Source organism: Phocoena phocoena, chromosome 1 (genome assembly GCF_963924675.1).
Source record: "Phocoena phocoena chromosome 1, mPhoPho1.1, whole genome shotgun sequence".
NCBI lineage: Eukaryota > Metazoa > Chordata > Mammalia > Artiodactyla > Phocoenidae > Phocoena > Phocoena phocoena.
The window spans coordinates 168549845-168667528 of NC_089219.1; the positions used below are offsets into that span (position 1 = coordinate 168549845).

Here is a 117684-nt window from a genome sequence, read left to right on the forward strand (position 1 = left end):
CCCAATTCCCCATCTCTGGTTGTAAGGGTGTCCTACCTCCAGATGTAGGGAGTTCACCTTTCACATGAGAGATTTATTTCCGGTTTTCAGGGAGACAGAGAGGAGAGTCAGAGTGTCCCTCTTGCACTGGTCATTTCTTAAGTAACTTTATTATTTTTTAAGTTAATTAATTAATTTATTTATGGCTGCTTTGGGTCTTAGTGGCCGCACACCGGCTTTCTCTAGCTGCGGTGAGTGGGGGCTACTCTTCCTTGTGGTGCGTGGGCTTCTCATTGCAGCAGCTTCTCTTGCTGCGGAGCACAGGCTCTAGGCGCACGGCCTTCAGTAGTTGTGGTGCGCGGGCTCAGTCGTTGTGGCTCGCGGGCTCTAGAGCACAGGCTCAGTAGTTGTGGCGCACGGGCTTAGTTGCTCCGCGGCATGTGGGTTCCTCCCGGACCAGGGCTTGAACCCGTGTGCCCTGCATTGGCAGGTGGATTCTTAACCACTGTGTCACCAGGGAAGCCGCCTTAAGTAACTTTAATTGAAAATGATATGCTTTGGAGGCACATTTTGGGGTGGCCTGCCCTGGACTTCAACAGGATCACGGTTGACCTCACCACCACCACCACCTGCACATTCCCACCACTCGTGGGGGTTTGCTTTAACTTGAGAACATTTGTTTGTGGGTGCCTTGAGAGAGCTTGAACCCTGAATCACAAAAGTCAATGTCTAAAACTGACAAGTTGCAAATCAACTGAGAAAGCTATTTGCATATTTGAAATTTATGGCTCACCTGTGTCATTTAACCTCCACGATAGTAGACTGCTGGTTATTGGTGCTCTCATTTTGTAGATCAGCAAACAGAGGCTCCTTGAGCTCTATGAGGTCTGCATTGAATATTAATCTACCACTTTAATGTCAGACCTAAAATAACTGGGAATAAGAGATCAAATAAAAATCAAAAGGCTAAAAAGAGAAAACAAGTCTATCATGAGTCAGGAGAGTATCAGGAGATTTCACAATTCCCTGAAATCCCTAGAATATCACTGTCTAATCTGATCACTGTGACTCACATGTGGCTATTTAAATTTTAATTAATTCCTCGGTCACATGAAACACATTTCAGTGTTTAATGGCCACACATGGCTAGTGGCTACCTTATTGGATAGCACAGATTTATATAGCGTTTCCATAATCACAGAAAAGTCTATTAAACAACATGGCTCTAGAATGTATCCTCATGAATGATGGGGTCTATTAGAAGATGGTAGTTTTTTAGATGCTATTGTCTGAGCAATACTTATACTGAGCTCCTAGAGAACAGAAGGAATCTGCTTTCTCCCACTGAAGGGACAAGTGCAGCAGATAGTCTTTTCACGAGACTTCCTGCCGGCACGGTGGTTAAGACTCCTCCTGCCAATGCAAGGGACACGTGTTTAAGCCCTGGTCCGGGAAGATCCCACATGCCGCGGAGCAACTAAACCCATGTGCCACAGCTACGGAGCCTGTGCTCTAGAGCCCGTGAGCCACAGCTACTGAAGCCCATGTGCCTAGAGCCTGTGCTCCGCAGCAAGAGAAGCCACTGCAATGAGAAGTCTGCACACCACAAGGAAGAGTATCCCCGTTCGCCACTAGAGAAAGCCCGCGCGCTGTAACGAACACCTAACGCAGCCAAAAATAAATAAAATTAAATCTTGAAGAAAAGAAAAGAACCCGTTCACTTGCCTAGGAGGCAGAGTTGCTTCAGTGGCCAAAGGGTGAGGTCTTTATGGTCTAGTAGGCACACAGTCTTCCTCTGAGCTCTCTCTTCCACTCAGGTGGCCTGATGGACAAGTGGACTCAGGGCCTTCCTCAGGAGGCCCGTCAAGTTGCTCACCTCAACATCCTTCTGTGACGCAACCAGCCAGAGGTAGGTAAGATCCTAAGACTTAGGTTTGACCCAGAGTGGGGAAGGGCCAGGAAATTCAGGATCACAAATCTCATTTATGCCTCAAGTCTAAGCCAGAGATCCATCGTATCCCCACCAGAGCTGCATTGAGAGTTATTGCCATTGGCTTAGTCCTTAATAAAAATTGCAATGTGATTTTTATTTGATATTCCTGTATATACTGTTCTTTGTGGAACCTGAGAGAAAGAGACTAACAGGCAGGGAAGAATGGAGGTGACCCTGGGATGCTAAACATTAACTATCATTAAAACCCCATCTCCCAATCACCAACACTTTGTCCATTTTCTTTCTTGGGACACACTGCCCATTCCCTTCTTTCTGAAAGTCTCCTTCCTCTGTTTCAACGACAGGATTCTCTGACTTTTCTTTCCACCTGTTTGACTTTTCATTTAAAAAAATGCCTTTAATTGTTCTTCTTTTTCAACTTCTTAAATGTTGATTTTTCCCAAGAGTCCACACGGAACTCTTTTCCCATTCTGAACAGTCCTACACAATCACACCTCTTTTTATGGTTTTGCCCACTTGCCATGTATTAATGCTCTGGAGGTTCTAATTACATCTCACACCTCTCTGTTGAGCTCCGCACACAGCTACTCAATGGCCTGCTAGATGTCACCATTTGGATGCCCCACGGGCAATCCAAAGTTATTTTATCTTAAACTCGTTCTTTTCTTTTCCATTGCTAAACCTTTTCTCGCCCAGCTTCAGCCAAGGCTAGTCATTGCTAGCGTTACTCATCTTTGCCGGTCAGCTTAAACCAGGGTTATGTTTCTGTTGACCCTAGGCTACCTCAAACAGCCTGAGACACAGAACTCCATGAAAACAACTGATAACATATCAAAGTTTTTTTTTTTTTTTTGGCTGCGGCACTCGGCTTGCAGGATCTCAGTTCCCTGACCGGGGATTGATCACGGGCCCTGGCAGTAAAAGCACTGAGTCCTAACCGTTGGACCACCAGGGAATTCCCTGCAAAGGTTTTTAAGATAATGTTCAGCGCTAGTGAGGATACAATGTGAGAGCCACTATCACGTGCTCTTATGATGGGAGTATAAATTTATACATTTCTGAGCAGCAATTTGGTGATATGTATTGTTAACAATATTAAAACACTCCTTTAGAACACTCTTGGGTCCCTGTAATAACGTAGTGAGACAGAGACCAGTCAGTCTGGCACGGAGAATCTTTGGAGTCTATACTGCCTTCTTGATGCCAAGTGACACTCCTACAAGCATCACAGGTATAAGGAAGGTGATGCCTTAAGACCAGGTTATCAGAATAATTTTTCACAAAAGTGTAAGTGTACTGAACCCATCTTCAAATTACATCATCTGTAATTCCCTCCAGACCCATTTGTCTTTCATCATGATAACAATTCACAATTTATTATATCAGAATATCAGGTCTGATGATAGACATTCCCTCCCGGTTTGGAGACTTTTGTGCTCAAGAGTCTCATCCAGTGCTAGTTTCTTCCTCTTGCAAGTGCTCAGGTGCTAGATACAAGACCTCAGCCAATCAGAGCTTGAGGGACACTTTCTAGACTCAAGGCACTCTGCTGTCTCATTTGCAATGAGATTATATAGATATATCCTAAGTAGAAAACATGGAGACAGCAAAGAATTCCAATTCTATCAAACCACACTCCAGGCACAAAAGTCAACTATAAAACTTTATAAATAAAATGTAACGCAAAACAGCACTACCAGAAATGGGTAGAAAGCTCTATTCAGGGAAATCAAAGAAACAATGAATGTAAACCAAATTAGTGCATGGATTGGAGACATAATGTGGTACTTTAGCCCCTAGAGCTGTGTGCACGAAGTGATGCAACGTCTTCCCAACATGTGTCGAGAGTTTCCAAAAATTTATTCTCAATTCCTCCCGAATGAATGTATACTAAATCAATAAGTAGAGACATGGGTAAAGATTTGTGGTCTAGGGTGTTCAGTGCAATATTATTTATAAAAATAAAAATATTGAAGACTATAAATGTCTAGTTATAGATGGGTAATAAATAAATTATAGTACAATGAATACTATACCTCCATTAAATTATATTTTGAAATAATTTTAATGTCATGGTAAAATGCTTATGGTACAATACTGAATTTAAAAAAGAACATACACATATGTACAGGTATAGTTTAATTTTAAATGTCTAAATATATGTATATGTGCAGTTGAAAAACAAGAGTTAAAGAAAATATACTAAGTGATGGCACTAGAGATTTCCCTACAATGTGTAGCTGTTATCTTTTGAATGAGAAAAAAATTAGGAAAGCAATCAGGCTGTCTCCAGCGTATTAATTAATACCTGGTGACAAATAAATTGTTTTTTTTAACATCTTTATTGGCGTATAATTGCTTTACAATGGTGTGTTAGTTTCTGCTTTATAACAAAGTGAATCAGCTATTCATATACATATATCCCCAGTTTTTATAAGTTCTTTCCTCCATTTAGATTTGAGTACCTTGAGAGTAAAGACCCTGTCTGCTATGTATTTTGTTTTCTCCCTTATAGTACAGGGTTTTTTGCACAAGGAGGCAGTCAACCACTAAGTCTAAGGAGAAACAGCTAATGTGATCGGCTCAATGATCACTTCTAAAAAGGCTCCATGGTCAATCTGTCAACAAAATGAATGGCCACTAACCAGGTGAAATTCTACAGCTGTGAAGATGCCAAAATTCCCAGTGTAGAGGAATACCAAAAAAATTCGAGTCAAGCCTATCTGAGTTCTAACCCTAACTTCATCACTTAATAGCTAAGTAAGTTCGGCTCAGTTACCTGCTTCTGTGAGCCCCAGCTTGATCACCAATACTAATACCACTCCTAAAGGTAGTTATAAGAATTAAAGGAGGTACAGTGCCTGGCAACTTGTTGGTATTTTCTTTTGCCCCTTTTGAGACATGTATCTTTTCACCAAGAAACAAATGTTATGAATAATTAAAATTGTCATCAGCATCCTCAGTTCATTACTATCTTCTTTTGAAGAACTCAAAGGATTTAACATTAAATTTTAACTGATACTTGTGTGGACAGAATCCACCCACATCTAGAAAATTAGAGGGTGAATCTTTGTTCTTGCTGCCAGCAATTGAATTTTTCAGTATTTTCCTGAGAACCTTTTGTTGTTTCATCAAATCTGAGAGGGGTGGGACACTAGTTTCCCCAGGGCCTGGGGTTAAGCATTGTACATAAAAGTCACACAGATATCAGGAGAGATGAATACTTTGTCTCAGGTCACTTATTTTCAAAAGCCTTTTGAGGCAGGAGAAGAGGTGGATGGGAGGAACTTTGAAAGAGTAACCAGCTTTATGAGGCGAAAGGAAGTCATTTTCATAATTTAATACTAGGAAGCAGAATTATCTTTGATGAAATAGTTACCTTGGAACTGGAACAGCTACTATTTCTTTTGTGTTTTTCCCTTACAATACAGGAACATTACAGTGAATGTAATAGGGCCATGTGAAAATTTATTTTTCACCCAATCCCATTTCTCCTTGTGCTGTGACTAGTTGGTTAAGCAGTAATTTTCAAAATATTTTTTTCTTAGTTATCTACTGAGAAAGATATTATTCTTTCAAGAGAATATTCAAAACACTTCTATATTCTTTCATTTGATCCATGAACAATTCAACCTTTACATTGCCCCTACTTTGAAGGTGGTGGCAATAATTAGCTTGCGCTATTTTTGCATTAAGCAAACTAGTCATTTCAACAGAGAAGAAAACCGGATAGTAATAATGATTTGATGTGCCTGATTCAATGTTATTTAATCTAAGGCTGTGTACAGTTCCACTTACACTGATTCCATTCCCCACCACCTTTGGGAAATATTGTTTTGTCATTATCATATCATTCACATTCCAGAATCCTTGATCCTTACACTACAAAATTCTTACGGTGTAGCTTTTGTTCTCAGGGACTCAAGCTTGTACCTCTACGTCCTCTAGATACTACATCATCATTCCAGGTAGGAGGAAGGGGTAAGGATAACGGAGTGGGTCTACCAGCTACTCTTTGATTTTCACCAGGAAACAATAGTTTTCCTAGAATTTCCACCCAGTAGAATGCAGTTTGCATATCACTGGTCAGAATTATGTTACATATTCATTCCTAACTGCAAAGAAAGCCTGAGAAGTCATCCTCACAAAACATTTTTCCTCTGCAAATGCATCAGATATTCTATCAGATCCATTTTCACCCCCAGAGACATCTTCCTGGTGCCTATTGCCCTCCTGCAATCTGAGCTCAATGTGCTCTAATCTTAATACTCAGCCAGAAACCCAGGACACCTCAATTTTCATCATCCTAGGAATTTTTCTTCCTCTTGCTCCTGTGTTAGGTCCTCTGTCTCTTGGATGCTTAGTTCTTGGCTTACTCCCTTATTTTGGTGGTGCACATCCTTCAGTAGCTTTTTGAAAAGGACAAGAAAATTTTTGAGACCTAACATTATCTGAAAATATGTTTTGTCTTGTGTCACACTTGAATGATAGCTTGGCTGAGCAGAATCCTAGATTAACAATCATATTTTGGGGCTGATAGTTTATGTTTTTCTTTCAGTATTTTAGCGATGTCGTTCAACTGTCCTCTGGCTTTCATTAGTTCTGATGAGAAGTTCAACAATCATTTTTATCATCGTTCTCCTGTATATAATACATCTTTTCTCCCCCTCTGACTGCTTTCACAGTTATCTTTGATTTTGTTAATTTTATTATGATGAGCCTAGGTGTGGTTTTCTTCATGTTTATACTGCTGAAGTTTAGTTGAGACTCATGGATCTCCAGGTTAATCTTTTCCATCGAATTTGAATATTTTTTAGCCAATGTGTCTTCAATTTTTTTCTCCACTGCCTAGGATTCCAATTACATATATGTTACATCACTTGATATTTTCCCACAGCTCACTGAGTTGGGTTCCTTCTTCTTCTCAATCATTCTTCCACTCTGTGCTTTTATTCCTTCACCATTGGTCAAATTACTGTGAAGTTCAGTCAGTAAAATTTTCATTTCATATATTTTATTTTTCAGTTCTAGAATTTCCACTTGGTTCTTGTATTCATTTATTTTGACGTTGCATACGTTCTTTCCCAGCTTTATTGATGTATGATTGAGATACCAAAAGAACTGCATATATTTAGTGCATATAATTAGATACGTTTGGACATGTGCATATACCCATGATACCATCACTAAAATCAAGGCAATAACATAAACATATCCATTACCTCCAAATGTTTCCTTTTAGTTTTCTGCTTATTTTATTTTGTTTGTTTTGTTTTTGTAGTAAGAACAGTTAACATGAGGTCTACTCTTTCAACAAATTTTTAAGTGCACAACACCATATGGTTAACTGTGGACACTTGGGTGTACAGCAGATAGCTAGAACCTATTCATCTTGTATAATTGTAACTTTATACCTTTGAACAACTCCCCAATTCCCTCTCCCTCAACCACTGGCAACCACTATTCCACTTTCTGCTTCTAAAAGATTGAGTGTTTAAATACTTCATATAAATGGAGCTATGTAGAATTTGTCCTTCTGTGACTTACTTATTTTACTTAGCAAAATGTCTTCCAGGTCCAACCGTGTTGTGACAAATGATAACATTTCATCCTTTCTTAAGGCTGAATAATATTCCATTGTCTGTGTATACTGCATCTTCTTTATCCGTTCATCCATCAATGGACATTTAGGTTGTTACCATATCTTGGCTACTGTGAACAATGCTGCAATGAACATGAGAGTGTAGATATTGCTTCAAGATCCTGATTTCAGTTCTTTCAGATATATACCCAGGAGTGGGATTGCTGGATCATATTGTAGTTCTATTTTTAATGTTTTTGAGGAAACTCCATACTGTTTTCCATAGTGGTTGCACCATTTCACTGTCCCGCCAAGCATGCATAAGGATTCCCTTTTCTCTACATCCTTGCCAACATTTGTTATTTCTTGTCGTTTTGATAATAGCCATTATAACAGGTGTGTGGTGATATCTCATTGTGGTTTTGATTTGCATTTCCCTGATGATTAGTGATGATGAGCACATTTTCATATACCTGTTAGCCATTTGTATGTTTTCTTTGGAAGAATGTGTATTCAAGTCCTTTGCCCATTTCAAATTTGGTTATTTGTATGTTTTGCCATTGAGCTGTATGAGATCCTTATATATTTTGGAAATTAATCTCTTATCAGATACACGGTTTGCAAATATTTTTTCCAGTTCTCTGGGTTGCTTTTCACTCTGCTGATTGATTCCTTTGCTGTGCAGAAGCTTTTTAGTTTGATGTAGCCCCACTTGTTTATTTTTGCTTTTGTTGCCTGTGCTTTTGGTGTCATATCCATGAAATTACTACCAAGATTAATGTCATGAAGCTTCTCCCCTGCTTTCTCTAGGAGTTTAACAGTTTCAGCTCTTATATTTAATTTTTTAATCCATTTTGAGTTGATTTTTCTGTAGAGTGTAAGACATGGGTCTACTCTCATCTTTTCACATGTGATTATCCAGTTTTCCCAATACAATTCATTGGGAGAGTATCCTTTCCTCATCATGTATTCTTGGCACCCCCCATTTAGTTCTTTTAAAGAGTTTCATTTCTCTGGTGACATTTCCCATCTAATTATTGATTGTGGATATTTTCCTTTAGATACTTAAACATAATTATCATAGTTATTTTACAGTTTTGGGTGCTAATTCTAGAACTGTGTCATATCTGGGCTTGTTTGTATTAAATGTTATTTCTCCTGGTTATGATTCATGTTTTCCTGTTCTTCATATGTGAGTAATATATATATATATATTTTTTTTTTTTTTTTTTTTTTTTTTTTTCGGTACACGGGCCTCTCACTGTTGTGGCCTTTCCCGTTGTGGAGCACAGGCTCCGGACGCACAGGCTCAGGGGCCATGGCTCACGGTCCCAGCCACTCCACGGCATGTGGGATCTTCCCAGACCGGGGCACGAACCCATGTCCCCTGCATTGGCAGGCGGACTCCCAACCACTGCGCCACCAGGGAAGCCCAGTAAGTAATATTTTTTATTGTAAGATGAACACTGTAGATACTCCAATGGGTTTTGCTGTCTTCTAAGAGTGTTAAGTTGTGTTCTAGCAGACAGTTAACTGGTGGTTCAGCTTAATCCTGTTGAATCCTAGTTTTCCTCTGTATGAGACAAGATGAAGAGCAGCCTTGACTCTCAGACTTCCCTAAGGTGTAGTCATATTATCTCACCTAAATAACCAGAATATGTAGTGAGGTCTCTCCACCCTGGCTAATTAGAATTCAGATGTCTCCCCAGCACTGTGAAATCCCCAGAATCTTCAGTCAGCTTCATGGAGTCTCTCCATCCATGTATGCAGCTTAGTGTTTGGCCAAAGATTCAGGAGGACTCCTTTGCTGATATCTGAGTCTCCTACTCTGTGCCCCTTCCCTCTCCCTAGTACCTGACCCACAGATTTCAGCTGTCTTATTGTCCGTGAGTCCCAATTTCTGTTTCTCCCCGCTCTGGCTTCATTTCCATGTGTCACCTTTATAGAGAGCCTTCAGGTAGTAAACAAAGGTGAAGGTGGTAGTTACTTTATATGTTTCCCTTCTCTTAAGAAGCTTAGCCCTGCAGTGTTCAATGTTTAATAACTGAAAAGTTACTTCATATACCTTGCCCAGTTTTACAGTTGTTTGCTGTAGGAGGGTGAGTCTATACCAGCTACTTCATTAAAGCTGGAACTAAAAGTCAGATTGACTGAATTAATTAATTAATTTTTTAAAATTTTTATTTTATTGGCCGCACTGTGCGGCTTGTGGGATTTTAGTCCCACGACCAGGGTTAACCACTGGACCATCAGGCAATTCCCTGAATTTTTTACTTTTAACTTTATATTTCCAGTGCCTATACAACAGTTTAACTCAACACTTTAAAAGGGACAATTTTTATGGTGTTACTGATTCTGCCCACCCTCACCCCCTGTATTTAGTGATCAGTATAGGAAAAAGTGGGGAGTTTTAACTGAGAGTGTGTAATATACGTAAAAACCTAACAGCATAACTGCTGGTAAGATTTATTTCTCACTATAAAGTAAGGCATGAGTCAAAGAAGATGTTTTTGCTCTGGATTAATTCAGTGCAGATTTGGATTTCTATTTTGACAGGCTCCCCGGAGTCTTCAAATACTAGCTTTAGGAAAATGATTCCCAGCTTAGGAATGGAGAGAAGATTCTGCCAGAATGGATACATATAGAGGAACCTCAGTTCACCTGGTTGGTAACAAAAAGGTAGAAACTGAAAGTATTTGAATCCTGGTCATTGTCCAATTTGGCCAGGACCAGAGAAGTCATTTTACATACTCAGTACTTCCCTTTCTTCTCTGGTGAAAATCAAGAGGCAGACAGGGTGTTTATGGCAGTGATGGCTATCTTCTTTTTATACTGAGGGAGTAAAAGTATATAGTTTGAGTATGAGAGAACAAAACACAAAAACAAACTTCTTGATTCTAAAGAAGAGATTCTCATAGGATCAAGAAGGGGATGAAGCAGTAACATTTGGTTTGAAAATTTTGAACAATTTACCACCATTGTTCAAAATATTAGATGCATACGATAGATGATAGATAGATGATAGAAATATTGCTTTATTTTTCTCTTTAGGGTGTGTGTGTGTGTGTGTGTGTGTGTGTGTGTGTGTGCGTGTGTGAAAAGAGAGAGAAAAATAAAACAGATATGGAAAAATGTTAATTGGCAAATTCAAGTGAAGGATATATATGGGTATTTCTTTTAGTAATCTGTAATTTTTCTGTATATTTGAAATTTTTCAGTTAAAAATATCATCATGATTAATAAAGGTGAAGCTCTGTATTTTTAAAATATTATGTGTCTATCCAGGGAGTTTGTAGAAGCTTCATTTAACAATCCCCTGCATTCCTCTCCCCAAGATTCTATCTTTCTACACACTTAGAATACCTAAGAATCTCTGCTGTGGGACATACCCAAACCCTCCCCTCTCCCCACTCGTCCCAGACATCAAGCTAGTCCAACTAAGAGCCACCGCTCTAGGGGTTGGGACATTGGAGCCGAGTACCAAAGCAGGTTATGTACCATCATTCTCCTGGAGAGATTTACATGCTTTGAAGTTTTAGATGTAATCTTCCTCAGAGACAGATGGTTGAACTGGGTAAGCCTCCCAAGGTCCTTCGGATTGCAAACGTGTCTGACTGCTGAGGGGTAAGGGTTTAGAGTCTCTGGAGGAAGTATCACAACTGTTTATTTTCCCCTGTGGTCTGACTACTCAGATTTTTGAAGCTGGCACACACTTTTGCTTTGCTCTGTTTGCTTTTCCATCTCCTGAAAGAGCTAAGATCCAGTGTCTGCCGGGCAAAGTTGCCAATGGCAGCATATTCCCAGAAGCTCCCACCTCCAGATGATGTCAGACCTCACGTGACCCAACCACCACACGTTGGGATGCGTGACATCATTCCAGGATGTGATTCCTTCTAATGCAGAGCTTGCTGTCAATGTGCTGCTGTTGCTGCTGCCACTGCTAGGAACAGCAAGCCATAACCTCAGGCAGAGTCAGCTTTGCACAGGTCAGCAGTCAAGGCTAAGTAGACAAGAGACTCACCTGAAGGTCACACTGTCCCCACCAAAAGGCAGGGACTTTGGGGGCAGGCCACGCAACACATTAAACACGCATAAAGCATTCTCCGACAGCAGATCAGAAATGAAAGAAAGGTGCTTTTTTCCTGCCAAGATGTGGTAGCATGTGGTTTATGCTTTGTTAAGTCAGGCGTTTTGGTCTGTCAGGATGGGGTTACGTGGGTAAATGTTGGGGTGAATCATCACTGTTCCTTGGTGGAAAGAGACTGAGTATAAAACTCACATATGAACAGTAACGGGACAAGAAACCTTTAGAGGGGCATTAAAAGAAGACAAGGCATACTTTAAAGACACTTGTAATTCATAATCACCTCAAAATAATTATAGATGCAAAGCCTGGGGGTGGAGGGAGAAGATGAATAGTCAATACCCGTCTCTAGGATAGTTATAAATAAAGCACTAGAAATAATAGCAACTGTTTATTGAGCTCTTACCACGTGCCAGGTGCTGTGCCAAGCAAGCTTGTGGCCTTGTTAACAGCATGACCAGGTAAGTAGGAGACAGGCTGGGTGGGGCCCGGGACCTGGGACCCTTTGCTGCAGTGCTTGCACCTGGAAAAATATCTCCTGGAGCAACAGAATAGAGAAACTGTAAGGGACTAAAAATAACTGCATGCATGCGCAGTTGGGGCAAATTATAAACAAGAGAAAAAAAGGCCAAAACCCAACTGCCGCTTCTGAGACGCCAGGAGCAAAAGCAGGGGACCGCACACGATCCCTGCACACAGCAACACCAAGGGGGTGGGCAGACCACCTAAGCCACGCCTCGGGCCCGACTCACTGATCTGCCCTCACTCTCACTCCATTTAAGGCACCAGCTCTCCCCACTTCAGGGAGCAAGCAAGCGCACCTGTTGCTTGTTTTCGCTCCCTTGGGCTGCGGCATGGGTCCCAATAAAGCCTTTCCTGAATTCCTCGTCTGGCCTGTTATCAATTTCTATTGATTAAAGAGTCTAAGAACCCAGGTCAATAACAAGCAGGCCACCCTTTGCCTTAGAATATAGTCTTAACCTTGTGTCCCAGGGGGTTCCCATCATGGTCCAATCGACCATTGCTCCCACCTAGTGACACCGAGCTCCAGTGCATCAGCCTCTTGCCATCTGGAGCAGTTCAGACACATCTGCTTTTGGATCACCTTGAGTGATTCCCAGAGACAAGCTCAGGCCCAGGAAGGATGGCCTCCATCATGGGGATCTAAGCAGTCCTGCAGGCATTCAGCCACATTGTCAGGCCTGAGGAGAGCGGGAACCATTAGTCCCACTCCAGTTCATCAGGAGCTTCAATCAAGATGACGTCATCTCTATTTATCTCCTCTGAGCACTAAGCCTTTGGTTTCCTTGCTGTCTACACAGCCTCAGGTAACACCCACCTCATGTAGAGCCTTGTCTTGGATCTATCCCTGTCTCTTATCCATAAGCTTTTCCCCAAAACTTCCTCCTTTCCCTTCCCCAGCCTACTCCCATTTGTACTAAAACTCTGTTTTTAGTTTGTTTGTTCGAATTTCAACGGCTTTTTGATAAATTGAAGTATAGTTGATTTACAATATTGTGTTAGTTTTGGGTGTACAGCAAAGTGGTTCAGTAGTTTTTTTTCTGATTATATTCATTATAAGTTATTACAAGATATTGAATATAGTTTGCTATGCTATACAGTGAATCCCTGTTGTTCATCTATTTTATGTATAGTAGTTTGTATCTGTTAATGCTATACTCCGAATTTGTCCCTTCCTCCCTCCATCTCCCCTTAGGTAACCATAAATTTGCTTCCTATGTCTGTGAGTTTGTTTATGTTTTGTATATAGATTCATTTGTCTTATCTTTCAGATTCCACATATAAGTGACACCATATAGTATTTGTCTTTCTCTGTCTGACTTACTTCACTAAGTATAATATTCTCTAGGTCCATCCATATTGCTACAAATGGCAATATATCATTCTTTTTTATGGTTGAGTAGTGTATATATATATATATATATATATATATATATATATATATATGAACACTGGGGTGCGTGTATCGTTTCAAGTTAGAGTTTTCATTTTTTCTGGATATAGACACAGGAGTGGGATTGCTGGATCATGTGATAGCTACTTTTTGTTTTTTAAAGAACCTCCATACTGCTTTCCACAGTGGCTGCACCAATTTACATTCCCACCAACAGTGTAGGAAGGTTCCCTTTTCTCCGCACCCTCTCCAGTGCTTATTATTCGTAGACATTTTGATGATAGTCTTTCTGACTGGTGTGAGGTTGTACCTAATTATGGTTTTGATTTGCATTTCTCTAAAAATTAATGATGTTGAGCATCTTTTTATGTGTCTGTTAGTCATCTGTATGTCTTTTTTGGAACAATGTCTATTTAGGTCTTCTGCCCATTTTTTTTATTGGGTTGTTCATCTGATGTTGAGCTGTATGAGTTGTTCATATATTTTGAATATTAAGCCCTTTTCGGTTGCATAGTTTGCAAATATTTTCTCCCAGTCTGTAGGTTGTCTTTCTTTTTTGTTGGTTTCCTTTGCTGTGAAAAAGCTTTTAAGTTTGATTAGGTCACATTTGTTTATTTTTGCTTTCATTTCTTTGGCCTTGGGAGACTGATCTAAGAAAATATTACTATAATTTATGTCAGAGAATGTTTTGCTTATGTTCTAAGAGTTTTATGGTGTTGTGTCTTATATTTAGGTCTGTAAACCATCTTGAGACTATTTTTGTATATGGTTTGAGGGAGTGTTCTAATTTCATTGCTTTACATGTAGCTGTCCAGCTTTCCCAACACCACTTGCTGAAGAAACTGTATTTTCTCCATTGTATGTTCTTGCCTCCTTTGTCATAGAATAATTGACAGGTGTGTGAGTTTACTTCTGTGATCCCTACTCTGTTCCACTGAATTATATGTCTGCTTTTGTGCCAATACCATGCTGTTTTGGTTACTGTAGCTTTGTAGTATAGTCTGAAGTCTGGAGTCTTTGTCTCCTGCTTTGTTCTTTTTCCTCAGGATTGCTTTGGCAGTTCTGAGCCTTCTGTGGTTCCATATAAACATTTAGATTATTTGTTCTAGTTCTGTGAAAAATGTCATGGATATTTTGATAGGGATTGCATTAAATCTGTAGATTGCTTTGGATAGTATGGTCATTTTAACAATATTAATTCTTCCAATCTGAGACCATGGGATATCTTCCCAATCCTTTGAATCATCTTCAATTTCCTTTATCAATGTTTTATTGTTTTCAGTGTACAGGTCTTTCACCTCCCTGGTTAAGCTTGTTCCTAGGTATTTTATTTTATTTTTTGACATGATTTTAAACAGGATTTTTAAATTTTACTTTCTCTTTCTGATATTTTATTATTAGTGTAAAGAAATGCAACAGATTTCTGAATATAAATCTTGTACCCTGCTACCTTGTTGAATTCATTTATTAGTTCTAATAGTTTTTGTGTGGAGACTTTAGCGTTCTCTATATAGAGTACCATGTCAACTGCAAATAGTGATAGTTTTACCTCTTCCCTTTCAGTTAACTCTCTTTTTAAAAACTAGATCTGGAGTCCAGGAAGCATTTGCTTCCCCACTTACTCAACAGTTGTGTTCACCCTCCTTGCTCTCCCAGTGAGCTGAGACCCCCTTGATCACTGCCTGCTGCTTCAGCCCCCGTCCCCTAGCAACACTCAGCTCTTCACAGTTTGGGAAGTAGAGGTGTCAAAGGGAGCCTGGGTGGCAGAGATGAGAACACGAGGAAAGCTCTTTGCTCTCAGGTCCTGAAGTAAAGAATTGCTGCTTCACAATCATTAATATTACAGAAGAAGGGATTTGCTTTCCCTGGCATATTTAGGACTCAGCCTTAGGGTAGGAAATAATGTGCCAATGAGGGCAGGGCTGTACTTTGGTGCCAGAAGCAGAGAGTTCTGTTTGAAAGATGCTTAATGATTCCTTATCTAGCTTGCCCTAAGGACTGATGAAGAGACAGTTAAGTTAAATATTTATCTTTTTGGTACAAGAACAGTTAGACTGACTTGCCATTCACAAAGGGTGTGCTTCAGTTGTTCTTTGAGAATAATGTCATTTTAGAGTCTGATGATATCTTAGGATCATGTCACTCAAGTATCCTATCTTTTGTAACATGGTAAACTGAGGACCCAGGAAGTTAAGTGACTCTTGGAGTCTCCCAATAAGGGAAAGGTGAAATTGGAACTAGAACACGACCACTTAAGGCTCAATCTAATCCTCCTTCTATTACGCCATGCTCCAGAGTCATTGTAGACATGCACTGACCCATGCTGGTATACATCATGGTCAAGGTCATGGGTTGCAAAACAACTGGCTGTTTTTAGGGGTAAGGTCTGTGTTGTAGATAGAGCAGAAGTAACTGAAACACATAACCTGTGCCCTTGGCTTCACTAGCAGCATGTTCTTCTTGATTGAGCTAACCAGGACAGACAGTGAGGAAATAGCAAAAACAACAGCTAATCACTACTCACCCATGAGTCTGGTATTTGAAAGATGGACTCTTGGCTTGACCCTTTGTTTATGGTCAGAAGAAAGGTGATATCACCCTATAGAACTGTCTCTGTACTTGTCAAAATTCTTTTTTGTGACAAAAATCTAACTCAGGGCTTCCCTGGTGGCTCAGTGGTTAAGATTCCACCTGCCAATGCAGGGGACATGGGCTCGAGCCCTGGTCCAGGAAGATCCCACATACAGCGGAGCAACTAAGCCCATGTGCCAAAACTACTAAGCCTGCGCTCTAGAGCCCTTGAGCCACAGCTACTGAGCCCACATGCTACAACTACTGGAGCCCGCATACCTAGAGCCCATGCTCCGCAACAAGAGAAGCCGCCGCAATGAGAAGCCTGTGCATTGCAAGGAAGACCAGCCCCTGCTCACCGCAACTAGAGAAAGCCACACACAGCAACAAAGACCCAATGCAGCCAAAAATATATAAATAAAATAAATTAATTTTAAAAAACCTAACTCAAACTATCTTTAAACAACAAGGACGTCCCTAGTGGCGCAGTGGTTAAGAATCAGCCTGCTAATGCAAGGGACATGGGTTTGATCCCTGGTCCTGGAAGATCCCACATGCCGCGAAGCAACTAAGCCTGTGCGTCACAACTACTGAGCCTGTGCTTTAGAGCCCATGAGCCACAACTACTGAGCCCACGTGCCACAACTGCTGAAGCCCACGTGCCTAGAGCCCGTGCTCCGCAACAAGAGAAGCCACCACAATGAGAAGCATGTGCACCACAACGAAGAGTAACCCCTGCTCGCCGCAACTAGAGAAAGCCCGCATGCAGCAACGAAGACCCAGTGCAGCCAAAAATAAATAAATAAATTTTAAAAATAATAAAAATTAAATTTTAAATATTTTTAAATTTTTTTAAAAAATTAAAAGAAAACAACAAAAAAGGAATTGATCTTAGCTCACGTAGCTAAGCATAACAACTAGGGAAACTCAAAGAACACAAGAACCTGAGGAGCCAGGGCTGAGGACAGGAACTGGGATTCAATCCTCCATCTGGCTTTATCTCTGGGTCTGTGATTAGCTCTCATATATCCTCCAGTAGCAAGTCTTCTCCATTTAGTTCAAAAGAGGACCACAGTCATCTAACTTCATATCCTTTTGGTACCATAACCCCTGAGACAAGACAGTTGTTCCTCCAATTTCAAACTCAGAAATTCCAGGGAAGGACTTTGATAGGCCCAGCTGGATATCATATCTTCCCCTGAACCATCACTCTGTCGGGAGGAACAGGAAGTTATGATTAGCCAGAACTGTGCTACTGGCCCACACCTCTGAGAGTAGAGGAGGGGAGAGGGAGGATATTTACAAGAATAAGGGATAAAGGAAAGCTTGTCTGTATAACAGAAAAACCATAGCTACACCAGCTCCTTCCACTGCATCTTGTCTTCTATAAGTGTTGGCATTCAGCACAACTGCCATTACGTCATGCTACTCCTCGCTCCAGCCCACACGTATAGATATGGACTATTAATCAATAAACTTGGATGATGACATTGGTGGCCCAAGGATTTCTTAGCAAGTTAAGCAGCCTTGCCTAAATCGATCCATATCAGTGGACCCTGCAAGAATCCTCCAAGGACTGGAGGGCAGGAGAGAGTGTACAGAAATGAAGAGTGCTAGGAGAGAAAAGAAGAGGTGTGGGGTTTGTTACTAACCAGCCCCGTGACCTTAGGCAAATCCTTTCATCTCTCCATTTGTTTATGAAATGGGAGAAGTTGGCCCATGAGATCACTAAGCTCTGTCTAACCCTAATGTCCTACAGGTGCAATGCAGGTGCAGCAACAGAGCGTGTGTGTCACTGCCCCCTCTAGTGGTTAATTTAGAGTAGGAAAAGCGTGCAAGAGTATTTCAAATTTGAAATGAAGAGAGGAACAGCTTTCTTTACAGAGCCTGACAAGAGCATTCCCACAGAACAAAGTTAAAAGGCAAAGTTCTGGGGGCAGAAGGACACCATTGCTTTGTCAATGGAAGCCCTGGAGAAGCGCCAAGACAGACTCTACTCCTGCACAGAAATGCAGCAGCCACCCTTGACATCATGATTCACAAAGTCACCATGTGTCTAACCTAGGTAGTGAAAATTAGAAACTGACCATAGAGTCAGAAACCTTGTAGAAGAGTGTAAACAGCTCTGCAGACAGTAGAGGATGAGAGGGAGAGAGAGGTTAGTCTCACAAATGCTGTTGATCGAAACTCATTTATTCCAAAATGTTTATTGAGCATCTACTATGTCCTAGGCACTGATTGTGATTTATAGCACTGAGGATAATGGAATTCACAGTTCCATCCCGCATCTTTTTTTTTTTTTTTTAGAACACATATCGACAATAATAGTATATTCAATTCAAGCCAACTGTAGTAACTTGAGTCTCCTGAGCTTTGACCCTATGAACAGGCTTTCCTAGACAGTGTCTTCTGGCCCATGCTCTGGAGCCTTTCAGCAAACACCTTGGTGCCCTGAAAACAGCTCTTAATTAAACAGAACTCATATGGGATTAGAAGGGTTTCTCTTCCTCCTTCACCTTGTCCCTCTGTGCCTTCACCCACATGCAGTAAAACTCAGGACATCCTTTTTTTCTTTCTTCCTAGTTAAACCACACTCATCCTACAGATGCAGGTCAAGTCCCATCTTCTTGATATAGGTCCCCTGACAACCCCATGGCACAGCAATCTCTCCAGACCTAACCATGTTTGCCTGAACCACTCTCTTTCAGTATATAATCACATGGGACCTCTTTTGATTTACCTATTTTGACAGCTATGTCTTATCTGTCCAATGGCCCTGCTGGCAGGCAGGATCTGTATTTCATGTCATTTATCTCCACCCTCTGGTTACTGGAACCTTCCTTCTTTTCTTCTTTCCTCCCTTCCACAAATATTTATTAGCAAGCTACTCGTTTTTCAGGTACTTGTTTGCTAGGCACTAGAGAAAGAAACAAATTTGAATAAACCATTGTCTTTGAGTCCATGAGTCAGAAACAAATTTGAATAAACCATGAGTCCTTTGAAGGTTTTGCCCCTCCTTGCCTCTCCAGACTCACCTTAACACTTTTCTTTTAGCTCTAGACAGACTAAAAGATGTTCAATCCTCTAAATACACTACTTCCTCTCACCTCTGAGGTTTTCAGCTGTTTCCTGTGTCTAAGAATGCTTTGCCCTTTCTACTCCTGTTCGGTCCTCCACCCAATTTTTATCTGACCAACACCTACTCAATCCTTCTGGTCTCAGCCTAGATGATAATTTCTCCAGGAGCCTTCCCTTATCCCCAAAGTGCTCTCTTGTACCGTTCCTGGCATTGCACTTCCAAAATGGAGTTATAATTGCCTGTTCATTTATCTGTGTGTGTCATTGAAATCTATTATCTATTAGTACAGATATGTGTTTCTGGTGTGCACTGGGTGAGTCATGTGCATGGTTAGCTCTTGGTACCTAGCAGGTATTTTTTAAAATGTAATGAATGAATGAATGAATAAATGTCACAAAGGTCACAATCCCTGCCCTTGAGGACATCACCATCTAGTGGGGGAGACAGAAATGCAAACAGATAAGCAGAATACAAGGTTCTATATTTTACAATAGATACATGGGCGTCCAAAGTGACTAATTTTGCCTGCAAAGACAAGTCCTTTACCAAGGAGGTGATATTTGAGCTGAGTTTTGAAGGCTTTCAAAGATGTACTGGGTAGAGAAGAGGCACATAGCAGATGCTCAGTGATTAACTCCTTTTGAATGTTCCAGCATAGCTCTGTACAAGTCTATATGGTCTTAAATGGTTCAAACCTTCCAGGTGCCTTTCAGTGTAAGAAAGAAAAGAATAGAGTATGGCCATAAATGAAGGATTCAACTAAGCAGGACAGTGGGAAGACTGTATTTGGAAAAAGGTTCAACAATGTCAAATATAAATCACACCAGTGGCTGCTGGGAAGACTATTATCACTGACTACATCTACTGGAAAGAAACTGTATCAAGAAGAGTGAAACACTAGATTGCCTATGCCGGTCAATGTAAGGAGAAGAAATTAAAAGGCCTGAGAGAGGGGAATTCTTCACTGAACACATAAGGGAAGTTCTACAGCTCTGGAACCTTTTAGTCTGTGAAAATTTTACCAAAGAGGAACAGAAAGCCAACATTCAACACAAATCTAGACTCTAGTGGAAATAGTCAAACATGTCATGTGGAGCTGGGCCAAACTAACATGTATGACTCTCACCTATAAAACCTTCCCTCCGCAGCCCTTTAGACTGCAAGCAAGATGTGAAAAGTGGTAGTAATAAAAAAAATGAACAAAAGGTGACTTTTATCACCTTTAAGCAAGCACAGAAATATTGATTAGCCCTTAATTTCTGGAGGAATTAAAATTTAAGTTAAAATAGTAAAATATAAAATTTTGGGATTTCCCTGGTGGTACAGTGGTTAAGAATCTGCCTGCCAATGCAGGGAACACAGGTTCGAGCCCTGGTGCTACTGAGCCCACGTGCTGCAACTACTGAAGCCCAGGCACCTACAGCCCATGCTCCACAAAAAGAGAGGCCACCACAATGAGAAGCCCACGCACTGCAATGAAGAGTAGCCCCCGCTCGCCACAACTAGAGAAAGCCCACACTTTCAATGAAGACCCAATGCAGCCAAATAAATAAATAAATTTTTAATTTTCCTTTTTAAAAATAAAATAAAATAAAATTAGAGTAAGTTTAAAATCACTACGGCTACCTGTCTGGACTCACCCCTGACCATGACGTCACAATTCACATTCCAGAAACAGCCCCTTGTGTTTCTCTGCACACACAAATTGTTGCTCCAAAGCCTTTTCGAATGTTATTTCCTTTGCCTGACTTACTTTCTCCCATCTCGCTTCTACCGTCATTAACCAGCTAAAATCTATTCTACTTTCAAGACAAAGCTCAGATATTACCTCTAAAAAGTATTTTCTGAATCCCAAGACTGTGGTATTCACCGCTGCTCTGTGCCCTTGTAATATTTTTCCCTGTTTGTGTCTTGGTAACCTATCAATTCTGCCAGTACAGGGTCTTATTTATATTTATGTTCATAGGGTCTCTAGCTATTCCTAGGACCTACCGGGCACCCAGAAAATAGTTCTTAAATGAATGAACAAATTGAAGAATATATTAAAGTGCTATTGGAGGATTTACTAAGTACTTTGATTAGATCTATGCCTCAGGAAGACAAATCTGGCAACAAAGTGCAGGGTGATTAGAGTGGGAAGACATCAGAATCAGTAGCAAGAAGAACTGGGGGCTATAAAAAGAGTTCAGGCAAGTGGCCATGAAGGTCTGGATTAAGGAGACGGCAGTGAGGGCCATAAGGGAAGGGTCAATCTGACATACATTTTGGAAGTTAAATCAATGGAGCTTGGTGGCTGGCTGGTGAACAAGGGAGACAAATAATAGTTTTAGTCTTTCTGTTATTCAGTAACCAGTCAGCAGAAGAATAATGCCATTAATGAAAAGAAAGGAGTCTGGAATAAGAGTGACTTTGAAGAAAGGACTGGAGAAGGGAAGAAAGACAGCAAGAAGCTAATAAAATATCCAGACATAAAGTGATCAAAGGGGAAGAAAGGGGCCAGGAGGATGCAGATTCATTGAAGCTAAGGTTTGGGACAGCTTTAAGGAAAGTGTGGTCCAGAGTGAGAAAGCTGCAGTGAAGTCAAGAAAGATGTCAGGGAATTCCCTGGCTGTCTAGTGGTTAGGACTCCATGCTTCCACTTCAGGGGGCAAGAGTTCAATCCCTGGTCTCAGAATTAACATGCCGCAAGCTGTGCAGTGTGGCAAAAAAAAAAAAAAAAAGTAAGCCTCAGTTATCTTAGCTCACAAATCCCAAGGCAACGGCTTTTGGGATTTAGGGTGCCAGGTTTAAATACAGCTCCTTCCAACAGTTTCCCCTCCTCCTAACCTGCCCTTGATTTTCCATTATGAAAACTGTTGGTTGAAACTTATCACTCAGCCAGTACACAACCTTGGGGATATTCCTTTGTTTCATAGAACCTTTTAAGGAGCTATTTCAGTTGTGCCAAAAATAGGAAAACAAGAAGTATTTGGTCATTTGGAGCATATTTTTATGTCCAAATGAAACCAAATTATTTAAACAATTAAACATATCCAGGTAATTGGTTTAATCTCTTCTGAGCTATGCTGAGAAAAACAATCAGGGAAATAAAAAGGCTTTTATGTAAACAAGACATATGGAACAGACCAAACTTCCTCTGCTAAAAGTTCCTCTTGTGTCGGGATTAGGTTTAGCTACAATAAAAGAAAACCTAAAATAACAGTAGCTAAAACATGTAAACATTTATTTTCTTATATAAAAGAAGTTCAGTTGTGGTAGTCCAATCTTAGATGGCAGCTACAGGAAGCAAAGGACACTCAAGCTCCTATCTCCACGCTCTGCCATAGTTCAAGTCACTTCCTGGTCTAAAATGGTTGCAGGAGCTACAGCAACCTTTTTTCCATGAAAAAAACAAAAAAGGGGAATGAAAGATTAGAACAGTTTTCCTTAGCTGTCTGTTCCTCTTTTAAGTAAACTTTCTGGATATCCTTCCCAATAATTCCAACAATTTGTGTTCCATCTCAATGGCCAGCACATAATCATTTGGATCCACACAGTCAAGAGAAGTTGAGGAACTTCCTTAATATGGTAAAGGAAATAGTCAATCAAGTCCAGGAAGCACAGAGAGTTCCATACAAGAAAAATCCAAGGAGAAACACTCCAAGACACATATTAATCAAACTATCAAAAATTAAATACAAAGAAAAACTATTAAAAGCAGCAAGGGAAAAACAACAAATAACGTACAAGGGAATCCCCATAACGTTAACAGCTGATCTTTCAGCAGAAACTCTACAAGCCACAAGGGAGTGGCAGGACATATTTAAAGTGCTGAAAGGGAAGAACTTACAACCAAAATTACACTACCCAGCAAGGATCCCATTCAGATTTGGCAGAGAAGTTAAAACCTTTACAGACAAGCGAAAGTTAAGAGAATTCAGCACCACCAAACCAGCTCTACAACAAATGCTAAAGGAACTTCTCTGGGCATGAAACACAAGAGAAGGAAAAGACCTACAATAACAAATGCATAACAATTTAAAAAATGGTAATAGGAACATACATATCAATAATTACCTTAAAAGTAAATGGATTAAATGCTCCAACCAAAAGACATAGACTGGCTGAATGTGTACAAAAACAGCACTCATATATATGCTGTCCACAAGAGACCCATTTCAGACCTAGGGACACATACAGACTGAAAGTGTGGGGGGTTGGAAAAAGATATGCCATGCAAATGCAAATCAAAAGAAAGCTGGAGTAACAATTCTCATATCAGACAAAATAGACTTTAAAATAAAGACTATTACAAGAGACAAGGAAGGACACAACATAATAATCAAGGGATCAATCCAAGAAAAAGATAATAACAATTGTTAATATTTATGCACCTAACAAAGGAGCACCTTGACATATAAGGCAAATGCTAACAGCCGTAAAAGGGGAAACCGACAGTAACACAATCATAGTAAGGGACTTTAACACCCCACTTTCACCAATGGACAGATCATCCAAAATGAAAATAAATAAGGAAACACAAGCTTTAAATGATACATTAAACAAGATGGACTTAATTGACATTTATAGGACATTCCATCCAAAAACAACAGAATACACTTTCTTGTCAAGTGCTCATGAAACATTCTCCAGGATAGATCATATCTTGGGTCACAAATCAAGCCTCAGTAAATTTAAGAAAATTGAAATCCAACCACAACGCTATGAGACTAGATATCAATTACAGGAAAAAATCTGTAAAAAATACAAACACATGGAGGCTAAACAATACACTACTTAACAACCAAGACATCACTGAAAAAATCAAAGAGGAAATCAAAAAATAACTAGAAACAAATGACAATGAAAACACGACGACCCAAATCCTATGGGATGCAGCAAAAGCAGTTTGAAGAGGGAAGTTTATAAGAATACAATCCTACCTCAAGAAACATCTCAAATAAACAACCTTACACCTAAAGCAATTAGAGAAAGAAGAACAGAAAAACCCCAATGTTAGCAGAAGGAAAGAAGTCATAAAGATCAAATCAGAAATAAATGGAAAAGAAATGAAAGAAACAATAGCAAAGATCAATAAAAGTAAAAGCTGGCTCTTTGAGAAGATAAACAAAATTGATAAACCATTAGCCAGACTCATCAAGAAAAAAAGAGAGAAGATTCAAATCGATAGAATTAGAAATGAAAAAGGAGAAGTAACAACTGACACTGCAGAAATACAAAGAATCATGAGAGATTACTACAAGCAACTCTATGCCAATAAAATGGAAAACCTAGAAGAAATGGGCAAATTCTTAGAAAAGCACAACATTCCAAGACTGAACCAGGAAAAATAGAAAATATAAACAGACCAATCACAAGCACTGAAATTGAAACTGTGATTAAAAATCTTCCAACAGGGCTTCCCTGGTGGTGCAGTGGTTGGGGGTCTGCCTGCCGATGCAGGGGACACGGGTTCGTGCCCCGTTCTGGGAGGATCCCAGATGCCGTGGAGCGGCTGGGCCCGTGAGCCATGGCTGCTGGGCCTGCGCGTCCAGAGCGTGTGCTCCGCAGCGGGAGGGGCCACAGCAGTGAGAGGCCCGCGTACCACAAAAAAAAAAAAATCTTCCAACAAACAGAACCCCAGGACCGGATGGCTTCACAGGCGAATTCTATCAAACATTTGGAGAAGAGCTAACACCTATCCTTCCCAAACTCTTCCAAAATATAGCAGAGGGAGGAACACTCCCAAACTCATTCTATGAGGCCACCATCACCCTGATACCAAAACCAGACAAAGATGTCACAAAGAAAACTACAGGCTAATATCACTGATGAACATAGATGCAAAACTCCTCAACAAAATACTAGCAAAAAGAAGCCAACAGCACATTAAAAGGATCATACAGCATGATCAAATGAGGTTTATCCCAGGAATGCAAGGATCCTTCAATATATGCAAATCAATAATTGTGATACACCATATTAACAAACTGAAGGAGAAAAACCGTATGATCATCTCAATAGATGCAGAAAAAGCTTTGACAAAGTTTAACACCCATTTATGATAAAAACCATCCAGAAAGTAGGCATAGAGGGAACTTACCTCAACATAATAAAGGCCATATATGACAAACCCACAGCCAACATTGTTCTTAATGGTGAAATAATGAAACCATTTCCACTAAGATCAGGAACAAGATGAGGTTGCCCACTCTCACCACTATTATTCAACATAGTTTTGGAAGTTTTAGCCACAGCAATCAGAGAAGAAAAGGAAATAAAAGGAATCCAAATTGAAAAAGAAGTAAAGCTGTCACTGTTTGTAGATGACATGATACTATACATAGAGAATCCTAAAGATGCTACCAGAAAACTACTAGAGCTAATCAATGAATTTGGTAAAGTAGCAGGATACAAAATTAATGCACAGAACTCTCTTGCATTCCTCTACACTAATGATGAAAAATCTGAAAGAGAAATTAAGTAAACACTCCATTTACCATTGCAACAAAAAGAATAAAACACCTTGGAATAAACCTACTTAAGGAGACAAAAGCCCTGTATGCAGAAAACTATAAGACACTGATGAAAGAAATTAAAGATGATACAAAGAGATGGAGAAATATACCACGTTCTTAGACTGGAAGAATCAACATCATGAAAATGACTATACTACCCAAAGCAATCTACAGATTCAATGCAATCCCTGTCAAACTACCAATGGCATTTTTCACAGACCTAGAACAAAAAAATTCACAATTTGTATGGAAACACAAAAGACACCGAATAGCCAAAGCAATATTGAGAAAGAAAAACAGAGCTGGAGGAATCAGGCTCCCTGACTTCAGAGTATACGACAAAGCTACTGTAATCAAAACAGCATGGTACTGGCACAACAACAGAAAGATAGATCAATGGAACAGGATAGAAAGCCCAGAGATAAACCCACGCACATATGGTCACCTTATCTTTGATAAAGGAGGTAAGAATATACAAGAGAAAAGACAGCCTCTTCAACAGGTGGTGCTGGGAAAACTGGACAACTACATTTAAAAGAATGAAATTAGAACACTCCCTAACACCATACACAAAAATAAATTCAAAATTGATTAAAGACCTAAATGTAAGGCCAGAGACTATCAAACTCTTAGAGGAAAACATAGGTAAAACACTCTATGACATAAATCACAGCAAGAGCCTTTTTGACCCACCTCCTAGAGAAATGGAGATAAAAAATAATAATAAACAAATGGGACCTAATGAAACCTAAAACTTTTGCACAGCAAAGGAAACATAAACAAGATGAAAAGACCACCTTCAGAATGGGAGAAAATTTTTGCAAATGAAGCAACTGACACAGGATTAATCTCCAAAATTTACGAGCAGCTCATGCAGCTCAATATCAAAAAGACAAACAACCCAATCCAAAAATGGGCAGAAGACCTAAATAGACATTTCTCCAAAGAAGATATACAGATTGCCAACAAACAGATGAAAGAATTCTCAACATCACTAATGATTAGAGAAATGCAAATCAAAACTACAATGAGGTATCACCTCACACAGGTCAGAATGGCCATCATCAAAAAATCTACAAACCATAAATGCTGGAGAGGGTGTGGAGAAAAGGGAACCCTCTTGCACTGTTGGTGGGAATGTAAATTGATACAGTCACTATGGAGAACAGTGTGAAGGTTCCTTAAAAAAATAAAAATAGAACTACCATATGACCCAGGAATCCCAGTAATGGGCATATAACCTGAGAAAAGAAAACCGTAATTCAAGAAGAGTCATGTACCACAATGTTCATTGCAGCTCCATTCCCAATAGCCAGAACATGGAATCAACCTAAGTGTCCATTGACAGATGAATGGATAAAGATGTGGCACATATATACAATGGAATATTACTCAGCCATAAAAAGAAATGAAATTGAGTTATTTGTAGTGAGCTGGATGGATCTAGAGTCTGTCATACAGAGTGAGTCAGAAAGAGAAAAACAAATACTGTATGCTAATACATATATATGGAATCTAAAAAAAAAAAAAGGTTATGAAGAACCTAAGGGCTGGACAGGAATAAAGATGCAGACACAGAGAATGGACTTGGGGACACAGTGTGGGGGAAGGGTAAGCTGGGACGAAGTGAGAGAGTGGCATGGACATATATATACTACCAAATGTAAAATAGATGTCTAGTGGGAAGCAGCCGTATAGCACAGGGAGATCAGCTCAGTGCTTTGTGATAACCTAGAGGGGTGAGATGGGAGGGGAGATGCAAGAGAGAGGAGATATGGGGATATATGTATATGTATAGTTGATTCACCTTATTATAAAGCAAAAAGTAACACACCACTGTAAAGCAATTATACTCCAATAAAGATGCTAAAATATATATATATATATAACAGCCAATTAAAGCTAAAAAAAAATAGTGGTTGAGAAATGTAGTTTGCTTTAAAATCTGGGCACATAGCTGCCCCAGTGATATAGGGGTTATTTTGTAAAAATGAGGAGGGGGGATGGCTAATGGGCAAAAAGTAATCTCTTCCACATGTCGTCTCATTGTTTTAAATATGGTGGCTTATTTACCTGAAGTCCTAAATGCATTAAGTTCAAGAATATGGAGACTTATATGTGGAATTAAAAAAAACAAAAACAAAAAAAGAGCTGTTAGACAACATAGTGGTGGTTGCCAGAGGGAGGGGTGGAGGGGATGGGGAAAAAGGATGAAGGGAGTCAAAGGGTAAAACTTCCAGCCGTAAAATGAATAAATCACAGGGGATGTAATGTACAGCATGGTGACTATAGTTAATAACAGTGTAATAACACTGTAACTTAATATTTGTAAGTTGCTAAGAGAGTAGATCTTAAAAGTTCTCATCACAAGAAAAAATATGTAACTATGTATGGTGGTGGAGTTTAACTGGACTTTTTGAGATGATCATTTCACAATATATACATATTGAATCATTATGTTGTACACCGGAAACTAATATAATGTTATATGTCAATTATGTCTCAAAAAAAGTAATCAATAGCACACACACACAAAAGAAGATAGAGACTTAAAAGCACTATAGCACTTAGATTTTTTAGCTGAGTATGTTAAAATCTTCCTTTCTTATGCTATTATAAAGTACATTTTGGCCCACTATAAATATTGGAAAATATTGAAAATATAAATATATTTTCTTGTATTCAAAAAAGCAATAAATGTTGCTTTTGTTAAGTGGAGTTAGTTTTTTCGTGATTGGTAAATGCCAGCAAAACAAACTCTTCCTTTTCTTTCTAAAATGTTTCTCCTTAAGCCAGAGTTAAAGACAAAGATTGCCATAGCTAGCCTCTGTGGCTGTTAGAAAAAGAATCTACTGCTGAAGTGTGGTTACAAATTTTCTGCCAAGGAAACAGAGTTTGGCTCATCTGTAAGTTGGATAATCACTTGTGACTTCCCCCTTAAATTCTTTATTGAATTCAACACAGTAGATTCACCTGTTCATGAAATTTTCTTTTCCTTCCCTTGGCCTCTGTGACATGGTGCTACTACTATGTACGGTTCATTTCTTTGACTGCTTCTTCTCAATCTCCTTTTCTAGAGCTTCTTCCTCCATGCACCCCTAAAAACGTAATCCTCCCATCTTGTTTCCAGGACCCAGTCCTTCTCTTACCCCATGTAGAGTTCAGTGACACCTTCATCCCCACCCTTCAATATAACTCCTGTGGATGGCCTCTCTAATCCCACATTTCTAACTTCTGTTTATAAAATCCATGTTTGTTTGTTTGTTTGTTTTAACCTAGATCTTCCATAGACATTTCGAATTCAACAACTCCGATACTGAATCCAGCCCATTCCTGTCTGCACCCTAATCCATTCCCCCTTTTGCCTTCTCCCTCTTGGTTGCTGACATGACACTGCCGTCTCTCCAGTTCTTCAGACAGAACACCTCAACATCATCTTGAGTCTCGTCTTCCCTCCCCACCATCCATATCTAATCATATACCAAAAATCCATTGATTCCGGCTCCAGAATCATTTTCATTGCCATTACTTTTCATCTAGAATAATGTTATGTTATCTTGAGGTGTCTCTCTGCTGTCAGTCATGCCACGTCATGCATGATGGGTAGGACCCATCATGTCCTACCTCTTCTAAAAAAAAATCTTCAATTGGCTACACCTTGCACAGAGAATAAAGTTCAGATTCTAGTATTTGGACTTTGAAGTTCTCGCTAATGTGGAACCAATCTGTTTATCGCCTTTCATACCTCTTTCCCCACTACTCCCTTTCCACAGGACAAGCCTAGGAATCAAAATGAATCTCCCCCTTATTTCTCCCACAGCACTTTATGAGCACCGAAAGTCACCCATGTACTCATCACACTCTGCTTTTTAGAGCTATTTGGGCTCGTCTGTTTCCCTGGTTAGGCAGTGAGTCTCTGGAGGACTCATTCTTATCACCTCGCTGTGCTCACAACAGTATCTTTAGTGTAGTAAGATAGATGTTATCCTCCGTGGATGTTTGCTGAAGAAAAACGAGTTGTGTACAGCCTTTGCTTCCGCTCACAGAATTCAGAGTTCAGTTCAAGGATGACCCTCAGCACAACTATGACATAAGGCTTCAGTGCTTCAAGATATTCCCTTTTTCCGCTCTCCTTTATTTCACTTACAGATGCTCAGTGCCTTCTTCTTCACTCCTGCCCACCCAGGCCCCTTACTAGGGTGTCTACATAGACCCGTCCTTTTGAGCAATTCCAGTGCCGAGAACTTTTCCTTCCCATTTTCTTACCAAAACCTACACATCCCTGAGATGGGCTTCAGACTCCATACTTCTCATTTCATAGCTCAAGGGACTAAGACCCAGAAAGGTGATATGAATTGCCCAAGTTCATGTGACCTATTAGGAGGCCTAGCTGAGACAGAATCAGGTCTCTTGACTCCAAGTCCATTGCTCTTTTTTTCACACTTTGCTACCCACCCTGGCTCTCAACACCTTCAGCCTCTGGCTGCTGTTAAAAGACTGGCAAGGCCAAGCCTCTAATGCTCAGTGAGTATCTCTCTTTTAAAGACAGTTATCCATGCTCTAACTCACAATAACAGATATCGGAGAGAGTTCACATTAGTCCCCTCTTGCGATTGTTTGGTCACAGTCTCTTCCTAGCTTCTGAAATCAAACCTTAGAGAGACACTGTCTAGGCTGGGATATGGAAAGCCTGCCCATTTTCTGCAATGTGCTTTCTTATGGCTGTGTGGTTAGTGATATTCGCTGTGTAACACAATCCTCCCACGCTCCACAGAAACCATGGCAGCAGAACTCCAGAGGCAGCCCCCTGACGCTTTAGAACTTCCCCGGGGGGAAGAGTTCAGTTCATGAATATGAGGTAATTTCTGTGAAGGGTATTTAAAGTCCTTAAAAACATTCATGAATGAGTCTTTTCAGTACTACTTGGAAGGAAGTCAGGGATTTCACCATTGAAACCGAGCAGTAATGAAATTCAATGTCCCCCACGCAAGAGATATGAATGCCTCAGGGCAGAACAAAGACCAGCTGAATCAGCGAAGGGGAGTTACTTCCACAAAATGCATTTACCTGAATAGGAACTTGAAGGGTTTTCAAGGAATGACACTGTGTCGTTTCCAAAAGTATCATGTGTTCTTTAGTCATCATGTAAAACTAAGAATCTAAATTAAAATTTTATTCTAGTTTGGTCTTGGTGCCATATTTTACGGTTTAATCATCAGGGCTGGATGATGTGAGGAAGCATTGCATTTTTTCAGATGGAAAAAGGAAGCAGTGAAAGCTTGCCTTTTCTACAGGTTTTGATTTTAGAATTATAGCTCTCTGATGCTGAAGGAACTTTGTAGCACATCTAAACCAACCACATATTTTAGAGGTAAAGAACTGGTCCCTGTTCATCTGATAACATAGAAATTATCCTATTTTATGAAAATCATTCTACTTTAGAAACAGGAATTAATGAAGTAGGAATCTGGGCACTAAATCACAGTTGTTATATTATTAGGACTGAGTGGGCACACAGATCTGACAGAAATGAATGCTCTGGACTTCATCTATTTGCCTTCAATTTATTTCCATCCCATTTTTCTGTTGTACAAAGTAGACGACCACTTTAGCTTTCCTTTGGAAAGTTTGTGTCTACATTTCTTTATGCTAACATTAAAATAATTCCTTTGGGCAACAAAAATTAATCCATTGATCTAAGAAAGAAATGGAAAATTTTATTTGAGCCACATTTCAGGATTATAACCCGGGAAGAGCATCTCAGAAAGCTCTGAGAACTGTTCCGCCAGTTAGAAGTCCAGGCACAGTTATATAAGTGATTTTTGAGACAGAAGACTGTACATCAAATGACATATTATTGACAGTTTACATAATCCAGATCTAAGTGCCATGTGACCCCTTACAAGATCAAGAAGGAATGTTATCTTTTTTGGTTTTTACTTTTTAGAAAAATCATTTAAATGGACTTAAAGAGTCTTCTCAGAGACACACAGATAAATTTCTTCGTTAAAAAAATGAGAGATAAGACACACTTTTTCAGGATGGCATTGTGACTACCTAATTGGACAATGTGTGGAAAAATACTCTAAAAAATATATAGTGCTTTGTAAAAGAAGCGGGTTGTTCTATTTACTTTATGTACACATTCCATTTATTCCTCCAGCAAATATTTATTGAGCTATGTGCCACGTCTTGTGCTATACACAGGATATAAAGGGCACGAAATGACATCCCAGCCTTCAGGAGCTTATAACGAAGTCTGTTCCTGATCTTGGCAACCCTCCACCTCCACCCCAGCAAAACAAAGCAAAAAAAAACACAACTAGGTGAGGTTCCCTGTTATGTTGTCACAGCACTTTGAACTTACTTCTTTCGTTCCTGGCATTATCACAATTTGAGTTAAATAGGTGAGCAAATAATCGCTTACTACCCGTGTCAGCCACTAGAATTTTGAGCTCCATGGAACAAGTATTTCATCTCTTTTGTTCTCTGCTTTATACTCAACGCCTTGCGTGGCTGACATAGAAAAGAGGAGCAATGTATTTGTTGAATGGATGGGTGAACGAATGAATGAAAGGGACAATGCATGTCGAAAACATGACTACAATACCGTATAACACGTTCTATATTAGGCGTGCACAGGATGACAAGAGGATTTACAGGAGCATTTAAAGCTAGGCTTGAGGGGGCTGATTTCCAGAAAGGAAATTAATCTTTTCAGATTCAGATACTTGCGTGATACTGTCCCCCACTGGCCTGCCAGTAGCTTAACAGGGATTATTCTCTGAAATATCAAGATCATGCCAATAGTAGGACGTCAAGAAGCTTGGTTAAATGAATCAAAGGCCGGCGCGGACAACGTCCTATTAGATCATCTCTGGCTAACAGCCAGAATGAATAAAAGGGATCAATCCTGGGTGCAAGCGCAGAACTGTGACTAAAGCCGGCTCCCAGCCTCCGCTTCGACGTTAGACACCCCGCTGGCCGCCGCTGGTCACTTGACCCGGGCCGCTGCAGCCCGGGCACCTGGGCCGTCCCGCGCATGCGCAGTGCCCGGGCGGCGGACCCGAGGGTGCTGACAGCTTCCGGTTTTGTTTCCCCGTCCCTGCGTGGCGAAAGCTCTTCTGGCTCCGCGGTGGCGGCTGTAGCGGCGGCGGGGGGGCGGGGGGGCAGGGCGTGGTGAGGTAAGGTGAATGCCCGAACAGGGTTCCCCGGAGCCATGGCCTGCTCCATTGTCCAGTTCTGCACCTTCCAGGACCTCCAGGCCGCCCGGGACTTCCTCTTCCCTCGTCTGCGGGAGGAGAACCCCAGCTGCACCGTGAGGAGGGACCCCAGTAAGTGCCACCGCCTCGCCGCTCCCTTCCCCGCCTCCGCCCGCAGGACCTGCTTGGCTGCGTCGGGCCTCCCACCCGCTCCGCCCCTTCTACCCTGCGGCTCCTAGTTGCCCCCGCGCCTCCCTTGTTCTCTCTGCGCGGATCCCTTGCCCTCCTCGTCCTGAAGCCGCGTCCGCCCGCCCTGGCTGCGTCGTTGCTGTCTTCCCCTCGCCTAAGCCACTCCGCCCTCTGGCCATACACTGCGTCGTGCTTCATCTGGTCTCTACCTATCCCACTTCCCCACGCCCAACTCCTACTTGTCTCTCCTCCATCTTCCCTCCCTCCAGCCCGGGGTCCCCTGTTAACACTGCCTGCTCCGCGATCGCATCCTCCTCCCCATTCCTTGCCAGCTGTCAGCGCTCTAGCCTCGTTTTTCCTCAACCCCTACGCTCCTCTATGCCTGGGACTGTGGCCTTCTGCTACCTCCCCTCCCGAAAGGGTTTATCATCGCCCACACTCTCCCTTCTTCCCTCCCCTTTCCTCCCATTCAGATTTAGAGAATAAGTGATTGACAAGTGAGAGACTACTAAGGTGGCGAGTAGGCGGCTCTCAACTAAGGAAAATAACCTGTCGGGGAGCGAGAATCCGCATCAGGAACTAAAATTACAGTAGCATGGCCGTGAAAAGTTAATTTGCTTTATTGAGATGAGAAACCGTCCGCCTGTTATTATCGTAAAACAGTGTGACTTGTCCACGTAGTTTGTTCTGGTTTATTGGCTACTGCATAGTTCCTCAGAATTTCCTACATTTCTCCTATTGAAACGGTGTGTTTTTTGTGTTTGATTTCTTCGCATTTCCGCTCTACTACAAAGCCATATGTCCAAAGCACATTTGGCTTTGCAGCGTAGTGCTTTTACTTTGTGCTCTACTGGAATGGTGATGAAAGGCCCACTAACTAAGCTCCTCCCCTTTTTTAAAATTTAGAAGATATCAAATCAAACCTACTTATGAATATTTACTCTGTGCGAGTCAATAGTGCTGCAGATCAAATAAGGTTGGTAGTCTCTGCCATCTAAGAGCTTATAATTTGCTGGGACAAATAAATTAACCCCTTGTTACTTTATATATATCTCAGTATAGCGTGATTATATATATATGGCGCTAGGGGATACTTCCTTGGATTGGAGGTACTTAGGCCTACCTTTGAAGTAGTAGTTAGATGAATAAGGGAGAGGTAATAGCATATGCAGAGGAAGGGAGGCCTGAAATGGCATGATATTTAGAGAGCTAAGAAAGGCTGAATGGCTGAAGAGGAGAATATGAGGGAAAGGATTGCGGGGGTGAGCTGTAAAGGTAATAAGGAGCTTGATCCCAAGCCTTCTGAAAGGAGTGGGATGCATCTGAAAGACATTAAGCAGAGGAATGACGTGGTCAGATTGTACTTAATGTAATCAACAAAGTTTTGAATACCTGTTTTGTGCTTTGACAGCAGTGTGGAGGAGAGATAGGAAGCAGGGAAATTGGTTGGGAGGCAACTCCAATAATCCACGCAGAAGTGATGCGAGCTGGAACTAAAGTAGCTTCAGCAGGACTTGAGAGCAGGAGCTAGATTAGAAAAATATTAAGGAGGTAGAGTCTACAGGACCTAATGAAGATCCGGTGCTAGGGGTTGTAGCTGGTGAGGGAGAGGGAGTGCAGGATGCCTTTGGCTTTTGGCTCGGGCAAGGGTTTCTCATGAAGGGGAATGAAGGAAATAGGTTTTGGACCTTTTTCATCTTAAATGTTTGCCGTTTGTCCAGTTTTAAATGTATGCAGTGAGTCCAGTAGAACAGGTCTAAAACTTAGTAAGTATCCCTGGCCCAGAGGCATTAATTTGGGAGTTACCAGCAAAACGTGTCAGTCAGTCTCAAGGGTTATGAGTATAGTGAAATGAATGCAGGACTGAAGATGTAACCGTAGAGGAGCACTGAAGTTTAAGGGTCAAATAGAGATTAATGGGAAGAAGACTGAGAACGAGAAGAAACCCAGGTGAGAGTAATGCCCCAGAATTGAGAGAGGATTTGATGAAGGGAAGAGTGGTCAGCAGTTGCAAATGCAGCAGAGGTCAGCTCGGATAAGAATGGAAAAGGCCTCAATGGCTTTGGGAAGGTGGAGGTGACTGGGACCTTAGGACAGCTTCAGTGGAAGGGTTGGGGGCAGAAAGCATATTTACCAGATATTGAGGAGTTAAAAAGTGAAGCTGCCTATTTCAAGTTGTGAAGGATGGTGAACACAGGACTGTAGACAGGGGATGTAGAGCATGGACACATTTTCTCTATCCCATTCCCACTGCCCTGGTCCAGGCCACCATCTTCTCTCACCTGGGCAATGGCACTAGTCTTCTTTTAACAGATTTTCCTGCTTCTACTCTTGGTTTCCTTTCTTTCTTTCTTTTTTTTTTTTCTCTATATATAATAGTTTGCATCTACTAATCCCTAACTCCCAGTCCTTTCCTTCCCCACTGCCCCCCATGACAACCACAAGTCTATTCTCTATAAGTCTGTTTTTGTTTTGTAGATATGTTCATTTGTGTCATATTTTAGATTCCACATATAAGTGATATCATGTGGTATTTGTCCTTCTCTTTCTGACTTACTTCACTTAGTATGATAATTTCTAGGCCCATCCATGTTGCTGCAAATGGCATTATTTCATTCTTTTTAATGGCTGAGTAATATTCCATTGTATATATAAATACATACCACATCTTCTTTATCCATTTATCTGTCAGTAGACATTTAGATTGTTTCCATGTCTTGGCTATTGTAGGTAGTGCTGCTATGAACATAGGGGTGCATATATCTTTTCAAATTATAGTTTTGTCTGGGTAAATGCCCAGGAGTGGGATTGCTGGATCATATGGCAACTCTATGTTTAGTTTTTTGAGGAACCTCCATACTGTTTTCCATAGTGGCTGCCCCAATTTACATTCCCACCAACAGTGTAGGAGGGTTTCTTTTTCTCCACACCCTCTCCAGCATTTATTATTTGTAGACTTTTTAATGGTTTCTTGTAATTTGTGGACATTTTAATGGTTTCTTGTAGTTAGTTCCCAAAAGCAGTCAGAGTGAACTTTTAAAGACAACATAATCATAACAGTCCTCTCTCTGTAACCCTCTGTGTCTTTCAATTGCACTTAATATAAAATCCAAAGTTCACAAATGGCTTACAAGGCCCTTGAGGCCCTGCTTCCTGCCACTTCTTGCACCTCATACTCTTCTCTCCTCATTTCTTACGCTTCATACACACTTTTTGGTTGTTAAACCAGTCAAGCCCATTCGTGCCTGAGGCCTTTGTCCTTGCTCTTGTCCCTGCGTTGGATATTCTGTGCAGATCCTTGCGTGCTCGGTGCATCTTGTTCAAGTCTCAACATCTTAGGGAGGCCCTTTCTGACCATCCAATCTAAAACAGTCACCCCTACTCCCTTGTTCTCATTTGTTACTCAAAATCATTTCATCTTGTTTAATTTTCATCACCAAGTCTATACTGTCCAGTATGGTAGTCTCTAGCCAGAACTAGCTGTTGAAATGTGGCAAGTGCTACTGAGGAACTGAATTTTTAATTTTAGTTAGTTTTAATTAATTTAAATTTAAATAGTCAGATATGGCTAGTGGCTACCACATTGTATGGCACATTTATAAATGCTAAAATTTAGATACCAACAGATTGAATACTTGTCCAAGGTCACACAATGAAGGGTAGCCTTAGGATGAACTTGATCCAGGCATTTGGGAATATAATCATACCCCAAACATCTAGATTAATTTATAATATGCTTATGGGTTTGCAAATATGATTTAATTTATTACCCTTTAAATAAAATTCTTAGGCATATGTGTGTTGGTATTACTGTGGCTACCAGCGATTCAAGTAGAAAAAAAATGGAGAAAGAACCTCTTAACCGGTGAGCCCCTTTGCCAAATCTGTATTTTACAGTTAGAATGGTGCTTTAATTCAGAAATGAAAATCAGAAAAATAGCTTGTCCTATTGTAGATGGTTTACTTGGAATTCTTGAAATGACTGGGACTACAGATTTCAGTACTCACTCCAGGCCATCTTTTACAAAACATCAGGCTTTGTGAAGCTCATCGTTAAGAAAACCTGAACCTAAACTTTTGTGAGGGTGAAAATTTAGAGTAAAAATGAAGTTATGGTGGTGTTTGGCTTTGCTTTTCTTCACTTTATTTATTAGTGTTGTAAATGATTACTTTATTGGGCAGTAGAAATCATGAGATCATTTTATTTAGCTTATATAGTTTTAATTTCTTATACTAGCTCATCTCTAGAGGATATATAAGGCAACTGATAATTTTGAAGACTTATCTATTTGTTTAATAATTTTTTAATTTTAATATGGATAGCTGCCATTGACATAGTGATACCTAGTACCTGGGCAGCCAGATCTCAATACTACTCTTCTGTATTTGAATTGTCAGAGAATAACAGTATGACTTTACGTTACTTTGTATCATCAATTATAAAATGAGACTGTCTTCTATTGCTTTAAAAGCGGTCTTGAACCCTACTATTTCTCAGTGTTTACATTAGTGATAAATATTTATAATTGGTTCTACTCAATCTAATGCTATCTATTTAGACATAAAATTTGGTCTCATACTTTGAAAATTTGGAGATGGGCAATAGTATGTGTCCCCACCTGGCCTACAGTGACATAATTTCCAGGGAGATTGGATTTCTATACCAGAGCCGTCTGATATTTATAATTGAGTTAGGTGAAAGAAAGGAGAGAAGGAAGGAAGGAAAGAAAGAAAGACATGTACAGAGAGGGAGAATCAAAATATTTGGAGGTAATTTAAGTATAATATTGTGGATCTATTAATTTACCTAATAGTAAAATAATTTTCTGTTGCCATACTAATGAGGTAGAGCAGGTTTCCCTCTTGCCTCTTTTATCAGAAAGATAGAAGAAGGTAAAGCATACAGAGGATTACCTTGGAGTCATCAATTAAAGTCACGTTTTTGTCCAATCACTGAGAAAAGTATGCTTTTTAGGATAACCTAAAATCATGGAATCACTTTGGGATATTATAAATGGTGTAAAGTACCCACTTTTTTATACTGAGTGAAAATGCTTTCTTTTGTTTGTGACCACAGTGGGGAGAGAAAAGTAATCTGAAAGTAGAATATTTATAGGAATTTCAGAAAATTTATAGAGGTATTGGATTTCATTAGCTATTTAAAATTGGAAGAGGATCCTAGAGATAAATTTTTATCCATGACAAAAGTGACACATGAACAGTCTAATTCCTTTATTCAGCTAATATTTATTGAGCACCTACTGTGTACAAAGTAGTCTTAAAGGTAAATAAAATAGGTCCCTCTCCTCAAGGAGCGTTCAGCCAGTAAATGAGTGTTAGAGGTGTTATGCTATAATTTGACACATGATAGCTGGAGAATGAAGGAGTGTTGGTTCACGCTGTTTAGGGGACTTAGGAAAGTTTTCACAGAGGAACTGATATTTTCACCATGTCTTAATAGTTGTCCATCAGGTGGAGAGAAAATGGTCAGGCAAGGGATGTGAAACAGCACGGGGTTCAGAAAGATGCAGATAGTAAATTTTGGTGGAAAGTGGGATATGGTGGGATAAAGCTGGAGAGATTGGCAGAGAAGTTTAGATTTTACGCAGTAGCAAGGAAGTAAGACTACCTTGGGGATTACAGGGAAATTTGCTAAAGTTTACTTGGGAACAGATAGTTTTAAGTAGGTCAGCTTCCAGATGCACCTATATAAGTGCCAACTTTCCCACCGTACCTTCTCCTGTTTACTAAACAAAGGCTCACCTCTCACACATTTCAAATATTATTATAGTAAGTTGCTTCCAAGGCATTTTAAAAAACCTCCCCTTTAAGGCACTGTAAACTCCCCCATCCATCAACAAGAGACTTCCAAATAATTTTTGCTATTTATGTTTAATAATTATTTGTCAACATTTGTGATAATGTATGTTGTTTTTCTCAGTTATCTGCTAATAACAATTGCAATAAGTCAAGTAAAAAAAACTTAATAATTAGAGCCTTAGATCCCAAGAAAACTGCTTTTTCTCAGTTCTTATCTGTTTTTGCAGAGAAATTTTTAGACTGATGATACATATCTGTATTATATTAGAATAGCATTCTGTGGAGGAAGTGAATGGAAATAAGAATTCAAGGAGAAAAAAGGACTTATAAAATTACTCTTAGAGAAGATAATCATATTTTTTAAATGGGTGTTTGTGGGTAGTATTTCCCAGTAGTATTTAGAATCCACTGAATAAATTTAAAAGGATGATATAAATCTATATTGAAACATCCATGTTTAATATATCAGAAATTACATTTTTTGTGCAAGGGATCCATATTATTGAAAACTCTTTTGGGGTGTATATAATCAAAAAGTTTGAAGACATTCTTCTATAGGCCTGTCCTTCCCAATCTTTTTTTTTTTTTTTTAATCATAGCATGCATAAAAAGTGAGACCTAGGCCCTGAATAGTGAAAACAATTTTGAAGAAGGAGGAAAAAGTTGGAGTACTTCTACTTCCTAATTTCAAAACATATTGCAAAGCTACAGTAATCAAAAATGTGTGGTACTGGCATAAAGACAGACAACTAGGATAATGGAATAGAGAGCTCAGAAATAAGCCCTTGTGTATATGATCAGATGATTTTTGACAAAGTTTGAGGACCACTCAATAGAGAAAGGACAGTCTCTTCAACAAATCGTGTTGGGAAAACTGCATATCCAAATACAAAAGAATGATTTTGGACCTTTATCTTATACCACATTCAAAAATTACCAAAAAATGGATTAAAGACCTAAATATAAGACCTAAAACTATAAAACTGTTAGAAGAAAACATAGGGGGAAAACTTCATGACATTGGACTTGGCAGTGAGTTTTTGGATATAACACCAAGAGCCCAGGCAACAAAAGCAAAAATAGACAAATGAGACTATATCAAACTTTAAGACTTTGTGAATCAAAGGCTGCAATCAACAAAGTGAAAAGACAGCCTACAGAATGGGAGAAAATATTTGTAAATCATATCTGATAAAGGATTAGTATCCACAGTATATCAATACAAAGAACTCCTACAGCCCAACAACAATAAATAACTCAAGTGAAAACTGAGCAAAAGACTGGAATAGACATTTTTCCAAAGATGTTATAGAAATGGCCAGTAAGCATATGAAAAGATACTCAATATCACTAATCATGAGAATCACCAGCTTGGCTACTATTAAACAAAAACAAAACAAACAAACAAAAACAACAGAAAATAACAAGTGTTGTCAAGGATATGGAGAAATTGGAACTCTGTACACTGTTGGTAGGATTGTTAAATGGTACAACTGCTATGGAAAACAGTATGGAGTTTCCTCCAAAAATAAAAAAAATAGAATTACTATATGAGCCATCCCATTTATGGGTATGTATCCAAAAGAATTGAAAATAGTGTCTAGAAGAGATATTTGCATACCCATGATCATAGAGGGACGTTCATAAAAGACAAAGAGTAGAAGCAACCCAAATGCCCATCAATGGATGAATGGAATGGGGTATTTACGTACAATGGAAAATTATTCAGCCGTTAAAAAGAAGGAAATCATATCACGTGCTACAGCACGAATGACCTTGAGGACGTTATGATATGTGAAATATTCGCCAGTCAAAAACCATAAATGCATGGTTCCATTTATATGAGTTATCTAAAGTAGTTAAAATCACGGAAACAGGAAGTAGAATGGTGGTTACTAGGAACTAGGGAGAGGGTGAAAAGGGGTCTTGTTTAATGGGTTTTACAGTCTCAGATTTGCAAGATGGAAAAGTTCAAGAGATCTGTTTTATAACAGTGTGAATATACTTAACATTACTGAACTGTACACTTAAAAATTGTTACAATGATAATTTTTATGTTATGTGTTTTTAACATAATAAAAATATATAAATTAGTATGGTAGTAAAGAAATGGGTCATAAAATGTAAAACAAAGCTGTTCATGGTGGGAGGTGACCTGCTAGAGGTTCCAGGAGTCCCAGGCCCTACTTGACTGTCCTGAGAGCTGAGAGGATCAATATCTTGGCTCACCTGTAACCCATTTGCAGTTTACTGGGAATCTCTGCTATAGGCAGAGGGTAACCATTGGTGGTTTTAAGCAAAAGTATAGCATTTCAAGATTTGAGTTGCCGAGAAATGGATTTGGGGGCTCTGAAAAAGGTTGGGTAGTTCAAAGCTAGAGGTAGGTGACCATTTGGGAGATGTTCATACAAGTCCAGATCAGGGCCTTCAGAAGTAAAGACAGGACTAAGGTAGTAGCAGTGGTGATAGAGTTTGAAACTTGCTAGCTATAGCAGTGGCAACCTATGCAAAGAATTTGAGCCGAGAAACAGGATAACCAGGTTAATATTTTAAACACATTCCTTTGTCGGCAAAGAAGAGAATGAATGGGAATGGTGGGTGAAAGTGGAAATAGAATGACCAGTTGGGTGACCTTTGCAGTATCTCCCAAAAGGGGAGATAATCTTTTCCTTAGCTTGGTATTCTTCAGATGTTACTTAATGGTCTACACAGTGACAATCCTGGAACTATAAGATAGCAAGTATTTTTGAGTGACTACTATGCTAATATCATTTGGGACTTTTGAGACCCTAAATGAACTTTCCTCATGAGAGGGAATCCTTGCAACTCTACGGTGTCTGCCATGCCATATTCCTCCTTTGAAAAGAAGACCAGAAACAGTCCCTTGAACACAGATCACTTTTCTTTGTATCATGTGAGCATAAGTCTCACATATAAATTCCTCAGAAGAGAGAATCTCAGGTCAGGAGAGAGATAATTACCCATGATCACATTGCCTCTTTTTATTTTTTTTAAGTATATAAAATCAGACGTATAAGCAACCTTCTGGCTACTCACATCCCACATTCCAAATGTTAAAACTTTAGTATTATGCTGTCCAGTATAGTAGCCACTAGCCACATGTGGCTATTTAAATTTAAGTGTAAATTAATAGAAATTAAATAAAAATTCAGTTCCTCAGTCATACTAGTTACATTTCAGTGGCCACATATACCTACCTAGTGGCTAACTAATTGGACAGCACAGATAAAGAACACCTCCAGCATTACAGGAGGTTCTATTATAAAGTGCTACCTTAGTGAGACTCTTCCAGACTTTCTGCTGAGACAATAAACACACACATACTGCTTGGGTATTTTATTTATCTATTTTAAATTTTATATCGTGGACTCATTCTTGTAAAATGTATATGCTGGAACTTTTTTGGTTTACTTAATGTCAACATCTTTTCAAGCTGTATATATAACTCTATAGCATTTTTTCCTAATGTCTGTACAGTATTCCAATGAAGACTCTACCAGGTTTTAGTTAACCATTCCCCTATCAATGAACATTTAGATTATTTCCAATATTTTTGCTATAAGAAAATGCTCCAGTAAGCATCCTTATATATGCTTTTACCCATGATGCTAATATTTCTGTATGTAAATTTCTGGGATTGGAATTGCTGAATAATAGAAATTCACATTTTAATTGTTGATCATAGTTGCCCAGTTACTCTCAAAATTGGTCAGATTCATTCCTATCCATGGTAGACAGAAGTGCCCATTCACACATTTACTTGTCATCTTTCTGTGTTATCAGTCTTTTTGATTTTTGCTCTTCTGATAAATGAAATGTGGTTCTTGTGTGATACTAAGATAATTATCAGACTTTATCTGTATTTTTTTTTTTAAGCAGCAAGTAATAGCAAAATTAAGCTGGTATTGCAAGAATTTAGCTTAAATATAAGGAAAGTTTTCTCACAGGGACAATAAGTGAATATTAGACTGTTCTAATAGAGGAAGGAAGGAAGGAAGATACTGAATTGGTTTTAGAATATGCAGAAATTAGCTTTGGTGAGCAGTGTTTATGTACCTCCATCCTCATTTACATTCCCTCACATTATTTTCTGCTGCTTTGGATATAATAAATCAACACATAATTATGAAGTGGTAGGAAAGAATTATATAAGTTCTATCTAATATACGTAATATATTATTGCCTTTAGTGACTTCCTTTGAAAAATAAAATGAAAAATAAAATAGGGCATACTAAATTTCTTCAAGTCTACAGATTCGTTTTGTTTTGTTTTGTTGTTGCTTTTGTCAAGATAGGTCTAAAGATTTCTTAGGTTTTTGAGCAAAGGAAGCATGTTTAGTTTTTAAACTTTAGAGGAGGAGGATACACTCTACTTCTGCTTAAAAATATTTTCAGTTCTGTCCTTTTGTGATTTGATTATCAGAACATTCTTCTTCTGTGATATAGGAGGCCACTTATTTGACAACAGGAGTCATTAGAATTCCAGAACTGGAAGGGACCTTAGAGACCTAGTCCGATTTAATCATGGTGTTTTGAAAGAAACTCCTTCTTATTGAAAATGGGATGGCCTCGTCATTTTAGATTGCTGCATATTTTTATGTGCTGAAAGGAATATGCTAATTTGAAATTTATATTCCCATTTCCATTTCCTTAGAAATAGAAAAAGATTAATAATTCTGAGGCATAGGAAATTAAGCAGCTTCTCTGTTCTTTAGTCCTTTTTTTGGCTTTGTATTGCTATGTGATGCTTTCTGTGCCTTGGCCAAGAAGAGCCAACTAAAATTGTTGCATCCCCTGAATTATTTACAAGTCATAGGTTCTAGAGGTTTGTGCTCTTTATAGAAACAAGTACATTTGTTTTTTTCTTGTCTTAGAAGAATGGAAATGGATTTGCTTCAGCGCTAATAAGATCTTTTCTTAGACCGTGGAGATTCAGTTTTCCTTTTCCTAACGTCGAAGGATTTCAGTTTCTCATTTACTTTTTGATCTTGACATACTCATATTGGAAAAAGCAAATACTGTCAAATTAATTGCCCACTTCTAGAATTCAGTTTCCTTTCTAGCTTCAAGTTCTTGTTAAATGAAAAACCAATACTCAGTTTATGAGGACAGACTGTTCAGAAGCAAATCAGAATAATGTATATTTTAAATTAAATAGACCTACGGAAAGCAGCAGTTGAATTTCTCATTTAAGCTTTTGTTGGTAGAATAATTCATTCGTTGGAAATGTCCCTAAAAAAGACATCTATAATTTTTTGATGATTGAATTACAGTGTTTTCTCTATAGTTTGAAGGTTTCAGTGACTATAATTTGTCAAGTGAGAAACTGAACAGTTTTTTAATACTAGAATAATCTACACTTCTCCTCAGGGAAAAAATTCTCTCCAGAGGGAGTTGTAGTTACATTTTACTAATATATTTTAAAGTCATTGGTTTTATTCATTCAGGCAAAACATTTAACTTGATAAGGGTAAGAACAAGAGTTTATGTTTATGTTACCAATTATCCTAGACAGTTCAAAATAGTCCTCTTCAGTGATAGGTATAAAAAAATGTTAAGGATTGAAAAGTCAAGTTACTAATCAATGAAGAGGTAGTTGCTTTTTGTTACTGTTACTTGTAACTTCATCTTGCTTGTTTTTATTTCTCTATATATCATGTCAGTTGGTTGGAGATCAGCTTAGGAATTTTATTTATATAGAGAGCAAGTATGATTCAAGGTGTGGTATGAAATAAAAGTGAAAGGTAATTTCAGCAGATGAGGTCGACTAACAAAATAATCTAAACTGGCAAACTTCTTGAAAGACTTAAATTGAATCCTCGGTGCAAACCTTGATTATCTGTGAATTTTAAGGAAAAATGGTTAAGAATGTGAAAAGAATAGAGTTTAAAGGAAACTCACCCCTCAAGAACGGTTTACTCCCCCCTCCCCCCCAAAAAAGTTACAGATTCAAAACTAAGCAGAAATGTCTCTTGGACTTGGAAATGCCATTTTTTTTTTCCAGTAAGTTGTACAGGAAATGAGGTGGGAAAGCCCAGTTAAAACATGAACCTTTGAAATATTTTGCTTATAGCTGATGCTGTCCTGATGTAATATAGTCGTAAAATGACTGCTTTAGGAGCAAACATCTGGCACATGAGTCATAGCACTAAAGTAACAAGACTAGGGAAGCATTCTCATGATCTATTTTTAGATGTCTCCAATAGGCAATTTTAGCTGATTTTAGTATAACCTGTTTTATTCACTATTGGCAAAAAGAATATTTGCATAATAGAATACAGACAGAATTCAAGAATGATGTGGGTGTTCTTTTCTCTCTGTTTTTTTCTTTGCCTTTAAAATGGTATGGTAATTTATTTGGGGACTCAGTGTTCTTTGTAATTATTTTTTTCTAGCCTACTAAAAAATTAGGTTGAGAGTCATACTTAATTGAATGAATGTGTTGGTTTTCCTTTATTGATGCAGGATCTTTTTTTTTTTAATTTATTTTATTTTTTTAAATTATTATTATTTTAATTTATTTTGGCTGTGCCGGGTCTTCGTTTCTGTGCGAGGGCTTTCTCTAGTTGTGGCAAGTGGGGGCCACTCTTGATCACGGTGTGCGGGCCTCTCACTATCGCGGCCTCTCTTGTTGCGGAGCACAGGCTCCAGACGCGCAGGCTCAGTAGTTGTGGCTCACGGCCTTAGTTGCTCTGCGGCATGTGGGATCCTCCCAGACCAGGGCTCGAACCCGTGTCCCCTGCATTAGCAGGCAGATTCTCAACCACTGCGCCACTAGGGAAGCCCCAATGCAGAATCCTTTTTAAGTGATGGTACACTGTTGTTTTGAAATGTTGAAATATACATTGTGTATGTGTGTGTGTTTATGAAATATAAAGATCCATTAATCCATATCAGGCCAACTATTTTGAACTGTATTTCTAGAGGAACTTTTTTTACATAGTCAAATTCTGCCACTTAGACTTGAATTGGAACAAAAATACTCTATTTTTCCTATTCTTAATCAAAACTAAAGCTAAGAATTGTTTTTTAATTTTTTTCTTACTAACTAAAATTGAATGGAACAGAGAATTATCAAAATAAATATATTTATAATTTTATATAGAAAGCTTATGTGAAAGATGGTTTTGATCTGGGGATATAAAGTCTGAGTATATAAAATTTATAAAAAATAAAGTGTTTTTGTATTTCTTTGGAAATGTAAAAGGTTTAGAATCAGCATCTGGTCACTAATTTAAATCTTGATGCTTTGATCCCTATAAAGGAATATATGGGGAAACATTTGGGTGAGAAGGTCATTTTATTTATAGTCTAAATGGATATAAATATTTACTACATACTTATAGTGTTCTTGAAGATACTTATGTATGTGTGTGTGTAAGAGTTTGCACGCACACACAATATACATATTCCCTGTCCTCCAAGGCTTAATGGTTAATTGTATCGACAAGATGTACATTTATGATAAACAAGTTAACAGTGCAATAAATGACCCAACGCAGTTTATAATTAAGTTCTGAAAGAAAAATATAATCAAATGCTATGGTTTCACAAGATCATTGGTGGGTTCAAGAAAACGTCATGAGGAATTAATCCGAGTCCTGAAGAAGAAGTTGGATTTGGAGAGGTGGAGACAAATGGGAATGCATTTTAGTTGACAAATATGGGATAGGCAGAGGCAGAGAGTATGAATGAGGAATGAGGGTGCTGTATTTGGAGAGTAATCACTTTAACAGCCATTAAGGGTGTATATGTGCCAAGCACAGTTATTAACTCCATTTTGCTAAAGAGGAAGCTGAGAGGGAAGAGATTAAATCGCCCAAGGACATATGACTCTTCAGGGGTAAAGCTGGATATCAAACCATGCAACATGGTATCAGAGACCTAATAGTTGTTCTAGACTTGTGCTGTCTCAGACTGTAGCCAAGAGCCACATGTGCAGTGGAGCACTTGAAACACGTCTGGTCCAAACTGAGATGTGCTCTAAGTGTAAAATACATGTCAGATCTTGAAGTCTTAGGATCAAAGAAAACAATGTAAAATATCTCATGAATAACTTAATATTGATTACATATTGAAATAATATTTTGGCTATATCATATTAAATAAAATGTATTATTAAAATTAATTTCACCTGTTTCTGCTTTTAAACTATGGCTACTAGTCAGTTTAAAATGGCATGTGTGGCTTGCATTTTATATTTATTGTACTGCTGCTAAGGACTGCCCACCAGTGAGTGAAGAGTCTAACTGAAGTGAAAGAATAGAAACAAGGGTGAGGGCAGGCAAAGGAAAAAGGAGACTAGATTGGCATTGAAATTTATCCTTGAAGCTAGAGTTCCTCAGAGCGTGATCCGTGGACAGTCTGCCTCACGTTTTCAGAATGGGGTCAACCCTGAAACTTCAGTTCATCCCTAATTCATTATTTTAGTCTCTTCCTTGCAGACATTTTAAGGCTACCTAGAGAGGGGAATCTGCAGAAGAGACTGTAACTCTGGTTTTACAAAGACAATGAACATGGATGCCATTTTCTTAATATTCTGATCAATGTTGCTGAATTGGACTTCAGCAAAATAAAGGATACAGGCAGTTGATGACAGTGACATTTAAAGAATTGCTTTCTGGAGATTGGATGGTTGCTACTTATTTATTTAATATATGGAGGGGGAAAAAACGCTTAAAATTACCCCATAACTTATAGCCTAGCCTTTGACTGAAGTGATTGCCACTTGGCTCGTTAGGTGAACTAGGTGAATGCCAATACCAATGTGATTTGGCGATTTGTGGGGTCTTTGGAATGTTTACAATGGACCCTGACCACCCTAAAGAAGTTGTACGTCCTGGTATCCATACGCTATAGTACATTTTGTTAAGCTGACTTACCTCTTAAGTCATACCAGAGCTTGGCACTTTCAAATTACCCTGGCCGATAGGAGATTTTGATCTGTTTATTCTAAGAGACAATCATAATTGGATAACAAAAAGTAAATTAGTTTTATTTCTTCATGAGTACATAGAAATTTATAGATCTTAAGGTTTTAACAGTAGATGTTCCGTATTGACATTAAACAGTGCATAGTTCTCAAATGATAGACACGTTGCTGTGATCATCCACAACCTTGATCCATGATCAGTTAAAATACACCGATGATGATGTAGATTGAAGAATACCATCCCTCATAGAACTGAATAAAATTCAGGACTGCCTGAATAAAATTCTGTACATGAACGGCAACTTTATCAGACATTCAGCAGCTATTTTTTCAGTATAAACTTTTTTTTTTTTTTTAAGAATGTGTTTGATCTGCTTGCATATTTTGAGGGCATAAGAAATAACCTTGGTAAAGTGCTGAGATTTTGACACTTTTTAACAGTCGACAATAATAGCTGTCAAATAGCAGCCTGCAAAACAGTATCAAATGATTTTCCACATAAGTCAGGAGGCTGCAAAATTTTTAGCACTGGCACTGGGTAGAAATAGCCACAAGGGTAGTACCAAATCTGCAGATATTTCCGTTTTTGTCTTTTTTTAATGTTTCCCATTTTTAGGTTGACTAGAATTTGGAATGCATTTTCTTACAGGATTATAAATAGAATTCTAGACCAGCCTTCAGAAACATCTTTAACCTATCTGAGTCAGTTCTGTTTCACCTTCCTTTGACCTCTGTTTGTACTGTGACCTCTTTGGGAAATGTATTCCTGTGATAGTGGGAGATGCCTGATTAAATTTTCTTTGTCTTGTTAATAGAGATTCCCCAGTCAGAGGCATTGAGGTATGGGTAAACTGTCACGAACACAAGTATTTTGTAAAAAGAAGGTATTTCTCAAGGTCTTTCTCTTCCCGATTGGATTGTTTTGAATTGCGCTGTAAGGAGATAACTGGGTCTCTGCAGGGGCAGGAAATCCAAATTCCTGCTGTCTTCTGTCGATCCTATGAGTCATTTGTGAATTGAGTCAGGTACTTTTTATACCAATATGGAAGAGAAATAACACATTTTTCATAGTTTTCTTTTGTACAGCATTCAACAAGGTTATGTGCACAAACTAAGCTCTTTGAAGGCTTATTTGCTTTTGTATCTCCAGCACTTAATTAGCACAGGGCCCAACACAGAAGAGATGCTATGCTGTGTTTGTTGAATGAATGAATGAGTGAATGAATGAATAAATAAATGAGTAGCTGACCTTTATGAAGTACTTTAAATGCTGCATGGTCTCCCAAAGATTTGTGGTAATTTGATAAATATTTTTATAGCAATTTTAACATTGAATTGTGGACCTTAGAGTGATAAGCTTTATGAGGTCTTTGCTTCTCTTACGAGAGAGAGCATTTTCTAGACGCGTATAAATGGGATGGCCTAGTTGCCATCAGCCCACAATAAGACAGTTGTTTTTGGTGCAGTGGAAAAATTAGCAGAATAAAGAGATTGCCTAACGGAATTAGATTGCCGAAGAACAAACTGTAACTTTCCAAGTTACAAAAAAAATTTACGGGTCTGAATATCAAGGGACTACTTCCCTTTTAAAATAATAAATATCTTGCTTTTGACCTTATTTGCAAGCCCCACTGTTTCCTAATCTTATCCTTCTTTATAAGCCGTAGGAGTAAGTATAGCAGAATACTTGCTAGCTTGGGCTTTGGAATTCAGGCAGACCTGAGTTCAAACCCCATTCTGCCACTTAATCCTCTGTCATCTCGGTAGAGTTACGTAGACAAGGTAATCCGTATTTCTCATTGTAAAAAGGGGGTGATAAAAGATCCTTGTCATGCTTATGTGAATTAATGTCTATAAAGCCTTGAAGCATATAGAAATGCTGAATAATGTTAGTTGCTGTGTGATAACCCCTATCTGAAAATGACATATTTTTGCCTCTGCCTTTGAAAAGTTCCTAGCCACTTTTTAAAGACTTAGTTGAAGATGCCTCCTCACTGTATTTTTTCATCTCTGTCACTACCTCATCTGAGTTCCCATAGTATTCGATTACAGCACTCACCATGGCTGTTACATGTTTGTGTCTCTCCTACACCAGATCACGAACTCTTTAAAGAAAAGGAGTTCATATGTTTGTATTTTTCTGTGTTTCTCCTACAGGGTTTGGCACATGGTATTTAACAGAACATTTGTTAAATTGTTTTGTTTTGTTTTGTTTTTGTGGTACGCGGGCCTTCCTTCCTACTGTCAGCATCCTGGATAAAAGGTTCAGTCCCATCTTTTAAGTTGATTCTTCCCCCAGAATTTTGAAGCTGATTGGTTTAAATACAGTATTTTATTTATATTTTGTAGTATTTTGATAGCTAAATCCTGATGACTAGCATTGAGAGCTTATTATGTGTCAGGCACTGAGGCCTTTCGTGTGCCGTCTGGTTTAAACTCTCACAGCAACCCCACTAGGTACTGTCGTTTTCCATGATGTTATGGTAAGAGAGCTAAAAAACTTAGAGATACAGGGTAACTTGCTCCAGGTCGCAGAGCTGGTAATTGCTGGGTCCAGGCTGTGAACCTAGGTCATCTGATTCTGGGGCCTATAATAAGGCAACTGCCTGCTCTTTTCACATTTTGGGGGAACTTTTTTTTTTTTAATTTAATTGGAGGTAATACATATAAAGTATACTGTTTGTTTCAGAGTAGTTCCTTTAAAAATTATAGTTTTATTCCTTCTCTTCCGATATGATGTGAGATAAATTCAAAGATAATTATATAAAAATGAGCAACACGAGCATTGTAAGGGATCATACCGTCCACATCAATTTTGGGATTTTTAATTCCCCGTTGCAGTGTTGGTTGAACATCTTATTTTAATCCAGGAGAGCGTTCTCACATATAAGAAATCACAGAGTATCAGGAAAAGGTGGTGAATAGTAGACCTATCTGGTTTCAAAATTCAGTTTTCTTTATCTTTGATACCTTGCCTTATTAAAACACTTTTAAAGATATCTGTGTGGAATTTTAGGTATGTTTTTGGTCATTGTGTATATTTAACTTGTCTGATGTCTTAAGTAACAAATATTTGTCATTTTAAGATTCTTTTAAAGTCACGTTTGCAGTTTGATCTAAATGTAAATAAACTCGATGTCCAGTATCTTAAGGTCCAAATAACCTTCACACTTTTACATACATTTGGAAATTCAGGTCAAATGTTTCCCGGTTGTTATTACATAGAGCAAAATCTTGATCTAGTATAGTTTACCATTGTGTTCTTCCTTAATATGAACATTATATTTATATAATACTTATTATATATCAGGGGTTGATTCTATTATGTTTACAGGAAATGTTTTTAAAATATCTTAAGCTCTATATTTCATGTAAGCACTTTTCATCTTTTTCAAAATAGGTAAATCAAACTGGGAAGATGATGGTTGGGGAGCATGGGAAGAAACAGAGCCCCAAGAACCTGTAAGTCTTTGTAAACATGTGCGTGCTTTTTGATAGCGGCATTTTCCTTTTGTAATGATGGTGACATATTTCAGTGTTAGGTTAACATTTTAAAATCAGGCAGGCCTGGTGTAAAGCTTTGTGAATTTGAAGTTTAGCCTGCATGTGATCAGAAACTGCACTATCTGATTTCTGGTTTTTGAAGCTCACCTTGGCTGCTTTGTGGAATAGGTTGCCTCTCCTACTCATAAAGGTCATGTGTTGGTTTATTTTACAGTATTTCATTTTGATGTTCCACTGTTTCAGCTGATTCTGGGTGACGCAGACAATGACAGCCTAGTTAGAATGTGTAAGTGTTATCAGGCCTCCTTTAAATCTGACCTGTAAAGTATGTTGTCTTCTCTTTATTGGCAAGGAGATCCTAAATCTGGGGATGACGTATCTTAACTGTTTCAGTTAAAAGCTGAAGTATGCTTCTGCTCATTCTGAAAACACATGAAATTACTTACATGTGGAATATTTTTTCATTCGGATAAAATTTGAATATTTACAAGTGGCCCTCAGGGATGAGGGAGGCTTGTTGTTCTCTTTGTCTTGAAGATTTGCCCACACTGTGGATTTGGCAAATGCGGCGAGTGAAACAGTATTGTTAGGCCTCGTTGACAACAATTCTGGGTGTAGCAATCATTCCTAACTGTTTGAACCCTTTACCCTGTCACAATCTTTTGTACATGGTGAGGGTATTTGGAAGACAACAAAAGTGGGCCAGGACAGTGGGGTTCAGAGGTTATTCAGATGTTAAAGTCACCCTGCAGTGTTTAAGAGAGCTTCTTTGAATTTGGATCCTGTCCTCAAAACAAGAGGACATCTTTGCCAAGGGAGCCTGTTTGGTGGGTGAGAACATAAATGGCACTGTGGCCAGGGAAAAGGGTATGACCTCTGCCTTACACTGCAGCATCATCCAGAACTTTCCATGTATAAGATCATTATGAAGTTTGGCTGAGAAACATGTTTTATACCAGGACTATTAGAAAGTTTACTAAGCTGAGGCAAAAGATTTCTGTTATTTCTGCTACCAGCTATGGTGATGAGCAAGTCCAAAGGCACAGCCAGCTCCAGAGGCATGGCAAGAATCAGAGTTAACTTTTGGCAGATGTGTGAAACGCAGAAGTACACGCCCTAGTCAAGGTTAATAGGTGTAGCCACCTAGTCGGCAGGGAGAGGGAACTTCAACTCTCTCTTGTCATGGACAGACAGCAAACTCAAAACCTGCCTTCCTTCAGAGTCCACCTGGCGGGCCTTGGCCACATTAAAGATGAGAGAGACCAGGACTGGAAAAAGCAGACTGTCATAAAGTCAGTTTATGTTTCTGTCAGGGTGCTGTAACTGTCAAAACAATGATAGGCTTCTCTATCAATTGCCATAGGGTGGTGGTTACTGTGACCAGCAGAAGAAAGTAGGCTTTCATTCTTCATTAGTCTGGCGTTAGAGACATGTTGTGTTCTGGTCCGTTTAGGTGGGCTGCAGTGGTGTGTCGGTGAACCACAGAGAAGGGTACCTAAGAGGAAAGTGCAGTAGCCACTGCCACCGAATGCCGACCTGAAGGCCACCTCGCTGCTGCTGAGTCCAGCAGACAACTATGAAAACTTTAGGGTGCTTTTTATCTCCAGAAGTCTGTCAGCTCTTTGAGAGTAGTTTCTTATTTTTATGGCAGAAGAGACTAAAGGGCTTTTGTAATCATAGAGATTTAGTACCAGGGGTCTGGATAAGGCTTTTCTAAGGAAGGAGAAAGCCTCTTTAATTTCGATTCTGGGGTGTCAGCTGTAATGAGGGCTTAGGGAAGAAAGCATATTCTAGTATCTGTTATCAGCAGTAGCCAGCCACGTCCAAGAAAGCAAGCGTCTGTGACACTGGTAGGCTTTGGAACTTTAAGGATGGCTTCTCTTATAGAAAAGGACAAATGTCCTTCTCTTATAGATATTTCGTACCTGTGTTAGTCTCCTTGGCTGCCATAACAGAATACCACAGACTGGGTGGCTTGAACAACAGAAATTTATTTTCTCACCGTCCTGGAAGCTGGAAGCCTAAGATCAAGGTGCCATCAGGGTTGGTTTCTGGTGAGACTCCTCTTCCTGGCTTGCAGGTGGCTGCATTCTTGCTGTGTCCTCACCTGGCCTTTCCCCTGTGCATGAAGACAGAGAGCCGGTTCTGGTGTCCCTTCCTATTCTTAGAATGATACCAGTCTATCAGAGGGCTGTGCCCTTATGACCTCTTTTAACCCTAATTAACCTCCCTAAAGGCCCCATCTTCAGATACAGTCACATTGGGGGAGTTAGGGTTTCGACATGTGAAGTTTGGGTGCAGGATACAATTCAGTCCATAACAGTGCCCCAAATAATGGATCCATGTCAGGCGTAACTTTTATGTGTACAAGTGCAATGAATAAGGTTAAGGAATTCCTCCTTGCCCGTGAGTAAATACACAAAAGGATTGAAAGGCAAACAGAATAGGCTTTCAAGACGGAAGAAAAGGCAAAACAAAGATCTTCCTCTGTACTGTATTTTAAGCTGACATCATGACAAAGGGGACCTGGCTGGGGGAAATGGGAAAAGAAGGTAGTTGTACTACAACGTCTACCTATTAATGATCCTATAACAAATAGTAAACAGAATTTTTTACAGTGTTGTAAGGGGCTTTTAGTTGGGGTTATAATTTTTTTGCTTTGGGAAAGAAGTGGTGTGTTGCTCAGCCTCATGCTATAATGGGAATCCGGCGGTTTGGGAAGAAGCTTGATAGGGTTTAATTTAATTTTAACTGGCAAGGCAGATTTAATGAGCTTTCCTTCGTTGCTGTATTAAGACCAAAGGGTTGGAAGTATAGAATCAAGGATTTGTTTGACGGCGATTTCTGGAACAGGAAGCACAGAAGGTCCTGGGTTAAGGTCCTCAGTTAAGGTAGGCAGCATGGAAATTTTCCACCTAAGAGACACCTTAGGAATGTGTTCCATCTGTTTTACAGAAGGTGACATAATGTAGTTTACGGAGGTACTAATGATTTAGCAGATTAACAGGGAATGCAAAAAGCGTGCTGGTCAGATAGAGGCCCCAGAGAAATGTTTGTTCACAGGCTGAGAAATAAGAGACAGCATGACCTGATTAGAGCATTAGAGCATTAATAATCTGGGGTAATGCTGGAAAATATTTTGCCTTATTTTAGTGTCCTTAGACTGTGGTGCCATCTACCACGCAAGAGACGTAAGCAGTGGATTGGCCAGAGGCAGAAGGAGAGCACCCACATTACGCTAAGGATGGCGCCCGAGGCCCTCCTCCTGTGAGGAGATGGTGGCCGCAGAGGGTCTCTTTCCTCAGGTGGGCTCTCATCAGGACTTTGGACCTTGGACTATTAGAAACACTCATTTTGCCAGTGACTTTCCATGTTAACACAAGCCGGGTTTAGCCTAGTGCTTCTCAACTGGGGGTGATTTTGCCCCTTAGGGGGCATTTGGCAATGTCTGGAGACATTTTTGTTTGTCACAACTTGGGGGAAGGCACATCTAAGTGGGTAGAGGCCAGGGAGGGATGCTGTGAAGCGTCTTACAATGCACAGGACAGCCCTTCAAACAAAAGATTGTCCACCCAAAATGTTAGTCGTGCTGGAGTTCAGAAGTCTTGGGCTCGCCCATGGCTTTCAGTATAACTCTCCCAGCTTTTCTTGCTGCCTTTACCTTTTTGTTCTCTAAAATTTCTTGGCCTCTTTTGGGGGCCTCAAAACTTTTGATCTTGTAAATCAGCCTTACCTCAATTAAAAAAAAGTTATTTAATAAATGAAAAAAATAGCAGAGGGGGTAAAAAAAACCCTTTGATCTTTATGGCCATGAGTTGGGTTTTCGTAGATACCGGTGGAGTGATTTTCTAGTGTGAAAAGCGCAGTTAAAGGATTGTTTGCCAGCCACCAAAGGTGAGTGTAAGCTGTTCCCCGGTCTTTGGCCACAAACCAACCAGTATCCGGGCTCAGTCTTGGTGGCACTATTTATGCCTAAATATTTTAAAGTGACCTATTTTTAGTCTCACTATGTAGTCAGCCACCACTTTTCCTTGCTCTTGTGGATAGTTGTTAATTTTAGTTCAAGTCTGGACTCCTCAGGCATTCCTGCAGGGTAGCTCTGTCAGTTGGTTTTGGCTTGGTGATGGGCCTCTGGTCTTCTGCCAGGGAGGGAGGGACAGTGGCTGACTGTGTGGGGTGGGGGAAGGGATCTGGGGACCTGCTTTCAACCAAGCCTCCTGACTTCAGCCGCATCTTTGCCCTCACTCCCAGGGGGAGCTGGCACCAACTCCTAAGCCTATTGGCAATCTTGCAGTGCAGCTGGGGTTGCTTCTCATCTTTCCTCGCCACCACTTTAGTGGGAGTTAGTTTTCCAGGGACTGTAAAATCAGTTATCACCTGTCCGTCTGCTTTCTAGCTCTCAAATTTTAGTGGCTTTTCTCCTCTCCTTCTTTTTGTCTGTACTTGAAACAAACTCTTCTGCTGTTGTTTTTAGTGGGGTTGAGAGTGCTGGGGAAAGTGAGAGTAAAATTGATCTGTTTAATTCTCTCTTTACCTGAAAGTCCAGGTAGACTTCATTTTTACATATTGTTCTACCTCTTGCCTTTTACATTTAATGTAATATGGAGGTTTTTCTGTGTCTGCATATATAAATCATCTAGTTCTTGTAAAGGAATACTAACTGTTTCATTGTATAGATATACTATGATTTATTTAGCCACACCCCTGTTGAGGGACATTTTGTTTATGTTTGTTCTTTGTCTTTTCTGTTTTCTATCACAGGAGATGCTGTAATCATCTTTATGTCTACTATGCATCTTTGGTTACACATGTGTGTAGTGTCATGAATGAAAGTCAGACTGCCTGAATTTCTATCCTAACTCTGCCACTCAGTGACTCTTAAACCTTGGGCAAGTTACCTAACTTCTCTCAGTCCAGTTACATCATTCCTAAAGTGGGACTAATAGGATTATTATAGGATTAAAATCATAGGATTATTAAGAGGATGAAATGAGATGTGCTTAGAATGGTACCTGGAACATACATAGTATGTGCTCAATAAATGTTAGCCATTCTTATTTTTCCTTTAGAATAAATAACCAGAAGTGGAATTGCTAAGGTTAAAAAGTGTACATATTTCAAATTTTAATAAAAATTGTTGAAGGGTGCCGCCAAAAGCCTGCCCCAGTGTGTATTCCGAACACAGTACGTGAGAGTGCCTCCTTCTACTCTCTGTGTCACAGAAATGAAAACATCTCCGAGGTAATTGCTTTTTACCATTGTGCTCTGTTTATTTTGTAAAAAATGAAATATTTCTCTGTACCCATATTTTTATCAATATTGAGAAACTCAGAACTATGAGAGATAGATGTGTTTTCTTACAGAGGCCTGCTTTTCTCAGGTACTTTTTGAAATTGTTTGCCTCTAGTAGATGATCAAACTTTAATCTTTGCAAAATCAGAATGGTGTGAAATGCCATTTCAGTGTTTTAATTTGTACTTTTAAATTTATGAGTGAGGTTTGTCATCTTTTCAAGCTTTTCACTCAAATATGTTTTAGGAATGTGTACTGTTATCGTGTGTGTGTGAGCGCGCGCGCGCGTCTGTGTGTGTGAGCACTAATAGCAATTTAAGGTCCATAGCATTTAATTTAACTATTAGCTCTATTTTGATTCATATTGGGTGCTAATTGATTCTTGTTTATTAGTCTTATTTGTCCAACTAGACGTAAAGTTTTTGAGCAGGAATTGTTTGGTACTTTCTTATATCCCATGGTGCCTAGGGAGCACGTAGATTTAGTATTTAATATTAAACGGCTGTTTCAAAAATAAAGAAGTATGCTTTTTAGTTGTGGTGTTTTATTGTAATTATTTGTAAAATGAATTTTTTTGTGAGTAATGAATTTGTTTTGTAAAAATGACACGTTTATTACCGAAAATTCAGGTATTATAGAAAAATAAAAAGAGTAAGATAATCAACTTTCTAACACCTAAGGATAATCATCATTATTAACTTTAAGAGATTATAAATGTAGGCATATTTGGTTGAGTGGTTGGATGAATGGGCCACACAGAAAATTCTCTAAAAATGGAGTCACATTATATATACAATTAAAAAATAAATAATAGCAGAATTAATCCTACTTGAATTGACAGTTGAAATAAAACTGTAAGAGTTACTGAATTATCATTAACTTCCTCTAAGGTTAGGAAGAAAAATAATTTTAAAAATTGAGATTGAAGTCGGAGGGTTTTGTGACTAATTGTGTTTGTAATTTTTTTTTCTTTGGGTTATCTGTAATCAAATTTGTAACCAGATTTAGAGCTCTTGCCTTGCCTCATTTTAATTTTGACAAGACCTCAAGATCTTTCACTTGAGAATTTTAGTCCCTGATCTGGAAAATGGCCGGGACCAGTGCTTTTCATGCCATGTTAGAGAAAGCTCTAGGGCTCTGCAAAGGTGCTAGGTAGCTTCCTCATTTCTGCTTTTATCTATATCATATATTAAGATATTGTATAAAATTTTGTTCGGGAATAAAAAGTCTTGCTACCTAAAAAAATGTTTGAGAAGCATTGGGTATTATATATGCTAATAGTAGACTAGAAAAAAGGAAAACTTACATGGCATTGTTTACTTTTTTGTGTTTCAAAATTGCTGAAGCACTTATGTCTCTTTGTTTAGAAAGTGTAGCTGACTAGTTTATTTCTTTGATTTAGGTAGTAAACTACTGAGAATTACAGCGAATATGCTGACAGACCCTTATTTATACTGGATTTTGCTGGCACCACTGTTACGTGTACATGCCTGTGAAAGTTAGCACGATGACCGTGACAGTAAAAATTGCAAACGACACACTTATTAACTAAAATTGAAAGCTTTGAAAAATTACTGTGGGCTACTTCAGTGGTTCTCTCGTCATCACAGTAGCTGATACACCAGAAAACATTTGCCACTATGTTTACAGAGTGATAATTTACCAGCCCCCATGGTGGCCAGCTATAATTGAAAGGCTGGTTAAATTACTGCAGTTTTACCATCTGCTGCGTTGTGAAAGACTAATCGTTTGACAAATTTGTGGGCTTAAAATCGAAAGAAGTAAATTTTTAAAATATATATTTTTTACAGCCCTAGCGTTTAGAAAAGATTCCTTTTCATAACCCACATCAGTGGTTTCCGTTATTTGTGCAGATTGAGAAAAAATTTTACTAGTCTCAAGGCAAAGAAAAATCCTTGAAGTTTAGGCCACACTAAAATAAAATTATACTTTCTCTCTTCCCACCCCTAAACGGGCTGTGTTTTATGGCTAATGGATGTATTTAATGTTACCTTTAGTAACTGGGTACGTGCTGGCTTTTGTGAAAAGCCATGGTAGCCCCTGGTGATGCTGTTTTTTGTTTTTTTTAATATCGTGCCTCCCTGGGGAAATTAACTGCCTTGTCAGAGGATGGCATTATTTTAGGATCATTATCTTCAAGGGAGTTTTGTTCATGGCTGTGGGCCCCATTATTGTGTGGGAGGTTTTCAGAAAAATCTGATTGGTAGGCAGATGCCCTTATGGTAGAAAACAGTGATGAGCTTACATCTTATTGGCCAACGAGTGTGTGCTGAGACTTCTGGCACATCCTTACTAGGCCTTTACAGCCCTCTTTCCTCCGTTTACTTTTTTAATCATTGAGGGGCACTCGTCTTTTAGTCTAGAAGCGGGGTAGAGCTTCTCGTCACCCCCTTCATTCTGAATGCCCAGCAGCAGAGCAGAGTTAAAGGTGCTGTGGCAGTTTTCCTTATAGGGCCCAGCTTCCCAGGGCAGTGCAGTGTGGAAGCAGCACAGAGGTTGCCCAGGCAATTGAACCCCAGGGCCTGTGTCCAGATGCCTGTGTCCAAATCCCTGCTCCGTCTGTGTCATGTGGAGAAGTTACCTTGATCAGTCTCTGTTTCTCCATCTCAAAATGAGGGTAGTAATAGAACCTCCTCTACAGAGTGACAGTGAGAATTAAGTAAGACTTACGTGTAAAGCATTGAACACAGTGTCTGGCACTTAGCAAGTGTTTGGCAGATGTTGCTGTGTACAGCATCCAAATCACGGCCGTCCTTCCTGTCGCATTCCTGTTGAGTGAGGTGGCCAAACGCAAGCACACATCTGGGCAAACACTTCTTGACGCACCCACTGTCCTCTGCTTAGGATGATGCCGAAGGACTTCCTTATGGTGAGAGGAGATTTCAAGTGACTGTGGCCTGATTTCTACCAAATTGCTTGGTTACGGTGTAGCAGACATTATAGAACAATTTAGGGCATGTACTTTCCCATCCTTTTATTCTTTGTTTGCCTTTGTATATATAGCATGTTGATTGTTGATGTACATCACCCAGATGTACCAAGGGATTTTTTTTTTTCTGTTTTGAGGACTTATTGAAAGAAATTTGATTTATGTAAGACTTCTTCTCCCACCTCCACTGCCAGTTGTTGTCAATTTGTAAATTTGCTTTATGCTTTTCTGATAACATTTACACTGCTTGGGGGAAAATAGCTAAACCCATGGAGAAATAACAAAAATCTACCACTGTGCATAATTTTAAGGATATCACTTGTTTTTAGTTGTGTCGTTAGCAGCCTTTTGTCTTATTGAACATGATACACTGAATGTTGTGCCTTTGGAATTACATGTGACCGGGAGCTGGTGGTCGTCCCACGCCCACCCCACTGTGGCTGTGGATCAGAAGAGCTGTTGAGCTCGTATTCGAAGCACGCAGCCTTGCATTTCGTGACAAAAGCTAGCATCCTTCCCAAGTGGCAAGACTAAAACTTTAGCTCTAGAATTTTATGACACGTCAAATCCTAATGATGATATGATATAATAATAGAGCATAGCATATATACTACAAGCATGCCCCATTTCATTGCACTTTGCAGATATAGTTTTTTTTTTTTTTTGCAAATTGAAGGTTCGTGGTAGCCTTGCCTCAAACAAGTTATCGGTGCCATTTTCCAACGTTTGCCCACTTCATGTCTCTTTGTCACATTTTGGCGATTCTTGGACTATTTCAAACCCACCACCAGCAAAAAAGATTATGACTTGCTGAAGGCTGAGATGATGGTTGGCATTTTTTATCAATAAAGTATTTTAAAATTACAGTATGTACCTTTTTTAAGACGTAATGCTATTATTACACACTTATTAGACCACAGGATAGTGTAAACATAACTTTTATAGGCACTGGGGAATCAAAAAATTCACGTGACTCACTTTGTTGTGATATTTGCTTCATTGTGGAGGTCCGTCAGTAGGGCGCTGGTTGACTAAATTATGGTGTGTCTATACAATGGAATGCTATGCAGCCATTTAAAAAATTAAGAAACTTCATGTAGAATGAAGTCTGAGGTATATGCTAAGAGAAGAAAGTAAAATATAGAAGTATGCATATAGTATGCTACCATTTGTGTCAGAAAAAGGGGAAAAGGGAAAAAAAAAAAGGGGGGGGAAAGGGATAGTTAAATGTATTTGCCCATGTGAGTTGTGTCTCTGGAAATGATGTACGAGAACCGGTCACACCGCTGTCTCCGGAGTGAACAAAAGGAGGGCCGGAATACAGGAATATCAGAGAGACTTTGCAAAGAAGACCTTTTTAGATCTGTGAATTTTTAACCATGGGAATTTACCTACATAGTGAATGCATTTTCAATTAAAAAGAGAGAACACCTTTCAGGTTACATAAAAAGATGTGTCCAAATTATCATACTTTACAGGTCGTAATTGTCAGATAATGTTTTCTTTGCTGTCTAGCCGCAGATACCCTAACTATCTGTCTCAAATAGGGTTATTTACTAAATTTCCTAGTACTGAATTATTCCTAGAATAATCCCTATGGGAGGTTCTTTTAATGTCTTGCTATCTGTTTTATATTTTTTAATTTCAATTAATATTCAAAACTGAGATCCGCTTGTAGTGGATATTTTGTTTATTGGTCATCTTTGACATGTTTTGATAAGGAATATTACTGAGACTATAAAAGAATTGGGAAGATTTCTTTTCCCTTTTTTCTTCTCCCTTGCTTCTCAAGGTGGACATGCTGAGTTGAACTTTTCTCGATATTTTTCCATGGAAATAATTGTAGTTTTATTCACAGGAAGAAGAAGGAAATACATGCAAAACACAAAAAACTTCCTGGCTTCAAGATTGTGTTTTATCCTTATCTCCAACCAATGATCTTATGGTTATAACTCGGGAGCAAAAAGCTGTATTTCTAGTGCGTAAGTACTCTGTAATTTTCATTTATTTTAATGCATAGAATAGAAAATGGATTAGGCAGAAAGAAACAGTTTTACTTCTCTCGTATGCATTATATGGTGGCATTCCATAGTTTGATACGTTATGTAACACTTTTGATTCTCTTTCTTTTTATTTCTCTCTCTCTCTTTTCCCCTTTCTTTTTCCTTTCTTTTCTGTTTCTTTCCTCTCTTTTTCTTTCTTGGCTGTAGATACTGTAGCTGTCTCTCTGTGGCATTTCAGAGGCAGTACTGGGCATTGCCCAGTTCTTGCAAGGGGCAGTCAGAGCTACAAAGGGCACTGACTGCTTCTTAGTAATAATGTGAGTCAAGTGACTTTCAACTCTAATTTGAAAACTCACAGTGTTGTAGTTTCCTGTTTGGGGCATAAGTTTTCAGCTTATAATTTTTGTTGAAGATTAAATTTAAAGTTTGGGTATATATAGAATGTGGAAAACCTCACTGATCAAAATAAGATCTTATATTAAATGGATGTGGAATGGTCTTATAAAGCAGATTTGCCCTCCAGTAGCATAAATCTAATAGAAAAATTTTCTCTGCCAACTAAAGATAAAAAGTAGTTTTATAAATAAGAAAGGTGGGGTGATACATAAGAATTAATAACTTTATTATATGGATTGAATTGGAGGAAAGAGACTGAAGAGAGAGTTTTATATAAATCTTATAAAAATTTTTAAACATTATCTTATATTTACCTAGAAAAAGACCCAAATCAATTAATATAGAACTATTCAATTCTGTACTCATCATTCTAAAGGGAAAGAGTGAAATTTATAAATTCTGTTTTAGTATACTATAGTTAAAGGAGTTATTTTGTGTGATAACTTAATTTTTTCTCAGCAAAATGGAAACATAGTGATAAAGGGAAGGAAGAAATGCAGTTTGCTGTTGGTTGGAGTGGTTCTTTAGGTGTCGAAGAAGGGTAGGTACCAGTTCATTTTTTTTGTCTCTCTGTGTGTTAAATGTATATGTGAAATTGTTTGACTTGTATGTGAATCTATTAAGAAGTTTCATTGTTTGGAATGTTTAGTAAATGTATATTCTTTGCAGCTTTAGAAGTTGTAGAGCATGATTTGACCAGTAAATTTTAATTTTATTAACCATGTGATTACTTAAAAAAAAAAAAAAAAGACCTCCTGTTTGGAGAGACTTTAAAGGAGAATTCAGAGAGAATCCCATAACATCCTGCCTACATTTTGTCTTTTCCTCAGCTCTTCATTAATTTTATTCAGCTAAAAAGTCAAGGGCAGCCCTTGTCTTCTCTGCTTTGCCAGCATTGGGCTTGTACTTAAAGGGGACAGTGCTACATTAATTCTTAAAACTCATAAATACTTCAGAAATGCAAACTGGTAAATTCAAGTTTCCTACTGATCCAGTAAGAGTTTTTTTTTTTTTTAATTTATTTAATTTTATTTATTTATTCTTGGGTGCGTTGGGTCTTCATTGCTGCCTGTGGGCTTTCTCTAGTTGTGGTGAGCGGGGGCTACTCATTGCGATGGCTTCACTTGTTGTGGAGCATGGGCTCTGGGTGTGCGGGCTTCAGTAGTTGTGGAACGTGGACTCAGTAGTCGTGGCTCGCAGGCTGTAGAACGTAGGCTGTTTAGTTGTGGCACATGGGCTTAGTTGCTCTGCGGCATGTGGGATCTTCCTGGACCAGGGCTCGAACCTGTGTCCCCTGCATTGGCAGGCAGATTCTTAACCACTGTGACACCAGGGAAGTCCCAGTAAGAGTTTTAAAACCAGATCTCTAGCATGGTTCCATGATGGAGCTGCTAGCCTGGAACCTGCAGCCAAAACCTGTTTTCAGTTAAATTTTTATGACTGAAAGTTACCTGGTCGGAATGAATAAGATTCTTCAGACTTTGAATTCAGATTAAGACAACCAAGTAGAAATCCATAGTACATGCCTGACACTCTGTAGATACTCAATGAATTGTTTTCTACTTTTATCAAAATAAATAATATTTCTCCTTAAGTCATTTAGTCTAAGCATTTTGAAGACATTTAATTTCTCTCCGAAATGCAAAGCAAACATAATGGTTCAATTACTTTAGAGACGACAAACAAAGAAAAAGGTTAATTTTGTTTGGTGATTATCTGGTTTGATGTATGTGGAAGAGGGTTTATATTTTGTTGAATAAGCTGGTGATGGTCCTGAGGTTTTACACGTTAAATGAAAGTCAGTAAGAGTTATTTTAATTTTGAGGCTTGTGTCTGAGTGCGAGACAAATTTTTCAAGTCTATGTGTCAGGAAAAAATAATCTTTTAGGGACCATCCAGCCTAGCAGATGCGTAGAAATAGGTTATCAGAAGCAAGTTTTGCAAAATATAAAAGAAGAAGCCAGCCAATTGAAGTACAGTAAGTCTCTAGATTAACGTACTCAGCAGAAATGCAGCTTGCCTGTAATGTAATTGCCAGTTCCTCCCATTCCTCCCACCCTCTGCCCAAGTTCTTAGCTGATGCGGAGGAGAGGGGAACAGTAGGAAATGACTGCTTGGTGATCATTTGATGTTTTCTCAGTTTTGTGCATAATCAGTCATGTACAGTAAAGGTGTGCTTTCTTTACTTTTGTGCTTTTCATGACAATACAGAGTGTTTTTTATTAACTACAAGTGAATGTGACATTACCTTTTATGTGAATGGATTTTATGACCCTACTTGTGGGGGCAGTTTTACTGTTTTTTTATGTAGGCATTGGATACAACTGATCCGAAGAGCTCGTCTTCCACTTATTACCCTTTAACATCCCATTATAGAGCTTTCAAAGTAATTGATCGATTCATTAGGTAAGCATATGCTTTTGTTTTTGTTTCTAGGGAATGTGTAACCAGTGCTCTGTGTATCCCACTAGCAAGCCAGAAGAGGTAAGGATGAATGAGTCATTTGTTTTCTTTGCTTTGATTTATGAGCGCTTAAGATCGTCACTTTTGTTTGTAACAGGAGTTCCACTGGACGACCAGACTGGACCTGCATTGTGGTGGGCTTTACTTCGGGTTACGTACGCTTCTACACAGAGGTGAGTTGAGTGCTGTGCGGTTCCGAGATAACAGCTGACTGGTAACCCATCCCCATCACACTCACTTGTGACTCATGACCACCTGCCCCTTGGGACTGTGTATTTGATACTTTATGGGGTGGAATGCTGGAACAGGGGGAGCAGTGGTGGTAGAAAGTTCTGATAGGAGCTATAGAGAAGAGAAGCCATATGCTGCAAACAGACTACCAGGCATCTGCGGAAGGCCCGTTGGGGGAATGATGCTCTCCGGCCGTACCTGTTCCGGTATATTGGTGAGAAAACAAGCAGGGCTTATCTCTGTGCTTCCTCCTAGAGTGGCGTGCTCTTGCTCTCACAGCTCCTGAACGAGGACCCAGTGCTACAGCTCAAGTGCAGGACCTATGAAATCCCACGACATCCCGGCGTGACGGAGCAGGTAGCATAAGAGATTGTGTCCAGAGGAGTAGTGGCTTTACTTTGAAGTCGTTTCTTCCCTCTTTCATTGGGTGGAAACTTTAAGAATCTTCTTGTGGCACAGTTAGCTGTGCTATCATATTCTAAATAGAAATATAAGCTACTCACAGCTGAGTAAAGAATACCAGTCTTGCTTTTACTTACTTAATGAAATATTGTATGCTTTGCTCTATAATGAAATAAAACACTTAAGTCAGAAGATAAAAAGTTTTCTCATTTTTAGAATTTAATAGTGACTTAAGGTACAAAATGGTATTTTGTAACTTTATATCTTTTTTATTTGAACTTAGGTGTCAAAATTATATAGAGAGTAAAAGAAAAAAGTTCTAGCTGTATTATTAATAGTGCTACCACATTGCACTAACCTGTTTCTCAGAAACGGGGTTATTAAATTTTTATTTACTTTGGAAAATATTTTATATTCATTGAAGATTTTGATAGAGAAAATAATACTGTTGAGTGTCTAAGGCTGTCCACAGTTTTCACTTCTTCCTGGTGCTGTGTGAGATTTTCATTGTCTCACAGTCAAAAAGTAATTGTAGAGCCACATAAACTGATACACTCTTAGCACATCTTGTTTGGTACCCTGTCAAAACTATATAATATGCCTTCTTTCTTTGTGCTATCCTGCTTCCAGAAGATTTGAAGTAAACAAATCTTCAAATTTGACTATGTGGACTTAAATTGTGCGATAGATGGACTGGAGCTCTAGAAGAAACTTAACTAGTAAGAGAGACTAGACTAATACCTATTAATACCTATGAATGAGTTAATCAGTAATATTAAACAATACCTTATTATTTGCTAGTTTTTATGAACAGAATAACTTCCGTGCACGTTTAGAGAAGAGGGAGCTCAATTAGGACTAGGACAAAAAAGGAAAATTTCATTGAGGGGGTGAAGTTTGAATTAAGCCTTGAAAATGGGTATTGAACTTAATTAGTGAGAAAAGAAGGGAAAGTATTTTAGGTAGTCAGGAGAAAAATGAAGGAAGATTCAAACACAGGACTATGTATGAGACAACAAAGAAACCTATGTTAGAAACTAATGAGAAATTGTTGAATAGGCTGAGTGGCCAAATTTTTCATAAATTTGAAAGCCAAGTGAAAATCGGAATTGATTCAGGAGATTTAGAAGCTACTAAAGATTTATGAGGAGGAAGGGATGTAATCAAAGGGATCTTGAAGGACTCTTTCTTCAGGATGAATTGGACTTGTGAGAGCCTGGAATCAGGGAGGCTAGTTATCTGGTTTTTTAAGTTATCTGTAATAGTTGTACGGTGCTGGGAGCCAGGACTGCAATGGCTGTGGAAAGAGAAAGGACTAGTACAAAAATCATTTTGGAGGAACATTTGACAGGACTGGTTATCGTATTGAGATGTTGAATTTTAAAAAGAAAAATGAGTTGGCTCCAAGATCTCCATCCTAAGGTGTGCCATTGACAAAGTTGGAAGAAGGGACTGCTTTGGCAGTAAACAAAGGTTATTAAATTTGGATTTGGACGTGTTGAGTTTTAGGTGATGGTAGGAAATAAAATGAAAATACCATCATGCCTGTAGTGATACAGAACTACCATATAGACACAAAGACTAGATTGAAGACGATGGTTGAAGTCATAGGTAGTGAATGAATTCTTCCGGATAAAGGTTATAGGAAAATAAAACTGAAGCCTGAAGACTTAAGTCTTATAATATTCATTGTAAGGAGACAGGAGAAAATGGAACTATTGAAGGAAACAAGAAAGAAGCTGTTGGAAATCCAAGAGGATACTTTTTTTTTTTTTTTTTTTTTTACAAATTCTCTGGAAGATGAAGGTTCTTCAAACACTTTAAACTTGGTTATGTCTATAATAATCTTTTTTTAGAGCTGGCAGGAAAATATAACTCACATTTAAATATTTGTTTGCTCTTTGCGTTTGTGAGTCAAGAAAATCCTTCAGTTGAAAAATAACTCTTATTAAACATGCGGAGAGAAGCCTTTGTCGTTACCCTGCATTCTACACAGCATCTCTGGATCTGATACATCAGTTTATAGATCAAAAATATCTATTTGCTGCTTCTTCAGTATACTCCTAGGTCTATTAAAGATCACAGGAGCAGATTTCCTGTAATTCAGTTCTGGGGGCAGTGAGTGTAGTAGGTGTGATGGCTTATCATTGTCGGAGAAGATTCCAAACGTTTTTCTGGAATGTCAAAGAAACTTCTTCCGTGGTTTCTGCATAAAGATCTCTGTCATTTAGCATAATTTCTGCTGCTGTTGGACCACTGGTGTTTGTATGAGTGTCTTCTTTAGGAAGGCGGTCTCGTTTTGGAGATAACTGACGAGCTGGTGATTAGTTCCTCCGAGTCGGGGGCTCTCTCCCCGCTGCTACGCTCAGTGGACTGTGTAAGCGTAGCCTTGTGAACTTGTTATGTGAGCCCACACCCCAGCTCCCTCGTCCCGTGCTTCCCACCCCTTGTGGCCCACAAATGTCTTTTAAACATGGAAACACCCCAACAGTCCAGTAGAAAAAGGGGCAAGGCAATTCTCAAAAGAAGAAATATAATTGGTCTAAAGCATATGATAAAAATTTGAACCTTATTAATAATCTAAGGACTATAAGCAACTACATTTGGATAATTTTTCGCCTTTCAGATTGGCAAAGATGATTAACAAAAGTTGGTGACAATATGGAAAAACAGACACTGTCATGTATTGTTGATAGAAGTAAAAATTGATAGGTACTTTGTTGAGACAGTTTAATAACACAAATGAAAACAGACCCCCTTGAAGGAATTTACACCAAAGTGATGTGAAAAGATATATACAGAAGAATGTTTATTGCAGTGATGTTTATAATAATGAAAATATTTAATTCATTCACAAATATTTATTTACTGCCTATTATGTGCCCAGCCCAGTTCTAACCACTGAGAATCCATTGGTGAACGAGACATGCACAGTTTCTGCTTTCGTGGGGCCTGCAGTTTGGGGATGGTGGAGGGAAACCAACGATGAATAACTAGGGATTCCAAGACGATTCCAGCCTCTGATAGGTGCCGTGAGGGAAGTAATCATGTTGATGAGAGTGTCCTGAGATGAGGGAATGGAGACGATGTTTGAGACAGAGGCTCAGGAGTAGCCTCTCAGAGCAACTACATTTGAGCCAAGACCTGAACAATCAGAAGAATTAGGCAGGCAAAGACCCGGGAGGTGAAGGTCCAGGCACACGGAAAGTACTGAGGTGATAATGGCCTTCGTGTTCAAGGAGCCAGGGCAGAGAGGTGAGATGAGGTTAGAGACAGGGGCCGCATCTTGTAGCATGGTTAGAGTTCGGGTTTATTCTAAGTGCAGAAGGGAGCCATTGGAGAGATTTAATCAGGAGAGTGGTTCCATCGGCTGAGTCTCAGGGAGATCATGCTGTCTGTGGAGCATGGGTGGTGGAGAGCAAAGGCAGAAGCAGGAGGCCAAACTAAATGTCCATCAGTAAGAACTGGTTAACGGAATTTTGGTTCATACAATGAAATACAGCATCTCCACAACAAAAAATGATTTGCTCGCTTATTGAAATGGAAGAATATAATGGACGTATTATTGAGTAATGAAAAACATGTTATAGAATAGTTTTAGAATACCAAAAACATGTTATATGGTATAGTCTCATACAAAAGTGTGCGATTATATGTGACACTATATACTGATGTATGTCAGGGATTTCAGGTGAGTTTCCTTTTTCTCTTCTTTTTACTTTTATGTGTTGTTTTTAATCCATACAGTGACTATATTTCATTTTTATGAAACTTGTACATTTTTTTGGTTACTCCCACCATCTATCCCGAAAACGTTATTCACCATGTACAAAGGCTCATATTTGAGAAGAATGTTAAGTCCTTGGCCAAAAGGCATTCTGAAATTGTCTATTTTTACTGTTCCTCTGCCTGATATTGTTTTGTGTGTTGGGTGTTTGACAGTTGTTTAGTTATAGTATTTTAAAATTTTACATTAATAATGACATTCAGCTATAATAGAAAAATAGATATGCTTATCTGGCAATAATGAAAATTTATTATTTTCTTCTTTCTTATTCCTTTAATAGAATGAAGAGTTGAGTATCTTATATCCAGCTGCCATCGTGACTATTGATGGATTTAGCCTTTTTCAGTCTCTTCGTGCTTGTCGAAATCAGGTGGCCAAAGGTAATTTTGGCCAAGAAATAGCTAACTTCTGGTGATGTTTGTCTTATTTAACTTAATCTACTTAGAGAATTAAATATGTCTTCTAAATTAAAAAGGCCTTCTGAACTAGATTTAAAAGGGAAAAAAAACGGTTACTGTAGAAATGGGAGTGCATTGCTGGGTAGATTGCTCAGTAAGATAAAGGCCAGGACTAGAACATCAACTCTCTTTACATGTTGCCAGTTGAACTGCAGGCTTTATTTACTGATTCAGCAATATGTCTTGGCCAGTTAAGAGAGAGATTCAACACTGGGGTGGAGAATTTAGTTGCATCTAGCTGAGAAACCAGATTTCTCACTAGATGGGCAGCTATTTGGGCCAGCATACTAAAACCTTGTGAATTCTCACTGAGGGTAAAGATAGCATAAAGTTTGCAGGGGGCATTTCCCTCACAGGAGGTAGGACCCAATAGAAGTCAACATCAGCTGCTTTCTGCTAACTTGAAACACTTCTGAACAGAGAAAAGTTAGAGACCTAAATATAATCTACATAGGCAGCTACATCATTTCCAGACTTTGGCATGAAAAGTGCACAAATAATCAAGAATTCTTAATCTTTACTACCCCTCGTTTACATTCTGATGCTATTATGTCTTTAGAAGAGGATATTGGTTTTCATCAAATTCAAGATGCCATTGATTATAAGGTGCACTATTATTTTCTGTTTCACTAAGAAGTAAAAATGTTGCCAGTGAGAGCCACACCGTTGATTTTAAGATTCCGGTTTTAGAGATGTTAAAATCATGGGAACAAAAAGGCTTAAAAGCAATGAAAATACCAGTGTTGGTGCTGACTTTCCCCATTTTCTTCTGGGTTTGGATAAAGGAGCCTAATGGTCCTAAAAAGAGCAAACAAAGTTTAACTCTTAAATGATTTAGACCGCTCCCTGAAAGAAGAGTTTAATTAAGATGTGTTATCTAATTCATAAAGATTGTTCATAAATCCAGAACTAAACTATAAGACACAAAAGAAACAATTTCTTCTAAGGAAAGAATGCAGCATCTTACATTGCAATAGAAAAATCTTCACTGTCCTTTTAGCAGATTGTAACATTCTTGGTTATATCGCTCTTTAATAGTACATGCTTTTCTGTAAAGTCAAAATTTGTTTGAATTTTTATACCTATTTTCATAATCTTTTAAATTATTTAAATTTAGCCCACCGTAAGTTTCAATATCCTTGTTATCTTGGAGACATAATAGTTACCGTTAATGTATGTGCCCAAAGAGACTGGCCATTTTCTGTAGATAAAAATTCTGTCCATAAAATAAACTAGAAATAGACAATTGTGTTTTAATTGGTATCGTCAGCCGTTTCATTTTTACTATGTTTGAACTTCCGTTTATTTTGTCATGTATGAGTCCATAAAGCCATTTTATCTCCTAGGAAGTAAGTAAGTAAGCCACTTTGTGCCCTCTTATTTATTTTAAGTTGCTCTAAAAATAATTCTGATTACTTAGCTGCAGACTGTTGTGACTTTTATTTCACAATATAGGAAAACTCTCTTCTTGGCCTTACTCTCAAATCTGGAGTGCTAGGAGGATTACATTTTTCCTTTATCAGGGTACTTCTGCTTCCAGAATAAACAACCAGAATCCAGCCGTTTTCTAATAATGTAGCATGAGAATGTACTGATGACTGGGGCCTTGGGCATGAACCTGTGGCAAGAGCTGGAACTGTTGCTTTTCTTTTCATTATTCACTCCCTAGGTGGAAATGCTGAGGTCAGTGATTGGCATTGCATTCATTTTTCTGGCAGTGCTATCACTGTTAGCATATCTTTCTGTCAAGCCTGGCCTCAGTTACTTGCATTCAAGACCCTTCTATGATGTGTCCTTTGCTGGGCATACCGTCAGGTTTCGCTAAGGCACTGGTTGCTGTTTCCAGGATTTTATTCACTGTCTTACTCAAGGGGGAGAAATTAGTTACTTGGCTTCTACTGCAGTTGGAATTCACCTTGATTTTTAGTGGTGGTCTAGAATTTTTAATAGTCTTCTCTAATTCCTTGAGTGTTCCAAAATCTCTTATGACAGCCAGCTTAGTCTTTTAATGTTTGCATTTTATGTGCATTGTATTGGTGTGAATAAATCTCACTGTATGTGTAGTTTACATTACTTTGCCTCATTATTTTTAGCTGAAATTTTCGAATTATAAACCAAGTTATTCTTGATGATTTTTTGGTAAAACTTCATTTTCTCCATTATATTTAAGTTTGGATTGTCTAATTTTTATCTTTGACAGCTGCAGCGTCAGGCAATGAGAACATACAGCCACCACCGTTAGCTTATAAGAAATGGGGTCTACAAGATATTGACACAATTATCGATCATGCTAGTATTGGTAAGCCTGACTAGTTCCAATTCTTTTGGAATTTACTTTGTATACTTTTTGATTGAACTGTCTCATTTATTGGAAATGTAGATTTATTCTCATGTGAAAAGAATATGCATTGGAAGGTAGTTCAGACGTAGAGATTATCAGAGGTTTAATGTCTTTAAGAAATGGTAGCAGTTTTAGCAATTATGCCCCCAGCAGCAGTACTGTACAGTTTTAAGTCACCCACTATTTGACTTGTTTTTATACAGATGTGTTTAATTCATATAATTACCAGATAGATCAGTCTTCTACACATGTAACTTGTAGACCAGCAAAATATAGAGAAAATATAGAGAAAAGCAGATTTTTTTCTTGCAGCTAGTATTTGAAGGCATACTGTCTTAGGTATCGGGAATGTGGAGGTGGAAGGACGTGGGTCTCTGCTGTCAGGAAGCATGAGGCTAGTTGGGAGAAACATGTGCAAACAATACGGTGCCACAGCATGATGGGTGTCATAGTGACAAGTGGACCGGCTGTAGTGGGAGCAGAGGAGAAGCCCCCAGCACCAAGGGAATCAGGGAGCAGGAGGTTGACTTCAATCTGAGATGGAAAGAATGAGTAGGACTTGACCAAGAGAACGAGCGTGGGTGAGGCACTCTAGCCAACAGGTACTAGGCCTGGGGTGGAAGTGCCTTGTGTGCAGGAAAAAACAATGAAGACTGGCCCAAGCGAGGCCAGTCTGTAACTAGGAGTCAGATTCTGAAGGACTAGTATACTATGCGGAGGAACTTATATCTTTCTCCTCACCACGTTGAGAGTCATTGAAGAATTCTGCACAAGAGAATGGTATCATCACTTAGCCTGTTGGAAAAATCACTTTGGTGGAAGTTTAGAGGTTGCAATGTAGGGGTCAAGACTAGAAACTAGGTGCAGTAAGGAAGCTATAATAATCTTGGTGAGAAGTAATGGGCATCTAAATTAAGAGTAGAAATGGGTGTGGAGAAGAAGGAAATGCTATTTTAAAACACATACCTATTTTTTTCTGTTTAATAGTATAGTATATGCTTGTTAAAATTTTCACATAGTACATAAAAATATAAAGAAAAAAGGAAAAAAAAAATCCCTCTAAATCCTACCGTCTAGAGATACTCACCATTGGCTTTGTGGTAAACATCCTTACGGACGTGTGTAAGTGCAAGTGTAATATGTGCATGGTTAGGCAGAGATATGTCTTCATAAAAGGATTCTATCATGACAACTACATTGTAGCCCTTTTCCAATCAACATATTACAAAGAGGCTTTCACCACAGTTTTGCTAAATATACATTTTCTCAGAGTCCTAGTAGAAGACAGATGGCATCCTTGAAATAGGATAATTGAAAGAGGTTTTATTTGCAGAGAAACTACTTATACAGATGTTGTATAGGAGGACCACAAAGGATAGTACAGCGTCTTGCGGGCTGATCAGCAGTGCAGCTATTAACCACTCCTAGGCCTAAATTCTGCTCATTGGAGATAATGAGTCGAATCAGCGCCTTAAGAGCAGGATGGCTTTTGGCCAGTGGTCACAAGGAAATAGATATCCTGTCTTCGTTCTCCTTTCTGTCTTTGATGTCCTGGTGAGACTTCCCATTGTCTGAACCCAACGTGAAGTCTGGGCTAATAATATGCACATTGGCTCCTGGGGCCAGCAGGGAGAGAAGGAAGGAGTGTGAATCCAGAGGGGGGGAACAGAAGATACCTGACGTGCAGATTATCTCTGTGTGTTGTTGCATTTCTGGTACAGAATACAGGTAGACCTTGTTTTATTTTGCGTTGCTTTATTGCGTGTCACAGATACTGCTTTTTTACAAACCCTGTGGAGCAGGTCTGTTGGTGCCGTTTTTCCAAAAGGATTTGCTCACTTCGTGTCTCTGTGTCATATTTTGGTAATTCTTGAAATATTTCAACCCCTCTACCAGCAAAAAGAACACGAGTCGCTGAAGGCTCAGATGATGGTTAGCAATTTTTAGCAATAAAGTGTTTTTAAATTAAGGTAAGTATGTTTTGTTTTGTTTTGTTTTTTTGCGGTATGCGGGCCTCTCACTGTTGTGGCCTCTCCCGTTGATGCGCAGGCTCAGCGGCCATGGCTTACAGGCCCAGCCGGTCCACGGCATGTGGGATCCTCCCGGATCGGGGCACGAACCCATGTCCCCTGCATCGGCAGGCGGACTCTCAAGCACTGCGCCACCAGGGAAGCCCAGTATGTTGTTTTTTTAGACATCATACTGTTGCACACTTAACAGACTGCAATATAGTGTAACCATAATTTTTACTTGCACTGGGAAACCAGAATATTCATTGACTCACTTTGCTGTGATATTTCCTTTATTTCAGTGGTCTGGAATTGAACCTGCAATATTTCCGAGGTCTGCCTATAATCTGTAATAAGCACCTTGTTGGTAGACATTCGTTTGTCTTTACTTTTTGCTAACCTAAAAATGTGCGAAATTCCAAAGTGTTGAGTTCAGTTCAGGGTGACTTCCTTGTTCTGTTAATTAAACTTTGGAACATTGAGACAGGCTAGGAGAAATGATTGGATAGAAAATATTATTCTATTCATTTATCTCCCAGCCTACAAAATGAAAAAAGAAAAGGTGCCATGAGCTTTATTCTGTGTACATCTTTATGTAGAGGTCAGAAATGAATGAATACCTGTTACATCCCCAGGCACTAATATTGGTGCTAGAAATACAAGGCAGACAGTACCCCTGCCCTGATGAAGCTTACGTCCTGGTGATGGGGAGACAAAAAATAAACAATTAAACCAAATGAATAAATAGGGTAATAACGAAATGTTAGTAAGCATCAAGAAGAAAATAAGCAGAGGGTTATGACAGAAGTAAAGGAAGAGGGGACTCTGGGTAGACTGGTGAGCAAAGCCCTCTTCTGAGACATGCAGGATGGGAAGAAGCCGAGATAGGGGCCCGGGGTGGAGAGAGATGGAAGACTGGAGGCTTAAAGAAACAGAAGGGAGGTTGATGTGACTTGATTGTACAGTGAGGGGGAAATGGGACCAGGTAAGGTTGGAGATGTAGACTGGGGTCAGATCACATAGGGGTGAGAAGTTCGGGTTTTATTCTAAATGCAGTGGACGTCATTGATGGAGTCTAAGTAGGAGATATTTAAAAATATCCCTCTGACTGCTCTTTAGAGAGAGGCTTACAGAATAAAGAGAAGACCAGCAAGGAGTTTGTTGCAATAAGAGATAATGAGGACTTTGTCTAGGGGGGAAGCACTGGTGCTAGAGAGAAGCAGACAGGTTGGAGATGTATTTGCACTTGCTAAGGGATGGGTATTAGAAACGAGAGAAGGAAAAGGGTCAAAGACTTCTTAGCTTTTAAGTTTGAGCAGCTGAGTGGATGGTCAGGCTATGGCTGAAATGTGCGTAGAAGGCAGAGGTTTGAGTGGACAAGTGGAGAGTTGTGTTTTTTACAGGTTAACTTCTGACACAATCAGACATTGAAATGGCGATGCCAAGTAGGCAGTTGGATATACGGGTCATAAGGTCAGGAGAGAGTTCCTGATTATCCATATAAATTTGGGAGGGAATGGTTAACTGTGGAATGTGTCATAGAATTCAAGAAAGGAGAAGGTCCATTGGATTTGACAACATAGAGCTAGGTCTTCATTGACTTTGAGAAGTTTAAGTGGAATGGTGAGGATGAAGGCCAGATTGGGGTGCATTTAAGAATAAATATTTCCACCCCCTACTTTCAAAGCTCAGCAACATAAGAACAGGAAATCCACTCACAGCATCTCCATTTTGACTCCAGTCCTGACCTCTTCACTAAACTTCTTACTCATTTTCGAACTACTGAACATTTCCCCCTGGGTATCCAAACTTAACAGATCCCAAACAGAATTCTTAATTTCCTCTCCTCACACTTGGTCCTCCTTTGCTCTTCTCTCTCGTCTTCGTCTGCTTTCGCCACCACCAAAAGCTTTTGAGTCGTCCTTGACTGTTCTCCTTTTGTCACACTCCTCATCCAGTCCACCTTTGTCTCTCCTACCCCCACAGTAGATCCTGAATCTGGCCGAGTCTCATCTCCATCGTTGGCAGCATGGCAGTCCATGCCACCATTGTCTTTTGCCTGAACTATCGAGGAGAAAGAAATCCTAACTGGTCTTCCTGCTTCCTTTCTTGATCTCTAAAATCCGTTCGCCAATTAGCAGCTAATTTTGAAATATAAGTCATGTTTTTGTCACTTCTCTGCTCACAACCTTATAGTGGCTTCCCATCTTATTCCTGATAAAACCCAACGGCCTTACGGTGGCATCCAAGGCCCGACATTGTCTGGTTTATGGTACCTTTTGACTTCACCTCCTGTAGAACTCTCCCCTCCTCACTGCCCTGTTCCACCACGCCGATCTCCTTACTGACCCTCAAATACAACAAGCATTCTCCCACTTTGCGGTCTTTGTAATTGTTGCCCTTTCTGCTTGGAAGGTTTTACCCAGCTAGTCACATGGCTCTCTCCCTCACTTCGTTCAGGTGTCTGTTCAAATATCATTTTGTCAAAGAGGCCTTCTTTAGCCAGTATAATAGACCTAGAAAATTATCCAGTGAGTTTGACTTTATGGAAATTTATATTAAGAAGAACCATACGGTGTTTGAAAGTGCGGAAAGACCTCAGTTGTTCAGGGAAAACCCTAAATAACAAGGTAGTAATAAATCCAGAAAAGAAAAATTCACATCTAAGGCAGTGTAATTACAGTAGGCAGCTTGTCTCAGAAGTGGGTTCTTTATAATGAGAACAGAGTGTGAATTTAATTTAAAAATTGAGATATGGTTATATTGGAAGAATATGGGGGGGAAAAGAGGGGCTGTATATATGCTACATCTTCATTTACCTTAAATCAATGAAAAATAGTGCTAAAATTGGTGAATCAAAAGACAGCAGTCCTCTAGAGCCCACCAATTTGCCACAATACAGAGAGCGGGACAGAATGTTAAATAATACCACAGGGATGCAGTCAGCAAAATCTAGACTGTAGGAAATTAGTGTCCAACAGCCTGGTTTCTTCAATGAATAGATTTCAAGAGATTTGGGCATGGGAGGGTAGAGGGGCAGAGAAAGACAGTAGGATTTTGGGCTGGTGTTGTATGCCCATTTGTTTGTGGTCCTTATGCTAAAACTCAGGTGTATTGTTTTTCTCTGACAATGATCAGCTCTTTTGGTGCAGACAGCAGAGAATGCAGAAAGTTTAGGTCAACCAAGGGTGAGATTGAGCCAGGTGAGTATGGGGAGGAAGAGGGGGACAGGGGAGTCGTGCAAGAGAGTGATTGTGATGGAACACAAATCAGAACCAGGTAAGAAACGAAGTGATCACATGAGTTACTGGATAAATAGTGTGAAAATGGTAGGAGTAATGTACTGAAACTCTTAATGAAATGCAGAATTATTACAGGGGATTACTAGAGTAATTAAGATGGAAAGCTAAGAGGTGGTGGTCAAAAGGTGGTACACTTAAAATCAAAGTTTCAAAAAATATATAGTTGATACTGACAGGATGCAAGGGATGGCATTGAAAGCGGATGCCCCTACTGGGTGAAGTAAGTCAGACAAAGACAAATATATGATATCGCTTATATGTAGAATCTAAAAAAATGGTACAAATGAACTTATTTACAAAACAAAAGAGTCACAGTTGTGAAAAACAAACTTGTGGTTACCGGAGCGTGGTGGGGAGGAGGGGGAGGGATAAATGGGGAGATTGGGACTGACATACACACAACCATATATAAAATCGATAACTAATCAGGACCTACTGTATAGCACAGGGAACTCTATTCCATACTCTGTAATGACCTATATGGGAAAAGAATCTGAAAAAGAGTGGATATATGTATATGTATAACTGATTCACCTTGCTGTACAGCAGAAACTGACACAACATTATAAATCAACTGTAGTCTAATAAAAATTTTTTAAAATTGCATTTGACATTATTAATAAAGATTGTCAGTTGTACTTATTATGTTTCAAAATGATATTGTGGCATACCTGGCTGATAACTTGAAAGTTCTGTAGTTATAAGAAATGACAAAGTGTTATTGAATTTCCTATATAATGAAAACAAAAAGTGGGTGACTTAAATTGTGGGAAGGAAGAGATCATTCGTGGCAAGGATGGAAAGAACTGGTCAACCATCTCTTTAGAATGGGTGAGAATAAATCCACTTAAAATTTTGGATCCATTTTGCTGGATAGCTTGTAGCCGTTTATACTCACACCTATAGTGTGTGGGAATATGAAGAGAGAGTATTGAAACTTAAATTTCAGTTTCTACGTGACATCATTCAGCCTTTGATGTTGTGCTGGTAGAATAAGGCAGAACTTATGCCAATTTTAATCATGTAGTAAAGACATTCTGTATGTTGAATCATGAATTCATTCATAAATATGAGACAGGCATTGTAATCTTTCAGAACAGTTCAGCTTTTGTAAGGATTATTTGATGACTTGAATCCCTAAATCCAGTAAGTTGTTTGCTTATGAACTCCCTAAAAGCATTTCCTTTACCAGGATTCTTCTTCAGGAGCAATGCAGTTTTTGGACCATTTGCATTCAAAGTCGAGGCAGTACACACATATGAAAATTAGAATAACTCATGTTCCATTCTGCAGTGTGTTTGTGTTCGGAAGCTGTCAACCGGGTATCTTCATGTACCAAGAGTACCCGAGTTGGAAGACGCTGCCCAAGGCCACACGTGTTGGAATCTAGCAGGATCTTTACTTTCTAGATCTCTAAGCTCACTACCCCCCTACTTCTCTCCCTGCCACCTGGTGCGTTTAAATGGCGCTGGCTTCTCTGCTGCCCCACACAGCATGTGGGCGTCAATATTCAGTCTGTCTACTTCTGTTCTTAGAGCCTTGGGGAAATGATCAGTACCTCTGCATTGTAAAAGCCTGGGGATTTCTGGACTACAGGGTATCAGTAGATGTTTGAAAGGGTTTATTTTCACTGTGTTGGGAAGGATATGGGAGTACAGGTGCTCTCCTACCTTTTTGATCGGGGTGTACGTCGGCAGCACTCTACAGCATGCAACGTCCCAGTACTTAATAAAATTTTTTTTCAAATGTAGATCCCCTTTGAGCCTGCACTTCTGTTCATGAGGATTTGCCATACAAATGAACTTATATATAGATATGCACAGATCTATCAAGGATATATGTTGCAGCATTATTTGTAGTGGCAAAAGGTGGGAAACAACATAAATGTCCATCAGAAGGTCAGATCAGTTATGGCATGGCCACACAGTGGAGTACTCTGAGTGATTGCCAAGAATGAGGCATGTCTCCTTGATATTTTATTAAATTAAAAAAAACAAGGCACACATAAGTTTATTTGGTGTGCTGTCATTTATGTGCATACAACATTTCTGGAAAGCAGCATAAGAAACTGTTTCAGTTGTTACCTTGAAGAAGTGAACTAATACCTAGAGATATTGGTGGACTCTATATATCTGTATCATTTGAATTTGTATGTTTAAAAAATTAATATTTAAATTTTGTAGTATTTTATAGCTTAGAGTAATTATAGGTGGCAACCTTAATATCTTTATGTTTTATGATATTGATCTTGTAGCTTTTGAAAATGACTTTTGTCTGTTAAATGAAACTCAGCAGTTAGCATCTTAGAATGGAGTTGAAATAAAAATCTGATAACCTAAAATGACAGTGTCATTTCAGTTCATTAAAATCATGTGTTGTTACTGCTGTTTTATCATTAGGTATTATGACTCTGTCCCCTTTTGATCAAATGAAGACTGCCTCCAATATAGGTGGATATAATGCAGCAATTAAAAACAGCCCACCCGCTATGTCTCAGTATATCACTGTAGGGTCCAATCCATTTACGGGCTTCTTCTATGCTTTAGAGGTAAGTGTTTCATCACTGATCTTGATTTTTCAACATATCTGCAAATTGGGATGGTAACATAGCCTTAGAAAGATTAAGCAGTTTACATTTCTACGTTTCAGTGTAAGCTAAAATTAGTCTCAACTCACTTTCTTCTAAATTCCTTAGATTAACTGAGAAGGTACTAAAGTCAGTGTAATACAAGCAGCCTTCTTTGTTTCTGATGCCCCGAATTCTTAGTTGAGTTGTCTTTAAATATTGGTGCAGTAATCAGAGGCTTAGTGATGTCAGCCCACCAGGGATTTGAGTAAATGAGGAATTGTAAAGACAGAGCAAGCCGCCAACTATAGTTGATAAAGTGGTGAAAATTGCTTCCTAAAATTGGGAAAAATTAGGTGTTAGATTTGGTATCTACTGTTGTTCGCTTAAACAGCACCCTTCTCAAAATGGTTCCAACCATCTTTTTGCTTTAATAAATACATTTTTAAAAAAAAGGGGGAGGGATAAATTAGGAGTTTGGGGTAAATATATACACACTCCTGTATATAATATAGATAACAAGGTCCTACTGTATAGCACAGGGCACTATATTCAATATCTTATAATAATGTATAATGGAAAAGAATCTGCAAAAGAAAAAAGTATATATATATATATATATATAGCTGAATCACTTTGCTATACACCTGAAACTAACACAACATTGTAAATCAACTGTACTTAAAAAATTTTTTGTATAATATGAAACATTTCTAAATAAAAACTGGTTTAAAAATGGGAAAAAAAAATAAGAGGGAAAAGGGCCGGTTGTATATGGATAAGAAATCAATAGCCCTGGTAGAAAAATGCCATTTTACTGTCCTAGTTTAATTTTTTTTCATTAATTACAATTTAAAGAGGGAAATCCTAAAGATAACTAAACTACTAGTGATTTTACTTTTCTTTTTCTTTTTTTAATTGGCCACGCCACATGGCTTGCGATATCTTAGTTCCCCGAACAGGGATCAAACCCGAGCCCCCTGCAGTGGAAGCACGGAGTTCTAACCACTGGACCACCAGGGGAGTCCCTTTTAAACTGTAGAGTTAAAACTTTTGATTATATTGCTACCTCCTACCTTTTTAAGGTACATCTCGTTTAGAAAATATATTTATCTGTCAGCTGTTGTTTTCTCTTTCAAATGTTCTGTTTTTCAGGGAAGCACGCAACCATTATTATCTCACGTTGCACTAGCAGTGGCAAGTAAACTCACTTCTGCTTTATTTAATGCTGCCAGGTAATTACATCACAATTTAAATGATCTAATTTGCATCTCACTAGGTTTTAACTTATATTTTGATAGTCTGCAGTTTAAAACTCTGGAAGCCCTGGTTTTAGTCTGAATTTGCTTTCTTTCCAGTGGTTGGCTTGGTTGGAAAAGCAAGCATGAAGAAGAAGCTGTCCAGAAGCAAAAACCCAAGGTTGAACCAGCTACCCCATTAGCTGTAAGGCAAGTCTGTCATGCTCTTCTCACATTTTAGTATTCTTAGGAATGCGCTCTTGAATTAATGGTCTTTTTGTGTGCTTAGCTGATTTGTTGATTTCCTGAGTCTTTGGAGCTTCTAAAAGTCATTAATGTGGGACTAATTTATATATATATATATATAAATTTATTTATTTTATTTGTTTATTTTTGGCTGCATTGGGTCTTTGTTGCTGTGCGCGGGCTTCCTCTAGTTGCGGTGAGCTGGGGCTACCCTTTTTCCTGGTGCACGGGCTTCTCATTGCAGTGGCTTCTCTTGTTGCGGAGCACGGGCTCTGGGTGCACGGGCTTCAGTAGTGGTGGCACGTGGGCTCAGTAGTTGTGGCTCACAGGCTCTAGAGCACAGGCTCAGTAGTTGTGGTGCACAGGCCTGGTTGCTCTGCGGCATGTGGGATCTTCCTGGACCGGGGCTCGAACCCGTGTTCCCTGCATTGGCAGGCGATTCTTAACCACTGCGCCACCTGGGAAGCCCAATGTGGGACTAGTTTTTTCCACCAGAATGTAAAGTCCACGAGGACAGTGTTTCTTGCCTCTTTTATCACAGCCGTCTCCCTGTCATGTAGTGGGGGCTCAATATGTATGTGTTGAGCGTGCTCTTCTACAAACACCTGTACACTTAGCTTAAGTTGCAGGCAAATTGGTTTTTTGATAGCTGTTGGATTTCTTTCTGTAAAAAGTTTAGTTTGTCATTAAGCTGTAGAAACACAAAAAAGACTTAGTGATTTCTTTAAAAAATAAATAAATAAAAATGGGGGGTCCCATGCATCCAAGCACTCTTCAACATGCTGGCTTGTGCTTCCTTGCTTGCTTCAGCAGTGCTGTAGGATATTGAGTGGATTCGTCAGGTTTTGTGGGGAGTGAGTATGATTTTTGCCTGATTCTGTTTTTAAATCATTTTTTATTACCCAATAGAAAGGGAAATAGAAACCTCCCCCCCCTTTTTTTAGATGTTCTTCAACTAAAGAGATATAACTAATTATCTGTTATTAAAATTGATTAAAGATTATCTTCCAGGGTTTTTTCCATCTTAAAGTATGTTATAACACATCACATTTTCTAAGGTCGCCCAGGAATCAAGAAATAAGCCAAATGGCCCTTATGCATCCAAAGAGATGTAACGAAGTTTGAGTACTTTGTCTCAGGGACTTTTTTCAAAATGAGCTCTTCTGGTCCTTTCTCAGTACCTCTTTACTTTTATTTTACTCACAGTTCTAATAAGATTGATAATAGACCAAGAGCAGTTTACAGATAACTATTTAGAAGAAGGAACGTTCTTGTACCTGCACTGGTATCAGCAAGATATGATATCTAGAAAAAAAAAAGAGAATAGATCAGAAATCAGAACTACACAGATGCCTGTGTAGGAGCAGAGTATTCTAAAATCTAGTTGGTTGTGAGGGTGTTGTTTCCTATGATGTATCACTTAATCAAGGGAATCTAGTTGTACTTGAGACTCTCTGAAAATAGGTTGTGGATATCTATATAGAAAATCTCTGAAATAAAACCTAGGTGTTTTAATTTTGTAATAGAAGAAATTTCCTTATGCATTTTGTATTGCAAAATGTGGTGTAATCAGTTAATAAATTAGGTGTTAATCCATAGAAAGTTCATATTTCTTTATATAAAGACAGATTCAGCCTATTTTGTCAATGCATTTCATTATTCTTTTATGTATTTCTAGATTGCACTTTGATTTGAGCTTTCTGTTTTCTTTCACATATCAGGTTTGGACTTCCAGATTCCAGACGCCATGGTGAAAGTATATGTCTGTCTCCATGTAACACGCTGGCAGCAGTAACAGATGATTTTGGCAGAATTATTTTGTTGGACGTCGCTAGAGGAATTGCAATACGCATGTGGAAAGGTACTTTCTTACAAAAATCCAGAAAAAATAGTTAATTTGCTTTCTACCCCAGCAGTTAGACGGTGTTATCCTTCTTCAGCTTCTGGTTGATAACAGTGTTTAATTCTTTACGTTTATGCTTTTTGTTTGTTTGTTTAAACCATAAACTCAGATCAGCAACACTTGATCCAGTAGTCTAACTGATATATCCTTCAAGTTTGACCAACTCAGGCACTTTTAACCTCTTCCTTACATACCTGTTTTCAGTTCTCACTGTCATTGTCAATTCCTGAATTCAGTTTCTTGCCCCCTCGAATGCCAAGTCAAGTCTTTCAGATTTAAGATGGCAAAACCTAGCAAAATTCATTTTTTTCTCATTTGACTTCCATATCTATGTGCTTGGGTCAGTTCACTTAAGTGTCTCAGTAACTTTGTCAGTTAGAAGTTGCATTTAGTGGCAAACAATAGAGCCAAGTACAGGGTTGATATGGTGTCACTGTGATGTCCTCAGGAACTCAGTCTCCTTCCATGTAGCTTCCCCATGCAAAGTTACCTCATGGTTCAAATGGCTGCTGAAGGTGTAGCCTTTTTATCTGCATCCCAGGAAGGAAGAAAGGGAAAGGAAGACTGCCAATTTAGTCTACTTTGAAGATACTTTCTGAAGTCTTGCCAAGCTTTTTCTGCAATACATTAGCCAGGACTTAGTCACGTGGACAAACTTAACTATAAGGGAGACTTGAAAATATCTGGGCACGTTGTCAACCTGAGTAAAATAAAATCTCCTTGACCAAGGAGGAGGGACGAATGCATTGTCTGAAGTTACCTGGAATAGCAACATGTCAGCTCAGACCACTGGTTAGAAATCACAATTTTGGTGCAATCTGGTCTGTTTTTAGCATTGTGAGGAATAATGGATTTGAGGGCATTAAATTACTGTGGACCAGACTGAGGCCACTATTAACCTTCTTGCCAGAGAGTTCCTGCAGTGTTTACCTGCCACATGTTTAAGTGTCTTTAGAAATAGGTTTTAATGCTGCAGATACATCATTTCTCCCTGAAATGGTGTTTGTCTTCTGAAACAACATCAAGGGTATGTTCTCAGCAAGACTTTTCCAGAATATATACCAGCTGGTCCAAATCCCCTGTGGCGATCTTATCGCTGCCATTGTTGCCTGTCCTTCTGCAGCTGGTGCAGTCTGTCGTTTTCCTCCCTGTACTGGAAAGAGAGGGATCAGTTGCCTGTGAGAGGGGCTGCCCTCAAGTGGAAGAGGTGTCAGCTGCATCTTTCTTCTCACAAGCCGGAGCTGTTTCCCATCGCTCTGCAGCCCATGTTTTCCCTCTGTCTGCACATCACCAAGGGACTTGAATAGCAGGGAACCAATTTGATCTTTTTCTTATATTTTAATTGTATTTTTAAGTCTGAACCTGATAACCTCCCCAGAATTTTTTAAAAAGAGAGAGGGAGGGGAATGAGATGAGGGAAGGGTGCTCACGAAGCCTCCGGGATAACTGTTTTTTTCTTAAAGAAAAAAAAGTGATCAGAAGCAAATATAGCAAAATCTGAAGTTTTAATAAGACTTGGTGATTTAGTATTATCATAATTATTATCTTCTTTTCTGTTTAATGTATTTCATAATAAAAAGATAATGTACTTTTTTTTAACATCTTTATTGGACTATAATTGCTTCCCAATAGTGTGTTAGTTTCTGCTTTATAACAAAGTGAATCAGTTATACATATACATATGTCCCCATATCTCTTCCCTCTTGCGTCTCCCTCTATCCCACCCGATAATGTACTTTTTTTTTTAATTTTTTTTTGCGATACGCGGGCCTCTCACTGTTGTGGCCTTTCCCGTTGCGGAGCACAGGCTCCGGACGCGCAGGCTTAGCGGCCATGGCTCACGGGCCCAGCCGCTCCACTGTATGTGGGATCTTCCCGGACCGGGGCACGAACCCGTGTCCCCTGCATCGGCAGGCGGACTCTCAACCACTGCGCCACCAGAGAAGCCCCCGATAATGTACTTTTACAGCTTTTCTTAAGGCTCCCCGCCCCGCCGCCAGAAGCATCCCAGAGTGCTTCTGGAGGCTACTGCTAAACCTAGATGACATAACTAAGTAGCTTTCCTTTCCTCTGTCTCCAAGGGTATCGAGATGCACAGACTGGTTGGATCCAAATTGTAGAGGACCTCCACGAAAGAGTGCCAGAAAAGGTGGACTTTTCCCCCTTTGGAAGTCCTCAGGGTCCAAGTCGAGTAGCTCAGTTCCTTGTGATCTATGCACCGCGGAGGGGCATTTTAGAAGTGTGGAGCACACAGCAGGGCCCTAGAGTAGGCGCTTTCAACGTGGGAAAGCACTGCAGGTAAGCTGCAAACGCCGGGCCTTTTCCTGGTTACAGAAAGGAATGCTTTTGTTAGAGTAAAGCTTTTATTAAAGCTACTTATTAGATTACAAGTTGTTTGAGAATTGAAATGTCCTTTATTATGTTTTTTTCCTGCGAGTGCCTGGTATATAATTAAGGATTAAGTATTTAATAGCAAAGGAATCTGATTGAAGAGGCCGTGATATGCTACTGAATTAAAGTCAGCTTTGGTGCTGTCATTTGTCCCCAGCCCTTACTTACACTGTGGAGGCTCAGAAGGAAAGATTCTTTCCAGTTCCCCTGGTGATGATGTTGAGTGAGGTGAATGCTTTGTTTACCACTGCAGCTTAGGCCTGATTGTGTTCATTTAATTTTCTAGCACATTTTAACAAGGTATAAGAACCCTGCTAGTTGGGTCCTGCTTTACTTATGTTTTTGGTCTCAGTGTGTATTTGCCTTACTAATGCTTCTGAATTGATAATAATGTAGGGGTCCCAAGCTGTAATAATAGCACCTTTTAACATTTTTCCTTTCTCTAAGATTTTTACCATATTGGTATGTGATTTCCTCAGGCTTCTGTATCCTGGCTATAAAATAATGGGCTTAAATAACGTTACCAGTCAGAATTGGCAGCCGCAGACTTACCAGATCTGTCTGGTTGATCCAGTGTCTGGAAGTGTGAAAACAGTAAATGTCCCTTTCCATTTAGCATTGAGGTAAGTTGTATCACGTGCCAGCTTACTTATGTCCCTCTGCTAACTTTTCCTGGTCCTTTATTTGCTACTTGTTTTACTTTGTTTCATAGCTATCATTTTGTTCTCTTTTCGGATTAGACTGATAACCTTTAAAGTTAAATAGGAAGAATAGCAAGGAAAAAGAAATCTGGAGTGTGTCAGAATTAGAAGGAAAACAGTTTCACATTCTGTAAGAATTTGTTGTATTTATTGTTTTAGTGATAAGAAGAGTGAACGAGCCAAGGACATGCACTTAGTGAAGAAACTGGGAGCCTTACTGAAAGCAAAATCTCCCAATCTTGGTAGGTGTCCTTCAATAGAAATGAAGCAAACTGTTATGTCATTTTTTAAAATTAATAGAATATTCTAAATGGAACAATCAAAACACTTCAGTGCATTTATGAGCTATTTCAACTCCTTTTTGGAATGAGGTGAGGTACAAGTAATCATGTGTAGTGTTTTACTGGAATTACTCTGGAGGATGAAATGTGCCATCGGGGGAGTATTAAAATTGGTAACAATAAAACAATAATTTCCGCGAGAACCCAGAAATCCTTTAGACTGACTGATATTGCAAATACATGATTTTTTCTTTCAGAATAAAGTTTAACTGTCATAAAAGTGAAAATCTTACTTTGGTTAATTTTCTTTCCAGACTTGATTGAAACAGAAATAAAGGAATTAATTCTCGATATTAAGTACCCTGCAACCAAAAAACAAGTAAGTGTATATAATAAATGAACTTTCATGCTGAGTAGCTAGTACATATCCTTCTTAACAAAATCTTTTTCTTCCTATTTCCCTCCAAACATGACAGGCTAAAATCTTCCTTTGTGTTTTCATTCCTGTTCATCCTTTTTTATATTCCCATGTGGAAGCTTCTATTGTTTCTTTTTTTCTCTCTTCTTTTTTTAATTAAGTAATATTACCATACGCGGAAGCACATGTGTGTTATACACATAAACAAACCCATACATAACGTATATTCAAATTAAATAATAATAAGACAACGACGTGTATGACCACCCACCTTAGGAAGCAGAATGTTACCAGGAAGTCTGAAGAGCCCTGCACGTCCCTCCTCCATCCCATCCCCTTCTCCCATCCCTAAGGTAACCAGTCTTCAGAATTTTGTGTTCCTTTCTCTTTTGCTTTTCTTTACAGATACAGCATTTCTGTATGGCTCCTTTAAAACATATTGATGCATTTTCTGCTTTTTTGGAACTTTATCTGAATGGGGTCATGCCCTGTCTTCTTCTGTGACTTACTTCTTCCTTCAGCATCGTGTTTCTGGGACTCACCCACGTTGCTGCCTGCAGCTGCAGTTGACTCATGTACTGTGCTATATGAATTCCGCTCTGTGACTGCCATTTGTTTGTTCACTCTCCTGTCAGTGGACAGCTAGCTCGTTTCTAGTTTTTTGCTATTAACAACAATGATAGTGTGCTTATCCTTGTACATTTTTGCTGGTGCACATGTGTAAGAGTGGAATTGCTAGGTATGAGCTTTGGCTGTACTCGTTGATGATGAATTGCTTCTCAAAGTACTAACTGACATTCGCATTTATACTGTGGAAGAGGCCTTGTAGCTCCACAGCCTCTGCCTCTCATGATATAGTCAGACTGGTTACCTTTTCCAGGCTCCTGCTTATAATACGGTAACTCATTATATTACTCCTACTCTCCTCCTATCCAAGTCCCTCATAATGCTGCTCAGGTTCTAATTATAAATTCTTACCTGACACATCAATCCTCATGGATGCCTCTGAACTCTACTTTTTTTTTTTTAAGATTTTTACGAAATGTTCTTAATTTATTTATTTTTGCTGTGTTGGGTCTTCGTTTCTGTGCGAGGGCTTTCTCCAGTTGTGGCAACCGGGGGCCACTCTTCATCGCGGTGCGCAGGCCTCTCAGTGTCACGGCCTCTCTTGTTGAGGAGCACAAGCTCCAGGCGCGCAGGCTCAGTAGTTGTGGCTCACGGGCCTAGTTGCTCTGTGGCATGTGGGATCCTCCCAGGCCAGGGCTCGAACCCGTGTCCCCTGCATTAGCAGGCAGATTCTCAACCACTGCGCCACCAGGGAAGCCCTGAACTCTACTTTTAATCAGAAGCAGAGAGCTAATGACTATAATCGTCCCTCAGTATCCTCGGGGGCATTGATTTCAGGACCCCTGTGATACCTACATCTCAGGATGCTCAAGTCCCTTATATAAAATGGTGTAATATTTGCATATAACCTAGGTACATTCTCTTGTATACTTTAAATCCTCTCTAGATTACCTGTAATACCTAACACAAGGTAAGTGCTATGTAAACAGTTGTAAATACAATATAAGTGCAATGTAAATAGTTGCAAGTGTGTGGCAAATTCAAGTTTTGCTTTTTGGAACTTTGTGGAATTTTTTCTTTCCAAATATTTTCAATCCATGGTTGGTTGAATCTGCAGATGCGGAACCTATGGATACAGAGGGCCGACTATGCTTGTTTTCTAATTCTTTCGTGTATATTAGTCAAGCTCCCCAACTATTTCCTCTTTACCTCTTTTAAGCTCCTTCAAACAGGGACCTTACCAAGTACGTCATTTTCATAATGCACAGCATCTAAAGTAGTGGGATGAGTTAGTGAATGCTAATTTCTCTCTATCCCTCTTATTCTACTGTGACAGTCTTTTTTTTTTTTAACATCTTTATTGGAGTATAATTGCTTTACAATGGTGTGTTAGTTTCTGCTGTATAACAAAGTGAATCAGCTCTACATATACATATATCCCCATATCCCCTCCCTCTTGCGTCTCCCTCCCAGCCTCCCTATCCCACCCCTCTAGGTGGTCACAAAGCACCGAGCTGATCTCCCCGAGCTATGCAGCTGCTTCCCACTAGCTATCTATTTTACATTTGGTAGTGTATATATGTCCATGCCACTCTCTCACTTCGGCAGTCATTTTTTAAAAACGCTGTTTATCGTCTTATTGTACAACAGGCAAGTCTCTGACTTTTAATTGAGTTTTCCATTCCACTGACAGCACTCATGGGCACTCATCTTCCTCAGGGCAGCCTCCGTTATTAAAGGGACTCTTGTGAGAAGGTGGGCATGTGGAGAGGCAGTTTAGGGCATCGGTCGTGGAAAGGAAGCTCATAACCCACACAGTTCCATTTTGATACCATCTTTCTTATCTTACATCGTGGAACAACGAAATTGGGAAACTTCAGCATAGTGCAAACTGTCTTCTTGATTTTTTTTTGTTTTACTCTGCTACTGAGTTTTGTATGAAGCTATGAATTTTATTAAAAATACTAGACAACCTAACAGTGCAAGTTGTGTATTGTTTTACAACAGTTAAAGGGGAAAGGAAACGAGTTTAGACTTTGGAAGACTGAATAATAGGACAGTGAGCCAGCTGCTAGCTTGTGTGATAGTAGACAGAACAGAGGCAGATGACATTTTCCAGGGTATTCGCCTCTTTTGGTCACTTTCTTTATATCCTCCACCCAGTTGCCTCATCATAGGCCGGACCAACCTCTTGAGCCGCCCATTTCTCCTCCACAGACACACAGAGTTGTTGTGTTACAATCTGATATTTGTCTCATGCCACATTCTTAGCCTTACCTTTTAGACTATCTAATCTCATCAGTCAAAATCCAATTTAACGTGCTGATATGAACAGATAAGTAGGAACTTCAGGTGCTGTGTCTGACCCATGTGTGATTCTGATTGTTGCTTCTTTAGGCATGAAGAGGGATTTTGGAACTGATGATAACCACTCTTAAATATCTACTAGTGGGTAGGAAGCGGGTAGGTGGGGAGTGTGTGTGTGTATATATATATATACACATACATATCTAGCATGGCCTGTGGATTCAGCCAGCCATGCTCAAGTGCAGTAATATAGCAGTAATTAAGTTATTGTCTGCTTTTATTATTGACATGACAATGACAGTGTCTGCTTTTCATTTATACCTATAGAGTATGGACTTATTCAGACTCTTACTGGTGAATACCTTTATCTGTGTTTCTGTTTTGTCTTGGCCATTCTGTTGAACATCAGTTGCCTTCTAAGTTGTTTCATTCTCAGTCTGGACTTTCTGTCATTGTACCATGTTTGGCATGACATGAAGTTGATTACATAGTACTTATGATGCAACTTTAACTCTCAGGTAAGTATAATAAAACATCTTAAAAATGGAGCTTCCCTTTGAAACTTGGGGTAGTGAAAGTACAGGCATAAGTGTAAAATTTAAAGAACAAAATCATTGCCTTCTAATTATGAGAATTGCTCCATATCTTTCTTCTAGGCATTGGAAAGCATTTTGGCAAGCATACGTTTACCATTTTCCTGCCTTAGAAACATCACTCAGACGTTAATGGACACTTTACAGAATCAAGGTAATAGGATTTGTACTGACTGCAGGTGATGGTCTCATCTCAAATTTTATAACTCTGACGATAGAAAGTATTAACTGCTTATGATGCCATCATGTTACTGTATTTTTTAATTAATTAATTTTTAAGTTTCCGGCCAGGCCGAACGGCTTGTGGGATCTTAGTTCCCTGACCAGGGATCGAACCTGAGCCCTCAGCAGTGAAAACGCAGAGTCCTAACCCCTGGACTGCCAGGGAATTCCCCATCATGTTACTTTAATGTGGAAATAATATATAAGAAAGAAGGAAACTTATTTCATACCTTTAGTATTGGGACTTTTTAATTCCTGTTGCTGTTTTAATTCCCTGTATGCTGTTGATCTTCCTCTGAGCTTTCTCTGAATATGTTGCCTCTGTTTCTTACTGTAAATAGTTTTTTCGTTTGACTCCATCTACTGGGAGGAAAGATATCAGTATAGAATGATGGGAAGTGATTATTGTGGTAATAGCTGTAGAGCGTTGTGAAAGCCATTTGCAGGAGGGGGACGAGATGACTGGTGGTAAGCAAAAAACAGCCAGGTTCTCTTGCTGCCATTATGTCTTATTTAACTTTAAGTAATGTTGTTTTGACTATGATAATGATTTTTAAAAATTCTAGGCTTTGATTTATGTTTTGTTAGTGTATGGAATCCACAGTCTTTCATCCATGTCCCTCATGAACTGTGCTAGGGCTTCCAAAATCACAGACTATGATTACATGACCGGTTCTGAGTTTTCTGGTTGTTTTTTACTGTTCAGAATGTATTTGTCTGGAAAAGAATTACATCTGTAACTGTGGGTTTGTAACTCCACATTCTGTCCAGCCGAGCTAGAAAAATTTAATTTATTCTGAATTCCTAACATCATTTAAAAATGTAGTGTGTGATGCAGTGACTTCTTCTAGTCATGACTTTTTGCTTGTTGTGTAAATATGAAACCAGCTGTGTATTTAATTACATTTAAGCCAACTTAGAGTCGCTTAATAGATAAGTCGTAACATGCTGTTTCAGGACTTTAAGCATCCTAATTTTGAGAATTTTTTTTTTTTCCAACACATATGTAAAGCTGACTCTTGGTAAATAGTGAACTTCTGTAATGCATACAGCTTGTTAGAAATACCTCTTTCAAAAAGTAGAGTGCACTGATAAAGTCCCCCTATCCCATCCTAAGGCCTTAAAAAATATCAAAATTTATTAAGTTAAAAATTACCTTGCACTAGGCTGGGAGTAAACCATACACCATTGTCAAGAGTTCTGTAACATCACTAGTTCCAAGTTCTACCCATAAATGAGACTCCTAAAAATGTCAAGTGTTTAGTATGCTAAGTTTTATTATGGCTGTAAGAACTTGGACAGTCTTCCATGTTACTATATCCCATATCAGAGTTCTTGGGAGTTTTCAGTGTCTGCCTTTTTAGAGAATAAGTATTCATTTGTATTAGAAATAAATATTTAAATTATCATATGTATTATACAGAGAGTATTTTTCCATCACTAAGCTTGAAAAAAAACCTGATTGATGGAGGATATTAAGTGGAATTCTACTTTTTGCCAGCCTTTCTTGAGGATACCTCTGTCACAATCCACATTTTCTGGTCGAATTATAATATCTTTGACCATGATAATAAGAAGAGGCAGGCAACTTTCTATTTGTCCTTCCTCAGGGTGTGAGCATAATAGACAACATATGATTGACAGGGTGAGGGAGAACATTTTCAAACCTGTTTCCAAATCATTTATTTAAATTTGAGTACTAGACTAAAATATTTCTTCTGTCTTTCTTTTTTTTTTTTTAACGTCCTCTTCTATTAGAGCACCTTATTTCATTAAAAAATTTAGACATTTTGCCATGATGGGAAAAATTATTTTTGCCTTCTTAATCCATTATAGCTTAAGCATCCCAATATTTAATAAAACAGAACATCAAAGAATTATGTAATATTAAGAGATTTAATGAAAGAAAGGCCTTTTTTATCAGTCTGTTAAATATATCTCTTTATTTTTTCCTTCTACCTTATAGAGCTTGAGTGTGTTGATGAAGGATTGCTACAGTTTTGTGCCAATAAATTGAAATTACTCCATCTTTATGAGTCTGTCAGTCAATTAAATTCCATTGATTTTCATTCAGACACGCCATTCTCTGATAATGTGAGTAATCCCATTATTCATTATACAAAATAATCTCTTTGATGATTTTCTATTTTTTTAATTGGTAGTAAAGAAGTAGAATATTAAGGTTTTGGGTTTTTTAGGTGTAAAAAAACAGTATTTTCTTTATAAGGCCTTCTGCTGGCTTTCCGTGCCTTGGTGCTAAATTTATATTATTTAGGCTAGAATATTGAACTTATTGTTAATCCATTTTTAATACCTAGAAGCATTCGGTTTTCCTTATTTTTTAAGGTTACTTCTTACAATACAACTTCTTCTGGACAGGGTTTGCCAATTGAAATATATGCAGTTTACTGAAGTAGCAAAATTTTAATTTCTTTTAAAGAAAAAAAAAGATTCTGCCAAACAGAAGAGACCAGCTTTTCTGTGTTGTTAGCAAGCTCATACTACTCTGTTGTTTCCTATGTAATGAAATACATTTAAAAAAATATTTTATCGTACGTCAGAGTGTTTAAAGTAATTGTAAAAAATGTTCTGTGTTTTTATTCTATGAAACGTAAAAAACTGATAGCACCTTGTCATCTCTGTTACAGTGCAGTGTTGCTCATTTCTGAGGAGAGTATACACAATTCTTACTTTCCATCTAGAGAAATCGCATTTCTCCTGATAGAGAATAGAGAGAAATATTGTCCTCTCTTCCCTCGACTACTATGTGACCTTGGGCAGGTTGCCTGGCATCAGGGCCTCATGTCTTTTATTTGTCTAAAGGAAAATTATTAAGGTGATTTTAGTGATTTTTCAAGTCACTGGTAATGCTTTTATAAAACTCATCTGGTGTATCTGAAAGTTAATTGAGTTTTAAAGTGGATGCCTTTTATTGTAAATCCACGTACACGAATAAAAATTTTTAGACAGAAAAATGAGAGAAGGTTTTCCCTTTGTATTGGAAATAACCTACAAGTCCTAACATCTTTTTTTATCTTTGGGGTTCTAGATGGATTTTATAAAGCATTTTAACAATCCTCACAGTAATATTCTGTGAGCGCCATTATAAATGACAAAGCCATTTTTCAGGAGCTTTTGTTTTGCTATCTATTTCACCAATAGAGAAAAATCATTTCAAGCAACAGAAAAGTTCAAGTTGATTAAGTTATGTCTATAGGATTGCCTGGACATTTCATAGATTCTTCAATGCCTAAATTTTTTTTAATCAAATCAAAACTATCTCTCTTGAACCCTGCAAAAGAAACTTAAATATATGGCATTAATAATCCCTTGTAGAATTCATTTCCACTTGATAGCCCCAAAAGAGTGTGCAAAAGAATTATAAACGTTTAAAAATCAGTTGACAGATTGTTCTTTTTTATTATTTTTTTATCTTTAAAATGCTTTTAAAGAATTAAAACCGTATTTTGCTGTAGACTTATTTGGATCCTTAAAAAAGCATGCAGTCAACTTCTAGGCTGAATGGCTAATTTTGTACATACAAAACTAAAATTCAAATCTAAACTAATTCATTTTTGCTGTCTGTAGGACATAGTTCATATAAGTTTGGTATAGCATTGAACCACCTGTGTGTATTCCATAGCATTTTGCAGTTTACTGCTTGTTCTTAAAACAACATCCATAAGTAAATAAATAACAAAACTGCTCTTGTTTAAAAATGCAGCTTTAATCATGTAGCATGAGGGGAAGAAAGTTTTGCTTGCTATGGCGAATGTGTGTGTGTGTGTGTCTGTGTGTGTATGTGTACACTTGTCCCTAGTTTAGAAGAATAATAGTAGATCAAGAGATGTTTCTGCACATAAGGTATGTAAAAACAGTTTGAAAGGCTGGCAGGTTGTATCTCTGCAGCCCCAAGAGCCACATAGAGGATTTATATGTAAATACAGTGAAGACTGTTTTCCACTGCTTTTATTTTATAATGTTTATGCTGCTTAATAAACAAGCATTAAATTTCAAATAGTTCTTTAGTTTCCTCGGCATCACAAGAGTTGGCAGTTGACACCCTTTTAATATTTTTTTTTTCAGCAGAGAAAGGTTCATTGCAGGGCCGAGCCAGGAGAACAGGTGGCTCATGCTGAAAAACCCCGAACTCCCCAATGGTTTGGGGGGAAAAACTTAAATTTCTTTTCTGATTAAGCAATAATCCATGTTTATTAAAATTTAGACATTTTAGAAGAGTATAATCTCAAGAAACTTTCTAAAAGTGGTACTTTCAGTAATATGTAGTATTTCAAGATTAGTTTATTTAAATAACCTCCTACTTATGAATTGAGAGTAAAGTTTTAAGCAGAGCACATCATAGCTATGACATTAATTCAAAAGTCATCATCTTTTGCTTAGTCTTGCATTTCATTTCAGATGGTAGTGTTGACACTTACGGAAGAGTCATAGAAAGAGACATGGTCTATTCAGAACTTTTTTTTTTCTCCCCTATATTTAAGGACTTGGCTGTGTTACTAAGGCTTGATGAAAAAGAACTTCTTAAGCTCCAGGCGTTGTTAGAGAAGTATAAACAAGAGAACAGCAGGACTGCTGTCCGATTTTCTGATGATAAGGATGGTGTGTTGCCTGTGAAAACATTTCTGGAATATTTAGACTACGAGAAAGATGTGATCAACTTAAAGAAGATAAGTGAAGAGGACCGTGTGGCTTTAGGTAGGTAGAATGAGAAATTGCTCTTTGAATCCTCCCTATTCTAGATGAAAGCCTGGGAGGAGCTTATAGCATCTCAGAGATTGAGTTTGTTTTGAAATTAATTAACCAAAGAATTTAATGTGTGTTTTACAGTCAACAGAAGATCCTCTGGACAGGTAGGCACTATGTCATAAAAGTTGTTCTGAATTAGTAAGTACGCTCAGGAGACAGTGTCAGACATGTAATGATTTGCCTTCTGCTTTAATCACTTAAGCCAGTTAAACCACTGATTTCTCTTCTTTCCTGTTGTTTTGCTCCTCTGGGGATCTAGGTTGCAATTCAGGAAGATTGTGAGTCCAGATGGTAAGTGGTCACTGATTGACGTGTCTTGATTTTGTTTTACCAGGCAGTTTCTTCTTTTGGAAGTGCTTATGTGGAGAAAGCTCCACTGAGGATATGTGTCACGCTCTGGAGTCAGCTGGACTTAGCCCCCAGCTGTTGTTGGTAAGGTTTCTTCTTTCTGGATGCTCTTCCTTGCTACTGTCACCCAGACGTGTCAGTCTCTCTCTTTTTTTTTTTTTAACCATGGTCTAAAGCATATCATAGAACATACATGAAAACTTTCTAAAAATGATCAAGGATATTTATAATCACCGTATTTAATTGAATAATATTACCTTACTTTTCTCATTCTCTGTAAGTTATAACCAGCATATTCCGGGGTGGGCCTAGAATAAATGTAGAATCTGTCACGTATGCACGCATTTACAATGGACTGTGATCTTCAGCAAAAACGTTCATATTAGAACTAAAAAGATCTTTTCTGGAGAACAAAATGAAGTTCCCTTAAAGCATTATAGAATTATCAAACACTCCCAGACTCTGAATATATATTAGGAATTAATGTCTGTGCTATAACAAATGCAAATAAAGGAATCGTCCAATGGAAAAACTACAACACTAAATTTTCACCCTTTCTGAAAAGGGCAGGGGAGTTAGCCCACCATCACCGCCCTGCCCTCTACCACCTCTCACATGTACACATACACATACTCTGTCACAGCCCCACACACACATCTTAAATTTTGGCCAGGATTTGGGCATTCCACCTCTATGAACTTGTTGACTGTGTTAACGTATTGTTTTAATTGAACATGCAAGCCCTTTAAAAAGGGATTCTGTTCTACCTCACTCTGCAGTGTATATGTCAGGAAGGAAAGCAGTTAAAGATACACATGGTTGCGCGTGGAGGTCCATAGCTGCTTTATTCATACTAGCCAAACACTGAAAACTACTCAGTGCCCTTCAGTGGGTGAATGGATAAACAAACGGTGACACATCCTTACCGTGGAACACTCCTCAGCAACAAGAAGGAATGAACTCTTGCTACAAGCAATAGCTTGAATAAACAAGGAAAATATGCAGATAGAAAAAAGCCAATCTTAAAAAGATACATACTACGTGATTTTATTTTCTTTATAAAATAACACAGTTGTAGAGAGAGAGGACAGATTAGTGGTTGCCAAGGGTTAGGGATGAGTGTAGGGGAGGAGACGGATGTGGCTATAAAGAGTTAATAGGAGGGAGTCTTGTGCCATTGGTAGAGTCGAGTGTCTTGATCGTGGTGATGGTCATGTATGCGGTGCTACACGTGATAAAATTGCATGATGCAAAACGAGTGCCTGTATTACCGGTGAAACGTGTGTCAGCTTTATGGATTTTACAAATGGCAGTTTCTTGGCGTTGTGTAGGATGTGAACATTAGGGGAGACTGTGGGAAGGGCGCACGGGACCTCCGTGTGCATTCCTTTGTGCCACCAGTGAATCTATAATTACTTCAAAATAAAAAGTTAAAAAGAAAGGAGACAAGTATTACCTATCACTCAAAATTGTGATGCTTAAATAGAGGAACACAGAATACTACTTATTTTCCATTGTGTTTAATCAATTTCATTTAAATTTGTTGTCTACATTAAATCGGGGTTAGAGAAACACCTGGAAAAAACAAACCTCACACCTTTACCTCAAGCCATATATAAAATTTAAGTCAAAATGGAACATAAGGGCTTCCCTGGTGGCGCAGTGGTTGAGAGTCCGCCTGCCGATGCAGGGGACACGGGTTCGTGCCCCGGTCTGGGAAGATCCCACATGCCGCGGAGCGGCTGGGCCCGTGAGCCATGGCTGCTGAGCCTGCGCGTCCGGAGCCTGTGCTCCGCAATGGGAGAGACCACAACAGTGAGAGGCCCAGGTACCGAAAAAAAAAAAAAAAAAATGGAACATAAATATGAGGTAACACTAACAAAACTTATAGAAGAAAACACCAGAGAAAGCTTGGTTTAGGCAAAGGTTTCGTAGGGTACAAAAAGCATGAACTGTAAAAGAAAAATATTGATAAACTGTGCTTCATGAAAATTCAGAACTTCTGTTTTTTAAAAGACTGTTAAGAAACTGAAATGGCAAGACTCTTTTTCAAAACAGGTCTGATAAATGAATTGTGTCCACATCGTACAAAGAATTTGTACAACTCAGTAATAAGACAACAGTACCGTTTAAAACTGAGCAAAGGATTTGAACAGGCACATGACCAAAACATATACATACAAATGGCAAATAATCAATCACCTGAAAGATGTTGAACACCATTAGCCATTAGGGAAATGCAAAAATAAAACCAGTATGGCGTCTGTCCCAGGAGGCCTAAAGAAGTGGTGGAAATGGGATGTAGATCCCCAACAAATGATAATCTCTTAAGTTAGACAAGCTGCCCGTTCCACCCCTCACGCTACACCATGTAACAAGCAAGCACTTCCCTCTCAACCAGAGAGACTGGATCGCTCACGTGTACATGTGTGCTCTCTAGAAAAGTAGAGAGACCGGATCGCTCATGTGTACATGTGTGCTCTCTAGAAAAGTACAAGATTTTGTTTATGGTAAATATTTTTTTAGACTGAAAAAGATTTAAAATCTGATTTCAGTCTCTGCTCCTGAGTGTTTGGCTTTCTAAGGAAAAAGACATTTTGGACAAACCGCAGTCTGTGTGCTGTCTCCATACGATGCTGTGCCTCCTGAGCAAGATGAAAGGTGAGCGTCGCGGGCGCCGAGGTTCGGCTCTTCGGGAGCGTGGGCCCCACTCCCGGAAACCGTGTGCAGTGTTGAAGTTCTGCAGAAACGGGAGGGAGGATACTTCCTCTTAACAGAAGGAGGCCAGAGGGTACCAAACATTTCACTAGAGAGACTCTTCTGTGTAGTCACAGAAAGCTCTTAGTGCGTTCAAAGTGTGCTTTATGAAAATTATATTTTGCATCATCATCAAAAATGGTGTGAACAGTGTGTTTTCTCCACTCAGTGAGGTGAATCCAATGGTCTTCTGTGGAGGTAATATTTCTCTTATTGTTTTGGCATGATGAGAACAATAGTCTGTTATATTAAACATTCAAGAGTAGTTTTCAGCAATGATGAAAATATTCCAAACGGAGCTTTACGGTTGATTCAGAAGCAAGATGCCTAACAGCATAAATAGACTGTAAGTGTTCTGAATAAAATAAATTGTAGATTTATTTTCCAATTCATTGAGAAATATATCGATGCATCAGTGGGGAATTCAGTTTTAACATTATGTTTAATGTCAAAGTTTGGACCAAGAAAAAAAAAAAAAGTCTCCCCGCTAAGAGTTTCTTTTTTTTAACTTTCCCCTTTTGCCTGTAGTGGCCATTGAAGAGACCTGGGATTCTCAGTCAGTGTCCCCTTGGTGGCAGCAGATGCGCACGGCCTGTATTCAGTCTGAGCACAACGGAGCTGCTCTGCTCTCCGCGCACGTCGGGCACGCTGTCGCCGCCCACATATCCAACAGCTTGACCGAGAAGAAAGTGAGTGGGCAGAGGGCTGCTCTGTAGGTGGGGGGCACCTCTCCAGCTGGCTCCCGGGCCGCCTTCCCCTTCTGGGCTGCATCGTCTTCAGTGTTGTGCGACATCTAGGATTTGACATGTGTGTCCAGCAGGACCTTTTCCGTCTCTCTGGGGGGTGAAGGGTGCTGTCCTTAGTTTGTTTATTCCGATGACATGCATACTTGAACTTAGTCTCCACGTGGTGTAACGGGAAAAGCACTGGATTCGGAAGGCAGAGATCTGGTCTCCGCCGTCAGCTGGTGATCTGTGGTGAGTGCCTTTAGAAGGCGGGTCCTGGTTCAGTTTCCTCGTCCAGAAGGATCAGGGTTAGACGGCATCATTTCTCAGATTTCTTGCGGCCCTGAAGTCCTACAATTGTATTTATGCCCCCCTTTTATAAACAAAGGTGGTTTTGGCATAGAGTGTTAAATGACTCAAATGGAAGTTTCCTGTTGACCTTCTGCTCTGTGGCTTTTCCCCATCTCTTGAAAACTGAAATTTATTTAAGAAAAGAAAAAGACTTAATTAACATCCCTTATATCTCATGGTAAATCAAATAATTTTTTCTAGGGGGATGTTGCATTAAATTAGATGAGATACTTAAATAGGTCCGTAGAGGTTCACTCAACATTGTCAGTCTCAGTAGTTTATGGGCTAACTTTAATATGACTGGCTTAAGATGTTTATACTAATGGAGAGAGAGAAATTTGAGACACATTTTTTATGTTGGCGAGTACATTCTGAGGAACTGTCAGTATCCTGGTGCTGACAGAAAAAGCTGCGGCTCTCGTAGGGATGGCCCTGAAACCTTTGCAGTGCGTGCTAGCTGAATCGGGGGCCTCACTGCTGTTCTGTTCGTAAATGCCCCGACTCTATCATCGTTGCCCTAAATCTCCAGGCTACTCCTGACCCTCATGTTCCATCCAGCCAAGTAGTCATATTTGTGCAACACCATCTGTGTATTGCTTTGTGATGTATCCTGACTACGCATCAGCTTTCAAGTTAAAAGCTCGTTCAAGTTAATGTAGATCCAGAATCTTGGCCAGAGTATCACCTGTGCATTTTCTGTTAGTTTTCCCAAACAGTTTCGGGTACTGATTCGGAGGCCCTCACTGATTCCTGGGAGGCCCTTTCCCTTGACACCGAGTACTGGAAACTTCTGCTGAAACAGCTGGAGGACTGTCTCCTTCTTCAGACTCTGCTTCATAGCAAAGTGAATGCCTCAACCTCCAAAGCATCATCGCTGCAGGCTGAGCCGCTCCCGAAGCTTTCTGTTAAAAAGCTGTTAGAAGGAGGAAAAGGTAACCTGAAGCTTATTTGAGCATCTGTATCCATATACGTTTTTTTTTTTTATGGTTATGGGCTATTTTGGGGTTTGCTTTTTATAGAAATGACTGAAAGAATAAGGAAGGAGAAATACACTCAGATTTAAAAAATAAATAACCCACCACATACTTCTTCTCAGTTAATCTCCTCCAAGTCTGATCCTGTCAGTTCCTTGCTCAGAAACCACCAGCTACTTCCCCTCGCCTTAGAAAATAAGCCGCGGTTCTCAAAGAGTGGTCACACTCCTCTTTTTTTCCAACTTCATGTCTATGTGAGGCCAGATCTTCCTCATACACCTCAACCAAAACATCAGATCACAGTGGATAGCATATCAAAGCTGATTTGGGCAGTCCAGATCCAAGCTAGACATCAGAGATTTGCAAAAGTGTAGTGCCACTCTTCTCACTAAATATCTTGTTTTGCTTTGGCAGATACAATTAGTTTCATAAAATACTAGCATGTAATGGGTTTATTATTTTTATTTTAAAATGAATTAATAAAATTTTTTAAACATTTTCTCAGTTTTAATTTCTGATACCGTAATTATCAATAAATATAACCCATAAACTAAAGTCCTTTTGGCTTGTCAAAAATTTTTACTGGTGGGCTTCCCTGGTGGCGCAGTGGTTCAGAGTCCACCTGCCGATGCAGGGGACACGGGTTTGTGCCCCGGTACGGGAAGATCCCACGTGCCGCAGAGTGGCTGGGCCCGTGAGCCATGGCCACTGAGCCTGTGCGTCCGGAGCCTGTGCTCCGCAACGGGAGAGGCCACAACAGTGAGAGGCCCGCATACCACACACAAAAAAAATTTTTTTACTGGTTTAAGGGACTAAAATTGGGACTAGGAAGTTCAGAAATTGCTGTGGGACAAAGTGTAAACTCTTAGGCCTGCTCCCCACGGACCTTCACCTTGGAATGCAGCTCATGTCCACCTCCTGCTTGCTTGTTGCTAGATTCTAATTCTCACAGAACATCTGTGATTCCCCATCTCTGGGTCTGAGAGGCCGAGCTGCTCCCGCTCGTGGGCCCTAAATCTTACTCACATGCCAAGGCCCTCCTCAAATGCTGCCTCCCTCCACGAAACCTCTCATGATCCACTGACTGCAGGTTCTCTCTTCTTGCTCCTAACTTCCCCAGAACTTCATACCGCTTTTCCAATGCACCACTCTCTACTGTCCCGGAGTCACTGGCTTCCTTGGCTTCTATCTTGCAGGATCACGGGCATCTTAAATTTTGAGTTTCTTGTGGCGTACACCCTCTCCTTACCAGCTGCTCTGTCAGGCTTTTGATACCAGAGTGACTACATGTCTGGGTTTAGAAATACTGGTATTTATAGTTTTTATTTAGGTAACTCGTTTTTTCATTCATTAGAAGGCTTGTGAACATTTTTAATTGTAAACTCACTGCACTCCGTGCTACCACCTGGTGAAAATGTAGGAACGCCATTTTAATGTTAACCCGAGCAACAGGATCAGGGCCTTGATCCTGGAACAGGAATTATCAGATGATTTAGAAGCTCTCATTTATTGATATTTCCACTGATAATTATGATTTCACGTTCTTTTTGTCAAAAGGTTTATATTTGAATCAAAATAGGAAGAAAGACTGAGAGGAAATGTTTTGGTTTATGACAGAAGATTCTATTTGTTTTAGGTAATGGGACTCTTCATCTTGAATGTTTTTTATAATTTATAACTTCCTAAACTATATTGATGACGGAAATATGGTATCGCATCATGTTGTTAATTAACTATGGCTAAATTTTGCCCCCAAATACTCCATATAGGCAAGTCAGTTGACTATTAACAGTAGTGTTTTGCCCTAAGAAACCTAGACACAAGTATCCTGCTAATCAGTCTGTTTTCACTTGCATTTAAATGAAAGCGTTTGAAACGTGTATTCATGTCTCCATCTATGTCCGATAAAGTACATTTTGAATTTGTGGACTTTGAAGGTATGTGGTATACAGACATATATGCATCTGCATTAATATTTAGCTAACCTTTTACAAGAGTATAAAGATGCCATTAGAGATCCAATATCCCACTTGCCCTCATCTAGTATCCCACTTGCCCTACCCACTTGTTCATGAGTGGTAGGCGGCGACACCTAAAAATCTCATAGCTTTGGGGTCACTTTCAGGCTTAAAGCAACGTGGCACTTAGATCTTCATGGAGACATTCAGATCCTGTGCTGTACGGGCTCCTTTTGGCAAATGCTGCCAATTTTCATTTCCTTTCGTGTCTCCAAACTATAGGTGGCATTGCAGACAGTGTAGCCAAGTGGATATTTAAACAGGATGTCAGCCCTGAAGTATTAAAACTGGCTAATAAAGAAAGAGATGCAGAAAACTCAGATGAACCCAAAGAAGGTATTAACAGAGGTTTATCTGAGGTGTCAGAGGTGGAGATGGACTTGGGAGCCATCCCAGGTAAGACGTAAACACGGGGAAACATGAAATCTGGCATAGAGAAGGCGGGCAGAGCTTTCCTTCAGGCAGGAGCAGTACATCGCTCTCCTCTGACTTTCAGACCTGCTGCACTTGGCCTACAAGCAGTTTCCGTGTAGCCTCGAGCTGGACGTGCTGCATGCACATTGCTGCTGGGAGTACGTTGTTCAGTGGAATAAAGATCCGGAGGTACGTCACCACTTTAGTGTTGGTTCTGTTTTGCGCTCATGCTGTACGTACATGGGACTGTTTCCATCAGTCCCTTACAAACACTAGCTTCTTCCCCTTTGGAATGTCTCCATACCAGGAGCTGCGCCAGGCCCTTTTCATACACCCTCTCTCAAAATCCTCACCATAAACCTGTGAAGTGTGGGTGTCATCATTATCCCCACTCTAGAGAAGAGAAAACTGGCTCGGAGGAGTCAGGTTCCTTGCCTGAGTCGGGCCAGGATTCAAGCCTAAGCTTCTCTAACGCCAGCGTGTTTTGCCCTACTCCTGGTTAAACTGTGATGAGTGTATTTTTTATTTCCTTTGGACTGTCTGTGTGAGATAGCATCTACCTATAGACAGTTCTTCGTATTGTACCGTGGTCATCATGATAAAAACCAGAGTGAAGACTCTGATGCCACCCTGACTCTCCGCTTGGGCATCGCTCTCTGCCCCCTCCAGCAGCCGCCCTCGCTCGCAGGCATTCTCAGTCTGGAAGCGGTGCAGGGAGAGGCCCGAGGCCTGGAGCTGGAGGCCTGGACTTGATGACTCCAGACAGGTGTCTGGGTTTGGCCCAGTCACTGAACCTGGTTTTTTGCTCACACCCTTTTTTAATGATGGTGCCAGTCCTTCAGGGTTGACACCAGGATAAGATAAGATGTAAAAACACATGACACGTATTTCTCTTCTCTGCACAGTCGTTCACATAGGCTTCCTTAGTCAGTACTCTGGTAAATTAACCTTCTCAAATCAAAATTCTTTCCTTTATTGTCCTTATATCAGGTTGTACTTTTGAAGAAGAATCTCATTGATGAACTAATTCACACTAATATATTAATGATAACAATAGTTTTCCTTCCCCTGAGAAAAATGTTGTCTTGAACATGTAATCACTTTCATATTAAAGGAAGACATTTTAAAAGTAAGTGCTTGAAACAAAGTAATCGTCTTTGATCAGTTAAACTTTGACCAAAAGATGATTTTAGGGTAGGGGGTCTCTTGATACGCCTCCCATCGCCGTCTCCGGTTGACTGCCCTGCTGCCTGAATGGTGGACGTATTCAGGCTCCTCCTATACAGGATACTTTTCCCGCATGAGAAAAGAACGTTAGGACCAGAACAGAGACACAGTAGTTTCTAAAATCTGAATGAATTAATTCCAGATTCAGGTCTAACATTTAAAATAATGGTCAGTTTAAAATGTTTGTTTAGTGGTCATTTTTCTTGTTTGTTCTTTTCCTTTTAAATATTTATCTCCTTGTCCCATTCAACAGCCCCTATCCCAATTCCACCATTTTACACACACAGCTTTATTAGGCTCAAAACAGTCGAAATTACTTGTGGGGAACTTCTGAACCATATTAGCAAAGGTGATGTGTTTAATATTGTACAGGCCACACATTTTTTTTAAATTAATTTATTTATGGCTGTGTCAGGTCTTCGTTGCTGTGCACGGGTTCCTCATTGTCGTGGCTTCTCTTGTTGCGGAGCACGGGCTCCAGGTGCACGGGCTTCAGTAGTTGTGGCACGAGGGCTCAGCAGTTGTGGCTTGCGGGCTCTAGAGCGCAGGCTCAGTAGTTGTGGCGCACGGGCCTAGTTGCTCCACGGCATGTGGGATCTTCCTAGACCAGGGCCCGAACCCGTGTCCCCTGCATTGGCAGGCAGACTCCCAACCACTACGCCACCAGGGAAGTCCCCCAGGCCACAAATTTATTTAGCAAACATTCAGATAATTTCATCAGTTTTACATACCATATTTGCGTTTTCATACGTAAACTACCTTGATTAAAAATAGTTGAATTTCCAACATCCCCTCTGCTATTTCCTATTTCCCTTCACTGCTTAATGTTTTCTCTTTGGCACTTATTACTAACAACCTATGTAATTTACTTATCATATTTATTATCTAGCGCCCTCACTAGAGCATAACCTCAGGGAGGGCAAGGATTTGGTTCTGTTCTGTTCATGACAGTATCTCTGGTGCCTCCAGCAGACGGGTGCATAGTAGTTGCTCAATAAACATTTTTTGAAGAATGAATGATATTTGCAAAGAAAGTAAACCTATTGCTTTCATATCTGTGTGAAATTCAAGTATTTATTGGAGAGAATACTGCTATGATGTACAAACCACAGTAAATTTTGAATCAGATGTCCTAGGAATCAATCATTATATAGATGATGTAAATTTAAGAGCGACCATTAACATTATCTTATGCAAAATTACTTCTTCCCTAATAATTCTGTGTTCTTAGTATAACATTCTTGGGTAACTTTATGTGGAAATTTATGTAAGAAGTCTCCGTTTGTATTTGAAACACCTATTAAATAATATCTTTTTTCTCTCTTTTTGCTCCCTCTATGTAAGGAAGCACTTTTTTTTGTTAGGTCAATAGAACACTTGGAGCACATTCTTAATGCACATGTTCAGAATGGTAAGTAAACAGGTGTTAAAAACGTAACTGTTTCATTCCAAAGAGCCAAGTCTCTTAAATTCACACCCTGTTAAAATTTTCCTTGACAGTCCTGCCACCTAACACATTACTGTGTATTGCTATGTGCAAAGTACTGGCTGTTTTAACTGCTTGAAAAAAGGCTGTCCCCAAAGGAGGAGGGGGCTGGCACTAATTATCACCTTCTCTCCCCACCAATCAGTTTCCCACACTGATGACTATTCCTAGGTGTAAGTAAGGAGAATATTATGCATGAATTATTGATTCCCTCTGTAGTTCACAGGTAGATAAGAAGAATGGTCTGCTCAGGACTGTAATTCCTGATGAAAAAGTTAGATAGCCAAAGCCTAATAATACTGTACCCTACAAACTACTTTGTGCTTCTTCTTCTTCTCCATTTTTTTTTTGTATTTATCAATAACCTAAGTTTATTTCATTTGTTTACAAAATGAATTGTCTGTGTCAGTATCTGCATCAATTAAAAAAAACGTTTTTATTGAAATATAGTTGATTTACAATGTTGTATTAGTTTCTGGTATACAGCAAAGTGATTCAGTTATACATATATATGTTCTTTTTCATATTCTTTTCCATTATGGTTTATTATAGGATATTATAGGATATTGAATATAGTACCCTGTGCTATACAGTAGGACCATGTTGTTTATCTATTTTATATATAGTATAGTTTGTATCTGCTAATCCCAAATTCCTAATTTATCCCTTCCACCTTGTGCTTCTTTTGATAAACATGAGTATTCTCCATTGGCTGCTGCACCACGGGGACTGCTGATGTCTCCTTGAAAAAAATGTTACAAATTATTGTAGAAAAATTGTCACCAGATTGCTGGTTCCATTTAATAGATAGGTGAGATTCCCTATGAATTAATCAAGAAGCTCAGTACTAGACTAGTCAGATACTAAGATAGGAAGTTAATAAAATACTAAGTGGTGAGACTAGGTTTGGGTCCAGGTAAGGGGAGGTATCACCTTTATGTCTCTCTGATACATTCTAGAGAAGCTACTTATTACCTCTCCTGTAACACCTTGTTGCAGGTGGTATGAGGTCAAATTGCAGAAATTCTAAAATGTCTCATTTTACATGATAATAACTTAAAATTTATTTTATATATTCATATCTTAGCTCTTACGTTCTTCCAAAGGTGAAAAAAGACGATTTAAAGTGGCTCATTTGGAAAATATTGTCTCTAGAATATTCTATCCTTACTGAAAAAAATTGTGTTTCTTCAAGTTAGAACTTCACCCAATTTGTCAGTGGAGGGATACATTAGGAGTTCAGGATTAACATATACACACTACCACATATAAAATAGATAACCAACAAGGACCTACTATATAGCACAGGGAACTATACTCAATATTTTGTAATAACCTATAAAGAAAAAGAATCTAAAAAGGAATATATACATCTGAATCACTTTGCTGTACACCTGAAACTAACACAACATTGTAAATCAACTATACTTCAATTAAAAAAAAAAAACTTTACCCAATTTGTGCATTGAGTAAGCTTCCTGGCTTCCTCTGTAGGACCTCACTCCTAGATACAGAACCAGCTGTGTGGGTAATAATACAGCATGTGAAATGTCATGTTTACACTGCCTGTCAGCTGTTACAGAAATTTAATATCAGTGCCACAGTTTATTGTATATGGACATGTAAAGCCCAGATTTTTTGTTTGGTTGGGTTTTTTAAAAATAGTTTTTTTGTATTTTGTTTTGCTTTTTAATACTTTTTTGTATTTCACGTTATTTAGTGGTCACATATTAGAAAACTCCATTGGGGTTGTTTCTAGTGTTTGGCTGTTATGCATAAAGCTGTCCTTGCCTCTCTTCTACACATTTTTGTGACTGTTTCTGCAGTGGAATTGCTGGGTCACACGGTAGACATACTTAGCTTAGGTAGATATTGCCAAGTAGTTTTCCAAGTGGTTTTACCAATTTATTATCCCCCCAGCAGTGTATGAGCATTCTCGTTGTTTCCACATCCTCGTCAACACTTGGTGTTGTCATATAAAAAAATTTTAGCCTTTCTGTTGGTTGTGTAAAGCTATCTCTGTGTAGTTTTAATCTGTTTCTCTCATGACTAATGACATAGTCTTTTCTTATGCTTATTGGCCATTTGGATATCCTCTCACGCAGCCCAGTTTTGATTTTTATTAAAGATAAAGGTTTTTATTAATTTTATTACATAAGATATAAGAAATAATATCTAAATAAATAGTCCAGATAGTTTTATAAGCTTAAGGAAGAGAGCAATTTGTTATATATGATGAAAGAGAAAATATAGAAGCATTCTGGTCACTGCTTTATTTTACTTGTTGTCCAGGCATCGCACTGATGATGTGGAACACATTTTTAGTTAAAAGGTTTTCTGCTGCTACGTACTTGATGGATAAGGTAAGGTAATTGTAAATTTCCTGTACCGACTTGTTTATTTGGCTGCCTTAATAATTGACTGATATAAGAAAGATTATTTACATTAAGCCTTGTTAGACTGTTTTTTATTTGACATTACATTTTATTTGTGCTCAGCTGTGCTGGCCTTTTGATGATGATGACTTGAAGAGCCCAAATCCTTGAAAGAGAGTAATGTCCTGTAAAAGCCTCTTAACCCAAGTGATTAGGACCAGTGGTCGATTCAAGCAAGGATTTGCACTTTATTTTAAATTAAAACATACAAATGCACAATTCCTCGCCAATCTTTGGATGTAGGGCCAAGATAATTTCTCTGAATAGGGTCGATTGCAATTTTCCGTAGGTTTTCCTACATTAACCTCACCCATAAAGCATTGCCTGTGATTTCTAGATCCTGTTTCTTTAAAGCTATGATGCAATCTGAGTGCAAAATCTTTAGATTTTTATAATTTATCCCCTAGTCGTGTAGTTGTTTCCTCTGTATCTAATCCAGTAGACCTAGGAGTTAGCTACTCTCCTCCATAAATCTTTTTAAAGGGGTCAACACAGTATTCACATAAAGAACTCCCTTTTTTCCTCGTTCATATTTCATCAGTTACTTAATTACAGTATGTACAACCAGCATAAGTAGATTTCGGAACAGACCTAACAGGTAAGCCTATAACTCAACTGGTGGGAGAAGCTGCTGGCGTACTGGAGGGGAGCCTTTGGGCCTCAAGCAGTGTGGCCAGGGCCCTTGTCAGTGTGCTTTACAGGCCAGTTGAGAATGTCGGTTACAATGGCAGCAGTCAAGTGGATGTCAGGAGAACTACCACTATAATGACAACATGGTCTTTGAAATGTACAATGACAGACATTCCTAACCGGAAAACAGCACTCCAGCTCAGACCCCCTATAGGCCATGGCTCCTCTAGAAAGTGCTTTGAAATCATTGGTAACCTTTTTTTGTAAGTTGTTTCCTGTGCGCTCATCTTTCTTGCCCACTTACCTGCTTCTTTCTTGAAACGCACTCCTTTTGGCCTTTATGATACTGTTCTATTTCACCTCTGACCACCGTCTTGAGAGACTAATAATACAAAGCCTTTTCTATGTTTGTGTTACCGTGTACAGATGTTCAGCATTCTATACCCACTGTCCCATCTGACTCTCAAAACTCGGGGTTTAAGCAGTCCCGAACCAGGAAGCAGAGAGTTTAGGATCATTCATTCAACAAATATTTATTATAAGTGTCTCTTATGTGCCAAGGACTGTGCTAGGTTCTGTGGTTGCAGAGATAGAAGTCACAGCCCCTGCCCTCAAAGAACCCACAATCAGAAAGATGGTAAACAGACAACAGGGTGCTCTTGGAACTCGGAAGAGGAAGTAAATGACAAGGGAAGGCTTCTGGGCTGAATTTTGGAAGATGAGTATATATGAATCAGTAAAAAGTGGGTGAGGAGAAAATGTTTCCAGCAAAAAGTCCTGGAGATGGGAGACAGCATGTTGGATTCAGAGAGCTGCAAGTAGCTTTGATTGGTTGAAGTACAGGCTATATAGAAAGGAGCAGGAAGCCAACCGTGGAGAACTTCCTGTGTGGGCCCTGGATCTGGGGTTTTCCAACACGTGTATACTACTTAGCATAGCGCCTGGCACAGCTGGCGAGGGCGCAGTAAATGGTAGCTGTCACTTTGTCTTGAAGACGTGGGGGCAGTTTTAAGCAGAGGAATGATATGTTCAGATTTGCATCTTTAAAAAAACGATTCTGGCAACAGAGTGAAGTATGTTGAAATTGGGGTTGAAGGCCATTGCAGTAATCGCAGTGAGAGGTAATGAGGCGAAGAGTCTGTTGTCCTTTTCATTTTCACTGTTTCCTGTGAATTGTCTTATCAAGTAATGTTCCTGAAGGGCAGAACCTTTATCTCCCACTTATTACCCTGTATAAAGTATACAGTTGAATCTCACTAATTACTTACTGAATAAGGACACCAGCTGATTTTCTGAGCCAGGAATGTAACTTCTGTCTGCTTTAGACGGTTCTTCCTTCTTTCTGACTGTTTAAAGGTTCGTATTGTGTGTCTTCATCAACTAGCAGAATTCTTAGCTGCTGCTTATTCGTAGCCTTGAGTTTGGTTCTAGGTTTTAAGGTAGTGCAGTAATCTGATTATGCAAAGTGGGAACCAGAGTTTTGGAGATTTTCTTAGTTAATAGTTCAAAAATAAGTATTTTTGAATAGGATTATTTGTGAGCCCGGTATTTTTCATAATATATTTTTAAGTTCCACCACAAAGTTAGTTGCGTTGTGTTATAAATGAGTAGAACCAATGTTTAATTGATGAAATTAGTACTGCCTTTATTCATAGCTGCGTTTACATTTTTTAAATTTGGTTACTTTCTACTTCCTGTACCATTACCATGGTAATGCCTTTTGATTTAAATTATTAATTAAATGCAGCATCTTATGTCCTCTTGTCTCAGGTTGGAAAAGCACCAAAGGATAGGTTATGCCGAAGGGTAAGTGAATCTCCCTTAACTAGATGTGTAGTTGTTAATTTTGCACTTTATGTAGTACCTTATTAACTGTGGGGATGAACTCTGCCTTTAACCATTTTGATGACGCATCGGGAGATAAGAAAAATGGAAAGAGAATAGTATATTAATAAGGAAACTGGTCATGAACTATGGCCAATTTTAATTTACCTTTCCAGATTATCAGATAGTATGTTGAAACTAAGTTTGCCAAGATGTCTTCAACTTTGGACTGTGGACAGGAGGATAACATGCGGCCACTGCTGCGTAGTTTTGCTGTCCTTCAAATTAGAAATTTATAATGGAAGTGGATTCCATATGAGTAGTGAGTTTGATCTACCTTTATCTAATAGCTATTGTACAAATAGTCTTCAGTAATGTTCCAGTCCATGGATACTGGGGCTTATATTTGAGGTCAGTGATTCACAGTGCTAGCGTTTGCTCAAAACTTTGAAATATTCTTATTACAAATATCTTAATAAATACTTGGACACAGGAACCCAGCCATTATAGGCCCTTAGGTCCTGAAAAATCTCCATTGTTGAAGAAATCGTCTGTATGCTCTTGAGAGTGGCTGTATGACTACCTTTCATATATGTGTGTACACACACACACACACACGTGCTGTATTCCTTAAGGATGAATTACTTAGGGATGTAAGGGATTTGTTGGCTCTTGGTTTAAAAAAAGACTGCATGTGAGCACAGTGGCCCCTTGGACAGGCCCCTTCAGGAAGGATTCGTTGCCCATAGCATCAGTCTGGTGTTTAGTTCACTGGCTTGGGGATCCTAGTTTTGTTCAGAGGGTTCAATTCAGTCCCTCAAAGATGCTCTGGAACCACACCAAGCTGTTTTCTTGGAACTTTTAAGATTCACACACGAGAGGAATCTTACCGCACACCGTGATGGTTTGGCTAGCAAATGCCTCAGCGAGCCAGATGTGAGCGGGATTGCCACCCCGCTGCGTCTTTCCAATACAGAGAGACATTTTTTAAAAGTTGAGGGTAAAACCATCTCTTTTAAAGCCTAATTTTAAAATTAGTTGAATCTAAAGAAAGGAATTAAAGTCAAGTGCCTTGACTTTCAATTCTTACCTGTCTATTCAGTGCAGAAAGTCAGTCGAATAGGTGCGTTTTTTTTGTGCGTTCTGTTTATTTTTCTGATTAAAAACTAGCAGCTTTGCTGCCGGAGCTAATTATGTCCCTTCTTAAAAACAGGATGTGGGGATGAGCGACACAGCAATGACATCTTTCCTTGGGTGTTGCTGGGATCTTCTTCAGACTTTAATGGAGGTAAAAGAGCTGTATTTTCATTCTGAACTGTCTCTAAAGTGTCAAATATTTTGAAAGTCATTGGACTTAACTATTAAAAGAGATTATTTTTCATTGATTCACGTCTAAGGTTTGACTTAAGCCTAAAAAATAGTGATGTTCCTTAGTAGAATTAGATTTTATGGTTTTGTTTTTTTACTATTATAACTTGAGAGGTGGGGAGAAATACGGGTTTGTACTTTGCTGCTGGTTGTAAGCTCATTAAGATGTTTGCAAACTGTTATTTCTCCAATTCTGAACACAGTTCTCCCTTCTCAAAACACCCAGGCAGACGTCAGCCGGGATGAAATGCAAGTGCCCGTCTTGGACACGGAGGATGCCTGGCTGGCCGTGGAAGGACCGGTCTCCATAGTGGAGCTGGCGCTGGAGCAGAGGCACATCCACTACCCGCTGGTGGAGCACCATTCCGTCCTGTGCTCCCTCCTGTACGCCGTCATGAGGTTCTCTCTGAAGGCCGTGAAGCCACTCTCCCTCTTTGATAGTAAGGTAATCCTCGGAGGACTTGGGAGCCTCTCGGAGCTGAGGGTCTAGCAGGACTGTCTTACCGAAGTCGTTCAGCCCTTTGTGTGTGTCTTCTATAGGATTCTTCGTCACGGCGGTCTCTGTCCCCTATTCCTTGTCAGGCTTCCTTGTTCTGGTCTACCTAAAATATTGGTGTCCCAGGGTTCTGCCCTCTCAGCCATCTGCCCTTCTCAGTCTGCACATGCTTCTTGGATACACTCCTTTTCTCCCTCTTGTGTGTCTCCAGGCCTGACCTGTCCCCAGAGTTTGGGGCATGTATTTCCACTGAACGCCTCTCTTGGCATGTGCTGTGGACTGCAGATACCTCCTTCCTAAAATCTCTCTCTACCCTCACCCGCACCTACCCTTACCTCCACTTGCTGTTCCCCCCGAGTTCGCTGGCTTGGTCAGTTGATGAGTGACGTCGCTGTCTGTGCCCTGGGCGTAAACTAGCAACCTTGGAGACAGCTAGCTCACTTCCCTTCTTCAAGTCCCACAGTCACTGTAAGTTCATTCTTATCAGTTCTTCCTTAAATCCTTTCTGTCCGTCCCTCTCCATCACTGTAGCCTGAGCTCAGGCCTCACTGTCTCCCCTAGGGTGGTACAGCAGCCTCCAGTTTCCCTCCACCCAGTCCCATGCTGCCAGAGCTTTCTTCCCAAAACACAGATTCAGTTGTATTAGTTTCACGCCAGTACGTAAAACACAGCCTCAACTGGCTTCTCCACCCCAGCTTGTGTCAGTGAACGATGATCCCGCTCTTGCACAGCCCCGGCACCCCCGGACACCTGCAGGCTTCCCGTCGGGCTCCTGGCGCCGGGAGCTCCCCCAGGAAGACTGCGTCCTGGAAGAAGGGGGAACAGGGCGCTGCTGAGAGCTCAGTTCCTTCTCCCAAAGGCACCGTCCACTTGGGCAGCAGTGAGTGAGAGCGGGAGACCTGGCATAGTATTAGTATTTCCTGCCACGGGGAAACATGGAGCCCGAGGAAGGAGGCTCCCCCACCCCATAATTTACCTTTTCTGCCGTCCATTCCTCTCTTACCTTGTGCTCTAGCCACTGTTCACTACCCTCCACCCCTCAGAGAAGGCAGACATTCTTATCATCTCTTGTCGTGTTTGTATCGTTCCATTTTCACAGGCAACTATTCTGTATGGTCAGCTCCTATTCGTTATTCATTTATTACTTAAGTGTCACCTTCGCTTCAAAGTCTTTGTCTACATTTCCTGAACTGACCACCTCTTTGCCATATCCCCATGTCTATGTGCCATGCTGGCCACATAACAGGAGCCCAATAATGTTTAATGCATTCATAAGTAAGGAGGTGATAAAGAGAAGGTACATGACAGAGGTCTGCAGAAGGGACGGGAGGGTGTGGTGAGTAGAGTCTGGGAAACCACTGGAAATCAGGAGTTGTTGAGGATGTAGACTGGGGAGAATAATACAGATCATGAAGGGATTTCCAGGAGTCAGTAACCTGAGGACACACTAGGTTCAGTGCTGAAGGAGGGGGGATTAAAATTAAGTCCAGTTTCAAGTTTGGGAGACTGGGCATGGCATTTACAAGGAAGCCCATTTACAATGGTTTGGAAGTGTTGAATCTGAGAGTATATATAAGCAGAAATAGTATGTTTTAAGAAATCTGTTTCAATAAGTACTTAAAAGTTTTGTTTTGTTTTAAAGCAACCAAAATAAAGGGCCTAGCTCAGTACCCCCCTCAAAAAGTTACTTTTAGAAACCAGAACATGTCCAGAATTGGACAAGCACAGTGGTGATGTTAGTCTCAACCCGGATCGTGCTGGGATGGCCTGAGACAGCTGTGTGACTCTCACGTGCAAATACCAAAGCAGGTGTTTTGGCAGGTGAAACAGAATCCCACCCCTGCCATTTACCGGCTAGAGTTATTTCAGTTCTCCTAGCCTGAGCATTATTCTTCTGGTGCCTACCTCATGGCTGTCGTGAGGGTTAAATGACATACTCAACATGAAGTACTTTGTGTCTGGAATGTAGTAAATAATAAATGTGCACACATATTCCTAATCCAAAGGCTCCGGTGTAGAATAGACCCTTATATCTAAGACCTCCGGGTAGAAACTAGAGAGTAACAGACTGTGGGTGAGTGTGTGGGAAAACCTTCAAACGGTGATGTCCACGTGTGGTGGGTTGCCGTTGGAAGTCTGGTGTCTCTCACCACTAAAGGATGAGTCGCTTCACCCTACTTGGCGGTCACACCAGCTGACCTGCAATCATAGATTAGGTCTAGAAAGTACCTTAGGTGATATCTGGCATGACCTGAAAAAACAGCAGCCCAGGATGGTGGGGTCATTTGTCCAAGGTGACCTGTTTGGAAGGGGTGGGCCTGGGACTAGAGCCTGGGTCTTCCAGCTCTTTGCTCTGTATTACATTTCCTTCCTGGGGACTTCTGAAATCCTATTTCCTGATATTCCTTTTTGACTCTTCGGAAACAGATCTGTTCTCTGAAACAAATGTTTTTAAACAGTTCAACAAGTGTTTTATTAAGAGGATGCAGAGTATATACTATGTGTTAGTTATCAGTTATTGCACAACAAATGATCCCCAAACTTAGTGGCTGAAAACAGCAAATGAGTAGCATGTGTGTGAGTCTTGTTTAGGTGGCTCTGGCCCCAGGTCTCTCGCAGGTCTGCAGCTGGGGTGTCAGCCAGGGTTGCAGTCTCACCTCTGGGCTCCACCGGGGGCGGGATTGGGGATCCACTTCCAGGCTTACACGACTACCAGCGGGATTCAGCTCCTTGCCACACGCGTGACTCCGTAAGGCAGCTCACGGCACGGCAGCCCTCCGAGTAAGTGAGAGTGATTACGAGCTCCTAGGGCAGAAGGCACAGTGCTTTTGTTACCTGATCCTGCAAGTGACCTGCCGCATCTCTGCCTGATTCTGCTCACTAGCAGTGAGTCACCAGCACCCCCTCGGGGGAATGGCATTACACAAGGCACGGGTACCAGGAGGAGGGGACCACCGCGGCCCACCCTAAAGGCTGCCTACCGCACGCTAGATAATAGTTATAAAAATTAAATGAATAGAATTAAGTGTTATTGTTCAAAGACAAAAAAGATCAAAGAGTTATTCTTGATTAAATGACTTCGTTTTTAAATCTTTTTTTTCACCTGAATAACAGTTCATACTCATCAGTTTTCTTGGTCTCTTCTTTCTCTTTAGGGGAAAAACGCATTTTTCAAAGACCTAACTTCAATTCAGTTATTACCTAGTGGGGAAATGGATGCAAATTTTATTTCTGTACGACAGCAGGTAATTACAGTTATTGGGATGACCACCTCTAAGGTGTTCTTGAGAGTTAACTTCCCTTTAAATTATGTGTCTTTTTTTGGTAACTATTTTAATGGAAAAGCCACAGTAATTGACAGGAAAGTCAACGATTACTTGGATTTGCATATTTTTAATGAAACATACTAACAGGGTGTTGCTCTCCTTCTTTGCCCATCGCCCATCTTCAAGTTCTTATTGAAAGTCGTCAGTGCAGCTGTCCAGGCCCGACATGCAGTCACGAAGGACAAAGGCTCCTCAGAAGAGGCCATGACCACTCTTTTTGGGAAAGACCAAGATTGGCCAGTGCTGGCCCTGGATCTGGCCCATCACCTTCAAGTTAGTGAAGATGTTGTTAGGAGGCATTATGTGGGGGAACTCTACAGCTATGGAGCTGACCACTTAGGAGAAGAGGTAATAATCACCCGGTGAATGTCATTTGGGCTCAAGTTTTAAAATTGATAGCTCGAGTAAAGAATCAGTAAAGTTGCCAATAAAGCTTTTTGCTTTTCCTTCTTTTGTTAGAACTTCTAGGCACAAAACGTGAAGAGAATTAAAATAAAAAGCTAATCAGATTCCTGTTTCTGGTCAATGTTTAGTGTAACTCCTGCCGTTATGTCGGGCCTGTTTTATGCAGAGGGACAGAGCCATAAACAAAACAGACAGGGTGCCTTCCTCAGAATCCACAGTCTACTCGTAGGAGCAGAGAAGCAGGCTCAATTCTGTACTGAGTGGTAAATGCTGTGAAGAAAATTCACAAGACCATGTGAATAAACAGAAGTATAATAGGGTGGTCAGAGGTGACATGAGAGCTGAGCCCCCAAGGGTAAGAAGCAGCCCAGCCACTCAGAAAACCGGCGGAGCATTGCTAGAGGCAGAAAGAACACGAGGTCTGAGGTCAGGGACCAGGTCACAGGAGGTCTCATAGCCCACGGTTAGTCACGACATGATTTAATATAATCCCTTCTTTTGCCCAAAGCTTGAAAATGACTCCTGTAGTCATGCTGAACTGAAAAATTAGGAGATAAGAGGCGGCCAAAGTCAGATGATGAGAAGAAATTTGGGTTTTAAATGCTGTTTGAATTGGGCTTTCTTTTGGTTGTGTAAATGGCCATACCTCAGAAATGAAGTAGCCTCTCCTAGGCATCGAACTAGGCACGGGTGGTGCCTTTCCTAAAGGAAGCCCAGCTGTTAGCTTTTGCATGTTCACGTTCATCTCCACAGGCCATCCTCCAGGTTCAGGACAAAGAGGTCCTGGCCTCGCAGCTGCTGGTGCTGATAGGGCAGCGGCTGGCGCACGCGGTGCTGCGCACGCAGACGAGGGAGGGGCTGGAGCTACTTGCCAGGCTGCCCCCGACGCTGTGCACCTGGCTGAAGGCCATGGTAAGTGCCGGCAGTGAGAGGAGTCAGCAGGTCACTGGATGTTTTTTCATGTGCATTTTCAATAGAGGAAAAATTTAAGTTTAATCTACTTAGTTCTGAAGAAAAGCATTTTTATTGAGAAATTACTCTCTGGCTAATGCTTAAGTTCAAGTAAGACGATTCCGTTGTATGTAACTGACGGGTTATTTTTGTGTCCCATTTGCAGAACCCCCAGGATCTTCAAAACACAGAAGTGCCAATTGCAACAACAGCTAAACTAGTAAATAAAGTAATTGAGCTTTTACCAGAAAACCACGGGCAGTATAGTTTAGCCTTACACCTCACTGAAGCTGTGGAAGCCATAGCTATTCCTCCTTTATGACACTTTATCTACTGTAAACAGTCTAAAATTGTGTGACTATAATATGAATTAGTGCATGGTTATTTTACACAGTAAGATCTGGAATTTTATGGAGGGAATATGGTTTTTTTCCTTTTGTAAAATAAATAAAAATACATTATTACTTTTAAAAAGTGCAGTCTTGGCTAAATTCCCCTCCTTTGGTTAATACTGATGATAAAATACGAACAAGTATCAATTATACTATTAATTCCTCTTGCGGATGTTTGACTGTTTATTTTTAATTCAAGCACTTAAGTAGCTTTATTGTTAAACTTTGCTATTTAAAATTGGTTATAATTTACAGATTATGTTCTTAACATTCTACATTTCGTACTCAAAACGTTATTGTAATTAAATTTAAACGTGTTCATGTATAGTCCCCACCAGTTACATGAGAGAAGTACACCACTTCCTTTTTAGTAAATGTTGGGAAAACGCTTTTGT

General features: G+C 39.4%; 1 protein-coding gene and 1 non-coding gene across 2 annotated transcripts; both read left to right on the forward strand.

The window, feature by feature from the left end:
- Positions 1-32879: 32879 nt before the first annotated feature.
- Positions 32880-117219, forward strand: RAB3GAP2 (RAB3 GTPase activating non-catalytic protein subunit 2). Its single transcript, XM_065885903.1, has 35 exons — positions 32880-32994; positions 51225-51286; positions 61429-61552; positions 62429-62510; positions 64406-64453; positions 64530-64605; positions 64919-65020; positions 69133-69232; positions 71511-71609; positions 79362-79510; positions 80684-80763; positions 80887-80976; positions 82734-82873; positions 84997-85213; positions 85786-85929; positions 86167-86249; positions 86603-86667; positions 90237-90327; positions 92362-92489; positions 94898-95111; positions 95497-95594; positions 98066-98171; positions 98796-98956; positions 100047-100275; positions 102558-102731; positions 102832-102938; positions 105321-105387; positions 107755-107825; positions 110298-110333; positions 111565-111639; positions 111946-112164; positions 115371-115460; positions 115668-115889; positions 116700-116858; positions 117064-117219. The coding sequence occupies exons 1-35, from the start codon at positions 32880-32882 to the stop codon at positions 117217-117219; spliced, it is 4179 nt and encodes a 1392-aa protein (XP_065741975.1).
- LOC136140927 (small nucleolar RNA SNORA36 family) lies at positions 74077-74208 on the forward strand. Its single transcript, XR_010657684.1, has one exon. It is a non-coding gene; the product is annotated as a small nucleolar RNA SNORA36 family (small nucleolar RNA).
- Positions 117220-117684: the final 465 nt, after the last annotated feature.

Coding starts and splice junctions, on each gene's coding strand:
- RAB3GAP2 (XM_065885903.1), top strand. CDS start 32,880: ATGGCCTGCTCCATTGTCCAGTTCTGCACCTTCCAGGACCTCCAGGCC. Junction 107,826..110,297: donor CTACGTACTTGATGGATAAG/GTAAGGTAATTG, acceptor CTCTTGTCTCAG/GTTGGAAAAGCACCAAAGGA. Junction 115,461..115,667: donor TTATTTCTGTACGACAGCAG/GTAATTACAGTT, acceptor CCCATCTTCAAG/TTCTTATTGAAAGTCGTCAG.